Source organism: Meles meles, chromosome 17 (genome assembly GCF_922984935.1).
Source record: "Meles meles chromosome 17, mMelMel3.1 paternal haplotype, whole genome shotgun sequence".
In the NCBI taxonomy this organism is placed as follows: domain Eukaryota; kingdom Metazoa; phylum Chordata; class Mammalia; order Carnivora; family Mustelidae; genus Meles; species Meles meles.
This window is the reverse complement of record NC_060082.1, coordinates 68,944,345-69,081,614: the sequence shown is the minus strand read 5'-3', so window position 1 is coordinate 69,081,614 and position 137,270 is coordinate 68,944,345. Positions and strand designations below refer to the sequence as shown.

Below are 137,270 nucleotides of genomic sequence, written 5' to 3'. Positions count from 1 at the left end.
AGGTCGCGGGCAGCAGTGCGGGGGGTCTGCGGGCAGCACTGCGGGGGTCTGCGGGCAGCAGTGCGGGGGTCTGCGGGCTGCAGTGCGGGGGTCTGCGGGCAGCAGTGCGGGGGTCTGCGGGCAGCAGTGCGGGGGTCGCGGGCAGCAGTGCGGGGGGTCTGCGGGCAGCACTGCGGGGGTCTGCGGGCAGCAGTGCGGGGGTCTGCGGGCTGCAGTGCGGGGGTCTGCGGGCAGCAGTGCGGGGGTCTGCGGGCAGCAGTGCGGGGGTCGCGGGCAGCACTGCGGGGGGTCTGCGGGCTGCACTGCGGGGGTCTGCGGGCTGCACTGCGGGGGTCTGCGCGCAGCACTGCGGGGGTCTGCGGGCAGCACTGCGGGGGTCTGCGGGCAGCACTGCGGGGGTCTGCGGGCAGCACTGCGGGGGTCTGCGGGCTGCACTGCGGGGGTCTGCGGGCAGCACTGCGGGGGTCTGCGCGCAGCACTGCGGGGGTCTCGGTCACAGGAGGCTCCGCGCTCCGCCGAGTTGACTGCAGCTGTGACTGCTCGCGGGGTTTCCTTCTCACTCTCCTCTCCGCGGCCCGCGAGGACTCGGTCTGGACTCTTCCGCCGGGTCAGAGCCTCTCACGGGGTGCCCGAGCTCTGACGCTGACAGAACCAAGACGCCAGCTGCCGTCTCGTGCCGGGAAACTTCTCTGTCGGGTGAGAGACGGGCTGTGGCCCCCCGGGCACATCCTTGCCCTACAGGGATCGTGACGGTGTCCGAGGGGACGAAGGATCTTGAGAAACATTTCATCCGTCACAGCAAATGAAGAAGCCTGTGACCTCTGCTTTTCCGGGCAACACCTCCCTGCGGACCCCCTTATTTTTGTTCCAGTTTGGTGCCCAGAAACGCTAGACCCCGGGGAGCTCTAATTTTCAACCCTTCGGTGTTGGCAAAAATGCAGCCCTTGTCCTGCGGGAAGCCACGCGGCCCAGAGAACCATCACCGAAGCTGACTTAGCTGGAGGCAAATCCTTCTCACGGGCGGCGTTCGTGTCCGGGGCGGTCTGAAGCTCGGCCATTAACAGTCAGATTCTTGGTGTGCGGGAACCGCCCGCAGCCACTCGCCACAGACCAGTGTTCCCGGCCGGCGGCGACAGGTCGGCAAACCGAGGACGGAAGGAGCGCGGAGGATCCCGCCACAGGCCCAAACCTCTGCTTGAAACTCTGGTGCCCGTCCCCCTCTTCCTACGTGTCCGCTTAGTTCCAGGTCTAGAAAATTCTGCCCTTCTCTATTTGCCAGCAGTAGACGCTCCTGGGCGCCCCTTTTCTTGTCCCTATTAAGAAAAGATTGAAAGTCCCGAGCAATTCCCAAGGCGAACCCCTCCTCACTACTCGGGTCATCGCAGGCTCCATGAAGAAGGAGGTCTGTGGGGCCGAAGGGCCTGTGTGGACAACTTCTAGCAGAAGGCCTCTGCCCGTGGTTCGTTCTTACTGATTCTGTGGGGAACATTCTCCCCAAGGAGTCCCGTCGTTTCAGAGGCAGCCGTCCTTGGAAAGGACCCTTGTGACCTGACCGGAAGCCTTCGCTGATTCCGATTGTCTTGTCTGAACGGCATTCGCTGGCAAGGCGGAGTTTCCCAGAGGAAGAAAGGGGTCTGTGAAGAGAAGGAAGTTTGCCTAGCGAGGACCTCGGGCTAGCCCGAATCCAAGGGGTTTGAGGCTTCTTTGTTTTCCCATTTACTCTATATCAGGGTCAGAAACTACAACTTTGCATGACTGTTCTTTTCTGTACCTTCTCTAGATTAATTTAAAAAACACTCATTCATCTCTTCATCCAGCAAAAATGTATTGAGCATCTGCTGTATGCAACATGCTGAGTGTGTTCACGAGCAAAACAAACACTTCCTTCCCCGGAGGGAACACACATTCTAGGGAGACGAGACAGACCGTACATACAACCAAGAAATAAATTGCAGGGGGAGGGTTTGCAATTTGAACAGGGTGGTGAGGACAGGCCTCTTTAAGAAGATAACATGAGAGCAAAGGAAACAGCAGGAGACATGCATGTACCCAGACTGTTCCTGAAACATCCATGAGGACAGTGTGGCTAAGAGCAGAGGGCAAGTGTGAGGGAAACAGGAGACGAGCATTACTATGCGTCAGGCTCTGTCTTGGGCCCTGGGAAAGCAGAAAACTGTGTGGCAAGTCCCTTATATCCCTCGAGGGGGACCGTTATATATAGGAGACAGACAGGTAAGCAGGTAAGAGCCAGCAGGTGCTGATAGGATAAGAGTAACCATTATGGAGAACTCACCACCTACACGTTACTCTCAGTGGTGTTCGCAAAGGCCTTGACACCTGAGTCCCATTGTAGGTTTTCAAATCGCTGGAAATCGCGCTGTGGTCATGTCTACACAGGGCAGCGTAGGGAGATAGTAGAAACGGCGGGAAACCTTTTCAGAGGAATTCACCCTCTGGTGATGTTCTGAAAGATGGGAAGATAAATGCTGAGCGTCAGGGAGCAGAGGGAGGCCTAAGGTCTGAGGAATCCACAGAATGGAGCCCTACAGGCCCCAGGGGCTGGCGCTGGACCTGAAGGCAGGTTGAGGTTCCACCGCTGGAGTATGGGGGGAAGGGCCCCAGGCAGGGGCTCACAGGAGCTTCGCACCAGCAAAGGGTCTGGACGTCATGCTAAGGGCGAGAAGGAGCCCATGAAGGCTCTAAAAAGGGAGTTAGTTAATGGGAAATTCATTCTATGCATTCTCCAGTGGTTGTAGAAGTTGTGGAAATATCCATGGAAAGTCCAGCCCTCTGCAAAACACCTCCAAGCCTGGGTGTTCTTGTTTGTTCTCTCTGGATGCTGGACCGGTCTTCCTCCCCGCGGGGGTGCACACAGGCTACGTGGGACTGGAGAAGAAGGGGGAGAAGCTGGCTGGGGCTTGCATCTAGGGAAGGGGAGCTGGTGTGCTCAGTTTGGGAGTGGTCACATCTGGGTGTCACCTGGGAGTCCCTACGGAGGCCTGACAGCAACTAGTGCTCAGATAGACCAAGCCCTCCGACCCTTCCAAGAAAACGATGCCTTGGAACCCGTTTTTCCTTTACATCACATACTTGCTGGCAAGGACATTCTATTGACTTGAGACTGGTGATCTGGCATTTCTTGTGAGCACCTTGTGGCCACATGAGGCTCATGTTCCATGTAGACCTTCTGTGGTTTCCGTGACATCTAAGTGCCTTCTGGTTGTCCGTGGGGTGTTGTCAGCATTTTAAGCTATGTCCGAGGCCCAGCTTCTTAGCAGTCCTCCAAGACCAGGTTCTCTTCCCTGGCTTTTAGTTTTGGTCGACTGATAGCATTATTCTCCACTCATGCTAGAAACTGGAGGTCATATCTGTCTTCCGGGATTCTTCTCTCTCTCTCTCTCTCTCTCTCTCTTTTTAAAGATTTTATGTACTTAATTGAGAGAGAGAGTGTGTGCATGAGCAGGAGCAGTGGGGAGAGGCAGGGGGCAATGGAGAAGCAGACTCCCTGCTGAGCTCTATCCCAGGACCTGGAATCATGACCTGAGACATGGAGGTGCCCTGGAGTCTCTTCTCTTGCTTAGACTTCCCATCCAGCTGACCCCCATCCTGTCACTCTCCCACTCAGCTGAAACGCTTCTCCGTGCCTTGTCCTCCTCTCCAGCCCCTTCACCTCTTTCTTCTGACCTGTCTGCTGTGGTCAGCCTTTTAAAACACAGACCTGAGTGTGTCAGTCCCCTTTTACCTCTCCCTACTGCCCACAGAATGAACAACCCAAAGCTCTTCAAAAGACCAACGCAGCCTACTTTTCTGAAGTTCCAAACCACACAAGATTTACCCACAATTTCTTGGACCTGGTACTGCTTTCCCATTTCTGAGTTTGCTTTTGCTGTTGCTTTCCCAGTGAACCTTTACTCATCCTCTAATGTCTACCTCAGGGGCACCTGGGTGGCTCAGTCATGAAGCATCTTCTTTCGGCTCAGGTCATAATCCTAGGGTCCTGGGAGATCCAGGAGTCCTGAGCCCTGCATCAGGCTCCCTGCTCAGCCTGCTTCTCCCTCTCCCAGGCCCTCTGCTTCTGTTCCCTCTCTCTGTGTCAAATAAATAAATAAGATCTTTAAAAATAAAAAAATAAAGTCCACTTTGAATGCTATATCCTTTCTGCATCTTTTCCATAGGCCTCATGCACTAGGGGTCCCACAAGAGGAAGATGTGAGTGTTGGGGTTTATCACTGATGTGGTTCTGGGATATAGGTGAGGTTGGGTGGGGTGGAACCGGGAGCTGAGGACCGAGAAAGAATTCTTGAGACGTCTTTGGTGCAGAATGGTGGTGTATTAAAGCACCGGGACAGGACCCGTGGGCAGGAAGAGCTGGGCTGGGAGGGGCGGCTGGTTATAGGCTATGGGGTTGGGGGAGTAGGAAAAAGGGAGGTTTCAAAGGATATTTACATGTTAAAGAAGACCTACAGGATACCACAGGCCTTGCCATTGTCAAGCTGAGGTGGTTTTCCCCCCTAGCAAGGCATTAAGGGTAAGATAGTTGGGAGATTCCTGGAAGAATGTCTCACGTGTCCCCCTCCAGGAGTCGGGGGAGGGCGGAGGCCTCACGCTTGGTCTTCATCCAGTCCTTCTGCTCCTTCATCATCACCCTCCAAGAAGCCTGTAACAGGACATGAGTCCTTGAGCACTAATGTCCCTGTTGGCCTTGGGTTTCTCCTTCTCTTCAAGCATTTAAACAAATTTAGTGCCTGTATGTCTACCCTGGAGGCCCGTGTGCTTTTTGGGAATAAAGTCTAGGTGTTCTACATCCACAGCACATAACAGTTACTCACTTAACGCATTTGTCCTCTAGCGAACCTGTGACATTCAGACACACTTCATAAGGATCTTACAGAGAAGAACAGGGCAAAATGGTTGTCGTGCTTTTTTAGTTTTCTCTCACTACTGCCAGTTTTTATGAGTCGGCTTACAAGGCTAGCAGGCTAAAACAGCAAAAATGTCCATTTGTCTAAAGTTGACTTTATAGACAAAACCCTGAAATGAGGTCACATTTGGGTTTTCTCACCATACTCTAACCCCTCTCTTGCCTAATGGTCACATCCTTGCCTGGATCCTTCCTTTCCTTCCCTCACTGTGCTCTTGCCCTGCTCCCGTCGCTGCCCCCGCGGCAGACGCTGTTCGGGGCCGAGACCGACGTGAGCAGAGTCAGCCAAGGCCCCTCAGACTCAGGAGCTTCCGTGGACAGGCGAGGGGCGCGTTGTCCGCAGACGGACAAGCAAACGGAGAGCCAGGAAGGGGCGCCCGGCTCCGACGGGGGGACCTCGTGCCCGGCCCCCAGCGCTCCGAGAGCCGAGAGGGACCCTGGGGAGACTCTGGCAAGATGGAGGCGCCGTCCCGGCCCGCGGGTCGGGTCGTCTCCGGTCGCCGCACGCCGACTTCCCAGCGGAGCGAAGGGCGGACCCTGCCAGGGCCAGGCGGGAGCCGAGCTCCCTGCGGCCGCCTGAGTCGCGCCCGTTTCCTCTTCTTTGTGCGCGGACGGCCGCCTTTTCCTCGGGGCCCGGAGACACCCGCAGCGCGGGCCGCCAGGAGCGCGACCCGCGGCCGGGGGGCTGCAAAGAGGTGTGCGGGGCGGGAGCTCCGAGAGGCCGAGGACCCGGCGGGCCCCAGGCGGCGGCAGCCCAGCGCCTCCCGAGCCCGGCCTCCCGCGTGCGGAGAACCGGCCTGAGGGGGAACCGGGCGGTGGGGGGGAACCGGGCGGTGGGGGATCTGGGGAGGGGGCGAAGGGTGATGGACAGTCGGTGTCCTCCAATGGCGTCCTCCCAAGGGCGTGGCGCAGGCCAATGAGCGGAGCGCGGGGGCGGGGCCGGGGGCGCGGGCGCGGGCGGCGACTACCAGGACCCGGCGCTGCAGCGAGCCGAGCGGATCGCAGTGGGGACGGCGGCCCGGGGCGCGGCGGCGGCGGCGGCGGGCGGGCGATGGCAGCGGCCGCGGGAGTCGCGGCGGGACGTGCAGACGCTGCCCGCAGGCGCTGGCTGTGGTCGCTGCTGGCGGCGGCTTTCGGGCTGTGTGAGTGGGGCCGCGGCCGGGGCGGGGGGAGCGAGGGGGGGGCGGGGGGGAGGGGCGCTGCGGGGCGCCGAGGGGGGAGGGGCGCGGCGGGGGGCTCCCGGGGCCTGCGGCTGCGGGGCGAGGGCCGGGCTCCCCGCCTTGGTCCCGCCCGCCCTGCCCGCGTGTGGCCCGGGGTCGCCCCGGCCCCGCTCCGGGGGTTCGGGCTCGGGCAGCCCGGGGTAGTGCGGTCGCCGCCTGTGGGCGCCGGCGGAAGGTCGCGGGGCGCCTTGCGCGGGGCCTTTGTGTCGGCCTGAGGGAACGTTTGGTCTCGCCTCGGAGGTGCGGCTCGGGCGCCGCGGTCAAGCCGGGCTCGCCCGCAAGCCTCAACGCGCCCCCGTCCCCGTTTCTCTCGGTCCGGGAGGCGCCGGGTGCGTCGCAGCGTCTGCGTTCGGGCTTTCCCGGCGGAGCGGCCCTTCCTGTGGTCTCTGGACCCGGGCAGGCTCGTCCACGCGGCGATCGGGGGGGGTTCCGGGGGGGATGATGGGGCGTGACCCCGGGGGGAGTGATCCGGGGGCGGTGACGGGGGAGATCCCGGCGGCGGAGACCCGAGGCGAAAGTCTCACCCCCGCAGGTTCGCAGGCCGCGGCTCCGGCCGCTTGGAGGACAGGTTCAGGGAGCGGCCCGGGCGACGATGCCTGTTTTTGGTTTCTAGTTTTATTTACTTCTTTGACGGAGAAGATCACACGTTGGCAGGGGGAGGGGGCGCGGGCTCCCTGCGGAGCGGAGAGCCCGATGCGGGGCTCGATCCCAGGACCCCGAGATCGAGACCTGAGCCGAAGGCAGAGGCTTGACCCACGGAGCCCCCAGGCGCCCCCAGTGCTTGGTTTCCGTGAACAAGTCGGGAAACGGACTGGAGACGGGGCGAGAAAGGCTGGGCCGCCGGCGGGGCGCGGCGGGGCTGCGGAGGGCGGGCGGGAGGCGGTCTTCGCGGGCCCGAGCTCCGCGGGCAGAACCGGAAACCTGGGCGTTCGGGCGTCGAGCGGCGGCTTCTCGCGCGGCTCCGCAGGAGGGCGGTGGTCGGTGGAGGACGCGCTGCGCAGTCGCTCGCGGCTGCTTCGTCTCGGAAGACGGGGACGCGTTTCTCGCCGGTCGTCTGTTGCGGGCGGCTTTCCCGGAGAACCTTCCGGAAGGCGGCGGACTCCGCAGACGCTCCTGAGCGCCGCGTGGGGATTTAGCCCCCAGTACGGCCGGAAGGACCGCCCTGCCCTCCGTAGTGGACGTCAGCGGGAGAAGCGGCCGGACAGCACCGCCCGTGCGAGCCCCGCGGCGGGCCGACCCCAGACTGGACTCGGGCCGCGGAGGACACGCCTAGCCGAGGAGGCGCGGGGCAGGGAGACCGCGGCAAGAGTCCCGAGTGGACCGTGCGTCGGTCCGCGCGGCGGGAGGCCGCAGCCCGGTGCGAGCGAGTGAGGGGCAGGGGAGGCCGCGCAGCCGGGCGCCTCCACTCGCGAGGACCCGTGTGCCGGACGCGAGGCTACTTGGACCGCCGGAAGCCCCCGAAGGAGTTGCGGCGCGAAGAGCGCGGCCGTGGTGGACACCGGAGGCTTCGATCATCCCGGAGACGCCGCACGTGAGCTGTGAAGGGGCGACGCGCCGCACGAGCGGGCTTGCAGGCGGACTTGCTGTGGACGCGGGTGAAAGGGCGCCCTCGGGTTCGGGGCGAGGGAGCCTGCGCCCGTTTCTGGCCAGTGGGGCCCCGCACGGATGACTGCGGGACTGAGGGAACAGCGAGGCCGACGTTACCCGCGGTTGGGGAGTCTCCGGTGCGGCGACACAGCAGCGGCGGAGGCCGTGGGACAGGTGGTTCCGCAGTCGTTACAGCCGTGGTGGTTGCCACGAGGTCACCCACCGAGAGTGCTGAAGGAAATGGCAGAGGGCCGGGGACAAGCCAGGGGCGCTGGAACCCGAGAGGGTCAGACGAGAACACGAACTGGAAGAAGGAGGGAATGAAGTGTGTCGTTCCTCGAGATTTGTTTATCTGACGGCGACATCGCAGGGGGCAGGCGGGGTGGGGGAGCCGGCCTCCTGCTGAGCAGAGGGGCTTAACTGCGGGCGCCCCAGGAGGGGATGCAGGTTTAACAGGAGGAGGATTCACGGGTTGGGCCACTGTCGGGTCCCCGCAGCCCATCTGTAGGGGTGAACACACGGGGGCGCCTGGGGGGCTCCGCGGGTTAAGACTCTGCCTTCGGCTCAGGTCATGATCCAAGGACCGTCCTGGGATCGAGCCCCGCTTGGGGCTCTCTGCTCGGCCTGCTTCCCGCTCTCTCTGCCTGCCTCTGCGTGCTTTTGCTCTCTCTCCCTCTCTCTCAAATAGATAAAAGTCTTAAAAAGAAGAAGGGAAGGAACAGCGTAGGAAGACTGGATCTCAGAGAGCCGCACCACCCTCCGCAGTAAGCTCGGCCCAGGAGCCTCGGGTCGACCCGCGGTTCCTCCCAGCCCTTGGTCAAGCCCCACATGTGCAGAATGCGTTTGGAATCCACCCGCGGTTTTTCTATGAGCATTTTAGTCAAAATCACCCAACTGCAAGAATGATTTTTTATTAAGAGGATTTTAAAAAAATATTTTATGTATGTATTCAATAGACGACACAAGCAGGGGGAGTGGGGGAGAGGGGGAAGCAGGCTCCCCACTGAGCAGGGAGCCCGATGGGGGCTCCATCCCAGGACCCTGCGACCATGACCTGAGCCAAAGGCAGACGCTTAACGACTGAGCCCCCAAGGCGCCCCTGCAAGAACGATTTTTGTGAAAATGGAATCAGACCATCTTGCTTTCCCGTTAAAAAGCCGTAATGGCTTCCCCTTACACTCCGGATGGCGCCCGAGCTTCTCCCCCATGGGCTGCGGCGCTCTGCGGGGTCTGGTCTCTGCCGCTGCCTTGCGCTGGTGCCACGCCCCGGCGCGCTGTACTCGAGCTGCGCTGCCTCTTCCGCTCCTCAACCGTCGTTCCCGTCTCCGCTCCTTTGCACTTGCCGTTCTGGCCACCTCTTCCGCCCTTTCCTCGGAGCTGCCAGGAGTTGTCTCCTCCTCATCCGTGGGGGCACAGTGCCGCTTTTTCAGAGGCCTTCTGCCAGCCACCTGCCCGGAGGCGTTCCCTGTTACCATCTCCTGGTCCTTTGTTGGAATGTGTAACTACTCGGTTTTTCTTTTTTCCTCTCTGAGAATCCAGGACGGAGACAGTGTTTGTCTTATTTATAGAACTATTCCTATAGAAATATATAAATATTCTTATTTATAGAACTATTCCTAGTGCTGGGACACCGGTGGTCGGTCGGTTAAGCATCTGCCTTCGGCTTGGGTTACAATCCCAGGATGGTGGGATTGAGGCCTGCGTCGGGCTCCTTGCTCGTTGGGGAATCTGCTTCTCCCTCTGCCTGCTGCTTTCCTACTTGTGCTCTTTTTCTCTCTGACAAATAAATAGATAAAATCTGTTGGAAAAACTTATTAAAGAAATGTTCCTAGTGCTTAGCACAGTGGATATGATGGACGCTAATGTTTGTTAAAGGGCAATGAGGCACATAAGGGTTTGTTAGTAGTTTGAAGTAAACAGGATTTAGCCTGGCATATGGTGCGTACCCAAAAAATGTGTCTTGAAAAAAGGAATCTTTTTCCCAAGTGTGAATTTATGTATTACCTGGTTATTTTCACTCTTTAAGTACCATTTCACATTTCTTCGGAAGTGTGTGCAATGAGGGGCCCTGGGTGGCTCAGTCATTAAGCATCCACCTTGGGCTTAGGTCATGGTCTCAGGGTCCTGGGATCGAGCCCCACATCGGGCTCCCTGCTCAGTGGGGAGTCTGCTTCTCCCTCTCCCACTCCCCCTGCTTGTGTTCCTTCTCTTGCTGTGTCTGTGTCAAATAAATAAAATCTTAAGAAAAAAAGAAAGAAATGTATGCAATGAATTAACTTCAACTACTGGTTTCAGAATTAGTAGTTATTATATATTTAAGTTATTTTATCATGTTTGTTACAGCCCTCAAGTGTTTCATCAATAGGACTTTTATTTGATGCTTGTTGACAACAGTCAGACTTCAGACATTACCTCTTCATTCAGAAAGCCACAAATTTCAGTACTAATGCCCTCAGCTTTGTTCTTATTTACGAGTTGGGACAATAAAACAAACATTCCAGGGGTGTCTGGGCGGCTCCGTTGTTAAGCATCTGCCTTCGGCTCAGGTCATGATCCCAGGGTCCTGGGATCTGCCCCCAGCCACTTCTCCCTCTTCTTCTGCCCCTCTCCCTGCTTGTTCTCTCTCTTTCTCTCTAATAAATAAATAAAATCTTAAAAAATAATAATAATAATTTAGCCCTTAAAAAAAAAATTCTATCACTTGTTTTTACCCTAACGCTCAGAGACTGCCAAAAGAAGAAATAAAGACGAATCTTAAGTGAAAGAGAGATCTGTGTGAACAGTACATGAAATGAAGATTTGTGTTTTTATAGAGCGCGGGCACTAAGTGAACACCTATTGGGTGCCCTGTGTCGTTTCCGTTCTGGGGATGCAGTAGGGAGACTGGAGCCTACACGATGCGCGTGCTGAAGATGAATAGTAAAGGGCCGATTAAATTCCTGGCAGTCACCACTTTTAAGAAAATGATTCACCTATTAAGGAAAATATGATTCACCTGTTAACAAAACTTTGCAGAATTAAAAAAAAAATTAGAACACTTATTTGTATTACAAAATCAAATATTTTTTAATTTTCAAAGGGTACACTGTGGGATTTCATTAATGGCTGATCTTTCCTACTGAGTTTTTAAAATGTGCTTTGATTGGGGAAGACTTTTTTCAAAAATAGTGTTGCATGCCCTCCATCTAGAAATGCTGGCCTACCTGGTAAATATTTCTCACATTCCTTTCTCTTCCCACGGACGCTGATTTATGTGATTCCATGGTCACATTTCTCCTGGATGATTAGAATCTTCTACAGGGCCCCAAGGGTGTTTTTATTTAAGTTGTATCTTTTATCTGAGAATTTGGATTCTCTGTGTAAGACATGCATCTCACGTGTACCTAGACCTTGCAGAGATTTTCATCTTGTTCTCTCTGACCACTGGCATCATTTGAAATGAGAGAATAAAGGATTTGCTCTGTATTATAGATTAGTTTGGTCTTTCGGCTCCATGAAAGGGAATTTAATTATTAGAAAAACCCGAAGTGTCTGTTGAGGTCTCAAGTATCATACGGCCCCAGGTCTTGGTCCCTACGGCTGATGAAATAGGAAGCTTTCATGTATCTTGAGTGATTTTCCTTTCTTCTTTTTCTACTCATTTTGCCAAGTGCTTGATATTAGAAATGCCCTAGAGTCCAGACCACAGTCCTTGGGATTTCAACTGCCATAAGAGGACAGAGATCAGTTGGCTTTGGGACCATTCATAGTGCGTAAAATGAGAAATTTAATTGTCTCTTGGGACCTTTGTATCTTTGCCCTTAAACCTCTTTATTCAATATCTTTTTGACTGCATGTGGCTGGTGAATTTTTTATTCACTTATAGTTTTTCATTGGTCCCATTAAGTCTTTATCAAGAAAAGAAGGATTCTTTCATTAATAAATTCTCCTTCAGTAATTTTTTATCCATCTATCTATCTTTGAAGCTCAGAGTCTTCTTTGGAAATTGTGAACTTTGGGGGCGTCTGGGTGGCTCAGTGGGTTGAGCCTCTGCCTTTGGCTCAAGTCATGATCTTGGGGTCCTGGGATCAAGCCCCACGTCGGGCTCTCTGCTTAGTGGGGAGCCTGCTTCCCCCTGCCTCTCTGCCTACTTGTGATCTCTCTGTCTGTCAAATAAACAAATAAAATCTTTAAAAAAAAGAAAGAAATTTTGGACTTTGCAATACCTCTGATTGACTCTCTAGGCATGTAGTTGGAATACACTTGGCCCTTGAACAACAGTGGGGTTGGGGTGCTGACCCCCACCCAGTCAGAAATCCAAGTACAGCTTTTGACTCCTGAAAACTGCTAAGAGCCAATGTTGACCGGAAGTCTTACCAATAACGTAAGTAGTTGATTAACACTTATTTTGTATGTCATACGTATTATAGACCATAGTCTTAAAAAAGCTAGAGAAAAGAAAATGTTGAAATTGTGAGGAAGAGAAAATACATTTGTAGTTCTGTGCTGTGTTAAAAATAACCTGTGTCGGGGCCCCTCGGTGGCTTAGTGGGTTAAGCCTCTGCCTTTGGCTCAGATCATGATCTCAGGGTCCTGGGATCAAGCCCCGCATCGGGCTCTCTGTTCAGTGGGGAGAATTTCCCTCTCTCTCTCTGCCTGCCTCTCTGCCTCCTTGTGATCTGTCTCTCAAATAAATAAAAAAATCTTAAAAAAAAAATAAATAACCCGTGTCTAAGTGGACCTGTGCTGTTCCAGTCAGTGTTGTTCAAGACCCCGCCGTGCTCATCGGACAGCTGGGATACACCGCAGCAGTTGTTAGGGTCGCTCGTTGAATTTAGAAATGCGCTGTGTCTTTGTTGAGCCAAGCTACTTATTATTGCACATAATTGCCGCATAGAATGGAATCCATGACTCGAGCTTTGTTAGTATCAGGCTGTAACCAACTGAATGAACTCAGACGCATTTGCACTGAATATTGTTTATGCTAGGACCCCGATACTCTACTTTGGAATCTGGGGAGTTCATTATGTGCAATTTAAAAACATTAAATGTTTTTATCAAAATTAAGAAATGGTCAAACATTAAGGAACACAGTGTGGAATTATGTCACTTTAAAATAATCTTGTGCTTTTTCCAGATAGCACCTAAAAAAGTGAAGGTGCTGTATCATAAACTAAGCCTCAGGGAGAACTTTATATGACCCTGTACCAGACGGTGTCTTACAGTTACTCCCTCTCCAGTCACATCCAGGTGATATTTGCTAAATATTCTTCAAAGGATGTTGCTCAGAAACACGAGTAAAGGACTCCATTTCCTAAGAGAAGAATGTGTTAAGATGCAAATACTTGAGATCTCCTAAGTGGCCAAGAGTGGCAGAGAGAGAGTGCGCATATAAGGAAGGAGAAATTTGGAGTGAATTAGCTGATACTGGGTCTGCCTGTTGGGGACGGGGACGGACCCTGTGTGTCTTCTGTCCGCGTACTTCCTGTTTCTGAGCCCCTAGAAACTGGGGTATAGGGACGGCAGGTGGCTCAGTTGTTAAGCATCTGCCTTTGGCTCGGGTTGTGGTCCCAGGGTCTTGGGGTCGAGCCTGTGTCGGGCTCCCTGCTCAGTGGGAAGCCTGCTTCTCCCTCTCCCACTGCCCCTGCTTGTGTTCCCTCTCTGTGTCTCTCTCTGTCAAATAAATAAAATCTTAGCGGGGAAAAAAAAAGAAATCTGGATATAAAACCAGTTTCATGTTACTTATTTTGCTCTGCCCTCATTGGCTGAGTGCTTCTATGTGCTAAGCCTCTATTAAGCAACTTACATGCATTATTTCATTGACCATTCTGTGTGATAATCACTATTTTTCTTTTTTAAAGATTTTATTTATTTATTTGACAGAGACGCAGAGATCTAGGGAACACAAGCAGAGGGAGTGGGAGAGGCAGAAGCAGGTCTCGATCCCAGCAGTCTGGGGTCATGACCTGAGCTGAAGCCAGACACTTAATGACTGAGCCACCCAGGCGCCCAGTAATCACTATTTTTCTGAATTTTACAGATGAGGAAGCTAAGAATCTGGTAGGTTGTGTAACTTGTCCAAGGTCACAAAAAGCTAATATGTGATGGAGTTAGGACTCAAAGCATCTATTGGCAGCCTCTCTGCCATATTACAGAATTTCTCCTTCAGGGTCCAGCCATTTTTTGGAGGCTTTTGGCATATCTGAAATGTTTACAGAGAGTCTTTACTCTGCCCCAGGGTGTCCAGTCTCCTTCCCTTCGTGGTAATGTTTGTGCAAGAACTGTGATGGCTGGATCCCTGCCGACTGCCGTGGAGACAGCTGCCATGTTGGAGGCACCCTTGCTAGCGGCGGACTGAGCCCCCAGTTCCCCGACTGCCCCACAGGGATTTGTAATGCTGTGGTTTTTCTAGATTCTTTTCACTCTGACACTGATCTGCCTGGGACACCGCATGACCTCGTTGAACCATGCATCTGACACCATGCTAGGCTCCGAAAGGTCCCTTGCCCCCTCGTCAGGAGGCACGACCTAGGGACCACGCCATGGAGCCTTACCTTTCTGCTTGGGTTGCGTCCTCCCCTGGAGGCTGTGCAGGTCAGTTTACGTGCAGACTTCCGGCAGGCTCGCCCCGCAGGACGTCCACACGGGCTCTGGGTCTTCGCGCCGGAGGACCCACCGGCACTGGGTCCTCGCTGGCACCTTTGCCAGGCCCCCTGACCCCCCAGCAGAGGCTCCGAAGCTCAGCCACCTTGCCGCCCGCCGCAAGCCGGAGGTCCAGCCCTGGGCTCGTACCCTGTGGGCACTGGGTCTTAGCCACTTCCAGCTCTGCAGAGTTCAATTTCTTTTCCCCCGGTGACTGTGAGAGTGGGAGAACCGGTGAGGGCTGCTGAGTTTACACCGTCGCGAAATGAGAGCATGTCCTGGCCGTAAGCAGAGGTGGTACCGACTGCAACCAGGCTCGAGTATACGGAACTCCGAACAGAACATGCCAAGGGCCCCTTTCTCGTCCTCATTTCACATTGTAGGACCACAGTCTCTGATCCACGATTTCAAATCCCTACATCTCTGAAAACTGAAACTTCCCTCCTACGTTTGATAACAAACGCCTGTGGCTGTAAAATTCGAGCTGTACTAAGGAGAGACTATTTTTAGACATGATCCCACTTGGTGTGATTAATCCTGTGTTTCACTACAAAGTACTCATGCGTTTGATTGTGGGATGCTGCCTTGGACCCTGCTGAGGCTGGTAGATGATATAAAGTGTATGCATTACATTGATTTTTTTTTTTTTTTAATCTGGAAAATTCTACATCTGAAACACATCTGACCCCAAGGGGTTTTGATGAGAGGTTGTGGGCCTGTGCAGTATCATCTCTGACATTTTTTTCTACTCTTGTAAATAATAAGAACTACAAATACATTTTTAGTTCTTCAAATGTTTTTGGTACATCAGGTCAATGGTTTGCCACAGAAATGGCTTCATCCAAATTCCTCTCTTAATTTATGCCGGTTTGGACCTGTCCCCCCATTATTGAGGGGTTCTGGGTCTGTAAACTGGCTCAAGTCTGGGAATTGAGGGGATGTGACTTTCTGTTTTTATAACTATTTATTTAAGGTCTTATTTATTTGTCGGAGAGAGCACAAGCAGGGAGAGGGAGAAGCAGACTTCCCGCTGAGCAGGGAGCCCGGCCCAGGGCCCATCCCAGGATACTGGGAGCAAAGACGAGTGGCGGAGTAGGTCCTGAGGAGAATTAGCAGTGTCCCTCCGGGCGACTGCCTCAGGAGAGGGCATCCCAGCTTCCTCGGTTTGGGCAAAGCACTGGTAGTCTCCCCGGACAGGAGTGGAGGAGTATTTTTACTGGCAGAGAAGACTGCTCCGTGCTCAGGGTTCAGCCTCTCCAGCTTCATCTGTTCCTTCCTGTCAGTAGATGTCCCTGCGGTTGGGAACTCTGTTTGCTTTGTCACTCAGCCATGCTCAGGATGAGGTTCTGGGTTTGGTTTCAGCAGTCTCAGCTCTGTGGCTAAAGGAGATAAGGGTCTCTTTTAGGGTAGACGGAGAAGTTTTCTGACCATCTATTTGGCACTTGAGTTTGGAATCAGAATCCCTGAGCTCTTATGTCCCTTTCCCCACCTTGTGTAGTGACATTAGGAACATCATATTCATGAGTTCGACGGATGTTCAAAGCCAAGATGAAACCTGACATTAACCGTCACACCAGTAACGAATTAAAAAAGACATTAAAAAACCATATTTCCAGTTGCTGACTTCCCCTGATGGGAAGCAGTTCTGTTCTTTCCTCTACTTTAACACTAACTCTTCCCCTCTCAAGTCGGTGATGTCTGACTGTGGCCACGCTTCGATAAAGGCCACCTGATGTTGCCAAATCCAGTGACCTGCTCCAGACCTTTTCTTTCTGGACTTCTTTGCTTTCCCTCACATTGTTAACTACTCAGATCCTACTCGCTTTGTCTTTGTGACATCACTTCTGGTTCCCACCACTCCTCCCCGTCTGCTGAGCCCCACCGTAGGTTTCCCATAGGTTCTGTGCTCAGCCCTCTGGTCGTCTTACCCTGCGCTCCTTGTCGGAGATCATCTCCACTTTTGTTCTTTGTACCACAACCCATAGTCGTTAGATCTAGGCATTCAGTACGGGTTGTAAATGGTGACTCCTAAAAAGGTCTCCGTCACTCTGAACCGCAGCCTCTTCCCCACTGTCCGTGTCCATTACAGTGTCCAGACGCACCCCAAACTTTGTATGTTGGAAACTCAACTCCATGTATCTCTTGTTTCCCACACTGAGCCTTCACTCTACCCCCCACCATTGTTCTCACTGTTTCCTGCTGTCCCCTGTGCCTTTCCCTCAGTCACCCAAGACAAGCCCTTGAGCACCGCCTCAGAATCCTCCCTTTCCCTCACACGCCGTGAATTTCAATCAGTCTTGCCAGTGTTTCCCTTCTGTTTCTGAATCTGCCCCTTCCTTTCCATTGTGCTTGGACAAGCGCCAGTCCTTTGAAGCCCAGGTTACTGTAGGAGCCTCCTAATTGGTCTCCTGATGCTGCATGTTCCCCTCCGGTCTACCCTCCCAGCTGCTGCCAGAGGGATCGTTTGTGGGCAGGTGTAATTGTGCTGCTCCTGTGCCAAGACCCTCCATCCCTGTTCCCTCTAGGGTGAACTCAGGTCCTCAGCTTGACTCATGTCCTGCCACCGACCCCTGCCGTCCCCTTCCTTGCACTTCGTTGATTATTTGCATGTTTCTGCATGTGACTAGTTTTGTCTTCCTGGTTTTATGTATGATACACGCACTCTCCCGCCCAGCTGCCCTTCATATTTATGTACCTGCCTGACCCCTTTAGCCTGTCTCCTGTGCTCGTATCTCGCAGATACTCCCAGCTAGAGCCAAGTAGCCTGCATCAAAGCTTCCTCTCTGTCACTTTACATAAAATTATCTTTGTTTATTTTTTTAAAGATTTTATTTATTTGAGAGAAAGCGCACAAGGGGGTTGGGGACAGGAGCAGACTTCCCGCCGAGCAGGGAGCCCGCCATGGGGGTTCAATCCCACGGGGGTCGATTCTGGGACCCTGAGATCATGACCTGAGGCGAAGGCAGACCCTTAACCGACTGAGCCACGCAGGCGCCCCTGAAATTAACTTTTTATAGGATTGCCTCTCCACATGCAGAAACTGTGTCCTAGAAATCTCTAGGTCTCCAACACTTAGCACAGTGCCTAGAACGTGGTAAGTGTTTAGAACTGAGGGTGCCTTGGGTTGGCCGCTTCACGCTCCTCAGTGAACAGTGATACCCTGCTCTGACCGTCACCCTGTAGACATGGAGAGACCACCTAGAAACCTTGAGCGGACTGTACAGTGTCCTGAGTCTTGAGAGTTTCCCTAGACAGAGAGCCGGTCATTTTTTTTTTTTAAGATTTTATTTATTTATTTATTTGACAGAGATCACAAGTAGGCAGAGAGGCAGGCAGAGAGAGAGGGGGAAGCTGGCTCCCCGCTGAGCAGAGAGCCTGATGCAGGGGTGGATCCCAGGACCCTGGGATCATGACCTAAACCGAAAGCAGAGGCTTTAACCCACTGAGCCACCCAGGCGCCCTGAGAGCCCGTCATTTAGAGTGGATTCTGTACAGATGAACACCGAGTGTTGTTGATACTTCTCATTTCAAAATTCATTGACCTCTTTGTTTTTCTTTAAATAATTAGGTTTTTATCTGATTTCAGGGTATTTCCTATGTTAATGTTACCTGGAAAAAACACTGGACTTAGGAGTCAGGATGCACAGAAGTGAATACAAGTGTGGCCCAGAGTGAAACGGGTGTAACTGCTAACCCCACTATTGCTGACCTCCTTTGCCTTTGTTGGTATTCAGCCTGCTGTTTGTAGCTGGAAGTGGTGTATTTTTTCCTTCTGCCTCTTCTTTCTTGGCCCTCCTACTCGAGTGAATCTATACCAAGGCCCAGAAAAGTACCTAGAACAGAGGAGGAATCCAGTAGATGTCTGTTGGATGTATTTTTGGTCACCATGTAGCAAAGTGTTGTTATACTTTATTAAAGTTTATTAGTTCAAAATCTTGAAATACACGCGCTTTCTGAATTTTTAAAATAAAAATGAAAGCTTCCTAACATTTTAAGGTATAACGAACGTACTTCTAAAAATGTGGAAGTTGAGCTCTGCGATTCGTAGTAGGTGTCGCGTCACATAGGCATCGCCTTGGTGCCCCCACAGAGCCTCGGGGAGCCCACAGAGCGGCTGGAGAGCTGGGGAGCGCAGCAGATCGTTCTCTGTCATATCCCTGTTGGTCATAGTCTCCTGCAGGGCGTCCCGGGTGTGTGCTATCTCTCGAGTTGTTTCTTAGAGCTCAGAGCAAGAAACATCTGCTATTCTGACCGTCTCTCCTGCCCTCTTGTCTTTTTTTTTTTAATATTTTATTTATTTATTTGACAGACAAAGATCAGAAGTAGGCGGGAGTGGGGGGAAGCAGGCTCCCCGCTGAGCAGAGAGCCCGATGCGGGGCTCGATCCCAAGATCCCATGATCCCTGAGATCATGACCTGAGCCGAAGGCAGAGGCTTAACCCACTGAGCCACCCAGGCGCCCCACCCTCATGTCTTTCTGAACCTCATCATTACCCAGAAAAATGTACCAACTCCCAAATCTCACCCTATTCTAGCACAATCTCCTTCGAGTCTGACTTCAGGACTCTCTGGAACTCATGTCTGGTACTTCCCCACTCTCTCATTTACGTTGGCCACTTCTGGCTGCTCCTCTCTCCCTCTCCAGCCTGGAGTCTGTGGCCCATCATTAGACTCACTCCCTTGCAAAACTCCTGCCTTCCTTTCCTTCTGTCCCTTCACTGTATTTAGTGGGACGTTAACTCATTTCACGCTTGTAACAACCCTGTGAGGTCCACGCTATTATTAGAACACATTTGTCCTAGAAGAACCTGAGGGGCGCCTGGGGGGCTCAGTCAGTTAAGTGTCTGCCTTTGGCTTGGGTCCGTGATCCCAGGGTCCTGGGATGGAGTCCCGTGTGGGGCTCCCTGCTCAGTGGGGAGTTTGCTTCTCCTTCCCTCCCTCTGCCCCTCACCCCTGCTCATAGGCTTTTTCTCTCTCTCTCTCTCTCAAATAAATAAATAACATCTTTTTAAAAATTAAAAAAAAAAAAAAGAGGCAGCTGAGACCCAAAGGGGTTCATCGCGATTTCCCACAGCCCTCTGGCTTCCGCAGCGGCGCTGGCAGCTTTTCAGCAACAGTTGTGAGGGCTCGCTACAAAGTACCTTACAAGGGGGCCAACTTGGGGTCTGTAAACAAATACGATCCATTAGAAAGCGGAGTGCGGTAGGAATTTGCACGGACGCTGGAGGTGCGCCGGCGGCGTCCCTCGGAAACAAGTTCACAGACGGGCCCTCACAGGAGTCCCCTTCGTGGACCTCTTACAACAGCAAGTGAACGTCGTTATCTGTTGCTGTCATTGAATTTGTTTCCTTTTAATTGGGAGTGAAGTCAGAAGAAACATGGATGTGGGCACTCCCACCCCACAGTATCTGGTTCAGATGCGGGAACAAAGCCCGCGCAGGTGTGTGTGGCAGAGGGTCTGGGAGGGACTGACTGCTCAGCCGCTGTGAGGCTCTCCGGGAAGAGCAGGGCGGGCTTCCCAGGCTCGTTCAAAAGTGGCTTAAAAGAACAGGGAAAGGGGACTGGCTTTGCTTCTACTGTAACAAAATGGTGGGACTGGGGTGTGGGCTCCCATGTGAGCTGCGGACGGGGGTTTGGTTGGAACTTCCTGCCTGACCCACAGGAGGAATTGCCTGGACTTTTATCACCTGGCCTGGAGGCAGGGACGTGGGACAGCTTTGAAGCTAATGGCAAACATCAGACTCTATTATAAATGTATGTATATATTTATAAAAATATAAGTATATTTGTATGTGTGTGTATATACATATATATATATATATATGTTTTAAAAGATTTTATTTATTTATTGGACAGAGAGAGATCACAAGTAGGCAGAGAGGCAGCCAGAGAGAGAGGGGGAAGCAGGCTCCCTGCTGAGCAGAGAACCCGATGCGGGGCTCAATCCCAGGACCCTGAGATCATGACCTGAGCCGAAGGCAGAGACTTAACCCACTGAGCCACCCAGGCGCCCTTACAAATATAATTATAAGTGATTATCATTATATACATTATGGGGCAGAAATGTTGTCCAGGGACTAAAGTAAATACCATCATATCAATGTTAATCTATTACTGCAAATGGAAGGTTCTGCAAACTCTGATGTTGAGAATGTATTTGGGGGGCGCCTGGGTGGCTCAGTGGGTTAAGCCTCTGCCTTCCTCAGATCATGATCTCAGGGTCCTGGGATCAGGCCCTGCATCAGGCTCTCTGCTCAGCAGGAAGCCTGCTTCCCCCTCTCTCTCTGCCTGCCTCTCTCCCTGCTTGTGATCTCTGCCTGTCAAATAAATAAATAAAATCTTAAAAAAAAAAAAGTATTTGGAACCATAGACAAAAGGCCATGTCCTGTGTGTCTTTTTAAAACACTGGAAATATTTAACATGCCTTATATGTTTGGGTTAATAACCCTAATGCTGAAATAATTGGTATTCCCTTGATCATTATAGGGAGAGAAGCTTTTTTTTTTTTTTTTAAAGATTTTATTCATTTGTTTGACAGAGAGAGATCACAAATAGACAGAGAGGCAGGCAGAGAGAGAGAGAGAGAGGGAAGCAGGCTCGCTGCCGAGCAGAGGCCCCGACGCGGGACTCGATCCCAGGACCCCGAGATCACGACCTGAGCCGAAGGCAGCGGCTCAACCCACTGAGCCACCCAGGCGCCCGAGAAGCTTTTTTTTAAAGTCTTATTTTTATGGCATTAATGATTTTTAAGTTTTATGATATCTTATTGTACTCTATTAAGCAGATACTTAATTTTTTCATTTTTAAATTTAATAAGTAGGTCTATTATTTTACTGTGCATACCTTGGGTTTTGGGTTCTGGTCTAACTGTTGGGAAGTGGGATGAAATGTGAATAAAATTCAGACTTTTAGATGCCGAAGGCCTGGGAGAGAAACAATTTTCAAGAGATGTGGTAACAGGTCGACAGAAAACAGCGTCTTTACCATTAAGACTTGTGGCTTACTGCATCATCGTTAATTTGAAGAGAGTTTTTCGTATCTCACTATCTCTGACGTCGGGGTATGCCTTACAGCTCTTGGTGAGTTAGAATCAGCATTTCTACTTGCCAGTGGCACATAAAATAATGTGTCGTACCGTCAGTGGCATCTTAGAATGCTAATTTTTATAACTTTATGTCTTCTCAGCATAAGTTCATTTAAACTTCAGGACCAGCATCCGCAATCTGAACCGCGGTAGGGGAGACTTTACAGATGGGCTCGTCTTGGCGCTGCCTTGACAGAAAAGTAGGCGTTGGCCCACGCTGAGCGAGTGGGTTGGCGGAAGTGGCATATTCTAGACAGAGTAGCGTGCACAAAGCGTGATGTTGTTGAGGGGTGTATTGTGTTGGGGGCAGGGTTAGGAGTTGCGTGCGGGAGAGATGTGGGCGCTGGGGCGAGATGAGGAGACGGATAAACTGGCAGAACCGTGACCTGGAGCCAGCCTTGGAGAGACGTGGCGTGGCGTGGCGTGGCAGGCTGGGGAGCTGAGCTTGTATTAATGCTCCCCCAGCGTCATAAAGTGGGCCCTGGTCACTTCAGTGAGGGGTGGGGAGCACTGCCACAGTAACAGAAGAGAGGCGATAAGGCAGGATGTCCAGTAAGATGAGCTGCGCAGAGCTCTCCCAGAGGAAGGGGCCAGCTGGGTGCTGTGGAATTAACCGGAAGGGAGAGCGTCACCCAGCAGGGCTATTTCCTTCTGCCCCAGGTGAGAGTGGAGCTGGGATTCAGTGGCCTGTTCGGGAAGCCTGTTTCTGGACTAGGGCTATGACCGCTGGTGAAAAGTAGAGAATGGCTTTCGCGGGGCAGTGTTAGTCCACTTGGATGGAAATTTGGGGGGAAGCATATAGGAAGTGGTGTTTCTAAGCTGTGTTTGGCTTTCTTCTAAGGGTCATTTATTCTGAAAATTATTCCTAAGTTAAGAGCCATTTTTTATTCTTATTTTCCTCTCAAATATAACATCTGGTAGAGGAAGAGTCTATCACAGAATTTTTTTTTTTAAAGATTTTATTTATTTATTTATTTGTCAGCGAGACAGAGAGAGAGAGTACACAAGCAGGGGGAGTGGCAGGCAGGCAGAGAACCAGCCCCCTCCCTCCCATCGAAACCCTGGGATGAGGACCTGAGCGGAAGGCAGACACTTAACCAACTGAGCTATCCAGGTGTCCCTTGATTTGTGTTTTTTCCAAGTTTGGGAATTTGATCTATTACAGGAGATAATTTGTTCACTTTGGGTCTCCAAATAAAAGAGGCGCAGAAAATTTGTGCGTCAGAGAGCCACCGAGATACCAAGAGAAGAGCAGCGAGGAAAAATTAATGGAACCGAATGGAACTGTGTGGAGAGCTGCTGGGTTTTCTGTTCCTCCAGCGAACTGTAGTCATGCCATCTGCAGCCCCCGAGGGCATTGTTCCACACAGAACTTTGCGGTGCTATGCCAGTGGAAGGACCTGGTCTGTGGTTGGTTTTTTTCTTTAAGATTGTATTTATTTATTTGACAGACACAGCGAGAGAGGGAACACAAGCAGGGGGAGTGGGAGATAGAGACGCAGGCTTCCTGCTGAGCAGGGAGCCTGATGCAGGGCTCGATCCCAGGACCCTGGGATCATGACCTGAGCTGAAGGCAGACGCCCTGCAACTGAGCCACCCGGGTGCCCCAGGAGCTAGTCTATTACAAACATTTTCTAATTTCATTTCATTTCTAATAAAAAGAATTGCATACTGCTGTATTAGCACAGTTCAAAGGTTTGGTGAACAGCCTGCCTGTGTCCGGAGTCCTTGCCGAGGAGGCTAGTGATGGTTCCGGCGTCTCTTTCCAGAGACGTTCTACTAAGACGGAGCAAACTTGTAAGTTGTTCGCGTCCCAAAAGTGTTGCTCACCAGCTTGCTCTTTTTTTAAACAGTGGTTTTACGTAATTCACCTACTATGGAATTCGCCCCTTTAAAGTGTAAAGTTCAGTGGTTTTTAGTATACTCACAAGAGTAGTTTGGCCATCGTGACTACCTAATTTTAGAACACGTGTTTTCATTACCCCATAAAGAAATCCAGCACTCGGGGCACCTGGCTGGCTCAGTGGGTTGCGCACCCGCTTTAGGCTCAGGTCATGATCCCAGGGTCCTGCACCTGCTCTGCAGGGAGTCTGGTTCTCCCTCTCCCTCTGCCCCCCTCTCTCCCCAACGCCCCCACTCATGTTGTCTGTCTCTCAAATAAAATCTGACGTTTTTCTGTTTTGTGCAGTGTTGGAGGTAGAATGAAATGAGCAAAAATCCTTCGGAGGAAGAAAATCTTTTGAACGCCTCTTCCTTCCCTTTTTCTGTTCCTGTCCCATCTCCGCCAGAAAGTCCTCTCTCACCACATTGTCCTTCTTCAGTACGGGCGCCGGTGCCCACTTCCTGCGGGGTCAAGTTCCAGCTTCTCCACAGGCCTTTCCAGTTGCAAGGCTTTCTTCTGCTCCGGCCGAATTAACTGACACAGGTCTTTCGTGAACACCATTCCCTTTCTCTCTACAAAACACCCTTCCTGTCCCTCTGTGTTGGTTCTTCTCCGCCTGCCGGCTGGACCCCGAATGCGTTGTCTGTGAAACACTCCCTGACCGGTCGGTTCTTCAGACTCAGCTTTCAGTGACTGCGGGTGGTCTCTTTGCTACTCTAAGGAGATGCTTTCGTAGGAGCTTCTTAGGGAAGATACAGTGAAACAGACGGGAAGGGAAGTACAGGCCTGCGAGCGTGTGATCCCTGTTTGGAGGACCGTGTTCCTGGGTCTTGCCTTGTGCCCGGACCCCCCGAGGTGCAGGTGCTCGGGGTCTGCTGTACACATTCCTACATGTGCGGGTTCATGTAGAGCGTCTGACGAGACTGCATCACCCACAGAACTAGCTAGCCCTCGTGTGCTATTCAAGAAATGAGTTGTTTTAATTGATACTAGTCTTTTTTTATTATCTTCTACATTTTTGTTATCTTTGTTGTTATTTTATTCTAACAAAGCATCTCAGCAGGATGGTGGGGGGAGGGGCAGACGTTTTCCATTCTCTCATATTTTATTTTCTGTCCAAGGGTGAGCACTTGTACTCGGAACTCTTGCTGGCAGTGCCAGGTGCTGATCAATCGTGTTGACTGACGTTAAGTATCCCTTTAAGGGCAAGTTGGTTTCTTCAGCTTATTTAGGGAAAAAAAAAATGCTTACATGTCTGAGTAACAGTAAGTTCGCATTACAGGAATCCTAAAAATTCAGCGGTTATCAGTTTGTTTCCTCCTGAAATGTTCTCTGTGAGCTTTGTGGCCATCAGGAAGTGCCCCGTGTGTTGGGCCCACGAAGGCCAGATAAGACGTGACTGCACCCCAAGGAGTCTGAGTCAGGGGTTGTGCTCCTGGTGATTGCTGTGCGAGGACCAAAAACGTTTTGCCTCTCACTTGAAAGGTGTGGCCTCAACAGTCAGCAGTCAGAGAGAGATGTCCAAGAAATCCGGAGTAGCAGGGCAGACCCGAAGAGGTAGTCAGATCAGGGAAGATTTTACCACAGTCACATTTGGGTGGATTCTTGAGATTCTGTGCGATTTTAGACGGTCTCGGTCCCAGCTCTGTGTCTGCATGCCGTGTGCCCTGAAGCTGGGCCATCTGCACGGCCTGCCAAGGGAAGGGAGAGCAAGTCCGTACCCGCTCCCTGGAGACAAGCCCTCACCCGTGGAAAGCAGGAAAGGGTGGTGTGACTTTGAAAAGTCCTGTGCCAGGGCCTGGCACAGTAATGGGGCAGCTGTGAAACCGGGTTTTCCGTTGGCATGGGCAAATTTGCATTTTAGTGAAGATTCTGCCCAAAGGATAACCAGAGAGGAGACGCAGCTGGGAGAGTGCCCTTAGCTCTAGGAGAGGATTCAGTATTTCCTTCTCCCTTCGATTCACGTCCCCTGTGTGGTTAGAATGTGGTTGGTCTGTCTGTCTAGCTTTCCACTGCACTGGGACAGACTCTGGTCCTACAGCCCTGTAGTGCACTTCAGAACCCAGCAGGACAGCAGTTTCCAAGCTCTCAGACCCCTGGGGCGCTCTGGCTCCTGTGCTTCAGGGCTTCTAAACGCCCAACGTGCATTTCTCTTTTCCCTAATGTTGTTTGTTTGTTTAAGATTTTATTTATTTATTTGACAGAGACATAGTGGGAGAGGGAACATAAGCAGGGGTAGAGAGAGAGGGAGAAGCAGACTCCCCGCTGAGCAGAGAGCCCGATGCGGGGCTCGAACCCAGGACCCTGGGATCACGACCAGAGCTGAAGGCAGAGGCTTAACCGACTGAGCCACCCAGGCGCCCCTTTCCTGAAGTTCATTTTTAATGATTAAAAATAATAATGAAAGAACAGTATACGTCGATATGAAGTTGTAGGAATAGTTTGGGGACTCCGAGACCACTGCCACCTTAATTCCAGCAGCTGACACGTTCTTCCGAGTAAAGCAGATTTTTGTAATTTCTGTGTATACGTTTAAACTTGTGTGTGTTTAAGAATACAGTAGTGCTCCGCCCTAGTCTTTTTTAAGATGTTCCGTCTGTGTGTACGCAATAACAGAGTTTTACAGCGGAACGTACCTGTACCTATACTCAGCCAAATGCCAGGCAGGGCTTGGCTCATATGCTTCCGGCACAGCCTTCCCGTCCTGCAGGACAAAAGTGGAGCCTGACAGCTCAGTGGTTACCAGTTGAGAATCATCCGAGGGCTTTTTAAAACCCTGGTGCCCAGGGGTGCCTGAGTGGCTCAGTGGATTAAAGCCTCTGCCTTCGGCTCAGGTCATGATACCAGGGTCCTGGGATCAAGCCCCGTATCGGGCTCTCTGTTCCGCAGGGAGCCTGCTTCCTCCTCTCTCTCTGCCTGCCTCTCTGCCTGCTTGTGATCTCTGTCAAATAAATAAATAAATAAATAAATAAATAAATAAATAACCCTGGTGCCCAAGCCACACCCCTTACCAATTAAATCACAGTTCCTGGGGCATTTGCCTTTAATAGACTGTTTTTCATAGCAAAATTGAGAGAAAGGTTGTATATCCATATGCCATATACCCATACTGTCCCAGACGTGCATGGCCTCCCTCGTTATCAACCTCCTCACCAGAGTGATGCATTTGTTAGAGTCGATGATAAATCATAACCACCTGTAGTCCATGATTCCCAGTTAGGGTTCACTCTGATGTTGTACCTTCTGTGGGCTTGGACAAGTGCATAGTGCCTTGTATCCGTCACTGCCATGCGGAGCATTTTCGTAGTTTCAGTACCTCTTAAAGCTCTCTCAGTGAGTCCAGTGTGCGGCCAAGGCCCAGGACCACTGCGCTGTCTTGTAGTTCTGGGCCTTATTTACTATTCTGACTTGTATGTGAAAACTCCCTCTGTCTTCTTTATACGTCCGGTTCCCCGTAAGAGCCCATGTTTTATTTGAATAAAAGATTCAGTTAGAGCTTGATAATCAGCATAGTGAAGAGAGTGGTGCTTTGGGGTCAGAATGTTCGAGAGTCAACTTTTGGCTCCCCATTGGCTGGATGAGTGATTTGGGCAAGTTCCTTGGCCTCTCTCTGAGCTTCTGTCCAGTAGAAAACACCCAACAGAGTTGTTGGAAAATACTAAATGTCCCCTAGTTCAGTAATGCTTTACCCGTAAGAAGCACTCAGTAAGTGGTTTTCTCGTTGCATTCTTTTTGCCTTACTTTGGAGGTGAGGAATGCCTTTCTCGTCATTGACCACAGGCATATTTTTCTCCAGTCACATGTTCTGTTGTTGGCTCTAATATTTTGTGGTGTTTTTTTTTTCTGATTTGGATTAAATCATGGTTCAGGTATCTTCTAACATAATGTAGACCTCCAGAGATTTGAGTGCTCAGAAAGATAGGTTTAAGTACATGAAATTGTGTAAGCCGTTTCAGCACATGAGAAATATAAACTACATGAGAGTGTTGTTTTTTCGTCATAAGATGGGCCCCCCAGAGGCTTCCGCGTGTCCTTTACACGGAGCACTTTCGTCCCCTAGAATCTGTCAGGGTGACGTGACGTGACTTGTCACTTTTACCCGTTTGCTGAGAACTGAGGAAGCTGGGACACCTGGTGCGGAGGACGCAGTTCGGGTGGCCAGGGTCGTGGCGTTTCTGTTGATTGCTTGACTGTTTCGACATTTTGGCCTTTTAAAAATTAATTTAAAAAAAATTTTTTTTAAGATTTATTTATTTATTTATTTGACAGAGACCACAAGTTGGGGAGCGGCAGGCAGAGGAAGAAGGTGAGGGAGAAGCAGGGAGGTCTCCCACTGAGCAGGGAGCCCGACGCAGGACTCGATCCTGGGACTCCAAGATCATGACCTGAGCCAAAGGCAGTGACTTCACTGACTGAGCCGCCTGGGCGCCCCGTTTTGGCCTTTGGTGGAGGCCCTGCACTATGCCAAGTCTGCACTGGGACTGGGCGCGACCTGGGGGGCCAGCGCCATGCCCCGGCCACAGCCATGCCCCGGCCACAGCCTGCAGATACTCGTTCGTTCTTCTGCAGGAGGCGGTCATTCCTTACCGGGCAGAGGCTGAGTCCCCGTGTGGTTTGAAAGCATGAGTCGTTGACCGACAAAAGAAAAGCGGTAGCAGGAAAGAAGGATGAACGGTCCATACATAGAGGAGGGCAGAGAAGAAATACTAGGGCTTTAAGGAGTCATATGATTAGTTAATGACTGGCCTGATTCAGGACCTTTTGAATGCCTCCCATTTGAGAAACAGAAAGACCTTTGTTGGTGCAAAAAAGGTTAAAGACAGAGATGTGGCCCGCTGGACGTGGCTTGTGAGGGGAGGGAGTGGCTCTGAGAGGAGTTCAGTAATCCTGTGTGTTAGTGAAAGTACACAGACCTTCTTTTATTATTATTTTCTCCAAGATAAAGTTTTGTTTTTCTTTTTTAATTCCGGTATGCTTAACACCCAGCGTTGGTTAGTTTCAGGGTTACAGCACCGTGACTCAGCGGTTCCGCACTCAGCGCTCACCTGTTTCCTCTGCCCCCACCCTCCTGCCCTCTGGAGACCATCAGTCTGTCCTCTGTAATCAACAGTCTGTTGCTTGGTTTGTCTCTGTTTTCCCCCTTGGTGGTTTGTTTTGGTTCTTAAATTCCACATGTAAGTGAAGTCATAGTCTTTCTCTCACTGGCTTATTTTACTTAGCATAATACTCTCTAGATCTAGTCATGTTTTATAAATGGCAAGATTTCATTCTTTTTATGGCCAAGTAATACTCCATTGTGTTATACGTACCACAGCTTCTTTATCCATTCATCTACTGACGGACACCGAGGTGGCTTCCATAATGTGGCTATTGTAAGTAATGCTCCAGTACACACAGGGGAGCATGTAACCCTTTGAATTTTTTTGAGGTAAATACCCAGTAATGGAGTTACTGGAATATATGATAGTTCGGTGTTAAGCTTTTTTGAGGAGCCTCCATACTGTTTCCCAGAGGGTCGCACCAGTTTGCATTCCCACCAGCAGTGCACGAGGGTTCCCCTTTCTCCACATCCTCTCCAACACTTGTTTCTTTCTTTTTTTTTTTTTTTTTTTAATTTTAACCATTCTGACAAGTGTGGGGTGATGATATCTCATTGTAGTTTTGATTTACGTTTCCCTGATGATGAGTGACACAAAGATGTGGGGCATCTTTGTCCCGTGTCTGTTGGCCATCTGGAGATCTTTGAAGAGATGTCTGTTCGTATCTTCTGTCCGTTTTTGTTTGTTTGTTTGTTTGTTTGTTTGTTTGTTTTTTAATTTGACAGAGATCACAAGTAGGCAGAGAAACAGGCAGAGAGAGAGAGAGGGAAGCAGGCTCCCCGCTGAGCAGAGAGCCCGATGCGGGGCTCGATCCCAGGACCCTGGGATCATGACCTGAGCCGAAGGCAGAGGCTTTAACCCACTGAGCCACCCAGGCGCCCCTCTTCTGTCCATTTTTAATTGGATTGTTTGTGGCGTTTCTTTGTGGTGTTCTTGTTACAGTTCTTTATATATTTTGGACACTAACTCTTTATCAGACATGTCATTTGCAAATGACACTCAGTAGATTGTCTTTAGTTTTGTTGCTTGTTTCCTTTGCTGTGCAAAAGGTTTTTATTTTGATGTAGTTTCAATAGTTTATTGTTAGTTTTGTTCCCATTGCCTTAGGAGACATATCTAGAAAGATGTTGTTACAGCTGGTGTCAGAGAAATTACTGCCTCTGCTCTTTCTAGGACTTTTCAGGGTTTCAGGTCTTACATTTAGGTCCTTAACCCATTTTTAGTCTGTTTTTGTGTGTGTGTGAGAAAGTGTCTCATTTCATTCTTCTGTGCACAGCTGACCCCGTTTTCCCAACTATTTGTTGAAGAGACTGAATTTTTCCCATCGCATATTCTTCCTCTCCTGCTGTGCATTGATTGGCCATGTGATTGTGGGGTTTCGTTCCGAGCTCTCTGCTCTGTTCCACTGATCTGTGTGTTCTGTGTCGCACCCCGCTGGTTTGATCACTACGGCTCTGTCATGTAACTTAAAGTCCGGAATTGTGATACCTTCAGTTTTGTTTTTCTCTTTCAAGGTTGCTTTGTCTATTTGGGGTCTTAAAGTAGTACATACCCCTTTCTTATTGAACATTTCAAAAGATGAGTCTCCTTTGGGATTCCCTCGTCTAGATTGGAAGCAGACTCTTGAACCCTATGTAAGCTTCCTCCAGGATCGCCTCTGGCCCCGAGCAACCCTGCGAACACTGAGCCTCACCCTCAGGGCATTCCTTGTGCAGTGAGTATGCTTTCTGTGGCCGATTTAGTTGGTATGTTTTATTTTTCTCTCTCTCTGTCCTTCCTTCCTTTTTCAAACATTTGTTGAACACCTTAACACGGGCGTTGGTGAGGGGACAAGAACATGATGATGAACCAGGTGGACGCAGTCCCTTCTCTCCTGGCTACAGACAGCCGGTCGCTCCAGCAGATATGTGAAGGGCCGTCGCGGGGCCCGGCAAGGCTGGGCCAGATGCCAGGAGCACAGGGCGCGGAGTGTGGGTAAGTGCTGGCAGGAAGTCACTTTTAGGTTGAGGCCTGGACCATAACTGCAGACAGAGTGTAGAGGAGTGTGTTCCTGACACGTGAAACACCTTTTTTTTTTTTTTTTTTTTAAGATTTTATCATTTATGGGGCTCCTGGATGGCTCAGATGGTTGGGCATCTGCCTTTGGCTCAGGTCGTGATCTCAGGGTCCTGGGATGGAGCCCCACATCGGGCTCCCTGTTTAGTACGGAGTCTGCTTCTCTCTCTCCCTCTGCCCTGTTTTTACACTCTCTGTCTTTCAAATGAATAATAAAATCTTTTAAGAAAAGATTTTATTTATTTGCAAGAAAGAGAGGAAGAGAGAACACAAGCAGGGGGAGCAGCAGGCAGATGGAGACACAGGCTCCCCACTGAGCAGGGAGCCCGACATGGGACTTCATCCCAGGACTCTGGGATCGTGACCTGAGCTGAAGGCAGACACTCAACAGAGCCACCCAGGGGTCCCACATTGTGGAATTTAAAAAGGAAATCTCTTACTAGCTTGCTGATGTCTTCCTTTCTTTAAAAGGACAATTTTTTTTATGAAAAATTAAATACAGAAGAGTGTACGTGTGTGTTTTCAGTTTACAAAGCTAATGTTTTTGGTTTTGTGTGTGTGTGTTTTTTTAAGATTTTATTTATTTATTTGATGGAGAGAGACAGCAGGAGAGGGAACACAGGGAGGGGGAAGTGGAGAGCGCGACGCAAGGCCAGATCCCACCTGGGATGGGGACCTGAGCCAAAGGCGGACACTTGACAACTGAGCCACCCAGGAGACCCCGCGGAGCTGACGGAGCTGACGTTAAAACGCGCTTCCACGCCCTCACTACCTACCCCAGGAAATCGACCGTTACCAACAGCGGGCGCCTTTTTCATCCTGCCCCTCCACCCTCTTCCACTGGAGCCCCCATCTGAACTATGTTTCATGTTCTTTTGTTTGTCTCTTTCATATTTAAAAGAGGTCATATTTACGCTTGTGTTAGGAGATGTTATGATATCAGATTAACACTGTGTGCAAATAGCCAGAAGAGATAGGCCAGAAAGCTATTTAAATAAACTGCTTGATTGTACTCTTTTAGGCAGGAGAAGACACTGGTAACATCAAAGTGTTTCCAAAAAATTTCAAAACAAAAGCCTTATTTCAGTTTCAAGGAAAACAGCGGGGGTTGTTGGAAGGGCGAGGTTTTTTCAAACCGGGGCACTACGGGCCCGCAGTGATAACAAGGATCTGCTTCCATCGTTCAGTTTCAGGGCCCCGTCCAGGCTTTGAAAGTGTGTATTCACTCATACTAATGCTATTCCCTTGTATTTCAAATGATTTCGTGGTATGAGAGTTTGAATTTACTTGGCATAAGACCATTTGGCATGTTAATTAGGAGGCATTATTGACATTGTGTTACTTCAGTGATTCAAAATATTGAAACATCTTGTCAGGGTGGCTGGGTGGCTCAGTGGGTTAAGCGCCTGCCTTTGGCTCTGGTCATGATTCCTGGATCTCTGCTCTGTGGGGGGCCTGCATCTCCCTCTCCCTCTGCCTGCCACTCCCCTGCTTGCGCTCTCTCTTCACCCTCGCTGTCAGATAAATAGTTTTTTAAAAAGAGAAAGAGATCGTGTCAAAATACAGACTCCTGGCCAAACGATTCTTGAATTGGCTTTTTCTTTGTGATTGCAGTGGATGCTGTTTGGTTATTTTGTTTTTTTCCTCAGCTGTTGTGGTTCTCCCTCTGAAATAGAAGAATATCAGAATGGTGGGTCTCATAGTTGATCACTGTAGACATGACTCCTGGTGAGTGGATTCTGCAAACTTTGATTCGTCTTCAGATGATTTTCCAGGCTTTTCGTTTGAATTAATCTCCTAGGAGAAGAGTTGTCCTTGGTCCAATGTCTTGCCCTTTGAAGGCAAGTGTAGCTTAGCAGGATTCCTTCCCCCCAGGAAGAAAGTAAGCTCAGCGCCTGATACCATTTTGAAACTTACATGTAAGTTAATGTATAACTCAGAATCCAGAGTTGGCGGATAGAAAAACGTTTACACCACACTTGACCTTTTATTTTGTTTCGTTTCACTTCTGTGTTTTTATTCCTGATGCAGTTGGTTTTTCCAGGATTCAACAGGAGACTTTCCCCATCTGAATTTTTGAATGAAACCTTTAAAGTTCTCACGGCAATGTTTGCCACGAACCTAAATCTTCGGCCTAAACGAGCCTTATTTACTGTCTCGCGCAGGCTGGGACCCAGTCCGCAGTGGCAGGAGTGATGGGTTTACAGCAGTAGTTTCCCCACATGTCAGTGTGCTTTCCGTTTGCATTTCCAGCCATTCCAGCTGACTCTCTTTCACGACTGTGAAGACAGGCCCTCTGGGTTCCTCAGTGATTTTACTGTGTATTTCACAGCACTCTTGGGGACGGGCTGTGGGGAGGGTCTGCAGAGAGTGCACTGTGCCGGGTAGTTTCAGAAACCACTGACCTCGGGCCTTGCGGGAGCAGCGTGGGCTGCCCTGGGATGGTGAAACCTGCCCTTCACCCCCGCGGTGCCAGCCTTGGCCCACCGGGAGCAGCACCCTTCCTGCGTTCCTCCTGGTCGCGGGCGGGGCGGAGCCCGTGGCTAACCTCGACCCTGCGAGCGTGGGGACCTGCTGAAGGTCCTCCCCAGGAGCCCTGGGCAGAGCACCCGGCTCGGCCTCCCCACCGCTGCCGGCTCTGCCCTGGCCTCTCAGGACCCCGCAGCTTCCCGGGTTCCCTCCCATCTCTGTCCTTGGGGGCGCTCACAGGCCAAGGGGCCACAAAATGACCTGGGTGGCTGCTGCAGCTCGGCTGAGGGAGAAGCCAGGACAAACAGCCTGAGCAGTGGCCGGGAGTTCATGCTCGTGGGGCTTCGAGGGCTTGTGAGGGCTTTTGCCTGATGCTGGCTCACGCGGAGAACCGGGGAGTGTCTTGGGCAGAGCAGTGGTACGACCCGATCTGCGCCGCCTCCTGAGGACTGGCTGCAGCGAGCTGGGTGGAGGTGGAGCAGAGGCACCAGCTTGGGACGCTGCCCGGACGCCCGGGCTGGAAGGGAATCGTGGCTGGGGCCAGGATGGCGGCGCTGGGAGATGCAAGGACAGAGCACTTCGGAAAGATTTTTTTTTTAAATGTAATTTTATTTATTTGACAAAGAGTGAGAGAGGTAAGACAGGCAGGGGGAGTGGGAGAGGGAGAAGCAGGCTCCCCGTGGAGCAGGGAGCCCGATGTGGGGCTTGATCCCAGGATCTGGGATCATGACCTGAGATGAAGGGAGACGCCCAACGACGGAGCCACCCAGGAGCCCCTTGAGGGATGTTTCTAAGTAGACATAGCGTGTTTGGTGACAGCATGGAGGCCAGTGTGAGAAAGTGCAGCGCCAGGAAGCCTCAGCCACTGGAAGGCTGGCATCGCCGCTTACTGAGCGGAAGGGGCGGTGGAGCGGTGGGTTTGAGAGCGGGAGTCAGAAGTCGGTCCGCACATACTAAGTTTGAGATGCCAGTTAGAGCCAAGTGAGGCTGTTGATGGACATTGTGTGTGCGTGTGTGTGTGCGCGCGCGCGCGCAGCATTTAGGGGATAATTACAGCCTTAACACACGCTGAGGTCATCAAGAGAAGAGAGAAGGGGTCAGCAGGAGGGTCTGGAACTCTTCGACCATGGAGGTCAGGAGAACCAGAAAAGCAGCAGGCAGTGAGATACGAGAACCAATGAGTGGCGTTTCAGACGTCAAACTAGCAAGAACAGTTGTTCCAGGTGGGAAGCGATCAACTGTGTGCCATGTTGAGGACTGAGAACTGACTGTTGATTTAGCCGCATGGAATCATTGGATTCTTTGACAAGAAGAGCTTCGGTGGGGGACTGAGAATAAAAGCCTGGGTTGGTTTATTCAAGAGAATATGGGAGGAGAGACCTTGGGCACAGTAAATATGGACCGTTCTTTGAAGATCTTAAAATAGAAGAGAACGAAACAGCCATCATGGTGGGGAGACGGAGGGTCCAGGTTTTTCCCGTACAGCCGGGATGTAAATATAGATGTGGGTGCGCATGTGGCTGCTGGCAGTGACTCAGGAGAGAGAAACGTTCTAGAGAAGGAGGAAGAATTGCTGACTGACACCTTCGTTAGGCCAGAGATGAGGTCCTGCATAGAGGGGCGGCCCTGGAGAGGAGCGCAGAGGTTTCCTGTGCGGTAGCTGAGGCGGGGACGCGGGGATCTCCCTGCTGCTCGCTTCTGCTTTCTCCGTGAAATAGGAAGCGTGGAGGCTAGAGAGGAAGACGTGAAAGTGGCAGAGTGGATGGGCCAGGGAAAGGGAGGATTGCTGGGCCGTGTTAAGAGCCCCCTTTTAAGTGTGTGGTCGTGAATTTCAGGTGAAGCCAGCCTGTGGTATTGGGCACTTTTCTCCATCTGTGCTCAGCTGCCTCGGTGGAGATGCGGGGTGGGGGGGCGTAGAGGATTGGGGTGAATGCACGGAGGGGAGAGAGTCGGGGGATGGGTCCAGTCATGCCCGGGAACCATTCTGAGTAGGACCAGACAAAGTCGTGCGGAGCATGAGGGGCCGTAAAGAGAGGGGTGGGTCGGTGGATTTTTAGGTTCTGCTGCAGCTGAAGGATCGGCAATGTCAGGGTCTTGGGGGACGTGCCCTGGAAAGACAGGAGGTGGAGAGCAGAGAAGCATGGGATGGGGGAGGGTGTGCTCGTATTAATAATAGGGCCTGGGGCCCTGGTTCTCAGCTATGGGCAGTTTGGCCCCGAGAAGCTGTTTCAATGTATGGGGACATTTTTTGATCGCCACGGCTGGAAGGGGAGAGGACGCCACTGACATCTAGTAGAGGCCAGGGACAGTGCTAAACACCCTGTTCTGCGGGGGACAGCCCCTGAGCAGGGAGCAGGGCAGCCCCGTTTTCAGCAGGGCCGAAGCCCTGGCCTAGGGAAGGATGTGGGACTGAGCAGCTGGGATAGGCCCGAGGATAAGATCACAAGGAAAGAGAAGATCAACAAAGAGGCTGGGGCTTTGGGAGGTTCATTTTAAGACTAATGGGATCTCCGAGAGCTGGGGCAGGGGTAGTGCTGCTGAGAGAGAGAGTGATCCTGGGGGAGAGGGTGTTAACTAGTAGGTCTGTCTGGAGCCGTTTTATTTTATTTTATCGGAGCTGCTGATTGGCTAGAGTCAGAATTCCTGATCCTGGCTGTAAGAGCTTCCTGTCCTAATCAGCCAAAGAGTGACCTTTTTTTAAGTCACTTGTTCATTAACAAGTGGTATCATTAAGTCTGTCTCGGATTGTCTAAAAGCCACTTGGGGATTTGGTTTGTCTTTATGGTCAAAATTCAGTGACTGTAAACTCGGACCCTTGGCCCAGTTCAATCTCTAAATAACCTCTCAGGTGTCAGATTTTGCAAGCCAGCCCTGAGGCAGGGATCTGGCTGAAGAAAACCCTTGAGGAGACTTTTATTAATTGGCGTTGTAGATTGGCTTCCCTCGCAGCACTCACCACTGTGGAGAAAACCAGTCAAAATGACGCAGCGTAAGTAAGGGTCATAAACCAGTGCTGCTTCCTGGAACAACCTGGTCAGACGGCCTGGTCTGGTGCTTTGTCCTTCATTTTGAACTCAGATGCCTTGGCGTGCTTTTCTGCCAACCCACAATGGCAGGGAACGTCTTTTGTTTGCTTCTTGTTTGAAAGAAGGGCTTGTTTTGAGGTTTGGACCACAAATAATAATCCATTGTTCTCTATAACAATAATCCACCCTCCTTAGCAGAAAAAGTCTGCTCGATGCAGTGTGGCTATCAGTTTATTTAAGAGAACAGCCAAAAGTGCCCATTGTGTCCTGAGAATAAACATTTGGAAGATGGTTGGGAGGACTGGGGGAGGACTTGTTCTCCTCAGCCGAGAGTCGTGGTCAAGCCCTTGGGAAGAAAACGTTCTGCGTGCGGTCGTCGGTCCTGGCTGCTAGTGCCCTTCCCTGTTGTGCTCGTCTGTCAATTCGAAGAATTCGGACACTGTGGGTACGGGTTCTTCCCAAACTATGTCCTTAAAAATATCTTTATTTGGAAGATCATCTTTCCTACGTTAGCTTTAATTGGTTTCATTTTTAGGCGAAATTATTTTCTTTGTAACCTTCATTTGATCTATGAACATGTCTTTTTTGAGTGAGGATTATTTTATTTTGCAGCAATCCGAGCTATTTTATATTATAAGTGATGGACGTTTTAACGACTGTTTCTGGGCTTAGGCTGGCTGCATGAACTCAGTGCATGAAGTGAAAATGTGACCCAGGGTGCGCAGCTGGTTCTCGTGTGGCGCGGAAACGCAGCCGTAGATACGGTTTCACTAAGGAAAGCAGAATGTGTTGTGCATATTTTTTGCTTTAAATCCCTTAAAGGAAAAGGGTCAGTTAAACAATAAACTTGGCTTTTTTTTTTTTTTTTTTAAGATTTTATTTTTGCAGGAGAGGGAGAGAGCGTGTGTCCACAGTGGAGGAGGGGCTACAGGGAGGGGCAGAGGGAGAAGCAGACTCTTGGCTCGGGCGTCCAGGCCAGTGGAAGGTAGACGCTTCACTTTCTGAGCCACACAGGGGGCCCTGGCTTTTTTTTTTTTTAAGATTTATTTGTTTATTATAGTGCAGGGAAGGGGAGGGGCTGAGGGAGAGACAAAAACAATCTCAAGCAGAGTCCCCACCGATCATGGGGTCCAGTGGGAGCTTGATCCCAAGATTCCGAGACCCTGACCTGAGCTGAGCTCCAGTCCAGTGCGTGATGACTGAGCCACCCACGTATTCTTAGTATGGCTCTAAATGAAGCAAAACCGTACCCAGAATAGTTTGAATTACATTAAACATAGAAGATGAGAAAAGTTTAGTGTGATCACAGTTGAAATTTAACAGGTATATAGAACTGTCTAAAGAAGTAGAAAAAAATATGCCCTCAACAAGGGAAGCAACCAAGATGTCCTTCAGGAGGGGAATATCCATAAATAATACCCATTATTCAGCAATAAAAAGAAATGAACTCTCTTGCTCTAAAATGACATGGAAGAAACTTAAGTATTACTAAGTGATACCAGCTAATTTGAAAAGGCTACATTTGCTATATGATTCCAGCCACATCCTGGTCTGGCAAAGGCAAAGAAACAGTAGAAAAGAGTGGTTGCCAGGGCCTTGGGGCAGGGAGGAGAGGAGTGAACAGGCGGACTGACGCGGAGTTTAGGGCAGGAGAATGTTTCTGTGTTTGACTGTAATAGTGGATACATTGTCAAAACCCATGAAATGGATAGTACAGAGTGAGCCTTAATAGAAAGGGTGGGCTTTAGTTAACAATATTGACTCATCAGTTGTGCAGTGTACCCCACTAACAAAAGATGTTACTAATAGGGAAACTTGGTGGGGGGGAGGGAGTGAGGGAAGAGACGGGAACCCTCTGCTTCCTGCTCATCGTTTCTGTAACCCTAAGACTGCTCTGAGAATTGAAGTCTGGTTAATTTAATAACATATATATATTTATTTTATTTTATTTATTTGACGGAGATCACAAGTGGGCAGAGAGGCAGGCAGAGAGAGAGGAGGAAGCAGGCTCCCGGCTAAGCAGAGAGCCCGATGCGGGGCTCGATCCCAGGACCCTGAGATCATGACCTGAGCTGAAGGCAGAGGCTTCGCCCACTGAGCCACCCAGGCGCCCCAAGTCTGGTTAATTTAAAAGAAAACATAGACGTTAGGTATACCCAAATAGTGAAAATATCTTCTTGCTGAGAAACAGGAACAAAATCCTAGGCGGTCGGCAGTTTACCCTGCTTGCAGGCAGCAGCTGGCGGTGGAACGTTCTGCCAGACGCGCGTAGTACACCATGGCCGCAGATGCGCTGTAGACACCGAGTAACTCTCGTTGTCTTTGCCCTCTTCCCTCGTCGATCGGCATGGTGCTGTTTGCTAAGTCCCACTCAGGCTCTCTTTGGTCTTCTCTCTCCAGTGACCACTGGCGTGCCAGCCTTGGAGGTGTTTACACCAAAGGAAATCTTCGTGGCAAATGGAACCCAAGGGAAGCTGACTTGCAAGTTCAAGTCCACTAACACCACAGGCACGTTGACCTCGGTCTCCTGGAGCTTCCAGCCAGAGGGGACGGACACCACTGTGTCGGTAGGAATGCTCGCATCCTCCTGCAGGGCCTCCCTCCCCGCTTCTCCCCTGTTGTCCTGTCGTGAATGTCCGTTCCTCCCATGGCTGGTTCACTTCCCAAGGGACTGTGCTGACACTCAGATTCCAGGGCCCTGCTCCCCGGGAAGAAGCCAGGTCGGCAACCCGTAAGTGCAGATCTTTCCTTGGCTTTGCGCAGGTGGCCCTCCCCCCTCACCGGCCCCGTTCCTCTCCATCACATCCCCTTACGGGATTTCTCTTCCGTGGAGCAGCTTCCAGTCAACCCTGCTGACCAGCCCTAGTTGATCCTCCCCATTTCAACTTTCATTGGCCCCATTTTTATTTGTATTTCTTTGAACTGTTCCTGTTTTATACACACGCACACATACACACACACTCCTTTCTGATTTAAGTATTAGGGTTTTTTATTTAGCGTCCATCTGCTTCCACGGCAGTCGTGGGCCTTCCTGTGCAGCGGGTCCTCACAGTCGTGTGCTCTCACTCTTGAATAATTAGGGGTAGGAGCGGTACGGGGGGCACTTTAGACTAAGGTCAGTGGCTGAACAGAGATGAGTGCCAGAGAGCTGACAGGAAGGTTCGTCCGTCAGCAGCCGAGTGCGAGCCAAGCAGTGTGGTGATTCCACGTGGACGGACCATCTGGTTCTTTTTTTAATGTACTTTTAAAAAATTTTATTTATTTATTTGAGAGAGAGCATGTGAGAGAGCACAAGCAGGGGGAGGGTCAGAAGCAGAGGGAGAAGCAGACTCTCCGCTGAGCAGGGAGCCCGATATGGGGCTCGATCCCAGGACACTGAGATCATGACCTGAGCCGAAGGCAGAGGCTTAACCCACTGAGCCACCCAGGCGCCCCAAGGGAAACATTTGCTAATAATGTTTACTGTGTCTAGGCATTAGGGATTGCTTCAAGCTCTCTCTCAGTCTTATTCATTATCCCCTTCCTACGGAGTGTCTTTGAGACAGGCTTTCCTAATTTCTGTCCCCCTTCTATGAAATTTTAAGACCGCGGATACACTGTTAAATCTGGGTTTTATGTGTAAAAAGAGTAAGATTTTTTTCTTATTGTTCTCTGTCCTCAGAGCCAGTATTTGCCCCCCACGGTGAGAGGTGCCACCCTGTTGAGAAGGCATGGTTTAGAAGCTCTAAACGTCATCTGTGGAAGTGTAGAGTGTCTTTTTTTTTTTTTTTTTTTTTTTTAATGGAGAGTCTTTGTGCAAAAAATGTCCCCTTGATGCATTTCCTGAAAGAACAGAGTGACCGCCTGTCCGTTATCTCTAGATCATGAGCTCTGGTCTCCTTTGGGAACTGGCGGTGTGTATAGAGATGATTGGAGCCCCTGGAATAAAACTTTAGCCTGAGTGGCTTCACTTTCATATGCGATGTTGGGAAAGCTACATATTCACTGTTGAATTAAGTCTCCAAAACAAGACCTGTTGCTCCAGGTTGGAATATATCGCACCTGACTTCCAAATCCTTAAGTGGACCTATGTCTTCCGGGATTTCCATAAAAAAGGAAAACACCCTGGATGTTATGCCAGAGAAGGAAGGCAGGCTGAGGTCAAGTCCAGGAGTGCAGATGTTAGAGAACTTACTCATGGGGCACAGCTCGGGGTGTCTCTGCGTGGGTCTGCATAGGAGTGAATGAGAGCAGGAGTCGTGCGGACGTCCTGGGGAAGCGGTCTGGTCTTCACGGGAACATGGCCTCGGTGCAGAAGATGCTTCCTACAGATGCAAAATTTAGCACACATGAGTTTACTCACATGAGTCCAAACCTGTGAGGGTTTCCCACCTGAAGTCTTTGGTAAGCGTGGGTGTGAGGGGCATCGTTCACGGGAAATAAAACCTCACCAGGAAGATACCCAGTGGTGATAACTTTCTCTCAACAAGTTGGCTCCCTTCATGCTCGAGACAGTCTTGTCAAGTGGCTTCAGGCAAGTCTACGAGACTTACTGTGACGAACATGCTGTGTTTTCCGTTAGCTTGTTTAGCTGATCAGTTTATACTTTCACACCAACCTGATCACAGGTAATGCCTGAATGCTTAGCTGCTGATACAAGATCTTTTAACTCAAAAGCATCAGAATATGTTTAATAAGATGAGCTGGTTGCTTTGGTTTTTATAGGTTTCCCCTGGCCCTCTCCCATCCCACCAGGGAGTAAGGAGAAAGAGCTGCGTGGATCAAAGCCCAGGATCAGGCGAGATCCCCCGGCCCCTAGACCATACCTAGCTTCCAAGGTGCTGGGCTTGACAAGGTTTCTTTGAGAAATGAGTTCCTTTGCTCAACAGCAGGTGTGAGGAGAGTTAGCTGAAGGCTGGATCTTCGAAGAGAAGTGAGGACGTTGGGGTGTCTGGGCTTCCTCTCACGCACCCGTAACATTTCCCTGGGAAACCAGTATGTAAGAGGGAGAAGCCCGTCAGATTAACTAACTGATCTGTGATATTTAGGCTTTGCCTGCTTCAGGGATTTCCAGAACTAAGTGGTAAACTTTGTGAATTCAGACCGAAACCTTTGGATTCACAGTCTCTGTCATGGTGTGGTCACTGGCTCTGAAGGGTCAGACGGTCCTGACTTTGACTTTGGGTCCATCCCCTGTTGTCACTGTGACCTTGAGCAGATGGCTTCTCTGAGTCTTCTTTTCCTTATGTATGAAGAATGGGCAGTAATCTCTCTGTCAGTGGCATTGTGAGATGATTTGAGATGAATCACGAGTTTTTGGCTTCAGCTGAAACAGGGCCGAGCCACATGCTTTCTAAATGCTGGTCCGGCTTCTGTGCTGTAGCTTACTGGTCGTATGGAGTCGTCTGCCCTCCTCTGTGAAGAGCACCTTCCACAGCACACCCGTTATGGAGCGTGGAGGGCCTGCCTGTGAGGAGAGCTCATGTGTCTTTTTTCTGGTTGCAGTTTTTCCACTACTCCCAAGGACAAGTGTATCCTGGGAATTACCCACCATTTAAGGACAGGACCAGCTGGGCTGGAGACCTGGACAAGAAAGATGCGTCCATCAGCATAGAAAATATGCAGTTTATCCACAACGGCACCTACATTTGTGACGTCAAAAACCCTCCTGACATTGTTGCCCAGCCGGGACACATTAGGCTCTACGTCGTAGAGAAAGGTATTTCCCTGAGTGTTTTGGCGGTGGTAAGACAGTCCCCTTTGTCTCAGGTTCAGTTGGAGAGCAGGAGTGACATTTCCGAGTCGTTTGTCTGCAGTTAGGCGCCCTGCCCCCATGTACCCGTGGCTGCGAGGTCAGGGAGCCCCTGCTTCTCCGACTGCTTGAGCCAGGTTCCCCATCTGTATCCGTGGAGCCCACTGACCCAAATTCAGGAGTGTCCTCCTTCAGTGTTAATTGGGAGTAAGACCGAACTCACAGCGGGTGGCGGGGTGGGCAGTGGGAAAGAAGGTGAATGCGGCTTCCATGTTCTTTGAGGCAGCATTTTCACATTTGCAAAAGCAGGACAGTGTTTTCCTTCCCTTTCTTGGAAAATAAGCAGGAAATGCAGGTTCTGGTGTCTCCTTTTGAGACAAAGTCTGCTTTGTTGGAGAGCAAATCGAGGTAAATTCACAGCCCTGGAATTTCTCTGGCTTTAGAGCATCGAGAGGGAGGGTCGTGTGGCCGACGTGCCGCACTCCGTAGCGCATCCTTCACCCGTGAGTGTGTGCACGTCGTCAGTCAGACGCCAGGAGCTTGTAATGCGGACACTAAAGAGGACGTGGAAGCTGCTAAATTAGCACTCGCTGATTGATGTTTTTTTCAAAGATTTTATCCATCCGTCTGACAGACAGAGATCACAAGCAGGTAGAGAGGCAGAGAGAGAGGAGGAGGCAGGCTCCCCACTGAGCAGGGAGCCCGACACAGGGCTCAATCCCAGGACCCTGGGATCATGACCTGAGCCGAAGGCAGAGGCTTAACCCACTGAGCCACCCAGGCGCCCCTCGCTTATTGATTTAATAAAATCCTGCTTCTTCTCTTGGTAGCAAAGTACCTTAAAACGATTTTGTTCTTTCTCTCCAGAGGTCTTGCCCGTGTTTCCAGTTTGGGTGGTGGTGGGGATAGTTACTGCTGTGGTCCTAGGTCTCACTCTGCTCATCAGCATGACCCTGGCTGTCCTCTATAGAAGGAGAAACTCTAAACGGGATTATATTGGGTAAGAAACGCTGCTTTGGGGGTGGGGAGCAGGGTGGGGGAGAGGATGGGGGAAGGAAAGGAATTTTAAAAAACGTGAATTTTTTGTGGAGAAAGAATGGTGAAGTATTAGCTACTGTTTGCCTTCCCATCGGAGTGGGGGGAGAGTCCCACAGGGGCCGGCAGGGCGCTGAGGCCTGTGGGTGAGCGCGGGCTGTGGCTTCCGCCCCGCTCCAGAGGGCCCGTCCTGGGTGCGGCGATCAGCACGGCCGTCTGCAGCCCCCCGACCACAGTTAGGACTGCGAGGCCACGCACGTTCCTTTCCGCTCTGAGTGTGGTTTGAGCCCCTGGGGGTGAACTCACGAGGCTCTGCTTTGCGGTTGGGCGAATATGAAATGCTGGTCCCAGCTCTGACAGCCGCAGCGGCTGTGACGCGAGGGCGTTCCCGCTCTTCCTGTTTGTGAGCAGTTTTACCCTTACCGTCCTCAAACACACGGCTGGACTCATCCAAACTGGGCCCATAAGAGTTGAACAGCAGAATATACCAGCAGTAAGGAGACGTAGGTTTTCTTTTTGTCGACGGCTTCGGAAAGAGAGTACCTCGGAGCAGAGGGTGCGTGTGTGACTGAAGGACCCTCTCCCTGGCTCCCCCCGACAGCAGCCGCGCACGCGAGGTGGGACTCCCGGGTGAGACCGCGCGGAGGCGGGGTTCAGGCTGCAGCACGAGCCGGGACCCCCGTGCACGGGCAGCCGGCAGCAGCCTGGATCAGGGACTGTGCTCCGAGAGGATGGCGTGCCCCGGGCGCCCGTGCTGCTGGACGGTGGGAACCGGGGCTCCGCGGCTCTGGTCTTTAGGAGTGCCGTGTTCTAACAAGTTTGAGTGTTCAGATTCAGACCTTGTTTGCTTGGAACGCTCTGTCCTGCTGCCTCTGTCTTCCCCTTTGCATGGTGAGTGCTCTCCGAAGACCTGTAACTAGAGGGCTTTTCAACCAGACTGACGCCAGATGGTGACACACCGGGGTCTGTAGCTCTTGCTTTGGGGCTCAGAAGGGGGCGGAACTGTGCCTTGGAATCCTGCATGGCATCGTGAATGCTGCTTTTCTTCTTACTGTGGTTTTTTCCCTCCCCTGCTCTTTCTGCCGTGGTGTGCCGGGATCAGATCCTGCTTGCCTGCCGCTTCTTAAGAAAAGCTGACATAGACGACTCCCTGGGACTGTCGTCCTCGTCCACTCTGGGGTCCTCTTCCACTCCCACTAGACACATGGTAACTAATCACACTGCCCGTTGCTGTTAACATCGACGTGTGTGAGTTCCGCCCCTCGCCCTTGTCGGCAGCTAACCAGCTCGCTCGGAGCTAACCTGGCAGTTACTGCGGTTTGTCCACGGGTGCGTCCTCTGTCTGCACGGGCTCCTTGTCGAGTGTGCCGTCCGCGGGACCGGTTGTCAGGGTTCCTAGAGGGTTTGTGCACCGGAATATGTATGTTCTTCGTGTAGAGTGGCTCTGTGGGCGTGTGTGTTAGTGTTCTTTCATATGTGAATTGTGGTGTTGGTGATTGAGTCAGATCCTCGGACCATTCTGGTTTGGGGTCAGAGCTCAGAGCTTCCTGTTTCGGAGAAGACGCCATTCTCAGAGCACACTGTTCGCTCTGGTCTTAGTGACCACGCTGGGATGTGACCCCCCAGACTCCTGAGAGTTGCTTTGAAAAATGCATCATAAAGGATTTAAGCTCCAACAAGTACCATTAGAGAATCCCTAAGGAGTTAACCTCCTGCATTCACTCTGCCTTTATTTCTGAGGTAACCCTTGTTCTGAAAGACCCCCAGAGGCCTGACCGAGTTCAGCCGGTGTGACGTGACATCCCAGTTTCTTAGTGTTCGTGACCTCCTGGGTTCTCTTTGGTTGGGCTGCAGCCCTCGTGGGGAAACTGAGTCTGGGGAGCTAAGGGGCAGAAGGAAGGAGACGCGCCTTGGTGCAGGTGACTTCTGGAGCACTGTCCGCAGAGGTCTGCCTCGGGCCCCTGACAGGAGGGCTTGGCTTGCTTGCCGAGGGGGATGATCGCAGAGGAAAGACACAGAGCAGCAGAAGCATAAGTGATCCCAAGAGCCAGAGCCCCTTAGCAGGTAGCGTGATTGCGTGTGGGGCCAAGAGGTTGCGCCACGTTGGTTTCTGTCCACACACAGTGGGTCGTCGACTTGAGAGAAGTAGTGTCAGGGATGAGAAATAGCCTCGAGTCTGTTACCGTTTTGACCCTCATTGTTCTGTTGTGTTGTGTTTTATCTGCTGCTTCATCACTTGCCTGTCTATATATTTTTTCCATTTGTTTTCTTTGTTTTCTTTTTTTTTGACATTTGTTCTCCGGACTGCCAACTCACCAGCTGCAGTACGTCAGAGAACGCGTCACCACTTAAGGAGGCGCCACGGAAGTCGCCCTCCGACGCAGAGGGTCTGGTGAAGAGCCTGCCTTCCGGATCCCACCAGGTAACGGCTGTTGCAGCTCTGCCCGGGCTCTGCGCCCTGGCACTTTCTGGTGCAGGAAATAGTACTGAGCCCTGCGGCGGGAAAGAGCAACCCAGGAAGGGGGGAGCAAGCGCTGGCTGAGGAGGCCACGGGAACTCGCGGAGAAGAATCCGGCCCGCGCAAAGGTTTCCGCCTTTTAGATTGTACTGGTCGTGCTGCTCCTCTCGGCCCGATGAAATTAGGGGATGGCCTTGTCAGATGTAATTCCTTAACTGCTTCAGGAAACAGATCTAGTGAACTAAATTATGCGTTGAGGCGCCTGCAAGACAAGGAATTAGCAGGAGAAAGTGGATATTCTTGGTATTGAAAATAAAACGGGAAATGTTATTTTGTTTGAGTTCTTCAGAAGAATCTGAAAGTAAAGATGTATCTGAGTAACCGGTAAGCTCGATGAATGGGGAGCGGCGTGGATGTGGACTTCGTGTCGAAAGCACAGAGGAGAAGTAACTGTGATTCGGAACTCAGCATGGGATCTAGCATCGTGCTTGATAATGTGTTTTGGCTGTGTTGTTGGGACTCTAACTGGGGATGGCAGAAATTCCAGAGCTTAGGACCAATTCTGTCCTTCTGGGGTAGAAAGCATTCTAAGGAATTTGGCCAATTGCAGTTTTTCCCTGAGATGTTTTGGAGCTGCGATGGATTTAAAGGGAACTGAAGGACAGAATAACAGTGTTCTGTGGAGGGTGATACTCATGCTCTTTTTTTTTTATTAAGATTTTTTTAATTTCTTTAACAGAGAGAGAGATCACAAGTAGGCGGGGGGTGGGGAGCAGGCTCCCCACTGAGCAGAGAGCCTGATGCGGGTCTCGATCCCAGGACCCTGAGATCATGACCCAAGCCGAAGGCGGACGCTTAACGCACTGAGCCACCCAGGCACCCCATCATGCTCTTATTCCACAGCTTTTACTGAGGCACTGTGATGGTCACTCCCTAAAAGCACACACCCGGCGGTTCACAGAATTGGGCCTAGAACTCAGGTTCTAGCACATTCTCTGTCATATCATAGCATCAGGGCTCATGACTAATTCCTAGTCTGTCTGTCTCTCTCAGAGAACATACGATGTCTCAGATACCTCAGCTCACTAATTTGGGTTGCAGATGGGAATAGGGTTATGAATAAAGGCTTGAGAGTTGGGCGTAACATCTGAAGAAGGCTTGGAAACTTTTTCTTCTGCTTTAAGTGCTGTGGGCATGGCTTGCCTGTTCAAAACAAACAAGGAAATAAAAACCAGAATGGTGTTTGGACGTTGGAAAATGAAACAGCGCAGTGTGGTCCTGTGATCCCTGAGAGAAAGGACACAAATAAGAGGAGCCCTGTGACTGTGACTGTCTGAGCTTACTGCCTCGAGGCAGTTCCCAGACGGCAGTGCTGGGAGGGGAAGCAAAACAGAGTTCAATTGTCTCAGTGAATTGAGGAGCAGAAGTCAGTGTTTGGGGAGGCCAAGGTGTCTAGGATTTATGAAGCAAAGTACCAGAGAAGAAGAAACCTCAGAGAAAGAAATGTGCAGTGGTGGGACTCCCTTGAGCCTTCTCCTGAGTAGAGATTTTAGCATGCATGGGAGAAAACACCCTCCAGTCAGAAAAAGAGCCACTCGAAAAGCAGCAGGTTTTATGATACGAGTCAGGGCCGGAAACTGTTTGTGTTCCTGAAGGCCAGAATGCGGAGACCTGGTGTTACACAGAGCATTGGTTGCGGTCCTCACAACTGGTCATGCCTTAGTAGTGGGGCTAGAGCAGCACCAGCATGTGGACACCTCGGGCTCACCGTAACAAAGCTTCAGAGGAAGCCTTTAAAGAATCAGACTAAAGTATTTTAGCTGCATGCCAGAACAAAAATCCAACACTCTGTACAAGAATACAACAAAATCCAGCACCCAGCAATGCAAAGTTTACAATGTCTAGCACCAATCAAAAATTACCACACATACAGAGAAGCAGGAAGATAATAACATAACCAGGAGAAAAGCCAATCAATAGAAACCAAGCGAGAAATGACAGACAATGGACATAGAACCAGGACTTTTAAACAAGTATGAAAATCTTAGAAATAACCTTAATGATGTAAAGGAAACCTTGACATAACGAGACACATATAAAAAAGACCAAAATGGTGCAGGGGGTGGGGGCGTGAACAACAGCAGCAGCATTGGATGGCATAACCCAAAGAAAAAAAGATCAGAAAGCTCGAAGACAGCAATAGACACTACCCAAAATGAAGCTTGAAGGGAAGGTTCACTAGAGGAGATGGGCCACATCTGACTAGAGTCAGAAAAGGGAAGGAAAGAGAAGAGAATAAGGAAAAAAATTACATAATAGCCAACTGCTTTCCATTCTTTTAACTATTTCTTCTGGTATTTATCTTCATGTTTCTAAACAACTTTATTATATTACTACTTCTAGATTCTTCAGTTTTAGATGTTATGTACCGACTCCATACTATGGAAAATGAAAATATACATTTCTTTTTCTCCCAGTCTTTCTTCCTACCACACATTCTGTACACATACATACACATAGGCCTCTTCCCGATGTGGCTGTGTTACTATATTTAGGTATATTTGAGAGTTGTGTGTATCTTTTTTTTCCCCACCATTGTACCACATATATTTGCTTCCTTTTATAATTTTTCATTTTTCATGGAGTCAGTATTTGCCTTGTTTTTTATTTGCAGTTTTCTAAGTATGCATGTATGTATGTATGAATTTCAAAAATTTTATTTACTTATTTGGGAGAGAACAGGGGCAGAAGGAGAGGGAGAAGCAGGCTCCCTCAGGGCTCATTCCCAGGCCCCTGGGATCGTGAACCGAGCCGGAGGCAGACACTTAACTGACTGAGCCACGCAGGTGCCCCTTTCTTAATAATTTTCAAAAGCTATTTCTTACTCTCTCGTTATAACATCCTGTACTTGTTTTCATGATTGCATTTTCTTCTCTCTGCACATACCATTTTTTCCTATATTTTATGTGATTTTTTAAATGTTTTCTTCTGTCACTTGATTTTGCTGTTTCTTTTCAGTTACCTTTTTCTCTTATCGTTTCTTTGATGTTACAAGCTTTACTCCAACGCTTAGTGAGCCCTGGTTACCCATTGATAGTGCAAGTGCGCAGATCTGATCCGAAGCTGTTGTGTAGGGACAGAGCTTCCTGGCTCACGGGCTTCCCTGTTGGTATAAGGTGCTGGTTGTCTTCCACCGGGGGACCTCTGAGTATCCGCTGCTGGGGGTCTTCTCTTCTTGGGTTCATCACTTTCTCCAGAAGGAAGTCCCTGCTGGGAGCGGAGCAGAGGAAGGAGGGACGAGGGCTCCTTGCTCTGGGAGCAGACTTGCCCACCCCGTTTGGAGGTCCCTTGCCTCCCCGTCCCGTGCCTGCTGCCCCTGAGTCAGAGACTGCCTCCCTTCCTGCGAGTCAGCCCCCAGGGTTCTGCCCAGGCCGAAGGTGGTGAGAAATAATCCAACCACGGTGTCGACCTGTATGGGCATTTTTCAGCATCTGCAAAGTAACAGCAGACGAGCTTTGGGAGCAAAATTGGGCGTTCCTCACAGCTGATTCCTGGGTGATTTCCTTTGTGCCCAGGGCAGAGCCCTGAAGGCCTCTTCTGTCCCCATCAGACTGCAGATGAGGGTTTCTGTTCAGGTGGCATGCACCTGCGTACCTTTTGTCTGACTCACTTATTTTTATCAAGTCACACTGTACCTTTTATTTTGCAGTTGTACTTGTTCAAACTAGTTTCTGCCCCACCTGTTTCTGGAACTTGCACATCCTTTGCCGGTTAGGGCCAGGCTTGGACGTAGATCGTGTGATTTCCTGGCAGACTGCGCTTCTAGCTTTTGTTTTGTTTGGAGCTGGTTCTCATGGCCATGTCAACTCACAACAGGGACTGTACTCCGAAGGCAAAAATGTTTGCTTCCTTCACACCATAAAGTTCCCAAGTGCCATAGAGCATTAACAGGTGATCCTAGTCTGTGCTTGTTTCCCCTAGAGATTTATTTGTTCCTTTTAGAGAGAGAGAGAGCAGGGGGGAGGGGCAGAGAGAGAGTCTCCAGCCAGACTCCCCACTGAGCGTGGAGCCCAACACAGGGCTTGATCTCACAATCCCAAAATCAAACGTGATGCTCAACCGACCAAGCCTTGTGCCCCCCCGCCCCCCAACCCCGGGTGCCCCTGGCATGTGCTTTTATTCACCGTCACTCAAGTGCCATCTTCGGGTTCCAGAGCGATGCCTCTCCGAGCATCGGCGTGTTTGACGGAAGTTGTTTTTGCCAGAACCTGCTCAGATGGAGGCTGCAAAGATCCTCACAGTTGAGGGAAACCTGGGATGTTCATCTCATTAGGGAATTTATGAGATTAATTACCTTTTTTTTTTTTTAAGATTTTGTTTATTTATTTGACAGAGCACAAGCAGGGGGGATTGGAGAGGGAGAAGCAGACTCCCCATTGAGCAGGGAGCCCAACGCAGGACTTGATCCCAGGACCCAGGGATCACGACCTGAGCCTAAAGCAGACACTTCACCTCCTGAGCCACCCAGGCGCCCCAGATTAATCATCTTTTATAAGTTGAATGCAACCAAACGTCCGGGTTCTCTTAGGAATCTGATCTGTATGTTCCGGTGTGAGCACTTCCACAGGTACGTGGGTACTTGCCGTGCAGGCCGCATCGGCTAAGCCGGGGAGATCCAGGGATGATGGGCACCCAGACCCTGTCCCCCAAAACCTTAGCGTCTCCTGGATTATTAGGATCATTTTTAGGCTTTTCTTTTATGTCCTGAATTTTTTTTTTTTAATCCTAATGAATATTTGGGGTGGAGGTTTGTTTAGTTTTTGTTTTTTGAATACCCCAGCAAACATCCTTGAGGAGATCTTCATATTTAGATGAACTCCAAGGTGAAGAGTTAGTGGTATCTGGGGGCGCCTGAGGGGCTCAGTCACTAAGTGTCTGCTTCAGTTCAGGTCATGGTCCCAGGGTCCTGGGATCGAGCCCTGCATCGGGCTCCCTGGTCAGCAGGAAGCCTGCTTCTCCCTCTCCCACCCCCCTACCCCCCGCTTGTGTTCCCTCTCTCGCTGTGTCTCTCTCTGTCAAATAAATAAAATATTAAAAAAGAAAAAGAATTACTGATGTGTTACAGACTGGCACTGACTTGGGTCCAGCACGTGGTGGTGTTAATGGGGGAGAATTATTTCATCTCAGCATCTGTTCCTCATCTCTGAAATGATGGGTTGGGGCAAGTCGATCTTCTCATTTTTCTCTTTTTAGTTATAAGGGCCTGTGGTGCTCTGTGCTTTATAAGGGCGGGGTAGGCGGCTGCCCCACACGCTGGTGATCAGACGGGTGGAGTGGGGGCGTGGATAGGAATATGTGCAGACTAACCCTTTGCACTTTCTTCTGGGATTTTATCATGATATGTTCCCTGATCACCAAAACCTTCCATTTCCTACCTGCAGGCACCATCCGAGAACCTAGCAGCATTCGTAATTACACTGGGAGGAATAAATACGTCCATGCTATTTTATCAGAAGAGAAGTAGCAGGAGAGCCCTAAGGAGGAAATTTACAAAGACAAGACGTAACACCCAACCAAGACGTTGAGTTTGCTGTTTCATTCGTCTTGCTTTGGTCACCATTTTTGTTATAACTGGAAGGCTTGAGTCAAAGTAGCTTTAAGAGAGGTTTATTGATTCACAAGGGGTCCCAAGGAAGGTCCTTCTGTGTCCTTTAGTTCAGTGGCCCCACAGTGTCATCAACAGCATAGTTCTTTCCACCATATATTTTTTTTTAAGATCCTATTTATTTATTCGACAGAGACTGACACAGCGAGAGGGGGAACACAAGCAGGGGGAGTGGGAGAGGGAGAAGCAGGGAGCCCGATGGTGGGGCTCGATCCTGGGATCCCGGGATCATGACCCGAGCCGAAGGCAGATGCTTAAAGACTGAGACCCCAGGCGCCCTGACCCACTGTGCTCTTTCAGTCTCTGCTATTGTCTTGTTCTTGGGCTCCTTCGCGTAACTTCCAGACGGCTGCCGTGGTTGCTGCTGTGGTTGCTGCCGTGGAGAGGAGCTGAATTGCCTCCCGTGCGATTTCTGTTGTGGAGGAAAACCTTCCCCAGAAGTTCGCCAGCTTCTCTGAGTCGCACGGGGAGTGGGTCACAGCCTGATGGCTCTTCCCGTCCGGGTCATTTACCTGAGCGCGCGGACGGCAAGGGGCGCATGCAGGGTAGGGCGCCCGGCCTGGTCGGGAAGGGCGTGAGGCAGGCGCTGCCTGAGTATCTGGCATCGGGGACGAGAAGTGAAACGCTGCCTCTGGGAAGTGGAGTTGAAAATCATTTTTGTGGGCATCTTTCCTGAACCCCGTGCTGGAGGTGGTTAATGTTCCGTGTGCAGGAGGCAGGCATCGGTGGGGCGCCGGGACGCAGTGACCTAGTTTGTACCCCGCAGCTGGGACGTGGAGACCCAGTTTGCACCCTGCAGCCGGGCGCAGGGACGCAGTGACCCGGTTCATGCCCCGCGGCCGGGGCATGGGGACGCGGCAGCCTTCGAGGTGGGCGGGCATCAGGTCAGCTGGTGCTGGGCGCGGCCCTGCGAGGCTCGATCCGTGCCCCACGTTGCGCGTGCACAGAGGGAAGCTTGCTCGGTTGCTGGGAGGCCGAGCTGCGGGTCCGTCCAGATCTCTCTGGCTTAGAGGCAGCGGCGTGTTTCCTCCGGCCTGTCCGGTGCTTGTCAAGTCCGTGTACACACTCGAGCCCGTGGATCTCAGAGTCCTAACACGTGGCTGTGTGTCACACCAACTTCTGGCAGGACGTAAATGCTGAAAGGGCTGTTTTGTGAGCGGTCGCTGGGCGTGTGGCGGCGGCAGGCCTTCCGGTGGTGCCTGTGCGGAGGGGTCGGCGTGACTGAGACCAGGAAGGCCGCAGAGACGGCGGCCAGCGGACGGCAGGACAGAACACGGTGGCTCACGTCGTGCGATTAACGCGCATGTGGGGCAACCCTTTCGCCGCGAACCCCCCCCACCTGCTCACCGTGTCTTCGTACGGGAACACTTTCATCCACGTGGAACTCGGGAGTAATTTATCTCCTAGCGGCGCTAAAAGGAGAGCCTTGAGTCAAGCAGTGTGTTTCTTGGAACATCGTCTAGTTCAGGACGATTTGTGTAGTAATTAGTCGGGGAAAATGTATCCAGAGCAACTTCTTACGCGATTGTTGTAATTCTCTGTGGTGCCGCAGCCCGCAGAGGGAAGGGGAGGCTGGAGGCAGTGAGTGCCGAGGTGTGCGGTGAAGACAGCCAGGTCAGCACAGGCGTCCTTGCTGGCGTTGTCTTGATTCTCGAACACCCGGAAGTGACTTCGGGGCCGCCGAGTCACCTCCGCTTCCATCTTCGCTCCCTGGGACGTCCGTGTTCCGCAGGGACCCAGGCTGCCTTCCGCTTCCAGAGGACCTTCCGGACTGGCTTCCGAGAGCTCTTCTGGACTGAGCTCGATCTGTCAGCACGTGCCTGAGCTTGACCACATCCCACGTTCCTCTGGGCCCGTTGCATCATCTGCCCTCTCGCCGGCGCTCCTGGGTCTGCCAGTCCTGCCCCGGGCACTGAACTCACAAGCTCCCCGACCTCGGGAGCCCATTCTAGGAGGGAGGGGAGTGAGGACAGGGCATGTTGGTGAGCAGTTGAAGGAAAAAAACAAAACACAAATCCACCAACAGGAGGGGATTCCTTGTATCTTTCAGTGTTTCCCAGTGGCTTTGGACAAAGTGTCCTCTTGCCAGGAAAGACAACACTGTCTCACATGAGAGACCTTTCTGGTTTTTCAACATTTACTGACTGATTCTCAGCTTGTTCTGTGTCCTTTCTCGTCTTTGTTTTCTCTTTTCTCTTTCTTTTCCACTCGCCTGGTGGACCAGTGGCCTGTTGCCGTGCAACAGACCACCCCAAAACCCCAGAACACTGTGGCTTCAAGCAGTCACCGTGTTCATTCGGCTCCCAGTTCTGTAGGTCGGTCGGGCAGGCCTGGCCGGGAGAGTGCAGCCGTGTCCGCGGGCTCACCCACACACCTGCAGTCAACTGGACCGTCCGCAGTGGTCTTGGCCGCGGTCTGTTCAGGGACAGGCTGTGGGCCTGAGAGGCGGCCCCGGGGTGTTGCTCTGTGATCCGCTTTCCACTGCAGGCGCACGTGGTGCAGCCCCGACGGCTGACGTGTCCCTTCTGGAGCACTTGGAGGCCTGCACTCCTCGGGAGCCCCCGGGGCACATTAGAGGAGGCAGGCTCGGGGGCTCCTAGGTGGGCGTACCCTTGTTCGGTTGAAACTGCAGGCGTCTGGCCACCGAGCTGAGGATTCCAGAGGTGAAAGTTAAAGCACAATATTGGACTTCCCAGGAGAGTTTCCTGGATTGGGAGAAGAGCTGACGTCGGGTTATATTGAACTTGTCTTTTGCAGTCAGGGCTATTGTGTTATTGTTGTTTGTAACTAAAGAACCTCTAGGTCGGAGGGGAGGGATGATAAGGGGTTGTGAAGTGCAGGCACCGTCTGGTGTTTCAGACTCCGGCCTCTGCTCGACATCCTCCCCCGGAGCCAGAGGGACTCCCCGTGTCCCGCTCTGCGCCACCCCTCCGCCCCCCGCCTTCCCTGGCTGCCCTGCCTGGTGGAGCCCCTCCTCACGCTGAGGCCAAAGGGAGGACTTCTCCACTAGTCCACCCAGATTTCTTCACATTGCTTCAGTCATTGCCTATTGGTTTTTTATTTTAAAGCAGGAAAAATAGTTACGTGGTCTTAGATATCAACGAAGCAATACCTTTACTAGTTATGACAGGATCAGACCGAAAGTGTTATACTCTAAGGAGGCACGTGAGAGAGTATTTGAAATGTTTTTAAGCACCTGTTTGTACAAAGTGACCGGTTCAGACTGGGCATATCTTTGAGTGATACCCAGGATGCTGGTTTCTTACTGGCATTAACCTGAGGCTCGTGATTTCAGGGCGTCGCAGGTTGGGAGAGGTGCCCATCTTAGTCCTTAAAACTCGGGCCCCAGGTCCAAGGGCTGAGGAATTCTGTGGCAGGTATTGAGGTAAGGGTAATTCTGAGGAGGAACATTCTGCTGTATAGAAAACCCCAAACAGATACAGAAGTGGATGGCGTAAGGTGACGTGCCCCCGGGCACCAGCTTTAACAGTCCCCAGCCTTGTTTTAGGGTCTGCCCTGGACACGCTGTTCCTAAGAGGTCTCCTCAAAGACTCCCAAAAGAAGGAACCCACGGCCCTGGAAGCCCTGATGCCACTCTTGAGTGACTGCTTCTGCACCTGCCCCCGGAGGGACCCTGGTTTCCCCAGACCCTAATTGTCCTTCTCTCCTCCAGGGCCCAGTCATATATGCGCAGTTAGACCACTCTGGCGGACATCACAGTGACAAGATTAACAAGTCAGAGTCTGTGGTGTATGCGGACATCCGGAAAAATTAAGAGAAGACCCAGAACATATCCTAAGCAAGAAATAATTGAAACGGGACACTTGTGCAGAAAATGTAGCCCATGACCCCATGTGGCCTGGGAGAGCTGGACGAGGACAAGCACATGTTTGTTCACGGGAGGAGGAGGAGATTGTATAAAGGACCTGTATAAACATTCTGTTGACTCTGATTCGGGGAGCCCATGCTGCCTGACGGAAAGATGATTCTACGTATATATGAACTGCCTTGCTGTTCTGTGCCGTCTTCCGGGGTCATGCACAGTTGGGAAAAGTCCGAAACATTCCTGTTGCTGTCATTTACACGTGGTTTGCCTTCGTGGAGACGGTAGCCTATCCTTAGTGTTCCAGTAGACGTGGCCCTGTGGTCTAAGGGCTTAGCCAGTCTTAGCGTTTATCGTGGTTGGAGAGCGGAGACACTGTGACCCATGTCGGCACCCCTGTTGGGCTGTAGAAGTTGGAAAACCTCGACTCACGTGCCCCTCGGACACAGCCTGAGAAGTCTTTGTTGGTGTTTTCCTCTCTAGAATACAGGGCGGTTTTCGGTGTGTATGTTGTGAGACCGGCTTTCATGTGACACCCTAACCCTGTCAGTTTGTGGGTCTGGCACAGCGAGGCCAGCAAAGGGGAAATGCTGAGGCCACCACTGCCCAGGTGCTTTCAGGTCAATGCCATAAACACATGGACGTAGGCAGCCCAGGCCTTGCTTGGGAGTGGGTGCCGTCTGGAGAGTAAGAAGCACCACTTAACACCTTGCCCAGGTCCTTCCTGCTTGAGTAAGGGTCTCCGTCCAGCTGAAGGAGGGGAGTTTCCTTTCCTTCTAAGTAGGCACACACGGGGTCATTACAAAGCCAGTCTGCGGCACCCGGAGCTGTGGCGAGACGATCCTCTTTGGAAAAGCTTCCGGCGTGACTCCGGCGAGAGGTGCATCATTCACAGCTCTGCGGTGGCTTCCCGGTGTCTCAAGAGGCTGCAGATGGTCAGACTTCGGTGCATCAGTGGGTCGGGTTATTAGCACTTCTACTCCGGCTTCCCTTCTCTGTCACCGTTCTGGAGTTTGGGGTGGGGGTTTGGGCGGTTTTTCTTTTTTCGATTTTACTCCACCCCCTCCTTCCCCCAGTACGTGGAGCCGATTAAAAGTGAGAGCTCGGCACCGGCTCTAGCAACAGCCGCCGGCCCCCGGCCCCCTTGCCACCCAACCAGACCCCTGGCCCTGGCAGCAGGCGCCTCCTAGGCCTTCCTCTCGTGTCGCCGTGTGCCTGTGCCTGCCACAGACGGCAGCGGTCGGGTTGCTCTCGGCTGGCAGAGCCGCCCTCCCCGTGCCTTCTAACATTCCATGCGATCAGGGGCCGCCCAGAAGGCATTTCGTAAGCGATGGAAATCCCAAACCTCTGGGTTTTCAGGGAAATGTGTCCAGCTCGGGAAGACCCATCGGGTTCATTATTATTTTCTGTTTTTTCCTTCTTCAGATCGTTGTACTTTTGTGACATTTTAATACACCTTTTTCAATTACTGAATCGTGTCATGCGTTCCTTCTTACCCAGTAGAAAGAGGGATGGAAGCCTTTTCATTCGTGCCCCTCGGGCCGCACTGGGCTCCTCACTCTTCAGGAGCGCCAGCAGCCGGCTTCAGGCCTGTGCACCTGCCGGCCCCTGGGCCTGGCGCTTGCACCGGGCGCCTGTCTTGGTGGCTCCCCCTCCTCCGGTCAGCGTCCGCTCCCCTCAGAGAGACCCTCGGCCGCGCGTAGAACAGCCGCCCCACCCCCTCGGCCGGCTCCGCTGCTGTGGGAGCACGAGCCCCAGAGCACGGCTCGCGGCTCCATCTCCAGGGCGCAGACCAGTACCTGGCACTGAGCGGGGCTCGGCGAGCGCCGACGGGCGGGAGGGCGGACGCGATGCCTTCGGCACGTTTAGAACGAGAATGGTTCTAAATTCTGTGCTCGCTTCGGCAGCACGTATACTAGAGTGAGAATGGGCCTGCCCCAGGGGCTGTGCCGGGCACCGGAAGCTAAAATGAACAAGCCAGGCTCCAGGCCCTTGCCACAGACGAGGCGTGACGGGGCCTGACAGCGCCAGGCAGCACCCGCCGAGCGCTCGCTGTGGGCCCGGCCCTCGCACTTCACTCCGCGTCGCACGGCGCACACGCCGGCTGGACGAGTCTTCACTCCCCTTGGAGAAAGTGTGTCACGCTTGCGGTGTAGACCTTGCCTGAGGTCGGTGGGGCTGACGTGAGGGCCGTGTCGTACAGACACAGGGACCAGGGGCCACACTCAGTCTGGATGACAAATGTGGGACAGTCTGTTGAGAGTGTGTCACAGGTGATGAGGGCGCCTGGCTCAGTTGTTGGGCCGCTGCCTTCGGCTCAGGTTGTGATCCCAGGGTCCTGGGGTCGAGTCCCGCATCAGGCTCTCTGCTCTGCGGGGAGCCTGCTTCCTCCTCTCCGCCTGCCTCTGTCTGTTTGTGCTCTGTCATATAAATAAATAAAATCTCTAAAAAACAAACAAAACCGCTGTAATGTCTTATAAGCCATGATGTTTTCTAGGAATTTATTAACTTGCTAAAATTACCGCAGATGCGCAGGCTGCTGGCTGGCCTTCACGCTCTCCTGCGTGGAGAGGGTCGGAGCTCAGGACGGCCCGTGGGACAGGCTCTCACCGGAACACGGCGATCACGGGATGCGGCGCCGAGAGAGACCCTCCTTCAGCACACAGAGGAGGACCGGGAACTGGGTCGGGGGAGTTTCTCCCACGGGGGCTCTGGTTTCCAGGCTGCACGGGGAGCACGCCAGCCAAATACACACTCGTGATCTCTGGGGCGGCCGCAGCCCCAGGCGGGTGGGCCTGGCAGTATTTACATGGAAACCTCAGATTCTCTCTTCCCCTGCCCCTCGAGGCTCCCTCCGCATCCTTCTGGGTGACTGCGGTGCTGGCCAGGTTGGGGTTAGGAGCCGATGACTTAATCCTCCTGAGTGCCTGGGACAGCGGAGGGAGGAAAGCGGCACTTGTCGCTGGTGGAGGCGAGACGAGGCACTGACCTCTGCCTCTGTGACAGCTTCCCACACACGTCCTCCCTGTATCTTCAAGTTTCCTGTGAAGGATTTCAGACTAGCACGAGAGGAGGGTAAAACCCACGTCCACACGTCCGCCTCAGTGGCCGCCTCACCCGCCCCTTTCTCCTCCTTCCTCTTTTCTGAATTACTTGAAAACAAATCCCAAAACATGTCAGTGTACCCGATGTTCTTCGGTCAAATTTAAAAATACGTAAATTTTGTTACATAACCGTAATGTCATTACATTTAACAAACTTTTTTTTAATTCATTTAAGAGCGAGCGAGTGCAGGGGGAGGGTTAGAAGAGCAGCTCTGAGCCAGACGCAGGCTTGATCCCATGACCCAGAGATCAAGACCTTAGCAGGCACCAAGAGCCCTGATGCCCACTCACAAAGCACCCCAGGCACTCCTAACAGAAACGTGTAAGGAAAACCACACGTTAAAAAAAAAAAAAGAAATCTCGCCATTTGCAACTAGAGAGAAGTCAGTTACCTGGAGAAAGACAAATGTATGATCTCACTGAGACGAGGAAGTTGAAAAACAAGACAGGATCATGGGGGAAGAGAAGAAAAAAATCAAACCGGATGAAACCAGGAGACAAACCATAAGAGACTCTTAATCATAGGAAACAAGCAGGTTTGCTGGCGGGGGAGGGCGGGACTGGGGGATGGACACTAAGAAGGGCACGTGTTGCGATTGTGTACGACTGATGAATCACCAGCCTGTACTTCTGAAACCAGTGATACATTGTATGTTAGTTAATTGAATTAAAATTTAAAAAACACATTTAAACAAATAATTCCTTGACTATAGGAGCACTTGGGTGGCTCAGTCGGTTAGGCGTCTGCTTTCGGCTCAGGTCATGATCCCAGCGTCCTGGGATCGAGCCCCACGTGGGGCTCTCTGCTCAGCCGGGAGCCTGTGTGCCCCTCTCCCTGGGCCCCTGCTTGTGTTCTCTCTCTCGCTCACTCTCAAAAAAAAAAAAAAAATCAGTCTTTAAAAATAATGACAAGAATTCCTTGATAATCATCTAAAACCTAGTTCATATTCAGATTTCCCCTTGTCTCAAAAATGGCATTTTACAAACGGTTTCTTCGGATCAGGACTCATCCAAACACGGCTCCAGTGACGTCGTGCCTGTGTCAGAGACAAAGACGGGACCCCAGGACTCTGCGGTTTGTTCTCTTCCCTTGGCACGGTTCGGAGCAGCTTCTGTGCAAGCAGGGAAAGCACCAGGCCCTCAGCCGGTAACACCCAGGGGGCCTGCTCTCGGGTCCATGCACCACATTTGAAACCACTTCTGACTTCCCGGCTTGTGTTCTCATTGTCTTGTTTCCGTCGACCCAAGTGGTCCTGTAAATGTCACTTGCTCTCGTGAACTAGTGAAGAGAAAAGGTGACCAAAGAATTTGCATCCCGGGGCAGCGGCACGGGGTGAGACAAGCCATCTTGGGAAGGGAGTCGGAGGGGTCGATGGTGGTGGCCTTCTAGGTCCCTTCAGGCTCCCTGTCCCCTTCACATCCTTCTAAAGGCCCCACGGCTGGCGGGAGGACCACGGACTGGACTGTAAGAACAACGGGGGCGGGGGCGAAGGCCAGTGGCGGCCCCCGCACCTGCGGGACCTGGCTGTGCTCACAAGGACGGAAACGCAAGCCTTTCAAGCCCGCAGAGTCCCCAAGGAGCTGCTGCTTCCAGCTTCCCTTTGCCCCTGCAGACAGGATGTGGGACCATTGTCCCTTCCTGGCTCAGGCTCGGGTTGGGGCATCTGTCCATTCCTTTGCGGGGAGCCTCGTGGCCCCAGCCTGCAGGGCTCCCGAGCATGAAGAGGAAGGGCTGGTTCTTTTCTTTCTTTTTTCACGTTCACTATTGGGACAAGGAAGTCTGGTGGGTTGAACATCCCTACATCTGCTTCGGAGCCCTGCCCTCGGGTGCTGCGTGGCGGACACGCTCCTGTGCCCAGATCGCCACTCTGCTGGGGGAGTGGGGGACAGGGCCCAGCCCCGGCAGCCGGCTGAGGGCCTGAGGTTTGACTTCCCCTGCCACAGACTCCGAGGACACTGGACTTTGACTCTGGATCCATTCTCGTTCATGCTTAGGGTTTTGTTTTGTTTTTTTTTTTTGTTTTTGTTTTTTAACAACAGTGTCTTTCCGCTCGATAAAAGAAACATACATGTTTACTTCATTGTGTAGGGAATCTCTCAACATGTACAAGAGACCCAGAGGAGTGTGGAGCGGAGAGCAAAGAAGCCCTTGCTCTCGCGGGCCCCACGGAACCCCAGAGACTTTGTTTCTAACACGTCTGGACGTTTCTATCGGAGTGAAAGGCCTGGACTTTTCTACCCAGAAGCCTTTCCTGAAGGTAGTTGCTCTGCCAGAGGGAGACGAGTTTCTGAAAAGTTTCCCGGGCACTTTGGTCCCAAAGAATGTAAAATATCTGTGGGCCAAGTAGGTGCTGGTGGCCAGCAAGGGCCACACCGCGCAGAGTCCCTCCACCCAGGGAGCCAGGCCGAGCTCCAGGGTCAAGCCTGTGGAACAGCATTGCACCCCGAGAAAGGAGCACGTGTAGGGGGCACAGCCTGAACCCCTCGGACATGGACACCTCAGGACACGCAGGGGTGCGGAGAGGAGGCTGAGTAATGACCTAATGCTGGCCAAGTGAGGGAGGGAAGCAGGTGCGCCCACACCTGGCTGGAAATACCTGGGCTGATACCGTGAGGAAGATGAGAGATTCGGGTGCCTCGTGTACATTTCATCCGTTTCAGTTCATTCTGGGTTTTCCCAGGGTTCCCTTGTGCGCCGCCGTCTCCTCCCCATCCACAGGCGTGTGTTCGAGTCGTTGCAAAATGCAGTCCCTTCCCCTGGAGGCCAAGGGCGGGTAGGAAGGAGGGTAGAAGTATAAAGCAGCCTAGTCAGGGTGTGACCTGGCACGGGACGAACGTCAGAGCTGTTGTCAAGCCCTGGTTTGGCGTCTGGAATCCCGCTAGTTGGAGAAATACATCTTTTTGTGTAAGTAATTTATTTGTCAGAGACAGTACGAAAGCAAGGGAGGCAGCAGGCTGAGCAGGGACTCAGATCCTGGGACCCCAAGGTATATACATTTATATATATAGTGCGGGGCCCTGGATGGTCGCCAGTGGCCACGTGCAACCCCTGACATTAAAATTACGAGAAATGAAACAGAATTTACAGTTCACACCCTCGGTCGTAGTGACCACATCGAAGGTGCCGGCAGCTGCAGGTGGAGAGTGCGGGACGTGCGGGGACCGCAGCCATCCCTCAGCACAGGCAGTTCGGTGGGACAGCCCCGGGCAGACCACGCCTCGGCCTTTCGGTCAGTGCTGCCCCCCACGGCCGGCGGAGGCTGTAACAGTCGGAGGGGACAGCCCAGAGCCTCGGGCTGGGGGAGTGGCCAACGGGATGGCCACGTCGGATTCGGCAGGGAGCGGGCCCTGACAGCCGTGCAGTCCCGGCCAGAAACCGGACGGCCATCCCGAAGGCCAAGGGCTTTAGCAGAGCCGCAGCGAGTGGGGACTCGCGGGGAGCGAGCGCGCCCTGCCCGTTAGTGGGGTGGCGGTTGGGGATCTGTTGCGTGGCTGTCGGGGACGTCCGTCACCGACCAGCCGGGTCGTGCAGAGCGGTGGGCGTGAAGGTGGCCAGGAGGGTCTGGGGAGGGCGGGGGATGGGAACAGCGACGGGCGCGGCCGGAGAGAGAAGGCGCGAGAAGAGCAGTGGCAGGCCGGAGAGGGGCGGCGGCTCCCCGGCGGGCGTCCTGAGGGCCCCGGGGCCGTGGCCCAGGCGACAGGGGGTGATGGAACAGTCCGTTCCGCAGGTTCTGGAAGACCAAGTGCTCGAAATGTCGCCAGTCCCAGGCCTCCGGCGTGAACGCGCTGTTTCCCAGTCTCAGAGGGCGCTGCCTTGTCTCCCTCCTCCCTCTGCGGCGGCCACGCTGGCTCCAGGCCTGCACCGCCGTCTCCTAGTCTCCGTGCGGCCGCTTCCACCCTGCGCTCCGCGAAGGGGGAGTTTCTGGAACAAAACACGGCCGCACGCACTTCCTCAGGGAAGTCACCGCCTCGCAGCCCCTCAGCTGCCCGGTCCATGGGGCCTTGAGCGACATCGGTCCCACCGGCCTCCTGCATCCTCGTGGCACCCGGCCCTGCTCAGTTCAGACCCTGTGGGAGGCCCAGGCCCCTGTGGCTTCCGCAACCACGACACCCCCAGCCCTGAATACCTTATCCCAGCCTGGCAAGTCTTCCCCCGCCGAGGCCCCTCTCCTCCAGGAAGCTTCCCAGAAACGTGTAAACCATGTTAGGGTGCGCGCCTCTCCATTTTGTCCTCCCACAAGCCCTGTGTGGTTCTCCCCCAAATCCTGTGTTTTAACTGCCTGTTTGTTCCCTCTGCAGGGAGCTCCCCTGAATTAACTCCCGTCAGCCTGTAAAGGCGGCCAGTATTACCATCCCCGTTTTAACACACGAGAACTGGGGCGCCTGGGTGGCTCAGTGGGTTAAAGCCTCTGCCTTCGGCTCAGGTCATGATCTCAGGGTCCTGGGATCGAGCCCCGCATTGGGCTCTCTGCTCAGCGGGGAGCCTGCTTCCTCCTCTCTCTGCCTGCCTCTCTGCCTACTTGTGATCTCTGTCTGTCAAATAAATAAATAAAATCTTAAAAAACAAAAACCACAAGGGAACTGCCCACGAAGAGGTCAGCCTGCCCAAGGACAAAAGCTGGCGCCTGGCCGGGCAGGGATCCTGTTCAGCGACGTCCCGGACCCACGCGTCAGTAACCACCAGGCAGACGGGCCCTCACGGGCCTGTCCTCGCGGCTCCGCACGGGCCCAGCCCCCCCAGCCCGCGCGGGTCGTCTTGGCTCACCTCCATCAGGGTCCACACGGTTCACTGCTCAGTACACGGTGGGTCCCAACCTCTCGGGGGCCTGCGAGCGCGAACCCAGGACGAGCACGTGGAAACGCGAGCACCCCCCTGGTCTGCGAGCTCTTCCCGCCCACTTCCCGCGCCAGCCCCTGGCCCCCGGCCTGGCGGTGGAGAATGAGGACAGAGCCCCCCCGCCTCCAGGGACCTGCAGAGGGGACGGGGTCAAAGGCTCATGTAGAGAAAGAAGCGTGTGTCCTGTCTTCTCCATTCCCTGGGCTCCTCGTGGGTTAGCGCTTCATGGGTTAGGCGCCTTCTCCAGGGAGCTCTCGGCCGGATGCGCCCCTCCCGCGACGTTGCAGGGCGGGGTGGGGGCGGCCGGGCCAGCGCTGTGGACGTGAAGTGGACCCTCGGAGGGTCTTGGGATGCCGAGCTGGGAGCAGGACCAGAACTTGTGTCGCGGCGACAGCGGCCACAGTGGGAGGCGGCGCTGCCATCTGCTGGCCAGAGAGGGGACGTCCACGCCCGTCCTGTGGGTGGGAGGCGGCTCGCAGCCCGGCAGGAAGCAGGCCAGGACGGCCTCCCGGTGTGCGCATTCTGGATGTGGGGAAAGTGAAGGTCACATGACTGGTTTGAGGCGCGCTGGGGGCCGGAAGCCAGGTGCAGGGTTCCTGTACGGCCTGAGGCGCTCTCCTCTGGGTGGGAGTCAGGGGGCTGCACTTCCAAGAACCCCTGCCTCCTCCGTCCACCACGTCCACCTTCCAGCCTTGCCCGTCTTCGCTTTGCCGGGGGGGGGGCTAGGGAGGAGGGCCTCGCTCCCTCCAGGACAGCGCAGCCTCCGGAGCGTCTGCCCGCCCAGAGGGGCTCATGCCGAGGCCGTCCCCCAGGCCCACCCATCCGCACCGGACCTGCCCTCCACCTGCTCCACGAAGACACGACGGAGCCAAAGGGACTTGTTTCTGAGGCAGTTCAGCGAAGGCTTCTGAGATGGCTTTTGCGGGCGCTGCTCCCCACCCTCGACTCTTACCCTGCCAACAGCGGGGTTCACTGGTGGCCGCTTCCTCTAATGGCTTCATGAGCTTGTCGAGGTCAAGGATCAGCCCTTTATGTCTGTGTGTCTCAGCGTCCCCTCCGTAATCAGTTCCTGGTACATTGGGATTCGTCCAGACGTGTTAGTCGGAGGAGTGAGTGAGTGAGTGAATAAGACGATGTACGAAATAACGAAGGCAGTAAGAAAACAAGTCGTTTTTATGTAGCACCGTGAGACAAGTCGCCCGCTTCCAGGCTTGAAGGGGACGATCGTCCCAGGCAAGTTACCGCTGGATGTGTTGATCTTAAAAGCAGTCCTTGTCAAAGAATGACTTTCTTTACTTGGACGGCACGTCGTCTTTTCCAGCCCTTTCCCCTCTGTCACCTGCGAGCCTCACACGTGCGCTGAGACAGGGAGGTTCGGTGACGAGCCACGGGAATAAAGCTTGTGTGTGCAGAGGCTGGCGCACAGCCCTGTAATTTCCCAGGCTGCTCGTCTTCCCGCCACCCCTGGCCCCCAGGCCTCTGTGCAGCACAGTTGTGCCCCCAGGATGAAAAATACACCTTCACTTGGCAGGACAGTGGGATACCGGCCTGGGAAAGAAACGCCGGCCTGGGGCCCTGCCGCGGAAGTCACCGGGAGAAATCCAGGCACGCGTTCCAGCAGGGCAGGTCGAGGCTCCCCAGGAGAACCTGCTCCTGATCAAAAGACGGCTGGAACCCACGAGTGGAAATCCTGGGGCACCTGCTTGTGATGGCCACCGGGGCGCACGGGATGACCCAGCACAGGGGCTGTGCCGTGCAGCGGCGGGCTGAGTCCGCATGGGTCCCACACACGCAGGGGCACGAAATGCCGCCGAGGGCAGTGCTGTCTGCGGCTCCCTGGGGCTGCGCCGGGCTCAGGTCAGGGTCCCCGATGCCGTGCTCTCGCTCGGCCCTGCTTGTGCTCTCGCTCGCTGTCTACGAAAAGCTTAAACAAAACAACTGTTCTGTCTGCCAACAAGGAGAGAGACTGTCTGCAGGAGGCTCCCAGCGTCTGGGACACGCAGCTGGTGCTACCACTTTCCTTTTTTTTTTTCTTTTTAAGATTCTATTTGACAGAGATCATCAGTAGGCAGAGGCAGAGAGAGAGGGGGAAGCAGGCTCCCCGCTGAGCAGAGAGCCCGATGCGGGACTCGATCCCAGGACCCTGAGATCATGACCTGAGCCGAAGGCAGTGGCTTCACCCCCAGAACCCCCAGCGCCTGGAGCGCTGTCACTTTCCTAAGTCGAGCAAGCGAACTGGGAGCTGCACCTGTGCCCACCTCGGAGCTGCGGGCGTTTCAACCGCAGCGAAACCTGTTTCCCCCAAGAGCGGCTGCGGCGCGCACGAAAGACGGACACCCGGGCGCGTGAGTAACCGTCGCTTTAATGGGTTCACCCGGAGCCTGTCTGTCCCTGCCCCGCCGCGCGGGCCCAAGTGAGCCAGTCGAGCCGAGGACGAGAGGCGGTTGGGCGAGGTGGGCAGGGCGTGACCCCGTGGGCCCTGCTGACCCTCCCACCACCCCGGCCGCAGAGAAGCGATGAACCGGGTCCTGGCATCCGGCCGGAGCTGCGGTCCGCGGGGCTAGAACGGGTTGTCCAGGATGTTGACCCTCATGAGGAACTTGTTGTTCTGCACGTCCTGCGCGCTGGCCGCGCCGGCCGCCACCTTCTCCCAGGGCGGGAGGCGCGCGACGGTCTGCGGCCAGCGGTCGTCCGTGTGCTCCGAGCTCGAGTACCAGCGCTCCTGCGGGTGAGGCGGGGTCACCGTGTGCGGCCGCGGCCGGGCTCTGGCGGGGTCCGGGCCCTCGAGCCTCCGGAGCCCCGCGCGCCCGTGGACGGACGCCGACCCGGCCCGGCCGCTCGCGCGCAACGAGCCCGGGGAGGCCACGGGGGGCGCTGTGGGGGGCTCAGGCCCGGCAGGCGCTCACGTGCCCCGGGAGGAGGGACAGGCCTGGTGGCAGGATGGGGACGCAGCGAGGGCCGTGGAAGGCGAGGGATGGAAGCGGGCCCCGAGGGGAGGACGGGGACGCGCCCCGGCCCCACCACTTGCAGCTGGTCCGGGAACGTCTCCGGACCTAGGAAGCCGGACCCGTCGCGAGCTCGGGGCCCGAAGAGGACGGGCATCCCCATCCCAGCTCGCGGGCGGCCACACCTACTTTGCTCATGTTCAGCCAACAATTCTCCAGCACGTTCCCCTGCGTCTCCGACAGCTGCAGGGCCGTGTTCAGGAACAGGTCACAGTTCTGCCCGTCCCCCATAAGGATGCACACGTAGGCCATCAGGTGGTAGAGCCTCGGATAGAAGACGGGGCCGGTGGTGTTCTGGGCCACCAGACTCTCCAGGCTCTGCGGGGGACACGGCAAACGCGAATCAGAAAGCAGTCGCTGGCCGCATGGATGTCTCTGGCCCAGACGACCCGGGAACCTTCTAGAGCTTTAGGCCTTGTGCGTTCCAGAGGCCTCGTGGGAAGCCGTGGCCAGGAGGGGACACGTGTAGGGGCGTAGTCTCAGCTGTCCACCCAGACCTAGAGTGAGAGGTGGGGGCTCGCTAACCCTTCTTTGCAACCACTTCTTTTAAAAAAAATCTTTTATTCTGATTACCAAACAGTAGAAGTTATTGTTCAGAACTCGGGAGCATAGAATAAGAATTACCCATAAGCCTAGCACCCAGAAAGAGCTTTTTGTCACATTGGGTTACAAGCCTTCCCGCTTATTTCTCTGTCCCTCCCCTTCTCTAAAAAACAAACAGACAAAATAAGCGGGCTGGATGTAGCCTGATAAGAAGCAGAGGTATGCTTTTCATGTTGTGACAGAGGACGTGTCCTCTCCAAGTGTCATCTCTCAGTCCCAGCCGGCGGCTGCCCTCTAGGAATGTGGGCCTAGAGTCACCAGATACACCAGTTTTTAGAAGAATCAGAAATTCAGAATTTTTATGTCAAACATCCCAGTGTTTAAATGCACTGTGTCCAGCCTAACCACGACTTCTTTGTGAACTATACATAGTTTTTCTTTGGGGGAAAAAAGGGTATTTATTTATTTACTTGGGAGAGAGAGAGAGAGAACAAGCTGGGGGAGGGGCAGAGTGAGCAGCACCCCCCCTCCCCCGGAGCAGGGAGCCCACCCCAGCGCTCGATCCAGGACCCCAAGATCATGACCTGAACGGAAGGCAGACGCTTAACAGACTGAGCCACCCAGGCGCACCTGCGTGTTGTTTTTCTTTTCTCCTGGTTTTACGGCGCTATCAGCCTGACATGTTTATAGGTAAATTTGTTTGCCAGCCGGTTATTTCGCTGCGCTAATTCCCCGGAGAGAATGGGGCGATGGGGGAGTCGGAAGGCTGTTTTGCCAGAGTGCTCGCTGGAAAGTTTACGGGGCTCTCAGAGCAAGGATGGGTCGTCCTCACGTCTCCGCTAATTTCACGGTCGGTGAGCTGGCGTCTAACTGTGTTGTCGAACGTACTGCTGTATTACAGAGACAGACCCAAAACGCTGAGCTTTCTGTACTGGCCTGCTCCGTGTCCATTTAGTCCACCGACTGATTAAGAAATGAAACATCGGGGCGCCTGGGTGGCTCAGTGGGTTAAGCCGCTGCCTTCGGCTCAGGTCATGATCTCAGGGTCCTGGGATCGAGTCCCGCATCCGGCTCTCTGCTCAGCAGCGAGCCTGCTTCCCTCTCTCTCTCTCTCTCTCTGCCTGCCTCTCTGTCTACTTGTGATCTCTCTCTCTGTCAAATAAAAAAAAAAAAAAAGAAATGAAACATCTAGGGATGCCTCGGTGCCTCCGTCGGTTAAGCCTCTGCCTTCGGCTCGGGTCACGATCTCGAGAGGCCTGGGATCGAGCCCCATGACAGGCCCTCTGCTGCGCGTGGAGCCTGCCTCCCCCTCCGTCTGCTACTCTCCCTGCTTGTTCTCTCTCTCCGACCAATAAATGAGTAAAATCTTAAGGAAAAAAAGAAATGAAACATCTACTGTGAACAGGGCATTGTTCTGTGGGAGACACACTTTGCTCCATCGCGGTCCTGCACTCTCTGCGCTCCCTCCGTCACGTCTTCCCAGCCCCAGGCCCTGTCCCCTACCTGCTTCTCCAACTCTGAGAAACCCCAGGCTCCTCGGGAGTGCAGAGAAGGGATTTTCTCATCTTTACTCTAAGCCCGGCGGCGCCTGCGGTGTCTCGAACCCACCCTGGCTCTGGGACGGGGAGTTTCATTGCTTTGCTCACTCGATGTGCTTCCCTGTCAGCACCTGCTGGTGGGTCTAGTGGACCCTGCGGGACACATGGTGCACTTTGCTAGAAGTGATAGTGACGGTTGCTTCGCTCGTCACAGGTCATGTGCCCGGGACTTGAGGACAGAGAGGACATTGGACTAGATCACGTGCAAGATGGTTAAAGAAAATAAACACCTCTTTCTTCTGATTGCCGTGGAGGTTAGCAGGTCTCAAGTCCCTCATAAGTCCATCTTTCCACGGAGGAAAGACGTTTACTCTATCAAATTACACGAAGTCACACATACATAATGAGTCCATTATGTACGCTATCAACCCGAGATAACATCTTTACAGATAAATTTTTGTGGGTTTTTCAAATATTTTATTTATTCATTTGACAGACAGAGGTCACAAGCAGGCAGAGAGAGAGAGAAGGAAGCAGGCTCCCCGCTGAGCAGAGAGCCCCATGCGGGGCTCGATCCCAGGACCCTGAGATCATGACCTGAGCTGAAGGCAGAGGCTTCGCCCACTGAGCCACCCGAGTGCCCCTAATTTGTGTTATTTAAGCTGTTAGGTTTGTGGTAACTGGGGACCTGGCAGTGGGGCCCAGATACACTGTGCTCGGTGTTGAAGGGAACAAGGCAGACAAGGGTGAAGCCCACCGGAGATGCAGCTCCCTTGGAGAGCCGGCCCTGTCCAGGCTGGAAACCTAGAGGCGGGCGCCAGGTGTAATTTGCTGCCCCGCCGCACTCCCACAGCTGCTCCTGCTGGTTACGACCCGCCAGCTGTGTTCATTATCCGTGCATTTCTGCACTTAGCACCATTTGTTCAGTGAGTGGAAGATACGCACGTTCTGACGCTTACACTGAAGCGTTTGAAAACTCACTCTACAAGTTTGTTTTTTTAAGAAGTTCACTTAAAAGACACATTCAGGATCAGCTGAATATTTTAAACTTGCGTGTGCAAAGACTTCCCTCCAAGATGTCTATCACAGCAGCAGCGGGAAAATGCTACGAAAAATCTCGTCCTAGAACAGTTTGGCATAGTGTCTAACAAGATCTTTGAGATTTTATCTGTAAGAGAAAATCTTCCCTTTAACTCGCGCTGTAGAAAACAATGTACCGCCAGGAAACCATTCACAGGATATTTCGTTTTATAAAAATGGAAACGTGCGTGTGCGCACACAGAAGAAAACCTCAACAGCGGTGTCTCGGCAGGTGAAAAGCGGTTATGACTGGGTAGTAAGGTTGTGGGCAATTGGTATTTTCTTCAGATTTGGAGGGAGGGGGTTACCTTAAAAATTCGTACTATGAACATGTAAGTTCCGGAATCTGAAACAAGACTTATCACGAGGAGGTAGACAGAGTCCACTGGAGGCGCAGCTCCGCCTGGACTCACCTTGAGTAGCTCGACGCCACTGTCCTGGGCATTCTCGGACTGACCCTCGATCTGCTTTTGAAGGTGGAGGACTTCCCCCTCCATGTACCTGCTGACCCCTTCGTAGTAGAGCGCGGTGGGCGTTCTTCTGGGCACCAGGTTTTTAGCTCTGCTGGAAAACGCGTGGAAGCCGTCCCATTCCTGCAGCCGGGCATACCTGCGGCACCACAGAATGACGTGAACCGGGGAGCTCCGAATGGGCTGCGGTTCTGACCCGCGTCTCTCGGCGAGTCCAGCTCCCAGGACCTGGGCCGGGCAGCCGGCCGTGCGCTCCCCAGGGGGCTGGGACGCTGGGCAGGGTTCGAGGGCCCGGGTGGTTTGAGGCCAACGGGGTCCTCGGACGGATGCTCGGGTGACGTTCGCAACCAGTGGTTTAACTCTCTGGGCTGTTTTAAAGCAACGGCTGTCGGACGCTTGGGGCTCTAAATCCCGGGACGTAGACATTGCTCCAAGTCGGGAGAGAGGTGGCCGAGGCCAGTGCTCCTGCGAGCGCGGCCACAGCTGGGGTCACCGGTGTCACCCGGACGCTCTTTGGAAAGGGGGCTCGCAGGTCCCAGCCACGCCGCTGATCACACACGGGGGAGGGGGCAGGGCGCCGTGTGGACGAGTGTGAACCAGCTGTGCTCACTGAAGTGTGACAAGCCCTGGCCTAGGCCACAGCTGTGGAAAGGAGATAGAGCAGAATAAAAAATTAGGATGAGTTTTGGACCTTAGATTCCTTGAATGTTAATGCACATGGGCAAGCCGGCTTGACTCTTCGGGCTCATCCTGGCCGTTAAGTTTCAGAGTTTGATTTCTCCCGGGGAGTTTTCTAAGAGTTCTGCTCAATCCTGGGACGGCTCTGGTGGGGGACACTTTGCCTAGGAATGTCTCCCTGTTGCCCATTAGTCTCACCACGACGCAACAGACTGGACTAGAGGCCTGCATGCAGGAGACGGGGAAGTGGACGGGGCTGGCGTGGGGCACAGCTGTGGGAGGACGCTAGTGAACGTTCTGGAACCTTGCTGCCGACCTGCTTCCTTGAAGGTACAACGGTCACTGCAGCTGTCCTGAGGGAGACACTCGATGCGTTAAAGGCGTGAAGCCCCAGGCTTGGTGGGTGAGCGGGTTACCAAGGGTGCTGCTTCCCTCCCGCGGGTTCCTTTCGCGTGCGGGAGCCCCGCGACCTGCCCTCCCCGGCTTCCCTCACTGCTCCGGGGTCTGGAGGGACGGGTGGTCAGTGACAGTGGGACGCGAGGTGGGGTGGGTAGCCCAGGACCTGGCCCTCTCCACCCCGAGGGGCAGGCATCCCACAGGGAGCTTCGTGCGGCTCCTTTCTGCCGCATGGGGGCCAGGGGCCTGTCTCACTGGGGCTGGACAGCGCCTTCCGGAGCCGCCTGCTAAGGAGTGGTCAGCTCTGATGCCGGGTTCAGAACGAGGACGCCCGGCCACCTGCAGACACCGGCCAGCGTCATTCCATCTTGGTGGGGGGGCGGGGTGGGGAATGGTGCTCTTAGGCGTCTTCCTCAAGCCCCCAAACCTCCCCAGAAGCAAGGCTTCTTACTCCCTGCTCCTCACCACGCCTGCTGCACGGAACACAGCCCAGGTGGCCTTGCCCGAGGGCGGGGAACGAGGGGACCCCCAAGGCCCTTCCCTTGGAAGCCCAGACTGCCACCTTCAATCTAGCTCACGTATAAATCGTCAATTCTTTTTCTTTTCTTGTCTAATCTCCTAGAAGTCTTCTTCAGGGTTCAACCTGTTCAAATTCGGGACTTCGGTGACACGCGCCCCCCGTTACCAGATAGCCACGGAGGAGTAGAGACCCAGGAGGATGCCGCTCTGGAACTTGAGGATTCTGTTGTCTTCATTCTGGCGTATGAATTCCAAACATTCTTCAAACGTCTTATAAACAAACCCTAGAGAAGAGAAGCAGAAGAGCTCTGGCGGTGGGGCGGGGTGGTCCTGCTCTAGCCTGGAGCCCCCAGCGGGATGTCCCGCCTCTGGGGAGGGCCCGGAACCTCTGTTGACTTTATGAATCGAGCGGGTCCCGTGGCAGGCAACAAGCTGGCGACCACACTGCCCAGAGGCCCCGCGTCCACGCACGCGAGCGCGCAGGGCACAATCCACAGCGCCGGCCGGGCAGGGGGGTCTGACCCAGCCGCCCCCGGAGAGCCCGGCCAGAGTTGGCCCGAGTGCGGCCCGGGACCTGCCACCCCTCACCCTTGCCTCCCCCCTTGGCCGCAGCATCTTGTCCCCACCCAGAACCACGTGGCGGGGACCGAATGCCAGCTTGGCCCCCCTCGGTGTACTGTGGACACGGACGGCGGCCGCCTGAAACCTCCAACAGCTGCCAGTGCCCACACCCATTAGCCCTTCTGCCCTGTCCTAAAGCACGAAGTCTTCGGTCCGTCCTGCTGACAAGTCCTCTAGGAGAGGCGCACAGAAGACACTGCCGGTCCCCGCACGGGGGCGAGGTTGGGCATCCTTCAGCTGGCAGCTCGCGCCCCCCAGGTTCCTCGGGACTGAACTGTCCTCCTTGCCCCTCCCAGACGGCTCCTCCGCTGTCCCACCACGCTCTGCCCCTCCTAGGCCTCGAGTTCTTCCCAGCCCGAAGCCCGGTGGTCTCAAGACCCTGGCCCCCACCGCGGCCACGCCCGCCAGCACACCCGCCGTACCCTGCTCTCCTGTAGCCCAGCCGCACGTACCAGCGTAAAGCATGATGTCCAGGCAGACGAAGTAGAAGAAGGCCTTGCTGAAGACGTGCTCCTCTGTCACCGAGAGGTCCCACAGCCACCCCAGCACCTGGATCAGCTGCTTGTTTCTGCGGCACAGGAAGGTGGTAAGACCAGGAGGTGCTGGGTGGACGGGACGGAGTGGGTGCCGGTCTTGCTTCCACGGTACCCACGACGCCAGACCCGTTCGGCCCTGACACAGATTTCAGACCCCCCCAAATCTCAGACGGGCTCGTTGCTCAAACCATTGTCCCTGACCTTCGTATCAGGGCGACCAGAGTCAGGCCACGTCGGCTGGAGCGTCTGGTCCCGGGTGCTCTTCTCTGGGCATTTACCTCCCCATGAGGCTCTGCCCTTTCCCTCCAGGGAAAGCCTGATCCCCACAGCAGCATGGCTGGCCGACCCTCCTCCAGGCACTGGCCGGAGTAAACGGACTAGGGACAGTGTGTGTGCGGGGGCGCCTGACCAACTCGGTCAGGGAGTGCGCGACTCTCGATCTCAGGGCTGCAAGTTTGAGCCCACATTGGATGTAGACAGTACTTTAAAGAATAATAACATCTTAAAAAGAAAAAAGAAAAAAAAGAACACTGTGCAAAGAACAGGTATCCCAAAGACGACGATTATCAGTCGCATCTCACTGTAAATCCTGGTCCTTTGCCACCCAACGGCCAGGGTAAAGCGAGCCCTGGATGCTCAATTACCAGAGCGTCTTCCCTCTAGTTTTGGAAAATGCTTTCAGCTAAATACTTGCTTTTCTTTTCTTTCTTTTTTTTTTTTAAGATTTTATTTATTTATTTGCCAGACAGAGATCATAAGCAGGCAGAGAGAAGCAGGCAGAGAGGCAGGCAGAGAGACACAGAGAGGAGGAAGCAGACTCCCCGCCGAGCAGGGAGCCCCATGTGGGGCTCGACCCCAGGACCCAGGGATCATGACCCGAGCTGAAGGCAGAGGCTGAACCCACGGAGCCCCCCAGGAGCCCCTGCAAACCTGCTCTTCAAGAAGAGAGATTTGCTGAGCCAGCAGAGGACTGTGTGGTGACTGTTGGGGTTCCGCAGCAGCGCCCACATCTTGTGGGCTCGAGAGCCTGGGAAGGAAGCGACTCCAGTGAACTCCACGGTGTCACCTGTGTCCCGCGCGCCCCTTCTTGCCCGACGAACCTTACCTAAGTCAATGGCCAAGTCCAAGTGACCCATCAGAAGCTTGGTGTAGGCCAGCTTGTCGGCCACATACGACACGATTTCGATGCCCACGCCGTTCAGGGGGAGGTTGAAGATCTGCTCCATGGCCTCGAGTTCGTGTCTGAACCACACGCCCTGGCGGCCGGCCAGCTGGTGGTGCAGCGAGTAGTCCAGGTAGGCCTTGATGATCTGAAACGGCAGCAGCGGGGAGGGGAGGGCGGCGCTGAGACGGACTTGAGGCAGGAAGCCAGGGTCGCTGCCCAGGGCTGGCCCGTGGACACGTGTTCACTAAGCTTGAGGACGGAGCTGGTCCTTGGGGCGCGGCTCGGGCTTGGGGGCAGACATTAGCCTGGGTCTCTGCTGCCTGTTTATTGGACGATTCAGGACACGCTCGATGGCTCCCACGGAGTCCTTAAGCCAAACATAAGGATTTTAATTTGTGAACAATGGAAGCAGCGGCTTCTCTGTGACTGCAAGACCCTGGAGCAGGAAGCGGGCAGGTGCGCTCCAGGGCATGGGCACATCGGGGAGAGGATCTGAGGGACAAGGGGACTTTACGTTCCACCTTCAACATCTCTGTGATGTTCACTTTCCGTAGCAAGGACGGCTACTTCTGTCATTTAATAAACAAGAAAGGGGTCTGGCTTGTTTGCTTTCAAAGAGAGGAAAGCGTGTTGTGAACGGATGGAGACACCTCCCGGGAAGTCGGCGGCTCCAGAAACGACGCTTCTAAACAGTCGAGTTGCTCCAGGATGTAAAAGCCTGGGGCCGGGTGAGGCGGCGGCCGCTCCTGCTCACGAAGGTTCTGATGGCCGAAGGGCTCGCAGTAAGGGCCGTCCGCGGGAGGACGGCGGGACGAGGGGCTTCTTTCCCAGAACTCTCAAGCCACATGTTCTGTGTTACAGACACAAAGCCCGTCGGAAGGGTTCTGTGCCCCTGATCTGGGCTGTTTGCGGTGGGGCTACCGGAGGGGAAGGGCAGCCGGCAGCTATGGGCCAGGAGACGACGGCCAGGACGGTGACGTGTCCGACAGTGTGACGGAGCCCAGGACCCCTTGGATCTGGTCCAGGGCACAGAGTCCAACTGCTTTACTTCATCGAGCGAGTATGAAGCTCGGAGGTCATGTGGCAGCGGTCACGCCGCGGGGAGGGGAAGTTCCGGAAATCGCTCTCTCGGTCCTCATTCTGGTTCCTTCTGTTATCCAACAGTGACTGTCTCGTCTGCTTCTGAGCACCCAGGGGACCGCTTGCCCGGCTGCTCTGCCTTCGGCCTCTGTGGATTCACTTTCCAGTTTTGGCTTTCCCATCACAGTCTCCTGTCCCCCAACGCCACCATGTGAAGAACAGCCCCCAATGGGGAGGGGGTGAAAGGGTTTCATTCCCTGAACATCTGCTGAGACCCCACTATGTGCCAGATGTTGTTGCTGGAGCTCAGGACGTGGAAAACCTAACAGCCGCGGGCCCTGCTCGCACGGACATGACAGGCCAGTAGTGGACTCAGGCGACACAGGAACAAGGGCGCCGACAAGATGATGTCAGCCGGTAATAAGAGCTACGAAGACAGGGACGGGTTGGAGACTCCGTGGGCGAGGCGGCCCAGAAAGTCCTGTGGAGGAGGGGACCTCGAGCTGCTCAGCACAGAGCCCAGTGAAGGCCAGGGGAGGGGCTCTGCAGGCCAAGGAGATGTCCGCTGCGAAGATCCGACAAGGGGACTGAGCTGGATGTTTGAGGAGCTGGCAGGAGGTCTAAGACGGCTGGTTTAGTCACCTGGGGAGCCGCCGGAGGAGGAGGACGGGCAGAGGGCTGTATCCGATGGGCTCTGTGAACATTTCCATATCCCGGGTGCGGGACGGCCCTAACGCTGGGGACAGACTCACGGCCAGGAATTCAAGTCCCTTCCCCCTTTATAGTGCCCTCGGCCATTTCCCTTAATTCCTCATAGTCAGTCCAAGAGGAAGTCACTGCCCCACAAGAAACCTAGACGTGATGTGCTTTTCTCTAAAGGGACCCGATCAGTCTTCAGACAAAACGGCTTCAGCTTCGTGACCCTTGTTTTGTCTCCCGGAGTTTCCCACATCTAGCTAAAGACTTCCCAGTTCATCACTTTGTAGGGGCCAAGGGTAGGTTGCTCCCAGATGGGCCATCAAAACCCAGCACATTCAAGAAAAACTCGTTTTTTAAGGCTTAAACAAATTTATTTTTAAGCTGAAATAAAATTAACATCCGGTGTCACACTGGTTTCAAGGAAGGGACGGTTACCTGCCTCTCGGCTGGCCGCTTCCCGGGAAGAGCGCGACTGACAGAGTCCGCTTCCACTAAGCAATTCCTGTGCACAGCAGGGCAAACGCACCTTCCTGCCGACAGTCCCCCTCCCCTTGGTGCCCGCAGGCCCCAACCCCTCTCCCTAGCTCCTCGGGCCTCGTCTTTGGAATTTCTCGTCTCTGTGGATCCCCCAGAGACGCTATTAAACTTGACTTTCTCCTGTTAACCTGCCTCATGTCAACTGACTCTTGGTCCAATTAGAAGGACCCTGAAGAGGACAGGAGCTTCCTCCTCCCCAACAACGTGGACACCGAGTTCTGCCTGGGAGTCCTGAGAGCATTCAGCGGCGGGGGGGGGGGGGGGGGGGGGGGGGGCACAAAGAAGTCCCAGCCACTTTCAGGATTTCAGGGCATTGCCGTGTGCGGAAAACACGGTGCCAGGCCAAAACAACCACAGAAAACCTTCAGAGGGTGGTCCTGTCCAGCTCCCCGAGGGCATCTCTGCCTTTCACTGTCTCTGGGCTGAGGAGGGAGGAGGACTGGCTGGAGACCAAGCGTGAGCCGTCACCTGCGGCCTCCACCCTCCCCCCACTCCTGGAGGGGGACACGTGAGACATTCTTCCAGGAATCTCCCAACTATCTTACCCTTAATGCCTTGCTAGTGGGAAACCACCTCAGCTTGACAATGGCAAGGCCTGTGGTATCCTGTAGGTCTTCTTTAACATGTAAATATCCTCTGAAACCTCCCTTTTTCCTACTCCCCCAACCCCATAGCCTATAACCAGCCGCCCCTCCCAGCCCAGCTCTTCCTGCCCACGGGTCCTGTCCCGGTGCTTTAATACACCACCATTCTGCACCAAAGACGCCTAGAAATGAAAAGCTCTGAGGTCCTCGGGAATTATTGAGTGTAACGTGATTCTGGGACCAGAGTGTCTGAGAGTGTCTGGCCTCGGCAAACAGCCCAGCTCTGAAGGGCTTTATTCCCCCGCCCCACAACGTGATCTTGAAGAGTTTCCCTCTAAACAAGATGCAGAAAGTTAAAAAGCCGCTACGGAAACAACCTACCTGGAAGTCGTCTTGAGTCTCCAGGGCCGTGCTCACCTGCATCACGGCGGCCAGGTGGCCGTAGTACTTGTAGTGGAAAAAGTAGTTGAAGCTGTAGACGCGCCAGAGCAGGGAGAAGCAGGCCATCTGCCCGTAGAGCTGCGCCAGCCTCCTCTTCCTGGGAGAGCAGACAAGCGCGTGGGACAGAGAAAGACGGTGTCGGCGCCTGCGGACTGGAAGGGAACCTGGGGACAGAATGCTCGCTCTGGCTGGGAGGTCTAAGCCGGGGGAGCACGCGTCCTGCCTCGGTGACGAGCAGGTGAAGCCCAGGCACCTGAATTTTGATGCAGCACGTTTTCCCCCACCGAATGGGGGCGAAGTACCGACTTTGTGATGATTTCTTAAGATAATTTATGCAAATCACTTGTCCCCTATCAGGTCATCGCTACTTAAATGAAGTTATTTTAGAAGCAAATTTATATAATTCATCCCATTGGATTCTGAGAACAAGCCTAGAAGAAAGGGGGAAATAATGAACCCCATTTTACGCAGGTGAGACTCAGACAGGTTAAACGACTAACCCACAGTCACACGGCCACAGGTGGCAGCGCCGGGGCTCTGTCCCCTTCAGCCTGGCCACTCCGGGGTGTCCTGTCCTCCAGTGAGCATTGCTACTGGGATCTGGGCCTCAACGCTCCACAAAGGAAATCAGCATTTCTCACAGTCGCATTCTGCCGTGACCCGAAGGCATCTCCGCCAAATTCATACGCTGAGTCGCTGAGTCCTAACCCCCAAAGGGAGGGTAACCTAGGTGGGCCCTTTGGGAGGGAATTAGGCCATGAGGGTGGAGCCCTCACGAAGCGGGTTGGGCTCTTGTAAAAGAGACCCCAGAGCTCCCAGCCCCTTCCCACCATATGAAGATAAATTCTGTGACCTGAAGAGGCCCCTCCCTGACGAGGCTCTGATCTCAGACGTGAGCAATAGGGTTCTGCTCATTAGGAGCCAGTCTGCGGTGTCGGTTACGACAGCCCGAGCGGACTAACACACGTTCCAGCAAGGGAATGGAATGTCACGGGAGGCGGTGAACCGCCTGTGCTGGACGGTGTTCAGGGGAGGACGCATGACCACCTACAAACACCGGTGGGGTCTCAATCCTGGCTTCAACAAGCCGTTCGCCTGATCACGTAGCCAACAGTCCCTTCTAGGATGATAGAATCGGGAACCTAATCTTTACGATAAGCGAGCTGGATGCAATATTAGTGAGTTAACAAAGCCCAAAATTCCAGGTACTTCCAATTTAGGAATTAACGACATTGATTCTGTCGTGGAAGTTACTTTTTAAAGCCTCTCAGGAAACAAGGTAAAATCCCTCACAGCATAAGACAGTCATGAGGGCCACAGAAACTCTGACATTAACATTGCTTCTTGTCCTCATCTTGAGATCAGAACCCTTTGACCGGGTGGTGCCGGAAACCCGCAGCTCTGCGGTTTCCTCCTCACAGCATCTCCCCCTTCTCCTCGTGCAAGGAATTTCTTAATCCTATTGTAAAATATGACTGTTAACGACACGGGTCAGACTTCGGGAATGAACATGTGAGATGCCCAGTTAAATCTGCATTTCAAGACAATCAATAATTTGTTGAGCGTGCATGGGATCAAAATATTTGTGTGACATGCATGTATCCTAAAAAATACTTGGGGCTCCTGGTTTCAGCTCAGGTAGTGATCCCAGGGTTGTGGGATCAGGCCCTGCCCTGGGCTGGGCCCCATGCTGAGCAGGGATCCTGCTTTAGAGTGGGTTGAGCCTCTGCCTTCAGCTCAGGTCATGATCTCAGGGTCCTGGGATCGAGTCCCGCACAGGGCTCTCTGCTCAGTGGGGAGCCTGCTTCCCCCCACCCCTGCCTGCCGCTCTGCCTGCTTGTGATCTTTCTCTGTCTAATAAATAAATATATAAAATCTTTAAAAAAAAAAAAGATTCTTTCTCCTTCTCCCTCTGCCCCTCCTCCTTCATGCACACTCATTTTTTCTGTCTTAAAAAAAGCGTAAAAAAGGGATTCCTGGCTCATCTGAACTTCAAAGTGGACTCGGTAGGCATGCTGTATTTGCTCAGACAATCTGATTCCCTCCTACCTCTTAGAGAGATCTCTGCTGCACTCTCCTAGCCCCCTCCCTCCTGGTGTCTCCTGAGATGGGAGACACCATTCCCACGAGCCTGTCCCTAACCTGCAAAGCAGCTCATTTCCACTCCAGGCTCCCCCACATGCCAGGGAACACTTCTGGGGCAAGGCAGTGGGCTTGGAGGGGGTGAGGAGCAACGAGCTCCTAGAAATAGATGTTTGCATCTGAGGCAGAAGCTGGAGGGGTACTGCCCCGGCCTCTCTCAGCACAGGAGACGTGTCCTCCGTCAGCCCCCCAGATGCCCGGCGAGGCGGCATTCCCCTTGGCACCGAATGGATAGGCAGAATACATCCGAAAACTTTTGTTGTGGGAGATTCCAAACATACACACAGTAAAGCAGAAAAATATCACGAACTACATGCACGGAACACCCAGCTTCAACGACTACGAACCCGGGACTTGAACGCACACGCTGAGATCGAGGCCTGAGCTGAGATCAAGAGTCAGATGCTTAAGTGACTGAGCCACCCACGATCCCCACCCTCCCCCACCATTTTGTTATAGATTTTTATAGGTACAATTTACATCCATTGAGAAGTATAAATCTTGCTGGTTTAATCCTGACTGATGGATACGCCCCTCACATCCCCACGTCCCCATCCAGATCCGTACATGGGTGGGCATCTGTCCTCCGGCCGAGGTCTTTGGGACCTTCTACGGCAGTGTGGGGCAGGGACGACCCCGGTGTTGTATCTGTGCCCCTGGCTGGAAAATGGCGTGTCACTGAGGCTTGTGAGGAGCCGCGGTGCCACCAGCTTCCGGGAAACACGGCGGGTCGGAGGGATTGAAGGGACTGACCAGGCAGGCAACGGGCGCTCAGCTTGCAGGGGGCTCCCCACACTCCCCTTCACAAAAGCTGCTGGGACGCGATCTGGGGCAACCCCGCCTTGCCTGGGAGCCTCCCACTCCCTGACTGGCTCCCCCGGGCACCAGTGAGCCTCAGGGCAGAGCGGCCAGACCTCCCACACCCACTAGGGGCCCAGGCTTTGGGTGGCGTGTCTGCAAGTCTCTCGCTGGGGACTGAGACCTCGAGCTCCTCCCAGCTCCTTCCCTTACCCTGGAGGCGAGCTCTCTGGGGCCTGCTGATTCGCATAGTAGAAGCGTCTGTTTTTCTCCACGTGGGTGTGAAGAAACAGGGAGATTAAGTTGGAGGGAAAGACCCTGCCAAGGAGCTTCAGGGCCTTGCGCAGCATTTTCTTGGCAAGCACCATCTGGCCCATGTTGAAACAGACCTACAGGGAGAAGGGAGCGGGACAAAGTTCGTGTCCACGTGTGGAGCTTGTCAGAAAACCTCGGACGACGTCCCCCGCGAAGACAAGGGAGACGGCAGCAGCGGGAGCAGCTGGGCTTGAGCCTCTGCTGCCGGGGCCGGGGTTGGCGGCTGCGGACGGGAGGGAGGCTGCAGGAAGGCCGGGGAGGGCTTCCGTTGCTTCTGTCTAAGCCCTTGGGACCGGCAACACGGGGCCCTGTCTGCACCGGCTTCTTACCTGACCTTTGAGGCTGTAAAAGGTCGCAGACTCAAAAGTGTGATTCCAGGATCTGTCGTCCTTGAGCATTTTCAGCAACCTCTCTCCCTCCTTCAAATACGTGTATGCCTGCAGCCGGCGGAGGGCACATGTGTCGGTTCAGCGGGGCTCGGGCCACGGAGGACCACCGCCCAGCCTCGACAGAACAGGCAAGAGCGGCTGCCGCGGAGGACCCCCTTCCGCCCCCAGCCCCGGCTCCGGACTAGGAAGGCCTCCCGACTCGAGGCAGCGCCGGGTAGGTCAAGCCCCTGCTGGAGATCCTGGCCACCTGAAGGCCCGTCTTTGTCCACTGGATCACTTGCTTGAGGGGGTGGATCCAGGGCAAAGAAACAGTATTCTGTACTGTTTTCCTCCTCTGAGTAATTCCACCCCCATGGCCCCTAAGTCCAACAATGAGCGCCCTGCCCCCGATGGCGTCCCCACGTCTAGGAGAAGCTCATCTCCATTTCTTGGACGAGTTATGAGCCACTCCCATTTCCTTTGCCAGGGCCGTCTTCAGGAACAAGGCCCTGAGCAGCTCTCCTTACCTCGCCTATGACCTACTCGGACATGGTTAGACAGGACGGCCTTGGTCCGTGAGCACCGAAGCAAGGTCAGATTTGAAGAGTTAAATAAGGGAAGGTGAATCCTCAAGTGTCGCACAGACCAAGACGGCAGTGAAAGGCAGAAGAGGGAAAGTGAGCTGACCCGAACCTACTAGGTTATTTTTGATGGGAGGGAGGACGCAATGGCACATTCTGGGTGACTTGCACGGGGTTCTGCTTCCCTTCACTGTCTTCCTGGCCACCCCACTCCCTGCCGACCGAGAGGGGCACTTCGCAAGTTGGTCCCCAGGGCCACTTAAACCTTCTCTTCTTGGGACTCACTGACCATATCCCCCTTTCCCAGATGTCTCTGTGTGTGTGTACATGTACTAATATGCATATTGACAGCTCACGCGCATGGATGACTTTCATCTTTAACATAAGTGTGAGAGACCTAGGGCTTACCAACATTTTTAATGGCTTAATTTTTAAATTTTATAAAAATCTAAGGAATGAGGGTCAATTGGGCTGCTGTGATCAAAAGTGGTTGTAAGTATGGAAGAGACCGCCAGTGTAGACAGGGACCGCAGGCCTGTCCACGCAGAAATGGGGGTCAGATGGAGCAAGGGCCGGGGCGTTCCCTAAGTGAGTTCATGCAAGGCCAGTCTAGCCAGCTGCGCTACAGAAAGTGGTCTCGGGTCAAGTATGTTGGAGAAACACAGAACTAGCCAGACCTGCTAGACGATTACACATGTCTTAGCATATTAAGGCCATGAAATATTTGCAGGAAAGAAACCTATGTAGCTATTCAGCTCAGTGCTTCCCAACTTACTTAAGAATGAATTCTTTTACTTCATTATACATACACTGAATCCCCACATTTCTAGGGGCACATTGCCCTGGAATATTATTTACAATTACCCCGAGAAACACTAGTGTTTTGGGGGTCTAAAGGAAATGCATGATAATTTAGCAAAATGACACGAGGACCAAAGTGGGTGAGCTCCTTTGGGGACCACAGGACAAAAACCAGAATCTGTGCTCATCCAAAGACCTATAGGTGTTTGTGCTCACAGGTGTTTAGAGAGGACAGAAGGCCAGTGCCACGGGGACATTACTGGGGAAGCCTCTGCTGAAACGGCAGCATCGATACATTTTGGGGATGAGATAGGACGTCCACCCCCTTCCCATCTAGACAGACAGTTCCTGGCAGGTTTCTCAGAATGGCACTGTTTTAGACAGTGTGTGATGCTGGTTGCAATTTGTTCTTTCATTTCTCAATCTCGGGTCATTTCCCTTCTCAGGATTCGATTTTCAGAGGAAAGGGGTCGGGCAGGGGTCAAGAACATGAAGTACAACGAGAGCACCTGGAGCTGCCCTCCAGGCGCTGTGGTCTCTAAACGGTCTCAAAGGCGGGGTCGGGGCTGGAGAGGCGGGAACACCTTACCATGTAATTGTCACCCAAGATGAGATAAGCAGATGTAATTTCCAGGAAGTAATACAAGGCTTTGTTGTTTTCTCCCAAAGCCAGAAAGTGGTGGGCCAGAGGTATGGTGACCATCTCTACGATCTCCTCACACTGGCAAGACTCCAGAGGAATGATGTCTTCTTCCGACGTCTTCATTTTTGTTATGATGACATCGAAGAAACTCAAGATCTTTTCTCTTATTTCCTCAGGACTGTGCAAATGCAGAAATAAATAGGAGGAAGACGTAACCACACTTCGCTTTTGATGGAAAATATCTTTAAAAACTGATAAAAGAGCAAGATAACCCTGACGTAGACGCCATCGACCAAACTCCCCATGCACACACCCCGCCACGTCCCCACTCGCACAGACAGAAGGTTTTAACCGTATTCTGTACCGAATGACAAATGTTTATGCCTGAACGATTACGTATGCCTGTACCTGAGATTTTCAGAAAACATCTCCGATTTCTTAGGAGTCTCTATTTTGGAAAAGGTGATCTCTTCTTCAGCTAGAAAATAAACAAAGAAATGAGTTGTGTGCGTCAGGACCCGTTCCACACGGGAGAAATGTCGGGTCCGCCAAAGGCTCTCGCTGCCCCTCTCCTGACACAGCGCCGGCTGCCCACACAGCCGCCGCCAGCGAGTCCCCGCGATTCGTCGGAGACGGAGCTCCGGCAGACGTGCTGTGTGGCACCCGTGAGCTGCGACGGGCCGGTGCCGCCTCCGCTCTGTCCTTCTGCCGGAGAGCAGATCATTGCGAGTATCCAGGGGACGGCAACAGGACAGCGTGGAAGCAGCCTGCGCCCCTGACTTACCGTGTTCAAGACCTTTGTCAGAACTGTCACTGGCTCATTACATGTGCAGGGAAAAAATTATTCTCTTGTGTCACTGGGGCGGATGGAAGAACTTCCTCTGCCCCTCAGCGTCCTTCTAGCTGAACTAAGTCAAATTGACGTGAGACAGATTCACGGGGGGAATCAAACTTAATTGATGTCATTAAGGGGAATCCATGCAGACGTGGAAATTCCAAGGACAGTGAGGAGACATAAAGCTTGTAAGAGCCAAGGACAAGGGGTGGGGAGTGGGGGTGTCCTGAGGATACAAAGGGAGGAAAGACCATTAGCAGGAAGGTGAGAGGAGATGTTGGAAACAAAGGTCGTCTTCCTATGCAGGGAGGCGTCAGGTCCGGAGGAATCCCTGTTTGAAATGCTGTCCTGCTGGTAAAGCAGGCAGCTGGGGGGCAGGGAAAGAGCTTTCTCTGAATCTGCTGGATCTGGGTTGCCTTGGATTCAAAATGCTGTTCATGCAAAACGGCCCATGTCAGAGGGACCTGCGGTGGCTCTGAGAGTGTTAAGCCACTGCAGTGTTGGGGTTGGTTATGGATGGTAACATTATCCTAATTTACCCTGCAGCAACTAAAACTGAATAAAAGGTCTGTTTCCAGTGGAGAAATATAGGCATTTAAGTACATACTTCAAAGGCCAACTAAAGGGCAGAGAGCTTTGAACTCAAAACCTTCCGTCTAGGGGCACCTGGGTGGCTCACCGGGTTAAAACCTCTGCCTTCAGCTCAGGTCATGATCCTAGGGTCCTGGGATAGAGCCCCACATCGGGCTCTCTGCTCAGCAGGGAGCCTGTTTCCCCCTCTCTCTCTGCCTGCCTGTGATCTCTGTCAAATAATTAAATAAAATCTTTAAAAATAATAAAATAAATGTTTAAAAAAAAAACCTTCCATCTATCCAGACTTCAAGGTTAGAAAGACAAAGAGGTTAGAAAATCCCTTAATGATCTTAAAACAGAAACAAATGAGGATGGTCGGATCTCCCCCATGCAGAAGGAAGGAAGAACCCAGGACGGGGGAAGGGACTGTCTCGGATTGTCTGTTAGGCATGGAAGTAGGACTGGAATCGAGGTCTCCCAGCTCCAAGGCCAGCGCATTCCTCCACCGATCTCTCGATTTCCACACATGCAGTTTAAGCATCCGGTTATCATCTTCTTTTGAAAGCCTTCTGTGCCCTCGTCCCCATGGATTTAGTGCCCCGCCTCACCTGTGCCCTGTGCAGAGCTCCGTCATGGTCCTTCCTGTCACACTGCGTAGGGAACACTTTGCCCGCCTCTCTCCCTAGACCGCCAGCTGGCGTGTTTCTAGTGACGAGACGCGGAAGAAGTGGAATTATGCCTTTTCCTTCTACTCTTCTAAAATTGGTCCTGTAAAGGTTACCTGTGGCTGCCATGTTGCCAGATCCAAAGTCACGTTTGTCCCTCTGTTACTACGCCTCTGCCAAGCACTAAAAACAATCAACCCCTCCCTCTTCCCACCAGGTTTTCTAACAGCCGTTCTCCTGGCCGCTTTCGCCATCGGCCGCCCACTGTGCTGGTACCCACGCCTCGGTCAACACCCCAGCGCTGGGAGCTTCCCTTCGGTCTGGGCTCCCTTCTCCACCCACATTTTCCCCAGGCGACTTCCTCTGCCCCTGACTATGGATTTTAGCCCCACGCCCGCGACTGCCAGCTGTTTAATCTCTGAGCCCGACATCTACCCTCAACTACAGATTCCACAGATTCATGTGCCCAAATGCCTCTTGAACGGCTAACGGGCATTAAAAATTAACATGACCCAAGCAGAACTCGTGGACCTCTCTTTCAACCCATACTCTGATCTTACTAAGCATCAGCGGCATATATCCGTCTTCTCAATGGCAAAAATCCTAGGCGCTGTTCTGGATTCTTTCTTTCCCTCGTCACATTCAGCCCATCAGAAGTCCTGTGGACTTTCCCGCAAAACACACCTGAATCCATCTTCTTCTGTCTTTACTCCAGCCCCAGCCCAGGGCACCACCAAATTGCATCTGGACAAGCGTGAAACACTGATCTCCCTTCCAGTCCCCTCTCCGTAATCTGTTCTCCACAGAGAAGACAGAATTTTTTTTTAAAAACATGACTCAGATTTCCACGCCAGAGATTGTTGGTCTCCTATCTCAATTCTACTGTCCTTTTTTCCTCACAAATAAAATTCAATTTTACTCAGGGCAGCTACATTTTCAGCCTCCCTTGCAACTAGATATGCTCGTGTGACTAAGTTCTGTGTAGGATTTCTAGAAGATCCCTTAAAAGGGAGGGGGACATCCCTTTCCTTCTTTTTCTTTTCTTTTTAAAAATTTTTAAAAATTTATTTATTTATTTTGGTTTCTCTTCTTCTTCTAGTGTTAAATGTAAACATTATGGTTGGAATTCCAGCAGCCATTTTCGGACCAAGAGTTTCTGATGATGATGAAGCCTTCACATTAGTCCCAATGATCAGACAAAACATTTTACATGAGATAGAAATAAATTTAACAGTAAATAAATTAAAGCCACTCTAGCTAGGTCCTCATCACATGTAGCCAATACTAATTCTAATTAATAAATCTCCAAAGTCTTCCAACCCCCTTAAAATAGAAGTCAGACTATTTATCAAGGCCTTTAAGGTTCTTTTATGGTTTTATTAATTAATCTGTTTATTATCTGTCACATCTATCGCCAGCCTTCATAAAAATTCTAATATATGAGAATAGACACACGTCTATCATTTTCGGCACTATATCTCTGGCACCAGATCACTGCCCAGCACACAGTAGATGCTCAGTAAATATTTGCAGAATATAATGCAAGTTTTTTGAAAAAAATCAATAAGAAAAATAAAATGCTATTTCTCCTTCAACATCTATCTATCTATATATATATATATTTTAAAGATTCAGCAGCACCTGGGTGGCTCAGTGGGTTGAGCCTCTGTCTTCAGCTCAGGTCATGATCTCAGGGTCATGGGATCGAGTCCCGCATCGGGCTCTCTGCTCAGTAGGGAGCCTGCTTCCTCCTCTCTCTCTCCCTGCCTCTCTGCCTACTTGTGATCCCTGTCTGTCAAATGAATAAATAAACAAATCTTAAAAAACAAGATTTTATTTATTTATTTGACAGAGACAGCGGAAGAAGGAACATAAGTGGGGCAGGGGGGAAGCTGGAGAGGAAACAGCGGGCTTCCCGCCAAGCAGAGAACCCACGGGCATCGATCCCAGGACTCTGGCATCATGACCTGAGATGAAGGCAGCCGTCTGACTGACTGAGCCACGCAGGTGCCCTCAATGTCCCTATTTTTTTATGTTTCAAATTGTAATAGTGATAGAATGGGATGCGGAGATGAGCAATACCGGCTTTGAAAAGGAAACAAAGTTGGGGAGTACAAGATATGCTTTTGGCATTCTCTCATTTGCCTCGCAGGTGAATCATATTATTTTTAGTTCTCAATTCTCTTCATTTATGAAGAATATATTTTTTAAAAGTTCCCTACTTCAAAGGGGATCTGTAAAATTCAGAAGAAAAAATATATACAAAATGCTTGTAGGTTCTCAGAAGCAAGGAGAAAAGCGAAGATACCACTTGCTCATCTCATGGTTTCAAACACCTGCAAATAAGACTTCAGGTTCAGACTGACAGACTGAATTCCTTTGTCTATCTCTGGTACCTCCGGGTCCAGGACATTTTACCCCATTGAAATGAGAATAAAACAATCTTAAAAACCATAAACCCACAATGTATAGAATGGAAGGGATGAGTTCCTGTCCGGGGTCATTGTGGGGTTATCCTCTCTGCCTGGAATGCCCCCCCGGCCATCACCCCTTCCGTTGTCTGTCTCGGAATCTCGCCCCTCAGTGCGGGCTCCCCTAATGACTCTGCATCCTCATCCCCCTTTCCCTACCAGACATTCTTCTCAGTGTTCTTCCAGTTTTACCTCCCACAACATACTGTAGATTCCTAACTTTGTTATGTTTTTTCCTCCATTGTTTCTCCACAATAGAACGAATGCTCTTTTGATCCCACGTGCCTGAAGCTGGGGCTAGCACAGAGCAGGAACTCTGTTTGTTGAATGAGTAAACAAACTGTTGGGGGGGGGGGTTCACTACCTGTTCAGAAGGCGAAGGAGTGAGAGGACGGGTCTCTGATGAAGTAGGTAGAGGGAACGGAAGGACAGAGCCCATGAGGAAGTCCATGGACTGCAGATCTGTGGGGATCAAGACTTAAGAATATAACTTAAGGAGGACTTGAGGAAAGAGAGAATTGAAAAGAGAATCAACTTCCTCACTGCCTAATCTATGCCTATGGTCTTTGAACTCTTCCAATTACAGCTGACTCTTGAACAGCACAGGGGTTAGGGACACCCGACCCCTGCGCCCCCCAGCAGTGGAAAATTCACATGTAACTTTTGACTCTCCCAAAACTTTGCTTAACAGCCTGATGTTGACCAGAAGCCTTATTGATAACATGAAGTTAATTAACCCATATTCTCTATGTTTTATGCACTATATACTCTAGCCTTACAATAAAATAAGCTAGAAGAAAGAAAATGTTATTGAGAAAATACATTCCTAGTACTCTACTGTATTTACTGAAAAAGTTCTGCGTATAAGTGAACCTGCACAGTTCACAGGTCAACGCTGCGTCCTTTACCAGTGTGACCTACAGGTACAAGGTTCAGGGATAATGGACAGAGTATCCAACCAAGACAGGATATTATAAAGAAGACATTGCAAAAAAAATTATCCTAGAAACTCAAGGAAAAACAGACTTTCGTGAAGAACTCCATTTGCAGTATATTACTTGGTTCTGGAATGAATCGCATTTACACGGTCTTCTTAATGATTTACCTAACAGCAGTCATTCGCGGTACTGGTCCTGAGCAGCAGTGTGACAGGCCTAAGTTCTCACCCTGGCATGCTGTATCTGTTCACCAAGTTAAGAAGAAAACAGATAATGCCAGAATTTGTTTCGTTTTGTTTAACTGTATGAACACATCCTTTCGTCTGTGGGGGCGATGACCAGAAAGAACAGCTAAGTTAAGATGTCGGCCCCTGAGAAGTACTGAAAGTGTGTGGGGCACTGGGGGTTGGCATTCCTGTTTCTACTGTAAAACTTTTAGGAAAAATTTTAAAGATGTCTAGTTGATAGCCTTTTAAACAGGTGGAAAGTTCTGACAAGAGAAATAGTAGAGCTTTGGCCTCAGGCAGGCAGAGTGGCGGACAAAAGCACAGACATTACTCAGAGTCACAGGAGGGCACAGAAGCGCCCGAGTGAAACCGCTAAGGTATATTGGAGAATCCAAAAATACCTGAAGTTGCTTTCTTTGACAACCCTCACCAGCCTGCTTAAAACCAACTGTGGGCGCGGCTGGGTGGCTCAGTCGGTTGGGCATCTGACCCTTGATTCTGACTCAGGTCATGATCTCAAGGTTGTGAGGTCAAGCCCTGTGTCGGGCTCCACTCTTGGCAGGGAGTCTGCCTAGGATTCTCCCCCTTAGCCCCTCCCCCTTCTCTAAAATAAATAAATCTTAAACAAATCAACTGCAATTTTACCCCCCCCCACTGCCACCAAATATATATATATAAAGACATACATGGAGAGACTCACATAGTCTGGAATCTTCCTTCCTCATTCATTCATTCATTCATTCATTCACTTGGTAGGGGCCACACCCAGCAGAGAGCCCAACACAGGGTTTGAACTCATAACCCTGAGATCAAGACCCCGGCTGAGATCAAGAGTTGGACACTTAACCAGCTGAGCCCCCCGGGTTGCCCCTTGCCTCCCCTGTCTCGTATCTCCTCAGTCGACTCTCCCCTGCCGGTACTTGCTCTGGATCCTTGAACATGGCTCTATGTTGGGATCATCCCTGAAGCTCTTGGATCTGCCCATGCATCCTTGTCCGCCCTCACTGCCTGCCTTCTGGGCGCCTGTTTTGTCTGTTGTGGGGTCTGCCCTCTCTCGGTCCTCAAGTCCTTAAAAGTTGTTATTTTCTTGAGTCTTCCATTCCAACATCTAGGGCTCTTCTCATACTCCCAAGACGTCCTAAAATGGCTCCAGGCTGCCTTTTTCTCCCAACCGATCCATGAGAATCCAGACTCGAGGGATCGGAACCTAACGTCTGACTTCTCTTTTTTGAGATGAGACAGTGTTGGTTCCGGGTCAACACTAGGCTTGTGCCACGGTGCAACCTGCTTTCTTCCTGATGGAGGGCGGAGACGGCTTCGTCTTCTTTACTCTCTGATCCACTGATGGCCGCATCCAGAAACCTCTTCCAATCTCCCCTGCCAGCCTTGCCCAAAGGTCCCACCCTGCACTGTGGGAAGCTCAGGAGCACTGGGCACAGCATGAGCTTGGGGATGAGACTGGCCTGCGACTGAATAGTCCACCGCTCTTTCTGCCGCACTGGACAAGCTGCTGACTCTGCCGGAACCTCAGTGTCCGCACGTATAGAGTAACAAGAGCCTTCCACCTTGAAAGGTTAACACGAAGGTCAAAGGAGAACGCATGTGAAATAAAGAATGAATGAGAATAAATATTTATTTTGGGGGGCGCCTGGGTGGCTCAGTTGGTTAAGCATCCACCTTGGTCATGGGTCCTGGGATCGAGCCCCACATCGGGCTCCCTGCTCAGCGGGGAGCCTGCTTCTCCCTCTCCCTCTGCTCTGCCCCCCACTCACATTCTCTCTAGCTCTCTCACTCTCTCAAACAAATAATTACATTTTTTTTAAGATTTTATTTATTTATTTGACAGAGAGAGATCACAACTAGGCAGAGAGGCAGGCAGAGAGAGAGAGGAGGAAGCAGGCTCCCTGCGGAGCAAAGAGCCCGATGTGGGGCTCAATCCCAGGACCCTGAGATCATGACCTGAGCCAAAGGTAGCGGCTTAATCCACTGAGCCACCCAGGCGCCCCATAATTAAATTTTTTTTAAAAATTATTTTTGTACCTACTATGTGCTAGGCACTTTAGATATATTTCTTTCTAATTTTTAATATCCATAAAATATAAGAATCCTGTCCTTACATCCTCTGCTTTCCCAGCCAGATTTAGCCATGATCACCAAGGCTTCTGGCTGGGGCACAGAGTCGTGTGATGCTCCCTGATCACCCATGAGGGAGGGCTGGAGTTGGGGTTGCCTCACGCCCGTCACGCCTGTGCTAACAGTCCATGGTACCCGATCCCTTGGATCCAGACCGTGTAGCTGATTCGCGCTCTCAGACTGCAGTTTCCTCACATTTGCGTCACAGATGATCTGGAACCGCTGCCCTGAGCCGGAGCCCTTGACCCGCTTAGCCCTGCATGGTCCCCCCCACTCACATTCTTTCTCCGAGGGAACCTTGTTTCAAACCTGACTGCAGAGCAACGTTCTCACCTGCCAGGAAGCGGTACTCCGTCTCCCTCTGGCTCGTTTCAACGTCAACATGCGAGGACCCCCCTCCCCCGCGCCCCGGCCTTGGACTCCATCCTCGGTGTGAATTAAGCCGCGTCAGTTTGATGCCTCTGGATATCTTCCTTTGAGCTCGGCTGCACCCCATTTTGCCAGAGTCCTGAGCTCCAAACCCTCTGTGGGCGTCACAGCAAGACTGTTTCTGATGGACTCAGCTGCTCACACGTGCCCCCCCGCCCCCGAGGTCTACACGACTCAAGTCTTCAGCCATTCGTGAACCCAGCCTCGGGGGACTTGGAGCCCTCAGGGTCCAAACCCACGCGGGGCCCCAGGAAGAGTTAGGACTGCCGGGCCGAGCCATGCTTACTTTTGTATCCGTGGGACGTGGCCATCTTCCTGATGGTGTCCGTGTCCAGCGTGTTGAGGCGGATGTCCACGGTGAAGTGGTGGAAGGGCACGAAGTCCCCGCTCCGGCAGTGGTCGCAGCGGTGCGCGCTGTCCTCCAGGAAGCGGGCGCACTTGAGGTGCATGGCCGTCTTCTCGGCCTGCAGCCACAGCTCGTACGCCGTCTTCTGCATCACCGGCCGGCAGAAGCGGATGACGTGGCACTCGATGACCGCGCTTTCCAGCTCGTGCAGCTCCTCGCCCTCGTTGCACGCTGCGGGGGCAGAAGGGCACCGGTCGGCCCCCGCCCCACATGGGGTCCGCGGCCGCCCGGGGCTGGGCAGAAGCGCAGGGGAGCGGTTCGGGGGCGCACTCACCCATGCCCTGGCCGGGCCTCAGGGACCGCGAGCGGTGATTCACCTCGTACGAGGCCGCGTTGTGCTTCAGGGCGGTGCGCAGCTCCTTGCCGTTGCGGAAACAGTCGAAGACGTTGGCGTCCACGAGCGTCGCCAGGGCCTTGACCATCATCTTCATGTTCCAGCACGGCAGGACCTCGAACAGCAGCTCCGTGGTGAAGGTCAGGCCGATGACGGCGGCGCACCTCACCAGCATCTGCTGCGACAGGCTCATGCTGTCCAGACGCACCAGCGACATCTCTGCGGGGAGCCACGCGACGGGCCGGCGCTCACTGCCCGCAGCAGGTGCATCCGGACTCGGGCCGGCCTGCCCCGCGCTGCCCGGTGTGCGGCAGCCCGGCCTCCCAGCCCGAGGGCCTCCCCGCCGAGGGCCTGCCTCAGAGCACGAGCGGGGGGGGGGGGGGCGCTGAGGGCGCAGGGGCCGCTCCCCGCGACGCGCCCGGTGTGGGGACCAGACCGGAACGAGATCCACTGCGGGGGTTCGAGTTTGGGGCCAGAGCGTGACAGGGTTTGTGCGGCGGCGGGAGGTCACGGTGGGCCCCGGCAGTCGGAGGAGCATGCCCGCCGGCTGCCAGCTACGTTGACTTCTACGGCTACCCTCGCCTGCCCCCGCACTGACCCCCTTGCAGCCTCTGCCGGAGGCGGCCTCCTTCCCGGGGCAGCCGCCGCCATCTCTGCGCTCAGGGCACACGCCAGAGAGCTTCGAGCGCCAATTCCAACCTCTCGCCCAAGCGTGGCCTGGTGAGATCCTGGCCAGGATGTCCTTCCGTGACCTCCCCTGTCGGGACAAAATCTGAACCTCCTGCCCACAGAACACTGCGGAAGCCAAGCTGGCTGCCCGCCTACGCTCGCAGACGCAGCGCTTGAACAACGATGCTTTCTGAGCACCGAGACCTGGAGGGGTCCCCAGGTCAGCCTTCAGACGCTCTCAGTTATTTGTGGATGGCACGACTTGGAGCCGAATCCATACCAGAACACTGCTTGAAAGTCATTTTTCTTGAAAGGACTAAGAAACAGCTCGGATATAAATTCTACGCTTGCCATTTCTTATAAAAGTAAGTGGCAGAAAAAGTCAGTATTCGATTTTCTCCCTCATTATTTGGCTTTGATTTAATGAAAAATGTACTACTACACCTCACTCGTTTGCGCAGTTGAACTAAACTATGTTCAAAACCGATTCCAGAACATGCCCCCGGGGAGCAGGCGCTCCAGGTCAGAGGCAGAAAAGCTAAGCCTTCCATGGAGATCCGACTGTCTGGGGCAACACTGCACGGCCAGCCGCCGCGGTCTGTTACTGTCTCCCTCTCTCCCTTTCCGACAGCCACCCTACAGAAGGGAAAGGGGAGGCGAGGTCCTAGAACACCGGGTCTGATTTCCTTTACCTTTTAATGATGCCGGCGGTGACAAGTTTTTCAATCTGACGCCACTGGCGAGGTTACAGGCGTCTTCAATGCCCTCATAATCAGGGGTCAGTGTTTTTAATTCCTCGGTTGGCCTACTAAAATTCTCTGTAGGGAGATGAAAAGGAAGAACACACGAGAGTCATTGTCCTGTCATGATCTCGATTTTGCAACCAACTTCAAGGTGGGTCTTAAAGATTTTATTTATTTGTCACAGAAAGAGAGAGCGAGAGAGAGCACACGCAGGGAGAGCAACAGTTAGAGCTGAAAGCAGGCTCCCCGCCGAGCAGAGAGCCCGATGCGGGTCTGGATCCCAGGGTCCTGGGATCATGTCCTGAGCTGAAGGCAGAGGCTTAACCCACTGAGCCACCCAGGTGCCCTTCATCCAGTATTTTGGGATAATGTTTTAAGGAAACTAATATAAGACCACCTAAATGTACTCAAAACGTTCTGTGCCCCACTGCCCAAAAGCACTGGGAACCACTATTAGAAGTCTCTGTAGTATACGCAGTTTGAGAGAAGTTTGATTCAAAGGCTATCGGGGCGTGTCTTGCAGCCCACACTAACGGACACTGTGGGCACATTCAGGTGCCCGCACTCGGACGCAAACGCACTCCGGAGACAGTACTCGACCTACAACACGGTCATGGGAACGAGATATTTAAAACAGGGAGGCTGGCGCGCACTTGCCGGGTCATGGTGTGTCCTGGCACTCACAGCACATCCCTTCCTCACTCCTGCAGCCACTCATGGGTCGCCGTGGGCTGTGGCGTGGGAACGGGAAGGTGAGTGCGGCTACGGTCCTCCTGGAGAGAAGGTGTGTGCACGGAGCTGCACTTCCAGGCGGGAACGCGCCAGTGAGAGAAGCCGCCTGGGGATGAGACCCGTGTCGGTCAGAGTGAGGACCCCCTGCGCACCGTGTGGCCGGGGTCGGCGACAGACCCACCCCGAGGAGCTCCGTGTCTTAGAGACCCACACGGAAGCGACCAGTCATGCGCCAGGCCAGATGCAGGAGGTAGAAAGCAAAGCGCAGGGAGCTGGGAGCCCAGAGAGGAGACACGGCTCCGTCATCGTGGATTCGGACCGGCCTCGTGGAGGAGGACTTAGCGCGACAGCACGGAGAAAGATGAAAGGTTTTCCAGGTCGAAGAGCAAGGGCCGACCAGGGCAGGGCACGGAAGCCACAGATGCCCTGCAGGTGGGGGGATCGTGAGGTCACTGGGGCCGCAGGAGCCCCTCCAGGGCACATGCACTGGGGACACAGTTTGGGACCAGACCACGGGGGTGTTGACGTCGCACTATCGAGTCTGGACTTGACTCCTGGCAAAGTCCCGGGACAGCACAGGTGTCTGGGAAGGGGACAGCCGTCAGCCACCGGCCGCTTCTCGGAAAGCAGCCCTGGGTGTGGGTGGGGCGGGCAAAGCACGGGAGAGGGGACACTGTGAGAACAGTCACGACGGAGCCTGACCACGAGATGGTGGGTAGGACGTCCGGGTCCCGCGGCACAGCGAGGAGCCGGGTCCAAGCGAGGCGGGGACGGAGCTCATGGGGTGTTGCCAAGAACCAAGGGGGCAGATGCGGGAGGAGGTGCAGTGGGGAGGGCGGGCGCTGCCTGGGGTCGGGCGGGTGGAGTCCGAGGGGCAGCGGCTCCAGAAGACTGTCCCGCGCAGCCGGAGGTGCAGCACCCGGAGGTGCAGCACCCGGAGAGGAGAGCGCAGTGGTGGTGGGAGACCACGGGGCGCAGACACCCGTGAAGGCAGGGGACAGAGCATTAGCGCGGGGAGAAAGAACCAGCAGGCGAAGACGAGGGCTAAGGACAGAACTTGAAGCGAGTCGTCGTCGTCAGCCCCTGGGACGGGAGCCACGCTGAGGACTGCCTGGTCAGAGAGGTACGGCGGGGACAGAGACGTGTGGCGGGGACAGGACTGCAGATTCTCCCTGGGAGTCGGGGAGCCCAGGACAGGGTAGAACACCCCAAAAGGGGCCATGTGCGAGTGTGCACGCGCATGTTAGGGTGGGCAAGTGGGGTTCCTGGGCATGACGTTGTCCGTGCGTGTTCACGTTCCTGTGTCCCTGTCTAGGACGCAGCAGCTTTCGGCCACTCAGCCCGTGGCAACCGAGCGCCCCGAGGTCCTGGGCGTTGCTCTGTGGTCAAAGATCCCGGAGCGGAGACGTCCTGCGCACGAAGTTCGACTTGCAACAGTGGCGGAGAGACAAGGGGCAACAGACACATAAATGCGGAGGCTAATGTCACAGTGTGATTCGGTTTATGACAGAAATAAACCTGGTGACAGAGACTCACAAGAAGGTCAGTGCCGGGGGGCTTCTTCGGACAGACCGAAGCGGAGGTAGAGAAAGTCACGCTGGGCAGGCGACACCTGGGCTGCGGGGAAGGAGCCCTCCGTGGGGGGTGCCCGAGGAGGGGGATGGCGGTCTGGAGCAGAAAGGAGCAGGGCCTGTGCCCCAGCCCCGGAAATGCCAGGGACGCAGCCCGCGCAGCGGGAACACATTTCAGAGCACGGAGGAGGCCACGCAGGTCCGGGAATCAGGTCCTGGAGCCTTCCCAGTCCCCGCTGGGAGGCGGCATTTCATCGTAAGCTCCGTGGGAAACAACTGAATGTCAGGTGTTTTTAAAAAATCTTTTTATTTGGGAAGTTCCAGACTTAACCAAAAGTTGTAAGAGTGAGACTGTGTACTCTGCATTCAAATTCACCTGTCGTTAACGTTTTGCCTCATCCGCCACGGCCTCCGTTTTCTCGCCATGTACGTACTTTTCCTGCAGCATCTGACGCTGAACAACTCATGCCCCTTTACCCAGATGCTTTACTGGGTATTTCCTGAGAACGAGGTCCTCTTACACCCCCCGAGTACATTTCCCAGTTTCAGAATATTTCACACCGAAACAGGCATTTACTGTCCCTTTTCCAGTTTTGTCGAGTGATGCAACAACAATGTCCTTCGGCGGTTTTTCCTCCCGACGCAGGACCCAGGCCAGGATCCTGTATTGCGTATAGTTGTTGTTTTAAAAATTTAGGAGAAATTCACATACAGTTAACCGTCTTCATGTTGAGAGTTCGGTGGCATGTGGTCCATTCACACTGTTTGCAACCTAAACCTCTCTAGTTTTACAAGTTTTCTTCTTTTAAAGATTTTATTTATACATTAGGGAGAGAGAGACGGAGGGAGAGAGAGAGAAAGCATGAGTAAAATAAGTAAAATCTTAAAAAAAAAAAGGGGGGGGGAAGATGTCAATTTGTCCCAAATTGAAATACAATGTAATGCATATATATTGAAATTCCTATCAAAATCCCTCCAAGGTGGCACCTGGGTGGCTCAGTTGGTTAAACAGCTGACGTGGTTTCGGCTCCAGGCATGATCTCAGAGTCTGGGACTGAACCCCACGTCTGGCTCCGCACTCCGCACTCAGCAAGGAGTCTGCTTCCGGATTCTCTCTCTGCTTCTGCCCCTTCCCCAGTTCGCTGCCTCTCTCTAAAATAAACAGATCTTTAAAAAGAATCCCGCAAAGATTTCTTATACAGACAAGATTATTCTAAAGATTTATTTATTTATTTGAGGGAGTGGGGGAGAGGGACAGAATCCAAGTGGACTCCCCACTGAGAGCAGAGCTGACTTGGGGCTCAATCTCATGACCCTGAGATCACGACCTGAGTTGAAACCAAGAGCTGGACCCTCAACCGACTGAGCTACCCAGGTGCCCCCAGACAAGATGATCCTAAAATTCAAATGGAAAGGCAACGGAACCAGAATAGCTAAAACAATTTTGAAACAAGGAGGAGGAATCTGTTCCCACGGTTTCAAGACTGGATAGCTATAGTAACCAGCACTGAATGGTACTGGCAAAGGGACAGACACACAGATCAATGGAACAAAATAGGAAACCGATACCCACCCACACAGACATGTCCAGCTGACTTTGGACAATGGCGCCAAAGCACGCCAAGGAAGAAGATAGAGCCATGTGACCGATGGTGCTGGGACAGGTGGACACGCGTTGGGGGTAGGAAGGGGAAGAGAAGGGCTCAACCTAAGTGTCACACTTTAGACAAAAATTAACTCAGTGGATCACAAACCTAAATGTGAGATGGAACACCTTCAAGAAAAAGGAAAACAGGGGAGGAAGCTTTGACCTTTGTCTGTCCAGGGAGAGACAAACAGTTCTTGGATTTGGGCCTGGGGGCTCCGTCAGTGAAGCGTCTGCCTGTGGCTTGGGTCATGATCCCAGGGCCCTGGAATGGAGCCCGCTGCTCCCTCTCTCTCGGCCGCTCCCCCCTACTTGTGCCCTCTCCCCCTCTCTGAAATAAATACATAAATCTTAAAAAAAATTTTGGATTTAACATGACTCATAAAAGGAAAAAATTGATAATGGAATTTTGTCAAATTTAAAACACTTTGAGAGACCCTTGGGTGAGAATGAAGACAAGCTACTGAGAGGAAATATTTGCAAACCTCATCTGACAAAGAATCCATATCTATATAGATTAGAAACTCTCAGAACACAACATTTAAAAAACAACAACAAAAAAAAAACCCCCAAACAATCCAATTAGAAAATGGGCAAAATGCATGAAGCGATAGTTACCAAAGAAGATGCAGAGATGGCAAAAAAAAAAAAAAAAACAAAAAAACAAAGCACATGAAAAGATATTCAACATCATTAGCAATTAGGGAGAAGCAAATTAGAGCCGCAGTTAGATATCACGAAACACCTAAAAAAGGGTTTGAGTTCCTTTACCCCCATGTTAATCACGGCCAAAGAAAGTGCAGCAGTTTTCTCCCCTCACTTGCCGTGGATCTCCCGCTTCAGCGTCACCAGCGTTCGGGTGCCCCGGTGTTTGTTCTTCGTGTTCTTTCCCGAGCTCTCCCACCAGTTCCGTCACCTCTCGCCACCTCGGATATCGGGTACGGCTCCAGCACCCTGCACCTCCCCAAACCTCCTGACCCTATAGGATGTCGCCTGTGGAAAAGCCCCTGCCTGCCCTCTCTGCAGGAGCCTGAACCAGGGCACTCACTGAACAGGCTGTTCCAGGTCATGTTGGTCTTCTCCTCAGACTCCATGGGTTGGAAAACAAGTACCCTGTGATGGTCAAGGTTCTTCAGCAGTTCTTCACAGTAAAACGGAATCCCACAGCTTCCCTCCACCAGGTACCTGCAGTAGAAACACGGCGACCTGTTCACACCAGACAACCATCTCTTAGAAAGGAAAATATTTGACTCTAATCGAATTATTTGAAAACAACTCCTTATTTGAAAATAATAGTATTGCCTATTTGTTTCCACTTGCTTTCCTTTTTTAGGGTTGCTTTTCCCCCTCTTTCTTCCATTTTTTAAAAAAATTACATTTCTTCAAAGCATTTCAAAGCATTTGAATAAAGCAAGACTTTTATTCAAAGATAATCTATATAATTGGTGTTGCCTCCCTTGCTCGCCTTGTAAGTTACCATGTCAGTTAGTTTCTGGCTTATCTTCTCAATGTTTGTTTGTTTGTTTGTTTCTTTTAATTTTTTTTAAGATTTTATTTATTTATTTGACAGAGAGAGATCACAAGTAGGCAGAGAGGCAGAGAGAGTGAGAGGGAAGCAGGCTCCCTGCCGAGCAGAGAGCCCGATGTGGGACTCGATCCCAGGACCCTGAGATCATGACCTGAGCCAAAGGCAGCGGCTTAAACCACTGAGCCACCCAGGCGCCCCCTCAATGTTTGTTTTTAAAGATATAAAAAAGTACACAGATGTATTTCACTCTTTCTTACCTAAAAGACAGCTTGTCACCCCTACTGCATGCTATGCCTTGTTTTTCACTCAAGAATATATCCTGTCTGGGGTGCCTGGGGGGCTCAGTCATTAGGTGTCTGCCTTTGGCTCAGGTCATGATCCCGGGGTCCTGGGATCGAGCCCCACATCAGGCTTCCTCCCCAGCGGGGAGCCTGCTTCTTCTCCCTCTTCCACTCCCCCTGCTTGTGTTCCCTCTCTCACTGTCTCCGTCTCTGTCGAATAAATAAGTAAGATCTTAAAAAAAACAGACTACATCTTGCCCATCCCTCCCTGTCAGTACATCTCCTGCTTTTTAACGCTATGTACTTCTCCACGGCGTGCATGTAACCTGTTTCATTCTACCTGTCCGTTAGAGATGGACTTCTGAGTTGTTTCCAGTCTTTTGCTAACGCAAACAATGCTTCGATCAAACTCAGCCCTTATGTCTCTTTATAGTTTTGTTAATACATCTTTGAGACAGATTCCTAGAATTGGGTTGCTAGATCAAAAGGTAAATGCACACATATATGTACACATACACACAAAATGTACACATTCAGAGAGAGAGGACGAGCGAGAGGCAAAGGGAAAGAGCCAGATTCATGCCTGGAGTTACTTTGAGACTTTGTCCCAGACACCAAGCAAAAGCAAAGCAAACTCATTAGAAAGAACAGACGCAGACACCAAGGTGGGTCGTAAGTGGCCGTGTTGTTAAGGTGACCACTGTCTGGACCGCAGTGGGGAGTCCCCGAGAAGCTCAGAGAGCAGCGGCGGAAAAAGCCCGCCTTCGACACCTGCCACAGACAAACGGTGCTTCCGGCCTACGGTGCAGAGAGCCGAGCGAGACCTCGCTTCGTCGCAGGTTGTGTCTTTCAAGCTTACCAGTTGGCCTTCTGCGACAACGCCCTCTGTCACTGTTGGTTAAACGGAGCATGCCCACACCCAGCATGATGAAGGGAAACCAAACTGATGTCACTGAGTGGAGCCGGGGAAGGTGTCACAGGAGGGCTAACTAGGAAAAGGGGAGCCGGTCCGTCATACCAACCGTGACAAGCGGCTCTTTTGAAAGATAGGACCAGCGGGAATGCTCAAACAGGCACCTTCCGGTGTGTCTTAAGAATCGTGACGCGGTCTGGATCTGGGGAATGGACACGGGCGAGAAGACCTCGGGAGAGAAACAGGATACCCACGTGTCCAGTTCTTTGGGGATGCACCGGACGTTGAGGTCCAGGCAGACCTTGTTGCGGATGTCCTTGGGCTGCACGGCCCCGAGGGTCACGTAGGTGGTGTTCCTGTTCTTCATTATGGCGCGGGCCGCCGTGCAGGGCGTGTCGGTGAAGGGAGACAGGGACATGATGATGAAGATAGGAACCGTCCGGATAAGCTTCTCCATAAAGGCCCAGGAGGCTGAGTCAATAAACTGGCCCTCGTCGATGATGAAAATAATCCTTTCCTCTTTCACTGTCTGGACAAAATGGAAAAACAGAAAAACGCTGGAGGACTTTGGATTTTTATTCAAAAATTCAAAAAACCCATCCATGTATGGGTACGCATGTGTATGCACTTTTTTCTTCTACTTCTAAGATTTTGTTAACGTGAGTTTTTAAAACAAGTATCCATATCAGTGCGGAGGTGAGGATGGGAGAGGAGGGGAGGGGGAGGGGAAGTGGGAGGGAGGGGACGGCATGGCAGGGTGCAATGGGGGAAAGGAATTCTGCTCCGCTAGTACCAAAGCTCCAGGGTCATCCCATCATGGACTTCATAGTCCCCCAAGGACACATGGCCCTTCTGTGGTGCTAAATTAAAATCTTTCCAACAGATTTGCACTAATTTGGAGTCTACTATCTTGGAATTTGTGGCAGTAAATTTAGACAGAGCTGGCTGGAATGGATTCTGACTTTGTCAAATCCTCGTGCGAATACAATGCAAATTTTGCAGGGTAAATGGGGTTGTAGCCACGTGAAAGTGCCCACTACATTAGAAGAACTGATATGTGGGGTCCGGCCCGTCGAGCGTCTGCCTTTGGCTAGGGTCATGGTCCCAGGGTCCTGGGATCGAGTCCCGCATCGGGCCCTCTAGTGGGCAGGGAGCCTGCTTCTCCTTCTGCCTTCTCCCTTGGCTGGTGCTCTCTCTCTCTCAAATAAATAAATAAAATCTTCAAAAAAAAAAAAAAAAGAACTGATAAGTTTACCACACGTCATTTTAATCTACTTGCAAACGAAGATCTCTTGGGTTTATCTAACGGACGTTTGCTCAGCCGACATGTATGTATCCAACACACACTAATTGGGCCCCGACTGGGCTGGGCACTCCGTGCGCAGGGCTGAGGAGGGAGACTGAGCTGGCCGGCTGCCTTTCCCGCGCAGGTCTGCCGTACTCGCTCACGCGTGAACCGTTTATTATGCACCCATCGGGGTGCACAGAGCTGGGGACACGGCACTGAACAAAGTAAGAGCTCGCCTGGTCTGGACAGAGTGGGAGCCCCGTGGAGAAGACCTCCCCACTCTCGGGGCTCCCCACAGTGCTTCCTTTCTCTGGCTCCTCTGGGAACACCATTGGTTCACCCATTCTCCCCGTCGCTGTCTTTACAAACGAAAGCACCAAAGGCTACTTTAAAATTTCAGATTTCGTAAGACAATCATTATAAAGTATCACACCCTGTTTGGTTACATGATCTCAACAAGCCTACTGGTCGGCCCCGTTCTGTCACCAGAGATTTACTCCTCACTGACCTTGAGGACATTCTGATTAATGGGGAGGTTCGCGTTACATTTTTTTTTTTAAGATTTTATTTGGCAGAGACACAGCGATAGAGAGAACACAAGCAGGAAGAGTGGGAGAGAACAGGCTTCCCCATGAGCAGGGACCCTGGGATCATGACCTGAGCCGAAGGGAGACGCTCAACAACTGAGCCACCCAGGCGTCCCAAACAGGCACTGTTCTAAGCGTTTTACACAACCCTGTGAGCCAGGTACGACTACTTCCTCTTTTGGGGATGACGAAACAAAAGCACAGACAAGTTAAGTCACTTGCTCTAGGTTACCCAGGCAGCAAGTGATAGGCCTAAGGGTTCAGATGTTGGTAGTCTGACGACGGAGCCTACCTACGAACCACTCGTTCGCCCTCGGATCTCAAGCAGAGGGAGAAGGAAAGAGGGCTGGTTTTAAGAAGAGGCTGACCCTCAGGAGTCATGTTAAAGGGACTCATTCCAGATCAGCTAACTTCTGAACAGACTCTGGACCTGAGGTCTGGGAGGCGGCGATGGGGGACGTGTTAGGTCACAGCTTTCACAGCTTCGAAGCGCTGAACCCCGCGGGCACCTCCCGTTTTCCGCCCCATCGCCCCACCACTTGCGATTGTGACGCTCTTACTTGCTCCAAGACCTTCAGAAACAAGGCTTCCAACTGCTTTTGCTTTTTTAAGGTGGTCATCTTGGAAACCTCTCGTGAAATAGGGAACTGCATAAAGAATTGTGAGAATATTGAGTCTGGGGAAAAGCCAAAGGAGTTACTAGCCGTGTGACTTGCGGCAAATCACTTTACCATTCTGGACCGTCAACGCCTCGTAAGCCTCATGTGTTAGATGCTTCATAACGTCCCTTCCAGCTGTGCTCCCCACGTCACTGAACTCAACAGACACAGGACGTGCCAGGACACACTCTGTCTCTGCCCCGGCAGTCACCTGCGGGAGCACGGGGCTGTGCCTGGCCTCAGTTCGTACGGGAGCTCCGACGGAAAGGCGAGGGAGGACGAATCGCAGGGGCCACGGGGATTTTCTCGGCGTGCGGTATTTCTAGGGGCCTGCGGTGTCTCGGGAAGGCGGCAGCTCACTTGGGGAGGGTGGGGAGCCCCTTCCTCGTCACCCAGACTCTCCACACGAGAAAAGGAAAGGGTGATCCGCGGCCGAGAGACGCGACGTCGCCCGACCTCAGGCAGCAATCGCTGCCGGTGCCCACGTCTCCCTGCTGCGGAGGCGCACCCCGGCCACTCGCCTGGACGTGGAAGATGTCGTTCAGGAGACAGTAGAACTTCTCGTTCAGCAGAGTCTTCACTTTATTTTGAAGGTTGGTCTGTCGTTCTTTATAATGTTTACAGGTGTCCAGACCCAGAACGTTGGCCATGAGTATCTGGATAGTATAGAAATTCTGATGGAAGCCGATCTTAGTCAACGCGATAGCAATGGTCCTGTTTTGAGAAAACCAAGAGCCCGAGAGCGCGTTAGATACACTGTGTGAAAATAATCAAGGCTGAAGGAACGCTCTGGCTCTTGCTGTTCTGTTGCTGCAACAGCAATTTCCGAAGCTGTCTGGCAGCGCTGTCTACTCCTGCGTCCGACGCCGTCCCTCACCTCGCGTCCCGGAGCCCGCCCACCTGAGCCTGGCCGTGTCCTCTTCTGCGGTCCCACGTCCACCACTTTGCCCCCAGCCCGCAGACTGTCACCCACACTGCGGAGAAACCCGCCTAGCGCCACGACTCCGTGAACCCCCTTCCAGACGCCGGTGCTGGATCGATGCAAATCCTCTCCCCCATTTACAAGATTTTAGTGGTTCCCACTGCAGCCTGCCGCTGCTCACAGCCCTGTCACTGCCTACCTGCAAATCTCCGCTCACGTGTAGCCTCCTGAAAACCCTCCCCGGTGCCCTAACGTTGGGTCCCGGCCCCTCTCTGTCGTGGGTTCCCAGGCCTCGCTAGCACACTCCCGTCACCGTCCCCGCCGCAACCTGTTCTCATTCTCACTCTCTCCTCTTCCGTGAGAGCTCTGTGTGGCTGGGGACCGGATGTTCCTATCTTTGGGGCACTGACGCTTGTCATGGGGCGACTCATGTCCCCCCCAGTTTCATGTGTTGGAATCGTAGCTCCCGGTACCTCAGAAGGTGATCTTCCGAGTGATCTTGGAATAGGGTCGCTATGGGTGGAATTATGTACGTTACACTGAGGTCGTGCTGGTGTAGAGGGGCCCCTAATCCACAATCACTAGGGTTTTTATGAGAACACAGACAAGGCGCAGGGAGAACACTATGTAAGGATAAAGGCAGAGACTGGGTGATGCTACTTCAGCTCGAGGAGCACCAACGTTTGCCAGCCAACCCCTGGAAGCTGGGAAAAACCCAGGGGACAGACCGTCCCCCATGGCTGTCAGAAGGAACCAGCCCACCTGCACCTTGATCTCAGACTTCGAGCCTCCAGAGCTCAGAGACGGTGCATTTCTGCTCATCGAGCCGCCCAGGTCGTGGTGCTGTGTGGGCAGCCCCAGCAAAGCAAGTTAGCTCTCGGCTGTTCCTGGAGCGCGGTAGGTCCTCCGCAAGGGATGGGACAAACAAATGAGTAAGTGTCTCCTCGTTATGAACTCTCTCCTCAGCCACGTTAAAGATACTTACAGACCAGCCCTTCTTAGGCTTGGCATCACAGAGGAAGAGAAGAACAGCACAGAGTAGTGCGTGGTTATGAGCAGACCCCGTCGTCCTCATCTGAGTCACCGTCACTGGCCACTGCTACCGAACACCACACGGCCCCTTGCCGCAAAGTGCCACGTGGCTGTCCCGGAGTGCCCTCGTGACATTTCTCCTACGGAAACAGCTGACCGGTGTGAGAGCAGTACCTTAGTTCTGCCTTCCAAGGAGAATCCAGAGGCCTGTCCTTCTCCATCCCCACTCACAGGGCTAAGTGGTCGGAACTAGCGGTTCACTGGCCACGGGCCGGACACCTTTCTGGCTTGTTCTGCAGATCCCGCCCTGCCTTGCTCTCAAGGTCCGTGCCAGCCGCGCTCCAACTGCACACCGGTGACAGAAGGCCATGTCCAAGCCCCAGCTGGCGTCACAGCAGCATCTCAGGGGTCAGCCCTGCTTCTCATTTCTTAGTTCGACATGTTTATCATCGATTATCTACTTAGCGCAGAGGGCAGGACACCCAGTAACTGACGGGTTGTGGGAGGGTTACATAGGACAAATGACAGAAGGGAGAGGAGCACTAGGATAAACGAATCCTTTAAGGACATTTCTCTGGGTTCCCAAAAAGTGGTCACTGCAAGACACTCACCTGTGGTTCTCTCCTTGGGCCAGATACTCAATTTCCATAAGTATCTGGCTTTTTCCGTATCCTGATAACCCTTCGTACATTAGGATGCGGCTGCAGTTGGACACCAAAAACTCCTTCATGGTACACATGAAGTACTTGATCTCCTTATCACGTCCTGTTGTTTTATTTTTTAAAAAAGGAGAAAACCTAATCAACATAAAATAATCTAGAAACACAAAAAAAGCACACAGTGATACTACTTCTAAAAATACCTTTGGAATTTCCATGGAATTGTTCATGAACTGTCTTGAGATCCTGTGCACTTTAAAAATTTTACATCTTTCTCTGGAGCTTTCCAGCTAACCATGCAGTTTCACAGTTTTGTTTGATCCCACAAGCTATGAGGGCAAGTACTTTCATAATGTTCGTTACAGTATCCATCTAGCTTTAGCACAGAAAACCAAGATTCCGTGTGACCAGCTGCTTAGATCACACAACCAGAACTCAGCCAACATTGTCTGGCCCTGGAGCACGTGTTCCTTTCCTTTTTCTTGTTTTCCGTAACTCACTAGAAGTAATCTGCAGGTTTTTACATTGGAAAAGAAATGTGTTAAAGTTAGGGTTCCTACATTGAACAATCACAGATACGGTATTTTTTCATTTCTAATGCTGTGAAAGAAACGTGCTCTTTATCAATGAGAAATTATCCTTATCCCAGGGCCACTAGAAACATGATTCGTGTTAAGAAAATTCAATTTGTTCTCAGAAATCGTGTATAGATTAGCTCTTTCCTAGGAACAACCTACATTCTTGGTAAAAATAAATTACAGTCTTTTTCTGATTATAAAGCTAACATACGCTCAGTGTGAAAAATACAGAAAACTTAGGAGAAAATAAACATCGCCGTGGTTACAACCTGATGCGCTTATTTTTTTGGCGTGTATTTAAATATAGGTAACAGGATGCCCCGGCTGAAATCTTAAAGTCAGCCCGCGGTCTTTGCAACCTGGGCGGTACACAAGGAGGGGCCGAGCTTCGTCCCAAAGGAGTGTGGATTTCCGCAGAAAGTGCCGGAGACCCTTTCAGGGCTGGGTCTTCCTCCTTTGCTGGGTTGGTCACTGGAGCAAACACATCCCCAGGCGTGAGCGAATGTCTACTGCAAAGCAGGGCCATTCCTCTAAGTTTGGATGCTTTAGACCAAGAAGTTAAGCGTTTACTTGGTGGTATAAATTTCTGGGCTCTGTGGCTTCTTTTGGGTGAAAGATCCCCTTTCTGAAGACGTATCTGCTCTCCGGTCCTGTGAGATTGTGATGCTCTCCTCTGGCCCGAGGCTCGTGCGGTAACTCAGAAGACGGAGCCAGACGGCCACCGAGCAGCATCTCGCAGCTCTCTGTGTCCTGTCCGCGTGGAACTCCTACAGGTAAGACCTTAGGGACTGTCTTTCGGTGGATTCTAAACTGAAGTCTGGCCGTCTTGATGTGGAGCACATGCACCTCGCTTCTGGCTAAACCAGCCCTAAGATCTGGGGCTGTTGCAGGTATTTTTGACCTTAAAAACGCACTTTTTTGATTATAGTTTTGTCGACATTGTGCTGTTGGTGAGCACACAACCTCACTGTCAGGAGCTCTTGTAAGACAAGGGCAGTTCGATAGCCCCAACTTCTGACAGTCTCTTTCTCAGCAAGAGCTTTAAGGAAAAGATATGTGGGCTTGATGTTTGCCTCTCACCGTGGAATCAGGGAGAAATTGCCTATTGTGCCCCCATGTCCTAACATGACTGCCATACTGAGTCCTTGGTCTTGCAGAGGGGGCCTGGGACTTCCTTTTGCTGTCACTCACTCCCACAGTAATCGTATCCTAGGCTGGACGGTAAAGCCCCAGAGGAGGGAGAGTGAGTGTTCTTTCTCCTTTCCGGCCTTCGGGAGTCTGGGGTCTGGAGTTACAAGAAGTGATCCGACTCTGAAAAACACCTGCTGCCGACCCTCTGCCATTCTTTTAGGCTCTGCTGAAATCAGGGTTCTGTCCCGACATTCCCCCACAGTGTGGGACAGAGACTCCTCCTAATGGTCCTATTGCAGTTGGGCCCGGGGTTTAAGCTATGATGATGCTTTTAGGGATGCTCGAGTCTAACGGAAGGAAATCGCAAGTGCTCTTAGGAATGGCTGCCTTCAGAATCCACGGGCAGATCTTTAGGAGGGTCTCTCCCCTGAGGGTATATCCCTCCCTCGTTTTATGTCCACTTCCCTGGGCAGTCTAGTCTCAAGTCAGCTTTCTTAGGATAGGGTTCCTGTCACCACGAGTCACAAAAAGACCCCGCCACTGCCAGATTTAGGTCACAGATCTAAATGGAAAAGGTAAAACAAAATTTCCGGAAGAGAATCTTAAAAAATTTTTTCCATGACTATCAGGTGAAGAAAAATTTCTAAATAGTATACAAAAGTACTAGCTATAAAAGACTGATAAACTGGATTACATTAGAATAAAATATCCTGGGGGTGCCCGGGGGCTCGGCTGTTAAGCCTCTGCCTTCGGCTTAGGTCATGATCCCGGGGTCCTGGGATCGAGCTCCGAATCGGGCTCCCTGCTCTGCGGGGAGCCTGCTTCCTCCTCTCTCTGTCTCTGTGGCTCCCTCTGCTTGTGTTCTCTCTCTGACAGACAAATAAATAAAATCTTAAACACACACACACAGAGAATTGAAAGGTAAGTGCAGAATGGGAAAATTACGTACAGGAAAAACAAGAGACTGTACCCATTTTTAGGATATACGAAAAATTCAAAAGATCTATAATAAACATAGAACCTAATTGAAAAATAAATAACAAAAGATCTGTATAGACACTTTATAAAAGATGATGTCCAAAGGGCCAATAAACACTTGAAAAAGGAGCTCAGCCGTATCAGGGATGTACAAATGGAAATCACAAGGAGACGCCACGGTATAACCAACTGAGCCATTAACATTAGAGACTGGTAAAACTGATTGTTGGTAAGGACAAGGAGCGACCAGAACACCCATGATAACCCGCTCGTCAGAACATAAGCCAACACAGCCATTTGGGACAATTACTTGGCATCACCTACCAAGCTGTGCCCATTGTCCTGACAGCTTCACCCCGACACACACCTCAACAGAACCGCGCACGTGTGTTCACCATGAGACAGGTACCAGCATCCCGATGGCAGCGTTTCCACAGAAACCAAGAAGCGGAAGCCACGGCAGAAGAAGAAGAAGAAGAAGAAGAAGAAGAAGGAAGGGCACACCGCGGCCCGTGGCGTAAAGTCGGCCGACAGGAGGCGCGTGTGAGGACGCGCTTGCGGCTTCACTTCCAGGACGCCACAAACAGGCCTGAGTCACCTCAAGGGTTAGACATCTCGGGGCTGTGAGGGCTCCCGGGGGACGGCTGTGTTCCTACTGCTTTGCCTGGAGGGTGGCTGTGGGCTCGTTCTGTGGGAGTTCAGTGAGACGCAGACGTAACGCTGCTGTATTTTCCGTGTGTTGTGCTACGGTTCGATAAAGAAGGTTAAAAATCAAGGCCCACTACCTACCCAGCAGAGGGTAGCCCTCGTTCCTGCTGCAGTTGAGGTACGCCATGCCAAACATGCTGGAGACAGAAAAGAAAAGAAGTTAGAGTCACGACAGGGAAATGCCAACAGCGAGAGTGTTTCCTTCTCGGCTCCCGGAACGTCTCCTATCCCCTGACTGCCCCCGGCCTGGGGGAGGAGAAAAGAGAAATTCTTACCTGGGAAGAAGGAGCCCAAGCAACTTTGGAGCCTGGGACAGCTTCAGTACATGCCTGGTGAGTCTGCGCTGGTGGAACCGAACCCCTTTCTGGGGAAACCAGACACCATGACGGGACCCAGGGGCATGACTGTGGCATCGGGCATCACAGCCAGAAAGCAGCACCAGGTGCCCGGGCAGCAGCGGCCCCTCTCTGGCGAGCCCACGCTTTGTGCCTGGCGTAGTTTCACCTGCATCCACCCTCCTTGACTCCTGACAAAGACCGCACTGAGACAGCACCCGTATGTCCATTTTACAGAGGAGAAAACCGAGGTGCAGAGAGTTTAGCTTGCCCAAGATCCCACGGGTAGTGGGGACAGTGCCGGAGAACACCGACAGAATCCGCACCGACAAGCCGCAGGCGGAGCGCTTACCCGCTGCGCATCACTTCTTGAAGGAGCCTTTTTAGGCAACGGGACCGCTCCCTTGCCGGCAGCACCGTGCTGTGCAGTCCTGTCTCTGTCCGCACATGCCGACTCTCCTCCGCAACGCTGATTTTGCCTGTGCTTGTGGGGCGCCTCCCTACCAAACTGTGAGTGTGGGGGCAGGCAAGGCCCGGTTGGTATTTGCACTTCCACACTCTCGTATTTGCAGAAATGGTACAGAAAAACGATGAGGAGGCCAGCCTTAGGATCGGGTAGTCCTGGGTTTCTGGGGTAGACGGACTGATCGACGCCCCCCTTTTCACCCCTACTTGTATCTGTGCCGGTGCTATTCACTCTGGGCTCGGCCTTGTGAATGCTTTGTCATGAAGTTACCAAACCTGACACAGGGACTGGAGAAATGCTTGGGCGTTGGGCTCGCGCTCTCTCGCTCTTCTAATATTGCTGTGACTACATGCCTGGGTCAGGGTGATGCAGGCTGAGACACAGAGCCAAGCGGTCCCCGTCGGGTCACCAGACTCCACAGTTATCCCCCCTGACATCGTCCTGGATCAGCCGACGGCCCGTTGAGCCCCAGGCACGGGAACAAGCCTAGTCAAGATCAGCCAAGTCCAGCCAAGATCAGTTGAACCCCACATGTTTGTGGGACCAACAGATGTTTGTTGTGGCCTCCACTAAGCCACCAAGGTTTTGTGGCTGCCCAGAATGCAGCCTTACTGTGGCATTTCGAACTCAAACGGCATTTTATTGATGGTCTGCGCGTGCCACGTGCAGTGCTGCCCCGGGACACAAAGGTCCTTGAGAAAGACTCCTCGACCCCACTGTAGCCCTGACTCTTGTCTGACCGCTGAGACCTGGATTCCAGCTAACACGAAGAATCGATACCTTTCCACGTCCCATTTACTCACTCACGCATTCATTACTACTGGGGCCCAAGCCTGGGAATGTAAAAATGAACAAGAAATAGTCAGTCTCCGCGAAGAGCTCACAATGTAGGAAGTGAAAAGCCTATGAGGTCAGTAACTGTGCTGGGTACGTGCCCGAGAGGCACACAGAGGAGAAAAAGCTGGGCTGCCTGAGCTGGGCTGGGCCCTTCCAGAGCTGGCCTCATGGAGGAAGAGGTCCCCGAGCTGGGTTTCAGAAGTTGACTGCAGTTTCTCCAGCGGGCTGGGGACGGGGTGGGCAATGGAGAAGACAATCTATTCAGACAGCCCAGAGAAGGGGGCACAGCAGGAGACCAAGTTGGAAAGGCAGGGGATTACCCTGAATGTCATTTCAAGGAATGTGAACGTGATCATGAAGATGCCTGGAAGCCACTGAGGGATTCTGCGTTCCAGTGACACCCGCGCAGCTAAGCCGGGCTCTGGAGGAACATGTCTCACTGCAGACCTACAGTGACACCCGCGCAGCTAAGCCGGGCTCTGGAGGAACATGTCTCACTGCAGACCTACAGTGACACCCGCGCAGCTAAGCCGGGCTCTGGAGGAACGTGTCTCACTGCAGACCTACAGTGACACCCGCGCAGCTAAGCCGGGCTCTGGAGGAACGTGTCTCACTGCAGACCTACAGTGACACCCGCGCAGCTAAGCCGGGCTCTGGAGGAACGTGTCTCACTGCAGACCTACAGTGACACCCGCGCAGCTAAGCCGGGCTCTGGAGGAACGTGTCTCACTGCAGACCTACAGTGACACCCGCGCAGCTAAGCCGGGCTCTGGAGGAACGTGTCTCACTGCAGACCTACAGTGACACCCGCGCAGCTAAGCCGGGCTCTGGAGGAACGTGTCTCACTGCAGACCTACAGTGACACCCGCGCAGCTAAGCCGGGCTCTGGAGGAACATGTCTCACTGCAGACCTACAGGAGCGGCGACCTCCTACTTGCCCTTGGCCCCATCGAAGCCTGGCACACGGCTGATATGATCAGTGAGTACTTCACGGTGGCCACTGCGTCCATCCGGGTTCAAAGAGATACTCCGGTGAGGGACTCTGTTCTGTTTGCACAACCTGCGGAGGCTCCCCCGCCACCGACCAGTAAGGAGGGCAGAACGGGGTCCTGTGCCATCTACGGTGTCAGTGGGGTAGAAGAGTCGAAGGATTTTGAAATCTGGGCCTTGGTCTGCGGAAGGCGTCGACTTTAATTTCATAAGTTGGATTCAGATCTGACGTGGGCAACCAATGGGTTTTGTTTTGGTTGGGTTTTCTTGCTCTCTTAATTTCCCCACTTCTTTACCAAAAAGTACCACAAAATCCACGCCCCACACTCACACTTTCTCGTTAAGCCCCAGACACTGGTAGACTGGTCCGGAGTCTGCGACACCCTTCATGACCTTCTTTGGAAGCTCTTTGAAAAAGTAGGCTGGGAGGTTGCTGCCATTGTAGGTGACGGAGTCACACGTCACAATCCCTGGGTAGTACATCATCATTCTGGCCGCTATGTTGACTTTCTGACCAATAACTGAAACAGAAAGGAGGAAGGCAAAGACCAGGGAGAAAACAGCCATTGAGCGATTGGAATGTGATCTGAAACATACTGTCCCCAAGGGGCATTGTCCGTCCTTACTCCTTTGGCCTCTCATGAATGACACAGAAGTCCTGCCTTCGACCACCCTCATTCCGCCATGGTTTTTAAAAAACTATACAGAGAGTTAACCTGATTAGCCTTCCACACAGTTCCCACCTCTCCGGGGAGGCCACGGGGACAATGTGGTCGGAGACTAAAGGGTCTTGAATGTGGAGAAGGTTCTGTATGGTCAGTGACCTAGGCCTGAGGGCCCCCAGATGCGCTGTAGCTGGTCCTTCTGCGACAAGACAGACAAGCACAAGCTTGGGTAGGGGACACCGACCTCCCAATGAGGCGCAAAATGGCAACTTTTCATTTCATTTTCAAAATGAATCGCCTTCATTTGGGAATGCTTGTTTTTCTAAGATTTTATTTATTCATTTGAGAGAGAGAAAGACAGCATGAGTTGTAGAGGGGCAGAGGGAGAGGGAGGCCCGATGCAGGACTTCTGTGGAGGACAGACGCGGGGAGAGTCTAGGGTAACACACTAGTGTACAGGCTGAAGGAAGCCATGCAGCTTCGGTCCCCATCTCTACCTGTGTGTTAGCAAATTCCTTGGGCAAGTTAGTAGTTTGAGACTCGCCCATGCTTCCATTTCCTCATCTGGAAATGGGGATGATGCCAGTACCCCTCTAGGGGGACAGTTTACAAAGATTAGTGAGTGAGGGCACCCCAGTGGTTCAGTTGTTAAGTATCTGCCTTTGGGTTAGGTCATGATCCCAGGGTCCTGGGATCCAGCCCCGCATGGGGGTAGGGGGGAAGGGGGTTGTCTCTGCTCAGCAGGGAGCCTGCTTCCTCCTCTCTCTCTGCCTGCCTCTCTGCCTACTTGTGATCTCTCTGTCAAATAAACAAAATGTTTTTAAAAAACTGATTATTAAAATTTAACCATGCAATAAAGCACAGTGTCATGCATCTCCGTACACCTGTCACCCAGTCCCAAAAGCCCCAAACTTGTGGCCAGTCCTGCCCCATTCCCACTCCCATCTGCTCTGCACCCTGCATTATTTAAGAAATCCTATCCGACATCTGATGGTTTCAGACTCTTCCAGTATTCTAGATGCTTTGTTTCCGAATATATGAAATGGTAAGAGGGTTGAGGGGGGAAGTCAAAGCAGCGAAACCATGAGATAACATTTACTTTCTACTTCCTTTCGAGATTAGTGTTAGTTATCAGGAAGACCAATATCCTTACATTTCTTTAGGATTTTTTAAGGGAATTAAGAGGCATAAGTGCCTCACGTTAACGGGCAATGACTAGAAAGGCCCTTCATTCCAGGAGCCGAGACCCCCACTGCTCCCTTGAGGACTACATATCTGATCGTCGTGCAGAGCCCCAGAAACGCGCGCTTTGCGAGGTCGAGCTGGCAGTGGGTGAAGCCACAGGGCTCGTTTTCTCCTGGAAGACTATATGCTCTACAGGGCAGGGCCCACGTGTCACTCGGCTCCGTCCTTCCTCCCACAGAGGCGGGGACAAGGCGAGGGGAGGCGAGCCAGCCCAGCACACCTGTGTACTCGTGTCTCACAGAGTGTCCGACGATTCCGCAGAAGACAATCCCGCTGGCCACGCCGATGGAGACGGTACTGGGCCGGAAGAAAGCAAGAGAGTTGTAAGGCAAAAGGGAAAGAAAATAGGCAGAGAGAACATGGGGAGGGCAGGGGCGTGACGACGAAGGGGGAGGCAGGGAGGGAAAGGATTTTCAATGAGTAACTCTTCCGCGGTGGGGGGTCTAGGCCACTGGACAGGGCCTAGAGCTGTGAAGGGAGGACGGTTTGAGACACAGAACTAAGTCCTTAGAAGTGATAAATCAGTTCACTTTTCTGCTATTTTTAAGTATTCATCTGAGCCGCTTTTCTAGAAAAGAACCTCTCATCGCCCCAACTGGACTTTCAAAGGAGAGAGGCTGTGGCTGGAAGTGGTTTGACTGTCTTCGCTGTTGCTAGAAAGAACAAAGTCGTTATTTTGAAAGGAAGTAACGCAGACGTAGTACGTGGCATCAAACGCTAACTTCGTCGGTCCCCGCGGATGGCTGCACACACAGATGGCCGGGGGCTGACACCGCGGGGATATTTAGCGCAGGGGGTGATGCGCGTTAACGTCGAGCTACAAGTTGGGTCCTCGGGGTGCTCAGGGGACACGAACCCGAGGGCCTGGGCTCTCAGGCAGCCAGGGCTGGGGACAGTAACCCTTACTCATCTTACCCATTTTACTGTGAGTAGATCATCTGGAGGCCAGATCAATATGTAAATTTCCAGCCCAAGGACTCACTGTATCTCCCAGTTATTAAAAATCAATGCTGGTCTCCAGCACGGTGCTGGCGGCTCAGCCCCTACCAAGAGGTAAGCCAGAGCATCAACACACAACCCCATCCTGTTTTCTTGCAAACCTGCTGCGTTTTGACTTTGTAAGGGTGTCCTTTCTGCACGCGGCCTCTACGGTCCCTTTATCACTGCCCCGGGGCTGGGTCAGCCCTCGACAGTGAATGCAGACAGCCCTCTCCTCACTTCCTGTTCCTGCCCCTTGTTCTCTCTCCCCAGATACTACGAAAGGCTCAGGGACCACCGGATGGGATCAGGGTCAACACTCACTGGATTTTGTGAACCTGAGAGCAGAAGTCAAATATATCCACAGCACTCTCCAAGGCATGAGTGACCTCATCAGGAGCCTTTTCCCCAGGGAAACCAAAGACACAGAGGAAGGAGCAGCCCTGTGAGGGAGAGAGTCAGCAAACACAGCATGGTGACCTTTAAAGGGGACCGGCCAGAAGGCCCAGGGGGAGGGGCAGCAACTTTCCCTGTCGGGTCCCATTTCTCATGATTTCTCTCCTGCCTGTTTTCTGTTTGGTAAATGTCATCTAACTTCAGTGCATCGCCGGCAGCAAGGGTTCCAGCCCGAGGAGAGCTCGCTTCTCTCCAGAGAGAATGCGCTGGGCTACGGGCGCCCCACTGCCTCTCCCTTGCCTCCAAGATCTTCTGCTACAGGGTGTGAAGCGTCCGTGTGAGAAGCAGCACAGAGCAGGGGAGGAGGAACCAGAAAGTCTGTGTTCTCAGGCCCCTTCACGAGGGTGGAAACGTGGGCAACTACACTCTGCGAACTTCAGTTTCTCCGTCTGCAAAGGGACGGAACACAGCGCTGCCGAGGTTCCTTCAGCTACTAGGAGGGGTGCGTGTGTGCGCGTGCGTGCGTGTGTGCGCGTGCGTGTGCGTGCGCGTGTGCGTGTGCGCACATTTATGTCTTTGTAAACGACTTTTTAGTATATGTAGACTTTTGTAACCTTGATGCTCTGTGTGTAAACTTAGTATCACATTATATACACATACAATATAAACTTGATACAGTTACACTTGGTGAGCATAATGTTCTTTTCAGATATTGTTATTATGCTGAGGGAGAAAGGCTTCAACGGAGAGTGCTTCTCCTTGGCATGACCTTAGCTGTTCCGAGCAGAGATTAAGCTTGGAAGCGCGGCGTTCTTAGTATCAATCACTTAAACGTTACCTCAGTCAGACGCTGTTGTCTATGAGGGAAGAGGATAATAACTGGAGGACAATGGGCTACAAATTCCCATCTACGTTCTAGCCTCATGAAATGCAAGAGAGAACGCCTTGATCTCTTCAGCCTCTTCACAAAGAGTCTAAGTGTCAGACCCTAGCTGGCGCCGGGCTCTGTCTTGGCGGGAGAAAGGAAGCCCTGCTTCAGGGCTGCGTGAGGACTCAAGGGTAACCCTTTCTCCAGGAAGCCCCATAAATGAAGGAGGGAGTGCGGGGTGGTCATCGAGTGCTCCGCTCACGCGATGCAGACACACACGCACACTCATACTCACATGCACGCGTGCACACACACACACGGAAACCCCGGAGATGGGGAATCAATGCTCACTAGGCTGCTGTGGTAATTCGTCAATCACCCTGTTCTTCTCCGACCTCATTAGGAGCGGATTACAAACACCCAGAAGCAAACAAAACAAAACACCCAGAAGCTAGAGGTGCCACCCCCCATCCCCTTTGGCCTCCCTCCACACCCCCACCCCGTGAAGCTGGACGGGGACCTGAGCCATGGACAGGGCAGGTTCAGATCATGAGAAACAGGCTTGGGGTGTGAGGCTCCCGACACCTGCCCTAAACGTCGGGCGGACGCGGCGCCGCAGGTGCACCCGCGGGAGGGCCGGCCCCGTGCAGCGCCGAAGGGCAGAGGGAATCCGCCCGTGCCCGCCGGCAGACCTTGTCTCGCCCATCTCGGCGCCTCTGCACCCGCCTCTGAGAGGAGCCCCGCGGGTGAGCCGGGTCGGTATGAAAGCGCCACGAACAGGCCCCGCACACAGGGAGCGGGGCCGCCGCACAGGCTGTGTCCGGGCCATGACAGAGACGGTGCTTTGGGGTTAAAAGCATCTCCTCCCTGCCCCCCGCCGAGGCGCACCGGTGCGCGCCCACCTCAAGTTCCCGGCCCTCCACCCACCTTGTCGAACATGAACACTTTGTTGATTTGGCCTCGGAAGACCCTCAGGACGGAGCTGATGTGCACGCAGGCGTCCTGGATGGCCGAGCCGATGACCTCGGCCTTGTCTTGGTCCTTAAACACCAGGTTCACAAACACAATGGTCACCGGGCGCAGCTCAGACAAATAGCCTCGGAGCTGCTTGTCATCGATCTGGGGAGCAGAGAGCGGCTGTCCTCAGCGTGCGTCCTTGGCCCGGGCTCTTCGTCCCAAACCCGCCTCCAGGACGTCGCACCAGGGAACCCCACAGAGCTGCACTTCTCGGAATCACGAGGCGCGACACGGCAGAGCCGGTCCACAGCGCAGCCGCTGGACACGGAGCGCACCGTCCCGGTGTCTCCAGGGTGGCGGCCACACCGGCTCGTGCGCACCACGCCCTTGTCCCCTGCAGCTCCACGGCGCCAGGAGGAACGTGGCAGTCACAGGAAGCGGTGCCGCTTCTGTTGGCCTCTCACAGTTTAGCGATAAGCACAGCGTGTTATGTAATCCAGCCTCAAACGTTCACAGCCTGGGACTGTCCAGAACACTCTCCCGTCCTATCCCACTTTATCTCCGGGTGAAATAAAATCAGATTATCCCCACTTCACTGATTAGATAACTGAGACGTGAAGCAACACTACAAGCCTCCCAGGGTCACAGGGAACCCAATCTCCAGGCTCCTCTGCCAACGCTCCATTTACAAGCCGCACCTGCGCCCCTGGCCGTCTGTCTCATTCCACCCCCTGCTGCTCTCCACGCTCAGCCACAACAGGCCCGGGAAAGGAGAGAAGCGCATTCCCAAATCGTGCCTGCGTATCATCTTCTTGAATTTTGTTAAATTAAGCGCATAGCAAACCAGTGGGGGGAAATCATTGCATTTTCTCTCCGAATAGCTATAGCACAAAACTTCAGAGTCGCCATTGACAAAAGAGGGAATTGTGCGTAGGGAACCCTGCAGTCATGCCTCCTCACTGGCGGGGACAGTCCTGGTTTTAGGTAATTTTATACTTTTCATAAAAGATGATTTAATAGGGGTGCCTGGGTGGCTCAGTGGGTTGGGCCTCTGCCTTAGGATCAGGTCGTGATCTCAGGGTCCTGGGATCCAGCCCCGCATCGGGCTCTCTGCTCAGTGGCGAGCCTGCTTCCTCCTCTCCCTACCTACCACTCATGCCCTCTCTCTCTCTCTCAAATAAATGAATAAAATATTTTTTAAAAAAGATGATTTCATAGTGTCCAACAAATCAATGTGATAACTTTTCTTCAATAAATCACTAAATAAGAAATTAATATTAAATAAAGATTTAAAGATGAAATCTAGCAAAGAAATGAGTTCAAAATGATTCCATTGAACTGTGTGCACCTCTGAGGAGCTCTGTGCTCTAGGTGCAGCCTTGGGCCTGTGGGGAGAGGTTGTCTTTGCCTGCTTTCAGCCCCCCCAGCTGTATCTTTTCAGCCAGTGTTCGTCATTCCTCCCAACAGCCTTCCTGCTGACTCATGGAGTCTATCTTTTACCCTGTTCCTGGAAGCCTTGCTCTCGGCTGGTTGCACCTAAGAAAGCATAGTGTGTCCTTTCTCCTGGACTCAGGGAGGAAGGGTTTTCTGGAGCTTCAGAAATCTCAGCAGCCCCACAGTGGCAGGTAGGGGAGGCTTTTAAATTGGGCTGAAGGCAGAGGGTGAGTTTGGCTATCACTTCCCACTGGGAAGGCAGCTGTCCACCGTGCAGGCTTGCCGAAGAGTTCCTCCACGACACAACTACATTTTGATGGAATTAAGGGTTAAAACGTGCATGTATCAGGAAGGGGTACAGCCTGTGCAAAAAAATGTAGGATTCCGACAGAACAAGGTTCAAATCCTAGCTATGTCTCTTATTTTAATAATCTGGGAAAAGCTCCTGGTATCCTTCTGGGTCTTAGTTTTCTCACATATAAAATGGGGATAAAGCTCTCCAGCAAGGACTGTGAAGGATCAGTACGTGAGAGCAGAAGGCCCGGCCTATGCTGAGTGCTGAGGGTCGCATGAATCAATACGTCTAAGGAACCCTAAGCGATCTAGGCGAATAAAAAGGGGAAATTTTAGGGGATGGAGGGAGTTCTGGGCGTTGCAGTTCTCTGTATTGTTAACTGCCAAAGCTCAAGATAAGGCGAGCCAGTGACTTAGAGAACAGTGTAGCAATGCTAATTCATTTGAGTTCCTTCCACTCCGGGCTTAGACAAAGGGTGACCACACATTCTGGTTGCTGGGAAAAAGTTCTCATTTGCCCAGCTGTCTAAAATGCACAGTCCTGGTTTATGCCTGTAATCAGAGTGTAAATATGAATAATGCCTCCTTTAACTCTTAAAAATATCCTGATTCGAAGAACAAATTTTGCAATCTCCTACGCATGCAGAACGTCCGCCCCATCTTCTTTTAGTTCAGTGAAACATTTTACTGGCTACTGGTTTTCTCGACTTTCCTGATGTCCAAGATCCCTGATAATAAAAGCCAACGAATCAAATGTGCAGATACCTGCTTCGATATGCTTTCCATCACATACTTTTGCAGGGACATCTCCAGCTCAGGGTCGGACTCCAGCATGCACGCAAGCCTCAGGAGGTCTACGAGAGCAGGAGGAGGGGTGGGATCAGAAAAGCGAGCGTGGTTCTGCAGAGCTAGAGAAAGGTGTCTCCCTGTCCCCGTTCCCTTGGGTGGTGGTCTTCACAGTCCAGTCAGGGGCTCTGGGACACCTCGTGGCCAAAGAGAACCAAAGGAAGTCCAATGAGAGATTCTCTGAAGTTGCGGGTTTCCCAGAATTCTCTCACATGGAGCTCCAAACCCTGTTACACCTGTCTTCATGCTTTGGAATGTGGGGAGAATTTTACTTCCAGACTTGAGCTAAAGCAATGGCCACAAGGGATGCGGATGGACAGATGAGGAGTGGACAGTGAGAAAGACAGACGGAAGGGGCTGACAGAGGAGAAAGAGAAAGATTCAGGAGACTTCTGGTCTCTGGGCTTCTCACTCCCGGTTCGATAGCAACTCGTTGTGTGAATCTGGACAAGTGACCTCACTGCCCTGGGGGCCCCCATTTCCTCATCTGGAAAAACGGAGGTTGACGGTTTCAGACTCAAGAATAGACTAATAGGCGGTGGTAGGAATGAGCGCGAAGAAGTAAAAAAATAAGGAAGAAAAAGTGGCTAAAAGTTTTCAGCACGTAATAGAATAACAACAATGCAAAAAAAGAGATGAAAAATAAGAATGAAGTCTGAAAAGGATATAAATTTAGAAGCAAATTCCACTTAACCCATTTATTGACTATATCCCAAGCCTACTGTATTCAAAATACCATGCTAGGCACTACGTGGGAATAAAAACGTAATGAGGAAGCTTGGGCAGTTTCCTGGAGCCACTTCCTCACCGGGCTTCCGGACATTATTTACGCGGAAACGCCACACAGAGACAGAAAAGCTCAAATGGGCGAAGAGATCGTAAAGAAGAAGAAGTGGTCAGTGTGAGGTGGCCCAATCGGGGACGGGTTCCCAGGAGAGCTAGAGAATTTTACTGCATCTTGAATGACTTCTGGCATCTTTCTAGAAGGACTCAGGAGGGCAAGCCTAGCAGAGGGATGGTATCAGTGAAAGTCAAGAATGAGCACAGTGCTTTAAAGGACGGGTGAAGATTCTAGCCTGGCTGGAATCCCCGCGGAGTACTGGAGATTAAGAAATGATGATGGGGACGTCAGCTGGGTAAGAGCCTTACTCTTGGTTTCTGCTCAGGTCGTAATCTCATGGGTTGTGAGATGGAGCCCTGTGTAGGGCTCTGTGCTCAGCAGGGAGTGGGCTTCAAGATTCTCTCCCTCTGCCCCTCCTCCCACCTCTCTCTCAAATAAATAAATACATCTTGATTTTTTATTTTTAATTTTAATTTTTTTAAAGATTTTATTTATTTATTTGACAGACAGAGATCACAAGTAGGCAGAGAGGCAGGCAGAGAGAGAGAGGAGGAAGCAGGCTCCCTGCTGAGCAGAGAGCCCGATGCGGGACTCGATCCCAGGACCCTGAGATCATGACCTAAGCCGAAGGCAGAGGCTTTAACCCACTGAGCCACCCAGGCGCCCCTAAATAAATCTTTAAAAAACAGGAAGAAGAAATGATATGGAACGGACTGTGGAGAGAGGCAAGGGAGCGGGGTTGTTATAAAGGTCTAGGTTAGGGGCACCTGGGTGGCTTTTGGGTTCTTGGCCTTTCTTGGTCAATTCTACAACAGTTTCCTGCCTAACCTCCTGCCCCATTATATACTACGGCTTAGTAAAGTATCATCTACTCTCTGTAATGTTCAAAGTGTCTAAGACCCATACGCAGACGGGACGGAAGAAGGATAATTCAGAGATGCTCCCGAAGTTCCAGTGTGGAGGAAGAAACGACCATGGGAGAAAGACAAGTAGCTCAGAGCTTAGACAGGGTCGAAATCAACTCTTAGGCCCAAGCCTGTGGTGCTACGTCAGCAAACCAAAACTTCGGGAACTGTCACGTCCCTGGAAATGCCCCACTTGACCGGAAATGCAGGATATCTAGCCAGGCAATCCCCAAATGCCAAGCCAGCCTCCAGCTTCTCAGCCCAAACAAGGTTGACCGTGTGGCCTAAGCAGCTGGGTATTTTCTATTTGTTGCTTCCTTGTTCTTTATTGCCCGTCTTATAAGAGCTGCCTTCTGCCCCATTTTGCAGGTCTCCTAAAGAAGGATTTGAGTTTGTTTTGCATCACCTAGATTGTCTTTAACCATTTTTTAACAACATGCTAATGTTGGAGTACCTGTTTGGCATTCAGTAGAGATGACCCATGGGCAGTTTCTTTGAGTCTAGGAATCGATAAAAGCCTGGGCTGGATTCTGGCAGTTAGGGCTGGATCTTACGGAAGGCAAAGCAACTGGCAAGACCACGAAGAGCGCCTCCTTAATTTCGCACCTGAGGCTTCTCCTTTCCTCACCCTAGGCCCAGTCTGCCGGGAGTCCTAGGAACGAGGAGCATGGATGCATAGAACGGATCTCCAAGAGGTCAGTAGGAAAGACTAGAGGGTCAAGGACAGAGCCCTAGAATAACCAACACTTAAGGAATGGGAAGGAGATAAAGCATGGGCAGTGGAAACAGGTGGCTTAAGGTGTAAAAGCAAAACTGAGAAAGAATATTCATGAACCCAAGGAGAGGAGAAGCCCGTGTCCATAAGAAGAGAGTAGTCTGAGGCCAACCAGCTCAGATGAGGCCTGAAGAGAGGTTACCTGCTTTGGAAAGTTGATGGTCATGGGTGGCCTTGACCTCAACAGTCTAAGTAGATGGGAGAAATGGCTAGAAGCTAGATGTCAGGGGCTCTAGACGCTAGAGTAGCTGAACACATGCCCTCTGGGGCACATGCAATTTTCTTGCAAGTTTCCCGGGTGAATAAATAAATGAGAAGATAGAAGGAGGCACAGACGTACAGATTACTCTTCTGAGAACTTTGGTGGTGAAAATTAGGAGGGGAAAGTAGGGTTCACAGAGGTTTTATTTTTCCTTTCATCATGGGGCAAACCTGCACATGTTTAGAAGATGAGGGGGAAGAGTCATTGCCAGAGCAGAGGAGGAGGGCCTGAGGAGGGTACTGGGAATCAGTGTCCTGAGGAGTGGGAAGGAGGTCCCTCTTGTGTGCTGCTGAGGACCAGGAGCCGTACCGAGAGCCAGTTTTGATGGAGCCCCGGGCGTTGGTAAGACCAGGTATGATGGAGCCCCGGGTGTTGGTAAGACCAGGTATGATGGAGCCCCGGGCGTTGGTAAGACCAGGTATGATGGAGCCCCGGGTGTTGGTAAGACCAGGTATGATGGAGCCCCGGGCGTTGGTAAGACCAGGTATGATGGAGCCCCGGGTGTTGGTATTACTACTGCCACTGGTAAAGGCAAAGGCTCTTGTTCATGGAGTCTACTTACTTTTGTGGTCACCAGAAGGGTAATAATTCATGAAAGTCATACACTTTGTGAAAAATTCATCAAAATTAAAAGTAGAAGGTGGTTTTAAGAAATTAACCTAAATAAAGAAAAAAGAAGAAGATTTTGGTTATCCCGAGGGTTGTCTGGTCCTTTGAATAGAACTTCTCAGCAGAGAGGGGAGGGAGTGTGCTTCTGAATGTCCAGGACAGGGTTAACAGAGACTGGCATACTTAGACAACAACGATCTTTCATTTGGATGTGATTACATTAACAATTTTCTGATTATTTCATGAGATCTCAAATTCAGTGTGTACACACAGGCCACACCAGGGGCTCACCTGCACACTTTTCCACTCTTACAACTTTCCTCTTTCTTTCCTTCGTAACATTTTAATGTAAACAAAACCCGGTTAAACCATCTATCATTTCTTTCTCATAAGGATAAAGGGACAAAGGGGGCCGATGCCCAAAAAAGTAGTCGGAGCATCCCCAGCAGTAAGAGTCACACCATGGGAACCCCATGCTGTGGAACCTTGAGAATGACACAACCTCGGCTCTGTGGTGTTCTTGCCTCCCACCCCAGGTGAGTAACCTTAGTCCAGTAATGAGAAAGGATCCGGCAAACCAAATGGAGGGACATTCATCAAGATGGTCAAGGCTCTTCCTAAGTATCGAGGTCAAATAAGACAAGGAAAAACTGAAGAATGGCCACCGATTGCAGGAGACTAAAAACAACGCCAAAATGTAGTGCGCGATCGGGGATAGAGTGCTGGAACGTTCCACGGAGAGCCTCCTGTGGGAGACTAGTGAGGCCCACGGGAGGCCTTTCATCAGCGAGCGGTCGTGCTGCTGTTGGTTTTCTGGCCTCGACCACCGCACTCTGGTGATGGAAGATGTCACCATCGGGGAAGCTGAGGGAAGGACGTACGGAAACTCTGTACTAATGCTGAACTTTTCTGTGAGTCTGAAAGTAAGGAAAATTGGGACAATTTCTGAAGGTGTAAGGAATAACTGGAGAGGTCAGGGAGCGGCGTTGTCCGCCAACCAGGTCCTGCGGCCGGCGCCGGCGGAGGGGGGGCCCGGGGTGCACACTGAGGCCCGAGCGGGAGAGCCTCCCGCCTCCACCCGGCTTCCCGGCCCTCCACCTCCTCTCTGTCGGCCTCGCGCTCCGCCCGGTTCGGCCGCGGCACAGCCCCGCTCCCCGCCGCACACGCCGAGTCCCCTTCCCCGACCGCCACACCCCACGGGCCGGCCTGCGGGTGTCCGGCTTCAGCTCCGGCACCGTGTCGGGGTGGGGCCGTGGGAAAAGTCTCTTCCCGCACCGAGTGGCCGCCCCCGCGGCCCCTCCTGTCCTCACCCACAGCGATCCCTTCCCGACGGCCAGGGGCAGCCCTCAAATGACAACCCTCTGCTCCTGGGGACTGAGCAAGAGACCAGTCCTCTTCCTTCCCCAGGGCCCCAGCTCCGCCCAAGGCCTCCGCGCCCCAAGTCCACCTGCTCAGGTAGCAGAGAAGCCCAGTCTCTGCCTCCTGAACGCCCGGCCTTGGCTCCTGGACCAAAGCCTGTAAGTCCCACCCGGGCCATCCCGTCCGAGTCTCCCGCCCAGGAGCCTTGCAGGACCCGCCTTCCCAGTGGCTTCCTGACGGGGGGGCCCTGGCGCAGACCGACGGAACTTTCCGGAAGCGGCCGCATCGCACCTACCTTAACAGCCCTCTGATCCGGGATCCTCTCAATTTCGATCATGCTCCGGTCGCAGAGCTGCCAGCAGTTCGGTGACAGAATGACGTCGTTCATCTGCGCCATGTTCTGGGCAAGGCGCACGTCATCCACCGCCTGCCCAATCACCAGAAAATAGTTGCGTGTTTCGTCTCCGAAGACCAGCATGGTGATGTGGCCGGCGGCCAGGGCTGGCGAGGGGGCAAGCACAAGAAGTTTCTGGGTCAGTGCCCGGCACAGTCCCAGTCTTCGTGGGACGGCGCTACCTCAGAGCAAAGCAGTCTCTGGGACTTGGCAGAGGTGTCAGGAGGCGCGTCTGCCGGCCCAGACCTTCCGGAACTCTCCTTCCTCCCGAGCTAGAAACTCGGCTCCTGGTTTTCACCTTCCCGGGACGTCTCCCGCTCCAGATGGCCCTTCCAGTCCCCCACGTTATTGTATCCCTTTTCAATTTGTTTGTACTGAAGAGCAACGGAGAACAACTTAGTAATTCCTTTTGGAGAGGGTCTGCGTTTTCTCAGGGGCTGACGCTTTGACTAAAAAGAAACCCTTCGGGTCGAATTTGAGGCACCGGCCAGAGGGGAAAGGCCGGGGGGAAGGAGCAGGTATTCTGACGGTCCGGGCGCCGCCCCGACAACGTGCCTCTGATTGTTCGCCCCTGAGAGCCGAAGGTTTGGGGACCGGAGCCACGGGAGACGGAATGGGGCAGAGTGCGAGACGCTCTGCGTGAGGGCCGAGGTGAGCCACGGGAGCAGGAGGAACGCGGGAGAGTTGGCGGGTGCTCAGCGCGGGCCCGGTGCCACCTCGGCGCTCACAGCCACGTGCTTGCAAGAGCCTGCGAGGGGGCAGTGAGCCCAGGTTCCTCGGGGCTCGCCCAGATCTTAACCGTTAGGGGCGGGAGCCGCAGCTCCTGGTTAGCCTCAGCCCAGGGTCCAAGACGTGACGGGTGGGCTGAGCCACTACGTTCCACCGCGTTCTGGCTTTCCCCTCAGGGACAGATGCCTCGGGCGTGGGGACCCGCTCCCAGAGGGCGGGGGCGTCTCTCTGTTCTCGGGGCTCACCGATCTTGACGCGGACGTCCAGGCCTTCCTCAGACTCCTGCGTCTCAAACAGTCCGTGGATCTCCAGGCTGCACTTCACCACCACCGTGATGATGTTTTCCAGCTGCCTCCGCTCCACCTTCCACAAGGCCAGCAGCGCGTCACCTTGAAGGGACAGACGCACCCGAAGGCTTCTGAGCTGCCCTGGGGATCTGTTGTCTGACGTGCACGGACACTCACTCCTCAAACACGCCTCCCGCCAGCCTCCGCCTTCCCCGAGGCGCCTCCTCCGGGGGGCAGGGGCACCCGCACTCCTTCCTCCCCCCACCTCACGAGCACCCATACCTGCAAATTTCAAGATGTCCCCTCCAAAAATCAGCACTTCTGAGAAAAGAAGAAAATAAGGTAAATTAAACTCCAAGTTCTTAATCGTCACCCATGGACTAGAAATTCAGTCAAGAGATCACTTCGGAGAGGAAGCTCCTCCTGGGGAAGCGTCCCGCACGTCACTCACACCCGCGGAGCGTGACAGAACAGCGCACCGCACTGGCCAGCGCGCTCTGTTCCCGGGAACCGGAGGAGACGGGAGCGAAGGAGTGACCGCGACCTGCGCCGTGGTCCGGGATGCTCGGACGGGTCGCTACAGGTCATCGGCCGGGGCGTGAGAGGCATGTGAGTGCACGAGGGGCAGATTCCACAGAAGAATCAGGAAACTGGGAAACCGCGACGACGGTCAACGCGCGTTTTATTACCAACTTCCCTGTCGTTAGGGCTTTACGGCTGAAGTGGGCACTTTTTGCTCTAATTTATGCCTCCGTACACATGTGAGCCCTGCTGCGCTGAGTGGGACACAAACAGGAATTAGATACAGTGTCTGCTTTTAAGCAGCATGAACTTGTGTCTGGCCTGTGACGTTAGCCCATTAGCCCGAAGAAAGACTAGACCTGAGTTTACCTTGACGGAGTAAATATTTCTCTGCACGAATAGTTCAAATTAACATTTCAAACCAGAGGGTCGGCAGAGGGTGGACAGTCAGTTGTGCTTCTGAGTTCGTCATTGGAAGACAGAGCACTAATGAGTTAGTAAAACTCACTTGTCCACTCACACAGCATTCTCGTCACGACGACATCTCGGTCGTGGTGACGCTGGCTGTTTCGAGTCACTGAATATAACGCAAGTTCTTTAAAGGGAACCTCAGAGTCAGTCCTTCAACGGGCGCAAACCCTCTCTCCTTAAAGGGTCTGCATCGGCGAGGTGTGACGCTCTCCTTCGCGCACGCGGCATGGTATTTCAAGGAAGACCGGTTTCTTACACATTTCACGAGGAAAACCAAGATCGCGTTCTATCAGGCGACAAGCAAAAAGTTCGGGAAGGCGGCCAAGGAGACAGACTCAGGGCGGGAGCCCAGGGGCACTCACTCTCCACTATGGCGCTGATGTAGTGGTTGAGGATCTCCACCAGCTGCTCGGCCCCTCGGTCCATGTACATGGCCGTGCTGAACTTCTCAGTCATGGCGGTGAAGCCTGTAACGAACGTCCGCCTCATTTCCTCGGCCGCTTGGAGGAACCAAACACAGCCAGGAAAAGAGGAAGCCCTGGAGAGCACTGAGCCCCAGCTTCGGAGGACGGGCACGGTTTCTTCTCCATGGTCGTTGGCTGGTCCAGGTCAACCATGGAGCCTCCCATGGACGCTTATTACTTTAGGGGTCAGGGAAGGAGGCCCACTACCTCTGCCCTCCAAGTTTCCCACCCTGTACGGGGTTGACTGCCGTTCCTTTAACTGGTATAGAACTTTCACTCCATGGTGATGAAGACACACAACACGGAAACCTGTCTGAAGAGGTGACAAGTTTACTGCTGAGATGTGCACAACACCTGTGGAGGTCAAGTGTGCCTGGGATGTGCCTGGGGCTTGGGAGCTGGACTCGGTGAGACTGGGCAGGGGCACGGAGCCCGAAGTTCCAGGCCTGGGGCTGGGGTATCTTGAAGGTTTGCCCATGACTGGACATGCTGGGGAAGGGAAGACGGAAGGGCCAGCACACAGGCTATCCCTCCTCCCTCCTGTCCTCTCCACAGGAGTACCTCCTGCGAGAGCGTGGAAACTCGAAGAAGGCACCCCACTGCAGGCGAGCCCTGTGTGTTCACCCACATCAAAGATTCCCTCTGTGCTTGCCTGAAATATCGACAAACATCAGGACTCCATCAAAATAATCCACGGAGGGTCGCTCTGGAGAGAAGTCTCCGTAGACGATGAGGTCCGGCAAGTGAGCTGCTATCCGGACGATGGCTCGGTCCTGTGATTCTTCTCTTCTGGTGCTCATGTTCAGGGCAAACGTTCAGGAATTTTTGGTCACAGCAAACCGTCCTCAAATAGACCTACTACAAAGAAAAGCTGAGAATGGAGGGGCAATAACGACTCCGTCTCCGCTCCTCGGGCTTCTGTCCTCATGGTTCACCCCCTCGCTCCCTCCCTCCCAGTCTTCATCCCCTCTTTCTCACTTTTGAAAATTACAACAGAAAAGTGCAGATGTGGGTTTACGTGGGTGAATATTTATATAAAGGTGAGAAGTAAGGCAACATATCACATACGAGCAAGTAAGTGTATATTAAGGTATAATCTTAAATTACAGAGGGAATGAATTCAAAGGGATGAGTGTGCGTAAGGCTTTAAACTGAAAGTTAAAAGGCAAATGTTGAAATTTTAATTTACTGCCCAGTTAGTTCTAAGAAAAACCATAATTTCCTAAGGCCTTTTTTAAGCTGTTGGGGTCAATTAAATGTTCATGCCTGAATGGTGTAAAAATCATGCTCTATCCCATGAACAGAAATGGCATACCTAACATTTTCAGAGCAATCCAAGTTCCTGGAAGAAGTGATACAGATCTTCTTTTTTAAAGATTTTATTTATTTATTTATTTGACAGAGATCACAAGTAGGTAGAGAGGCAGGCAGAGAGAGAGGGGGAAGCAGGCTCCCCGCTGAGCAGAGAGCCCGATGCGGGGCTCGATCCCAGGACCCCGGGATCATGACCTGAGCCGAAGGCAGAGGCTTAACCCACTGAGCCACCCAGGCACCTCAGTGATAGAGATCTTAAGAGCGTTAAAAGGAAAAAAAAAAAAAAGGAACTGTTCCTGATTGTGAGGAAGGAACTGGTTGGTAATTTCAACCAGACACAAGTCATACTGGGGTATGTGAGAGCATTGGAAGGAAAAAGTGAGATAGATAACATGTATCATAGACTTAAGAAAAACATTTAAGAAAAAAAAAGGGGGGAAACATTAGTATATTTAGCAAAGTCTAAAATGTAGAGAAACCTCTAAATTGAGTACTAAATATTAAGTATTGAATAACCTTTGAAAGGAAAAGCTCTGGAAAACTCAAATATTAAGAAGTGAATAAAAGATAGAGAAATGTGTACCTAAGGTTTAAAAAAAGGGGGGCAGCATTTAAAAATTCAATAAAAACCGCAGCATGTCTAGGAACAGCTAATAGAGAACACGTAGATCAAATAAGTAATTGCAGGTCACGTGAACTTGGGGGGGCGCAGAAGATTGAACCCCCAGAATGAGCTGGGACTCAGGGAAAATGCAGAAGTTAAGAGAACTTAGAGGGAGTTTTAGGCTTTATTAAAAGCAAGGAAATTATCACAAGAGGAATAAGGAGAATATTTCTGCCGTATTCACTGTGGAGAACTGAAAAGCACAACAGAGATTGCTTCTCTGAGAAAGAAATGAACTCCAAGCCAAGAAGGTAGTAGCAAAGCACCCAGTCACTTCAAGTAAACCCGAGTAGCCAGCCCCGGGGACACAGACACGAAGGACGGACCGAAGCAATCTTGAGAGCAAGAGAGGACAACTGGAGATGGTCACTTTCTTTTCTGCATTTGGAGAGATGAGGCTACGGATCACACAGACCGGTAAATATACTGTATCCGTCAGCGGAAGCTGGGTTTGCTCCATTAACAAATACTCCAAAATGGCAGTGGCTTGAAATAACAAAGGCCTATTTCCTGTTCATTTCTCCCTTGTCTGTTGTAAGTCGTCTGAGGCTTTGCTCTGTTACTGCCTTCACTCTGGGATCCAGGCTGGGACCTTCCAGCCAGCAAGACGAGGATTTGCTGGAACAGACTCATTCTTAACGTGTCCTCTCAGAAGCGACATATTTCTCTTCCACTCAGGACACTGGCCAAAGAAAATTATGTGAGCATGATTTCCCGCAAGCGCGAAAGTGCAGCGCTGCGGTGTGCAGTGGGAGACAGAGTGGGAATGTTTGTAGTAACTCAGATGTGTGCTGGTAGGCGGGCACTTAGATCAGCAAGAGTTGGTGCAAAGGAGCCAGACTCTCAGCTACGAGCAAAGTGATCTCCTTTTTTGAAGAGTTATTAAACTTTTACATCAAGAGAATACTGTAGATAAAGCATATCTCGACTTTAACAAGGCATTTAGCCAATTTCTCACATCCTTGTGGGTAAGATACGAAAGTTTAGGTGATAAAAACATAGTTATCTGTTAACGTAGTCAACAACCCTACCTAAAGGCTATTGATTTATGTTCTGTAGTCCACTCAGAAGGAAGCTCCCACGGGCAGGCCAGAGGCCTTAAAGATACAACTGGAGAGAAAGCCAATGTCCGAATACAGAATCAGGATCTTAAAAAGATTTTATTTATCGGACAGAGAGATTGAGAGAGAGAGAGCGAGAGCGAGCACGCACAAGCAAGGGGAGTGGCAGGTGGAAGGAGGGGAGAAGCGGGCTCCCCGCTCAGCAGGGATCTTGATGTGGGACTTGATCCCAGGACTCTGGGATCATGACCTGAGCCGAGGGCAGACGTTTAACCAACTGAGACACCCAGGCGCCCCAAGATCTTAAAATGTCTTAATTGACTGAAATAATAATAAAATTTCAGAAGAACAAAGGCAAAGTTCTATACGTAGAATTTTAATGAAATCAAGTGCATTGGCTAAACGAGATTTACTGCAAATTGCATGCTGTCTTTTATTTGTTTTTAGATTTTTAAATTTATTTATTTGACAGAGAGATCACAAGTAGGCAGAGAGGCAGGCAGAGAGAGAGAGGAGGAAGCAGGCTCCCAGCTGAGCAGAGAGCCCGATGCAGGACTTGATCCCAGAACCCTGGGATCATGACCTGAGCCGAAGGCAGAGGCTTTAACCCACTGAGCCACCCAGGTGCCCCCCATGCTATCTTTTCAAAAACACTCTTATTAAAGCATATCATAGGAAAATGAATAATTCATATGTATACAGTTTTATGAATTATTATAAAGTAAACAATCCATGTAATTGCTACTGATATCAAGAGAGAGAACGCTACCAGCACTCCGGAAGCTCCTCTCATGTCATGGCCCGGGCACACCCCCACCCTTCTTCCTGAAGGTGACCCCTTCTCCTTTTCTTTTCTTTTTTCTTTTTCTTTTTAAGATTTTTATTTATTTATTTGACAGAGAGAGACACCAAGAGGGAACACAAGCAGGGGGAGTGGGAGAGGGAGAAGCAGGCTTCCCGCTGAGCCACAAACCCAATGCAGGGGCTTGATGCCGGCACCCTGGGATCATGACCTGAGCTGAAGGCAGACTGAGGTCACTGAGCCCCTCAGGCGCCCTGCCCTTCTCCTTATTTCTAACACCATAGGTAACCTTTATCAGTTTCTAGAGTTTACATAAATGGAATCATACCATATGTACTCTTTCTTTTTCTCAAATGTTGGTGATACTCGGCGCCTGGGTGGCTCAGTGGGTTAAAGCCTCTGCCTTCGGCTCAGGTCATGATCCCAGGGTTCTGGGATCGAGCCCCACATCGGGCTCTCTGCTCTGCAGGGAGCCTGCTTCCTCCTCTCTCTCTGCCTGCCTCTCTACCTAGTTGTGATTTCTCTCTGTCAAATAAATAAAATTAAAAAAAAATGTTGGTGATACTCATCTGTGTTGTATGTATATCAAGAACCTTCCTTTTCGGTGCTGTCTAGTACTCCACCAGCTGATTATACCACGAGTACTTATCCACTGTACTGCTGACCTTTTGGCTGTTTCCAGTCTTAGGCTACTAGAAACAAGGCTGTTAAAACCATTGTGGTACACGTGTGCACTTTGCCTGGATGTCTGCTTAGGAGTTGGTGGGTCACAGGACACACATATATTGAACTGGAGCGGATCCTGCCAGTCTTCCGGACTGCTCGTACCAGTGTGCGCCCTACAAGCAAGACATCAGACTTCAGGCGCTCTGTGTCCTGGCCAGCACTCGCTAATGTCAGTCTTTCCGTTCCCACCACTTCTGCAGGTGAGTGCTGTGTGTCTTTGTGTCTCCCTGTGGTACTCATGACATTAAGTGCCTTCTCATGTGCTTATTGGCCCTTTGGCTCCTATGCAACATGTTCAGGGGCATGAGTCGTGTTCAGATCTGCTCCGGGGCACTGGTTTTAGTTCCGCCCCCTTTGTTTAAAGGTCAATAATGAGTGACAGGCTGGAAATGTTGTCCGGAGATGATGACATTCGGGTGAAATGTCAGTTATCTTCAAGTATTTGGAAATGTTGTGAAGAAACAGAGACAAGGGTCCCTGTGCAAAGTCTAACGCAGGCCCGCACTTTGCACACACTAATCCCTCTGCTTTCTCCCTCCGGTTAGGACTGAGTGTGGCCACGTGAGAATGAAGTTCACAAGAGGTTGAGGAGTGAAGTCTGGAGACGTTTCCTCGGCAGGGGGGTGCATCTGTCGAGCCCGGGTGCTCCTGACTGCACGGCTGCCGCAGGCACGATGCTCCGCAGAGGCCGGCACAGGTGCGTGAAGCGGCTGTGGAACCGAGGGAGGCTTGAAGAGAAGCGAGCGGGGCTGGTGCTCTGTCCCCTCTGGGCTGCTCGCGGCTGCTCAACCGTTTTCTCTTTGGCTACCCAAAGACCACCGGTGTGGGTCCCGGTGTGGGACCACCCGAGTGAACACAAGATACAGGACATCCCGCTAAGTCTAAATCTTAAATGCACGATGCATGATTTGTAACTATGAATATAAATATGTTCCAATACGCCACCTCCTTCAGCAACCCTGCCCCGCCTCTGCGTTCCGGCCCCCGCGCCCTCCGCAAGTGCAGGCCCCTTGCTTTGGTTTGGACACCGTGTAGAAAGCGGGTTCGATTTGTTTTTTGTTGCTCCAAAAGGAGGAACTAGGATCAATGCTGGCAACCACTGGATGGCAAACTTAACAATGTAAACCCCCAGCGGGCAGTGTAGGGAGCACTAGCTTCCCTCGGGAAGGACAAAGCTGTCTTGCCTGCAAGGTCGTACTGATTCTTACATTTAATGGAAAGATGATAGCTAAGATTCCATTGTTTTAAATAAGGTATCTAAGAACTTAGGCAGTTTTTTAAAAAGATTTTATTTATTTGACAGAGATCACAAGCAGGCAGAGAGGCAGGCAGAGAGAGGGGGAAGCAGGCTCCCCGCTGAACAGGGAGCCCGACGCGGGGCTCGATCCCAGGGCCCCGGGACCATGACCCGAGCTGAAGGCAGAGGCTTAACCCACTGAGCCACCCAGGCGCCCCAGTTGGTTTTTTTTAAGTTTAGGACTACTAGTCAAGGAAAGCAGATGCATTTGGCCACTAAGATGACACATGTTTTGAGGGACTAGAGTAATAAAATGATTTGCCGGGGCGCCTGGGTAGCCCAGTTGCTGGGCATCTGCCTTCGGCTCCAGTCATGATGCCAGGGTCCTGGGATCAAGCCCCACATCAGACTCCCTGCTCGGTGGGAAGCCTGTTCTTCCTCTCCCACTCCCCGACTGTGTGTTCTTTCTCTCGCTGTCTCTCTCTGTCAAATAAACAAAATCTTAAAAAAAAAAAGAAAGCAAATGATTTGTCCATGAGCTAAAGAGGTACATCTAAAATGAAGACCTGAGTTTGTCTTAGGAACACTCATAAAATGGCAATAGAAACTTTCTATTTTAGAAGAGTACATGAATATTTACTTGTGACACATACGTTTCAATTTATTAAGACCTCTTTATGCGCATTTTACATAGGCTGCCTCAAAACAGCACTGTGACGCAGGCCCCACCCCCATTTCATAGACAGAGAAACTGAGGTTCAAAGCGAATATTCTGCCTTAGGCCACTCAGCTGGAAGCCCAGGTTGGTGGGATCTGAACATCCATGCTCTTCCTGCCAAACCTTGCTACAACCCACTTGTATGTCTTATGACACCTTGAGGTACTTATGTCCTAGAGAAAGTATGCGTCGAACTCCCGAGCACTCCCAGCGCATGGGGATAGACGGTCATCCATCATTTGGCCAACTCAGTCCCAGTCAAGAAGACAGCGTGCCCGAAAGCCCTGAGGACTGAGGCTATCGGGAAGACTGAAAGAGCCAACAGGCAGATGAGACCCCAAAGGCAGACCAAGAAAGAGTTTCCTGAAAGAAGGAAGGAGTGTGTGGTTTCATTCTACTTAAAACTCAGCAGTACCCAAAAATGAAAATGAAATTAAAGATCAGTTAGATCAATTATGGTTTCTCTAAGTATCTCTTCGAGAAACTTCTAATGGATTTCAGCTTTCATCCTGTCGTTACCACCATGTAAAATCAGGTTTTACAAGAGCCCCAAGAGGAGATACTCTGAACTTAAAGGCGTAATGTCATGTCAGGGAAGCCTGCAGACCACTCGAGCCAAGGCAACTTTTCCTCTGAGTTATAAGGACATTTAGTATCTGTAAATGGATGTGCCTTATTTTCTACTTAAATATCCTTACTTACTCATTGATCTGCTGTCTTCCTGTGAGTTGTAAACTCCTGTTTTAGGGACCATATTCTACATGGCCTTGTTTCCTCCGGAGCACCTTCCCACCACCCGCCTCACACGGTCCGCACTTGCTATTGGAGGACCAATAAGAAGGAGGCTATCACGGAGAAGTTGGGGACAGAGGAAACGAAGACAGCAAGCCCGAAAAATAGAGCATCCAAGATACGTAAGATGAGGCAACATTTAAGATTTCAAGTTTCTAGCCTCACTTCAAAGACTGACACACAGAGATTTACATCTGTCCATCCATCTAGGGCTCCGAGCCAAGGACCCCACTGTCCTCTAACTCCGGCAGCCCGTCGGCTTCTCCCCAGACGGCCGACCTCATCTTTACCTTTGCAGCCGCTCTGCCTGCTCAGACTCCACATACCTCCTCTTTCCTCGAGGCAGAGGGAAAGCCAGAGCCTAGGTCAGGTACTGGATCTTTCCGGAGTGCAGAAAACAGAGAGAGACCTGGGTGACATTGTTCTGAAGACAGATGTGCCCTGTCTGTGTATGGCCATAAAATGACAGTTTTGTCCAAAAGCCGTTTTCCAGGCCACACCCTCCTCAGCAGCTCATTGTTTCACGCGCACCGACCTGCTTCTGATTGGCTGGCACTGCCCTCCCCTCCCCCACCGGTCCTAGGGCCTATCTCCTACATGGACTGGTTGGTTCAGGTTCTCCATCTGGACATGGGGGGCAAGGGTCGGGGAGATGGACACGACCCCAAAGTAGTTTTCATAACTCTCTGACCTCGTAGAGGGTGGCTAAAATTAGGCAATAGTTAGTAGGATATCATAAAGCCACGTATCTCCTGAATAAGCAAACACCCAATTTTGATCAATAATGATTACGGCTTTTACCAGGACTATGAAATTTATCAACTCTGCATTCAGAACTTTAGGGATTTTTGTGAGGTAAATTTTTGTTTGAAGAATTACATTCCCTGGCCAAAATGAACAAGACAGGAAACAACGTGTGTTGGAGAGGATGTGGAGAAAGGGGAACCCTCTTACACTGTTGGTGGGAATGCAAGTTGGTGCAGCCACTTTGGAGAACAGTGTGGAGATTCCTCAAGAAATTAAGAATAGAGCTTCCCTATGACCCTGCAATTGCACTGCTGGGTATTTACCCCAAAGATACAGATGTAGTGAAAAGAAGGGCCATCTGTACCCCAATGTTTATTGCAGCAATGGCCACGGTCGCCAAACTGTGGAAAGAACCAAGATGCCCTTCAACGGATGAATGGATAAGGAAGATGTGGTCCATATACACAATGGAGTATTATGCCTCCATCAGAAAGGATGAATACCCAACTTTTGTAGCAACATGGACGGGACTGGAAGAGATTATGCTGAACGAAATAAGTCAAACAGAGAGAGTCAATCATATGGTTTCACTTACTTGTGGAGCATAAGGATTAACAGGCAGGACATGGGGAGATGGAAAGGAGAAGGGAGTTGGGGGAAATCGGAGGGGGAGACGAACCATGAGAGACTGTGGACTCTGAGAAACCATCTGAGGGTTTTGGAGGGGAAGTGGGTGAGGGGTTGGGTGAGCCTGGTGGTGAGTATCAAGGAAGGCACGGATTGCATGGAGCACTGGGTGTGGTGCATAAACAATGAACTCTGGAACACTGAAAAGAAATTTAAAAAATAAAAATTAAAAAAAAAGAATTACATGCCTTTCTGACTGGTCAGGTGCATTTCTAGTCAAGTTCACGCCGGAGGGAACTTGCAATCCGAGGTGGTACTGGGTTTGGGTTTCTATCCCGTTTTGCTTTGACTGTGCAGCTGTCCTTATGATGTCACAACTACGACAAACATTTAAGTGGCACTTGGGTAAAACTTGAATTTAAGAGAGTTGAACTGAAAAAGCAAGTAGTCATTCTCAAGCAAAGTCCAGCCCTACAATTAAATTTACTGTGTGTTTCAAAATGTTACAAAACACAGTTGTCTTGAGGGAGGAAAAGATTCATTTCATTATATTTTGTCAAGAAAATTTTCTGATGCTAGTTGTGGAAACCCATCTTAATATAATTAGAATCATACCTCATATACTTAGGGAGAAAGCCCGTTTTAATACCAGTGCTTTCTATTTGCTTCATTATATAAACAAGCTCCAATAGAAACTGTTTTGCTTTATGGAGAGGAACCTGGGCTTTGAGGTCAATCCTTGTTAAGATTCAACCTTTCACCATCCTATGACAACTCAAAAAAAAAAAAAAAAGACAACCCGTTTACTCTAGAGAAATGCACTGATGCACTTTGGATCAGTGTTTCTTTGAAATGAATGCCAAACGACAAAAAAGATCAGGTTAAAGAGTTTTTTTTTTTAGAGTTGATCTCTTATTGAACATTCTCCAGCCTGCCTTTGGACCCTCACCCCAAGCAGCTTGTTTTCTGCTTTAACCTGTGGAAGCCTCAAGAGTTCCAACAGTTACTACTCCAGAATGCTTGCAAACAGGTTAACACAGTATACCCTTTTAGCAGGTATACTTTGGTTATTGGGTCTACCTTCAATTAATAAGCTTATTAACATTTCCTGAGACTTCCTACATTTATTTAATTTTACAGCAGTCATCAACCAGGTCTTCAGTTAAAACATTCTTTCTTTCTTTCTTTTTTTTTTTAAAGGTTTTACTTATTTATTTGACAGACAGAGATCACAAGAGGCAGAGAGGCTACAGAGAAAGAGAGGGAAGCAGGCTTCCTGCTGAGCAGAGAGCCCGATGCGGGGCTCGATCCCAGGACCCTGGGATCATGACCTGAGCCGAAGGCAGAGGCTTAACCCACTGAGCCACCCAGGTGCCCCAAAACATTATTTCAATTAATCTTTACAACAATCCTATTAAGTACTCTCATATCCCCATTTTACTCTTGAAAATACTAAAGCCCAGAGACAAAGGTTAATAAGGTTTCAGAGGTAATATGGAGCAGAGTTGAGCTGAAACCCAGGCCCATTAGACCTGACACCCAGTACTTAATGAAAGTTTCCAGAAGGATGGGTTAGAAATTTTGACATAGAAATCAACTCAACTAATCAAGTGATTTGTACCATTGCGAAAGGTACTTTTACAGACTTTAGTACATACATTTGGTAGTAAGGACTTCAGGTATATAAATTCTTTTTCAGTTTTTGAGAGTAGTTGTGAGACTGGTCAGTGGACTGTATGTTTCAAGTGGTAAGAATTTTTGATTGGATACTTACTAGAGTCATTTAATTTTTAAGATTCGGTAATGGGATGGATGAGAGTTCCGGGGCATAAAGAAAGCATGGGCTGGGGTCTGTCCATGGCACTTCTGAGAATCAAAAGGAAGAGAACTGAGATTGCATCTAAATGGCAACTAAATGCTACAATAGGGGCGCCTGGGGGACTCAGTGGGTTAAAGCCTCTGCCTTCGGCTCAGGTCATGATCTCAGGGTCCTGGGATCGAGTCCTGCATTAGGCTCTCTGCTCAGCAGGGAGCCTGCTTACCCCCCTTCTGCCTGCTTCTCTGCCTACTTATCTGTCAAATGGATGAATAAAATCTTTAAAAAAAAAATAAATGCTACAATTAATTTGACTGACAAGTGAGGCTTTGGAGAACCCATATAGGAAACAGCAGTTTTTAATGAAAAGGAAGGGAAACATTAGTTCAACATATACATTTTAATAAACTTTTAAAAAATACTTTTTTTCTAAGCACAAGCATCCTCTGCCTTTTTTTTTTTTTAAAGATTTTTATTTATTTATTTGACAGAGAGATACAGAGAGAGCACAAGGGCAGCAGGCAGAGGGAGAGGGAGAAGCAGGCACTTGGATAAGCTGGGGGCCGGATGTGGGGCTCCATCTCAGGACCCCGGGGATCATGACCTGAGCCGAAGGCTTAAGTCGCTTAACTGACTGAGTCACCCAGGTGCCCCAATAAACTTTTTTGTGTCTATGTCTTATTTCATAATAGATATTTTCTCAAGGCGTAACCCTAGGAAACACACGTGTGCTCCCAATGCCGGACTAACCTGCCAGCATGGTTTCTGCAGGAAAGCGGTAATAATTGGGCTCTTCACTTTGCCTGCATCCAACTCTCTAAACCTTCCTCCTCACAGACAGAGAGAAGGGGTAAGTGACAAAGTGCAGGGTTTTCACTAATTGCCAAATTTGGATCACATACATTATTTTTTAATTTTTTAAAGATTTTTATTTATTTGACAGAGATCACAAGAGGCAGAGAGGCAGGCAGAGAGAGAGGGGAAAGCCGGCTCCCCGCCGAGCAGAGAGCCCGATGCGGGACTCGATCCCAGGACCCTGGGATCAC

At 52.1% G+C, this 137,270-nt stretch overlaps 2 protein-coding genes across 2 annotated transcripts; one reads left to right on the top strand and one right to left on the bottom strand.

Moving 5' to 3' along the window:
• Window positions 1-5,862: 5,862 nt before the first annotated feature.
• MPZL1 (myelin protein zero like 1) lies at window positions 5,863-56,144 on the top strand. The gene is made up of 6 exons (XM_045983422.1): window positions 5,863-6,063; window positions 38,364-38,530; window positions 41,448-41,661; window positions 42,562-42,694; window positions 45,049-45,151; window positions 54,526-56,144. The coding sequence occupies exons 1-6, from the start codon at window positions 5,973-5,975 to the stop codon at window positions 54,625-54,627; spliced, it is 810 nt and encodes a 269-aa protein (XP_045839378.1). The 5' UTR covers window positions 5,863-5,972; the 3' UTR covers window positions 54,628-56,144.
• An 8,668-nt stretch (window positions 56,145-64,812) lies between these two features.
• On the bottom strand, window positions 64,813-133,376 carry ADCY10 (adenylate cyclase 10). The gene is made up of 33 exons (XM_045982851.1): window positions 133,361-133,376; window positions 126,373-126,578; window positions 125,619-125,723; window positions 124,546-124,584; window positions 124,222-124,365; window positions 123,149-123,354; window positions 121,448-121,544; window positions 118,022-118,110; window positions 115,499-115,690; window positions 113,632-113,750; window positions 112,550-112,626; window positions 110,751-110,940; window positions 107,873-107,928; window positions 104,349-104,502; window positions 102,305-102,497; window positions 101,685-101,771; window positions 99,504-99,778; window positions 97,576-97,712; window positions 92,529-92,654; window positions 91,108-91,386; window positions 90,714-91,004; window positions 82,565-82,634; window positions 82,103-82,334; window positions 80,093-80,200; window positions 79,662-79,837; window positions 76,449-76,605; window positions 73,108-73,312; window positions 72,933-73,029; window positions 71,919-72,034; window positions 71,012-71,129; window positions 69,196-69,391; window positions 65,751-65,939; window positions 64,813-65,338 (listed from the first exon to the last, which is right to left on the bottom strand). The coding sequence occupies exons 2-33, from the start codon at window positions 126,518-126,520 to the stop codon at window positions 65,177-65,179; spliced, it is 4,830 nt and encodes a 1,609-aa protein (XP_045838807.1). The 5' UTR covers window positions 126,521-126,578; window positions 133,361-133,376; the 3' UTR covers window positions 64,813-65,176.
• Window positions 133,377-137,270: the final 3,894 nt, after the last annotated feature.

Coding starts and splice junctions, on each gene's coding strand:
- MPZL1 (XM_045983422.1), top strand. CDS start 5,973: ATGGCAGCGGCCGCGGGAGTCGCGGCGGGACGTGCAGACGCTGCCCGC. Junction 6,064..38,363: donor GGCGGCGGCTTTCGGGCTGT/GTGAGTGGGGCC, acceptor TTCTCTCTCCAG/TGACCACTGGCGTGCCAGCC. Junction 42,695..45,048: donor TCTAAACGGGATTATATTGG/GTAAGAAACGCT, acceptor CCAACTCACCAG/CTGCAGTACGTCAGAGAACG.
- ADCY10 (XM_045982851.1), bottom strand. CDS start 126,520: ATGAGCACCAGAAGAGAAGAATCACAGGACCGAGCCATCGTCCGGATA. Junction 112,627..113,631: donor TCTCAGGTTCACAAAATCCA/GTGAGTGTTGAC, acceptor CTTCCGGCCCAG/TACCGTCTCCATCGGCGTGG. Junction 73,030..73,107: donor GGACTTGGCCATTGACTTAG/GTAAGGTTCGTC, acceptor CTTCCTTCCCAG/GCTCTCGAGCCCACAAGATG.